Source organism: Dysidea avara, chromosome 8, assembly GCF_963678975.1.
Source record: "Dysidea avara chromosome 8, odDysAvar1.4, whole genome shotgun sequence".
Classification (NCBI taxonomy): Eukaryota; Metazoa; Porifera; class Demospongiae; order Dictyoceratida; family Dysideidae; genus Dysidea; species Dysidea avara.
The window spans coordinates 33,527,063-33,650,245 of record NC_089279.1 but is presented as its reverse complement, the minus strand read 5'-3'; the positions used below and the strand labels follow the sequence as shown (position 1 = coordinate 33,650,245).

Genomic DNA, 123,183 nt, shown 5'->3' with positions numbered 1-123,183 from the left:
ACTTCTGCAAGAGTTGCATCATCTAAACTATTGGCAAAAAATGCAGTTGATCTGTCTTTAGTAATTCTTGCTAGCTCCATCAGATTAGCTTTACCAACTCCTACAGCATACAGTTGATAAATATCCTGTCTATGAAAGTTATCAAGAGCCAGGGTGAATGCTTCAGGTGGCTTATCGGTCGGTCTACCATCAGTAACAATAATAGCAACATCAGGATATTCAGGCCTGAAGCCAAATGAGGAATTATCTTTGGTTTCACTGAGAAGATTAAATAATGGTACAAAGTATGTCTGCCGTCTATTGGGATAGTCTCTGCTTAATGCATCTATAGCTGACAATAGAGCTCGTCTAGATGTGTGCTGTTGTAGACCAAAATGAAAACGAGAATCATTAGCAAACAATACTATTCCAACCAAGTTGCTGTCTAAGCCAATATCCAATCTTTGAATTATACGTCTTGTAAATCGTAATAATGGCTGAACTGCTTTACGCTTGTGAATACTATATGAAACATCCAGTACAATGACTAAATCAATTCCAGTTTCACAACCTGTGACAACAATAAAATTATTGTAAACACAATTCAAGTCTATATTATGCATCAATTAAATAAATAAAGTGTATAGTAGTTGTATTTGATCTTTCAGGTAGAAAAAGTCTTTGAGTAAATGATGAAATACTTTATCTTCCGATGATTTTGTATAACAATCTTGCTCCATATTCCTACCAAAGCACTTTTACTGGAAAAGAACTTAACAGTAGCCACTACTAAATCTTCTGGTAGTTATGACTGGAGTACGTAATTAAGGACTCAACCACAAAAATCATAGTGAGGATAAATAGGTTGAACTATTTGGGCTAGCCCGAGCAAGCCCTAGTCTAGCAAGAAACTTATAGTGTAAATTTGTGTATTGAAACTTGTTACACTTGAAAATGAGGATGCTTGTGTACTCTGGATACTTAGTTAAGGTCCCAACGTATCTTTTAATAAATAAGCTGACTTAGAAAATCAGGACACCTTGATAGTCAGACACTTTTGGTCCGCCCCATGCAAGGTGTCCTTAATACACTGGTTTCACTGTAGTTGTAAAAGCACAAGAGATTATGGTGCAGCATGAATGACACCAGCAAAGCTCCTTTTTCTCACTTCTATGAATGACTTCTTTACTCTTACTCAATAACCAACAGTGAATGACTTCTAAACAAAGCCATCATTGTCATGCATTATTATGCAGCTATAACTCATCAGGCTTGCCCATATAGCATCTCTTTGGTTATCTTGCCATATTTGGACTATTATTATATGGTTTTATCATGAGTTACTTGAAGTTTATAGATAAGAATAACATGCAGTAAATTTCATTTCATTACCAGGACAATCAATTCGATTAATACAAGTTCCATTGCCTGACAAGACTTTGTCATCTGGACAAAAGCATCCACTGGAACAGGGTCCAATTATCTGGCAATCATAGTAATTGTCGCATGTTTCTGGACAATTTGGTCCACACTCCTTATACACCATCCCAGGTGGACAAGCTGGACCTGTAATTCATAATAAAATGAACATCACATTATCATTATATAAAACAGAATCTAAAATAACAATAACCAAAAGGAAGGATATAGCGTGACACCTAAATTCATTACTGCTTAGCTACCTACTGGAATTAATAAGGATTCCATTCGCATTTTATATTTTGTCTTTGCAACCAAATATATATTTATATACTAACTCAACTACTTACCACATTTCTGGCTACATGAGCTGAGATCAGGAAACCTATTCAGATTTCCACCGCAGCCACTGTAGGCAAACAGTTCACATCTTTTACTGGTGGAGTTCCAGAAGTAGCTAGGAGCAAAACAATCACATGTGCCAGGATCAGCAGGCAGAGAACAAGGATCTGGGTCTAGATAATGAACAATAGTGATAGCAATGTGTATGACACAAATCTATATGTGACTGGATTTGACAAAACCAGGCTTCCACACACATCCAATTCTTCAACTTTAACCACTTGTAATTTGACCAGTCATATAATATTGATAGAGAATTATTAAAGAAATTTTTCATTATCAATTACCAGACCAGTACATGATATTACACCATATATGAGCCCTCTTTTCTACTGCTGTTTGTAACAAATTCCATAATACACCTTATAGGTGTCATAAAGGCAATCATAATACTAACCTGAACACTCTACGGTAGGTGGACATGGTAGACACAATGCACACTGCACACTCTTTAGTGAACATATTTTATCAGCCGGACATCCTCCATTATCAATTTCACATGATGGCTCACAATACACCTGACCAGATTGCTGATGTACTTTGCTCCGATATCCTCTGGGGCAGTTGACAATATCAGGACAAACAAGACCTGTTCAGCAAGTTTAGACAAACTGTCAAAGACTTATTTGAGGTCACGATGCAGCTTTCACAAATACATTAGCTACTCTGTACAATTTTGCACATGCAGGCTACAGAATTACAATCTCCAAATCATATACAGTGAATATGCTATACTGACCTCTCTTCAGGGCCGCCCACAGGGGGGGGGGGGGGGGGGGGGGGCAACTGGGGCATTTTGCCTTGGGGCCCCAGCCTGAAAAGGGCCCCAGGAGGCCCCATGAAGGGCCCCCTGAATACCTGTTTAAAAGATCGATATACTCTAATAGAGCAGTCAGATCTAAATACTCTAATAGAGCAGTCACAGTATTCTTCAGAGGAGCAGTGTAGCAAGCTTATAGATAAGGAGATATGGTTGGTGATGGGTAGTTATTGTCATTGCCAGCAGGTTGTGACCTTTTTTTTTTTTTTTTTTTACGTCTTCACCTTACAACTTGGGTGAAGGGCCCCACTTTAACTCTTTGCCCTGAGCCCCTTAATTTCTCTGGGCGGCCCTGCCTCTCTTACAGGTTTTTGCAATTGAATTCGTCGCGTTTGCATTACAATTCGTCATAAACAAAACGGCTCCAAGAAACCAACCCGTTCATTAAGAGATGAACTATTTATGCCTTGGAGAGTTACACTTGAGACACTAGAAGGTAATTGAAGCTGGTAGTATGCGAAGCTGATAGCTGTCTGACAAGTTAATTAGCTTGCTCGCGAGTGACCACACCCATCGCGAATGGCGTAGTAGTATTTGGAATATTGCTGGAGAGGCTGTAGAGGAAGAATTATTGCCTTATAAAGAGTTGTTTACTACTGTTGTACTTGAACAAGTTCTTGTAGCAGCTGCTACTCCATGTTTTCGTGTTTGCTCTCTTGTTATACGGCTTATAAAGAGTTGTTTACTACTGTTGTACTTGAACAAGTTCTTGTAGCAGATGCTACTCCATGTTTTCGTGTTTGCTCCAGCTGCCATTCTTGTTATACGGACGAATTTAACTGCAAAAGCGACGAATTCAATTGCAAAAGCTACGAATTCAATTGCAAACGGGACGAATTCAATTGCAAAACCGACGAATTCAATTGCAAACGGGACGAATTCAATTGCAAAAGCGACGAACTCAATTGCAAACGGGACGAATTCAGTTGCAAAGTCGCCGAATTCAATTGCAAAAACCTGTAACAAACTTTCCAAGTTAAGGATACGCACAATAGGAAAACTACCTCCATAATAGTGACAAAGATATTGGCCCTAACAGGTCTGAAACATGTTTACCTCTAAAACACAAAGCCTCTATAGATTAAAGTGCAAATTACTGGCTCCCAAGCTCCAAGTGTCCATTATAAAAAGGTTCTCACTACTGACTGTACATGCAATCTCTGCTATCAGATTTATTGCAAGTTGAATATTTTCGACACTAAAGCTAGCTAAGTACTGACTAACTGCATATTACTATATAACTAACTGCATTCTAGTACAATATAACGTAGTACATAATGAGGTACGTAGCTAGACGCTCTCAATCATACCTTGTCCTTGCACCTAAGTAATAAAAAAACAATATTAAATACATTACTGCAAATAATACACTTTTATATACTTACTGCAACAACGAGACATGATGCTGTGACTACTATAGTAGCAACCAACGTATTCATGATACCTTTGTCACACTAAGTGTGCACTCTATAGGCATCAATATTATATAATGATCAGCATTTTGCTGAGCCTTCTTTTATAGTGTAGGGGTATGGTGAGAGTGACTTGTTAACCACAAACTTTGTTCTCAGTGGTATTTCATCGAAATACTTAGTGTGTAATATTATGTCACATGTTTTGTGATCGCGTCTCAATATTTTTGTTTCTAGAAAAGCCATAAACTTTGTCAACATTTCTTGCTAAAGGTAAAGCCACAAATCTGTAACACAGTGATACACACGTGGAAGGTTTTTGGCATCATTTTATAGTACTGTGCATTTCACTAAAATATTGTATGTAATATAATGTGACCATCAATGGTTGAGGCAAAATTAATGCATTGGAGTAACTTTATTATTCATCACCTATGCATTATGAAATCAAAATTGCTGATTGGATAATAACCATGTATAACAACAGATCCATAGTGGAACAGTATAGAGGACCAAACTAGTAAAGAGAAAAGCACAACAGAGCATCATCAGCATATCACATCTGTATCCACTGTTTGTATTCTTTAGTCAAGAAAGTGGCAATGAGTACAATGTTTTAGAAATGTGTCATTCTCTCCCTTGGTGAATTTGCCAGATTGATCTGTACCACTATGCTTAACATATATATACTAATTTTCCCAAGAGAATCTCTTTGCAGTGTAGCTATGTACTAAATGTTATCTATCTATTCATAGTAATTAAGTAGAGAAAAACTCAAATCCTTACACATTTGATGTGCAATGATAATACCCTCACCATTGTTTATAGTTGTGACAATATTGTGGGTGTGTTACATGTAAATGATGTCAAATTTTCCCCATCTGTGACTCACAATGTTGCAACAGTGCTATAGTAATGACTGCATGTATGTACGTGCGTGGTTATACATATAGGATTAATGTATTTATTTGATGCTGGCATGCATACATACACACACACACACATGCACACACACACACACAACACACACACGCACATGCACACAACACACACACACATATATATCAAGTGATCATGCATGAGTCACCAATAATATATAATATAACATAATATTATGATAATTATAGGATCACTTTGTATTGGCTAAAGTAATAGGCCTGATTTTCCAACATTAGACGGGATTGAGGCATAACCTTTTGGTGTACTGCAGGAGGTACAAACACTATATGGACTCGGCCTTTGTGTCCAATTTATTTTCACTATTATAGCCTGAACATATTGATTAATTGGTAATCCCTTGTTGTTTTGATTGTATACCTGTATTTTACTTGTGGTGAGGTAGGTTTTTAAATTTTATAATTATTTAGTTACTTTTCTTAGTTCTATATGTCATTGACAACCTTTCCCTTTTTTGTGCGCTACTGAATATATTTTATTAATGAGTAACCTTAAAAACTTTAAATGTGATAACAATAAACAAAGAAAATGATTCACAGATAGTTGCTGAGTCTATGACTTTTTCTGGTTCATCACATAATTGTTGCACCAAGCCTCCTGGCAATAATTGAAGTGGATTGATTGTATTCTGTGAATGCTATCCCACTGGGGACCTGTGAGAAGGCTTAAAGCCTGGTGGTCTGGTGTTATCTGGAGAAACAGCCCACTCAACTGTAACATCAATGAGTATATACCTAGCATTAACTAGGGAAGCAAATTCCAAAAGTCCATGTCTCATACAGTGGGCAAAGGATTTTGAGCACCACACCTTCACCTGTGGGATATGGTACAGCTTCCTGATGGCAGCTTCCTGATGGCAGCTGCTGAAAGCTTTGCATTTTACGTGTGTCTCATACCATTATTATAACACCGCTAAAAATGGCAAATCTTATGGTTGAGATTGGTACTGGATTGCACTGCATTTGTTATAATGTTCTGTACTGAATTGAATTTATGGCTTTTTCTTACTCATCACATAAAGATTATAATAAATTGCTCATTGTTGCACCAAGCCTCCTGGCAATAATTGAAGTGAATTGAATAACTGTATTCTGTGAATGCTATCCCACTGGGGACCTGTGAGAAGACTTAAAGCCTGTGATACAAGGAGTCAGATTGATTTCAGGTACAGTATATGATTCTCCAAAATGTATCGCTTACTACAGTAAGCTTAGAGTCTAGACTATTTAGTATGGTGGAAGGGGAGTGCCGTTAGTTAGAAGTTACTTTTTCTAAGCTGCGTATAATAATGTTGTTATCAGCTACCAATAAGTTAATGAGTCAATAATGACATCACCATGCTGACTATGTATTCTGAGTACATAAATAGAATGTCAGCAATGCAACCATGTATATATTGTATTTACTGTGTAGATGTATGTACTTGTGGCTTGCGGTATACAACTAATGGACATACTAAGAATTTTATACTAGCTATATAGTACCTGTGGGTGTAAATTTTATTTACTTCCTACAAGATGTGGTAACTCCTGGAATTATACTATGCAACAATTAACAACTACACATACATCATAAGGCCACTTCTTCACCTGTGAGTACAGCCTCTAGTGCTGCCCCAGGAGGATTTGCCTGCGCTGTACCTGAGTAGTGTACAGGTGTCTCAGTGCTGGTTTGCTGGGTAGTCATGACTAGCATGGTAGCTGAAAAACTTGTTTTGCTTTGACTTCTGTGTATATGTGTGTGTGTGTGTGTGTGTGTGTGTGTGTGTGTGTGTGTGTGTGTGTGTGTGTGTGTGTGTGTGTGTGTGTGTGTGTGTGTGTGTGTGTGTGTGTGTGTGTGTGTGTGTACATGTGTGTACATGTGTGTGTACATGTGTGCGTGTACATGCGTGTGTGTACGTGTGTGTGTGTGTGTGTACATGTGTGTGTGTGTGTGTGTGTGTGTGTGTGTGTGTGTGTGCACATGTGAGGCAGCATAGCCAAGTGACTAGAGCATTGGCTGGGTAATTGAAAGTTTGATGCTCGGTTATGTCAAATGGGTGTCATTGTTGCTTGCTTGAGCAAGAAACTTTACTCACATTGCTCCAGTCTACCTAGCTGTTTAAATGAGAACCTGGTGGCCTGGTGTCATCTGGGAAAAACAGCTCACCCAACTGTAATACCTGGTATTAACTAGGGAAGCTAATGTCAAAAGTTCATGTCTCATACAGCAGGCGAAGGTCTAGGTAGAACTTTGATTGCCTACACTTTCACCTGTGGGACATGATACAGCCTCCTGTAGGTTGCTAGTCCTGTCCCAGGAGGATTTGTCTTTGCTGACTCTTAGCACCTGAGTAGCACACAGATGTCCCTGTGCTGACTCACTGGGTAGGAATTAGCATGGTGGCTGCTGAAAGCTTTGCATTTTTACATGTGTGCCTCATGCCATCATGATTAACACCACTAAGAAATGACAAATCTTATATATAATTGTTATTGGTACTGAATTACATCTCAAATCATAGCTGTGGATTTTAAAATAAGTGCACTAACTATAGATAAAATAGTTTTAGCTACTGTATTAATTTTTAAGATGATAATTATTGCATATATTTTTATTATATGAAGCACATAAAATTATACTCTTCCTTATGAATGCCACACGACAGACAAAATATTAAGTCAATTTTGCGAATGCTTCCTCTGATATAACATCCTTGAATATCCAACATTCTTTTATTCGTAAACAATTCAACAACTTTTACCAAGTACATTATAATTGTATACTTAATAGACATCATACATATGAGAGATGGATCGGAGAGAGTGTAGGCAAAATGTGCATCTCTAAATACACCAGCATTGTGCAGCAATGTACACTCTGTATAGTTATATGATTCACAGGAAATAAACACAGCTTGAAGAAGGCTGTTTTATCGAAGTAAATCACAATAAAAATCATGATTTTCATAGTGGTAAAAACTGGTAAACCAGCTAGCCTTCTTCAAGCAGTGAAAATATTGTATAAACTATAGGTGTAATAAAATTGATGCAAGAGTATCTTCTTGTATTCATGAACTGAAATGGTAAATCTGTTATACTAGCCCATGCATATTGTGAAAACATTCTGCTGCGGATATAAGGATGATCATAAAGGTTTATAAAATCAATCAAAAACTAGCATCACCTTTAATTTCTTCATATCCATTACAACTTGGCAATATTAAGTCAACCCAAAAGTGCATTCAGAATGACCCAAACACTGACAATAAATTGCTACATAATTTGTTTAACTAAAGTTTCTACTGCATGGTAATGGGCCAGATTTTTTAATATTAGAGGTTGCTAGGAGGTTATTAATTTATGGAACAATTGTTTGTTAGTACTTTTCTGTTCTTTGTATATAATTATTTTATTACTTTGAATTGATAGCAAATAAACATATAGCTTTTTCTTGTTTATCACATAAAATTTGTTATTCATTATATTGTTACAAGCTTCCTAACAATAAATGAAGTGTTTGGATGATTGTAAACACACTTCAGGTATAACCATTTTATGTACAACTCAGTTGTTGCTTACTACCCTAGTATGGTATAGCAGGGAGTAGTGCCATCAAAACAGATTTCCCTTTATTTTTTCTAAGCTATAAAAATATAGTTATAGTGATTCATAGAATTACCATTAAATAATGACATCACCATGCTGACTACCTGTCTAAGCACATAAATAAAATGTGTCAGCAATGCAACCATAAGCATAGCATTTGCTGTGTAGTGGCTTGTGGTATAAAATTAATGGAAATACTAAATAAAACTGTCTGCTACTAGCAATTACTTCCTGTAAGATGTGGTAACTCCTGGAATTGTTACTGTGAAGTGGCTTGTGGTATATAGTTAATGGAAATACTAAATAAAACTGTCTGCTACTATAGCAGTTACTTCCTACAAGATGTGGTAACTCCTGGAATTGTTACTGTGTAGTGGATTGTGGTATATAATTAATGGAAATACATTTTGATAAGAATAAAACTATCTGCTATAGCAGTTACTTCCTACAAGATGTGGTAACTCTGGCCTGGAATTGTACTATATTATGTGCAATTAGTCACACCATGTATGCACAAATTTAAGCAAACACACACATGCACATGCACATGCACACAACTGCAAACTAGTGCCGCTGGCATGGTCACACCTACCCAGTGAACTCGCAGCACGGGGACACCTGTGTACTATTCAGGTGCTAGGAGTCAGCGCAGGAAAATTCTCTTGGGGCAGGACTACTAACCCGCAGGGCACCGCCGACTATTTATTTGCCACAAAATTAAAGATTACAGCGAAGCTGCAATTAAACCGTTTTTCTGAGTGGACTAGCTGAACCCCGCCCCCTTTTAAAAGTCGGGTCTTTAGCTCATGACGCTCCTTTGATTAGTAATTCAAATTCTAGCTGATCGATGGGGCGGCCACGGCAGACTAATTAAAGAACACGCATGGCTCTTGAGTGTGGAACTGACGTATTCGTGCAATTAAGTAACAGCTAAGGGTTGACTTCTGACTCTGACTCGCATGTACAATCGCACTTGTGACACCTACCAGTCTACCGGTGCAGCTGACGTTCCCAGGCAACCCGCCTGGATGATGACGATAAACTGTGAATATACATGTCATTAACTATGTAGCTACTGTACTAGACCACTACTCGCAAATATAGACCCCAATTGGCAATAGTAAAAAAATCAATAAAAAAAAAAAAAATCTGAGCAGTAATTCCAGTGTAGCGGCTATATATACAAACAAATAAATAAATAAAAACTATTAGGCATGATGACGTCACGCAATGTTTACACTTTAACTTCCGGGATATGGTGACTTCATCCGTCCTGTTCTGTCGCATGCGTCCGAGGATTCCCTTAGCTAGATATATGTCTCCAAGTGGAGTAACTTCTTACTGAAGGCAAAGGTGAAGAAGAAACCAAAGCTGAACCCAACCCTAACCTAACACCAACTACTTGTCGCGTACCCTAAAAGTCGAATACTCGGGGCATCTACTAGACGCGTGCCCTCGGGGCATGAGCTAGGGTCTTCAATCCGAAAGCTCTACTTTTACAAATCGATCGATTTTCGTCCTATAAAGATTTGAAGAATCGTGTTGAAGAGTTTGAGAAAATTAATTTCGTTCAGCTGGCCCACAGGGCCGGATTCCAAGACATTGGCAGCTGCAGCTAAGAGGGCGCCTAAGGTAGTGGAGAAAGCAAATAAAGAGCTTGTGTATTACAGTATTGTGTTAACTTGTGTGCTTGGGGGAAAGAAGCACAAATGTGAAGGATCCGGCCAACACAAAAGTGAGTCCATGATCAGTGTCTGTAGTGTCAGTTAGACTCCGACAGAGTTTTTGTGTCTTGTGTGTTGGCCAGAGGGTACATGACCAAATTTAATTGTGAAAATAGCCAATGGCCGATGGGTTGCTGTATTTGGTGGATCAACGGATCATGTGATGAACATATTATTCTACTACTCATTGGATTATTGTGTAATACTCTTGATATAGTAATTATTTTACTAATAATGACAAATGCTGCACCTTCATGGCTAAAAAGTCCACGCACTGTTTCAGATTTATGGATTTAGCTGGTTACGTAATCATAGATTAGATCCACTACCTAGCTTTAAACACAAAAGTGTTTTTGTTTTTTTTGTCATTAATTTTAGTCGAGAGGATGAGACTAGGTACAGCCAGCCCATACCACAACTGTATAATCCTACAATCATTCTATAATTTATCTTTTTCAGGCTTTTTCTCATGGAAGGAGAGTGTGCCGTGGCCCAGACCACTGAATTGAGTCAATTCACCGGCTTTCCTGTTAAGAATATTTGCTTCTATAAAGATTGTCAACAGTGCTAGCTTGCCAAGTTAACTTACTCAGGCTGTATCGGTTAAGTCAGTAAAATCCAGACTCCTCAAACACCTGCCTATCCATGGAAAATGATGTAGCTACTTGTGCAGCACCAGATAGTGGACTATATAGACTACGTACTGTAAACATAAGTTTAATATGACCGCCATAGCTAGCTAGCTAAATCCGTAAATCTGAAACGGTGAGTACAGTTAAAAAGTTAAAATGAAGTGAAGTGAACAGTGTTTTGTCATTACACTAGTAAACTAATTATTATATCAAGAGTATTATTATATCACTGACATTACCTACACACTCCAATGAGCAGTGGAATATGTTCATCATATGAACCGTCTATCCGTAATCTGTCGATCCGTGATTCACCCAATACAGCAACCCATGGCCGACTGCAATTTCTAGCAGTTTATATACCATGTATACTATTTTATGCTTCTGCTTTGCTGTATTTTACAGGACAATCAAGCAAGGCTGCCCAGCTTCAGTGAAACTTTGCTTGACAGAAGATTTCCAGCAGCTCACAGTGTCTCATGTCAATATGAATCACAATCATGATGTCAATAAGGTTGTAACTGATGTTGATTGTGTTGGTTGTGTATGACAGCACTAATGCATAAACTACTGTATAGAGAGAAACTTTGGCATGGGTAAACTTTAGTTAAATTACATTTGGCGAAATAAAAACTTTGGCAAATTCAAGCTCAATATTTAGCTATAAAGAAGCTAATCTGAGACGCTACGAGTAAATGGCGGATTTGGCTAAATCGCCAAATTCGTTGAAATTTCCCTCTATATGGTATTGGAGTTGTTGATACTATATACTTTTGTAACCTTTGGTTTGCCTGCACATTGTTTGTAAATTGAATTACAAAAATATTGTTAAAACTGGCCTTGAAAGCCTATGAAATAGTGTGCTGTGTATTCTTAACCACTTTGCATGGTATCTGAAATACGAGTTTGCTGCAGATAATTATAGCTATTAAATGAAATAATTATAATGATAATCCATTTTTTACTAATAGGAGATATACAGCCATTTACCAAGGCAAAGGCAGTTAAAGAGTACCGAAAAAGATGAAGCAAAAGTGTGTTTGGGGATGAAAGTGAACAAGAAACTATTGCAACAGCACTTAATAAGCAGCTCTGGAAAAGTTGTCACTCTTAAAGACATTTCAAATGTGCAAAGAGAACTGAATTCCAGTAGTTCCGGGAATGATTTGGATGGTTTAGTTAGCCGTTTAAGGAAGCCTGAAGGTATATTTCTTTTTGCTGTTTTAGTTTTACAGTGCAATTAAATCGAAAGATGTTTAGATGTGTGCTGTAACTTATTGTACATGTAAAGATGTGTTCATAGTATGTATATTATTTAATTGTGTAACAATTTACCCTAAATTTAGGGTCAGCTGTGGATGTATTTGTTGATGAAAAGAAAGTATTTACAGGGCTGTTTTCCAAGATGCCATGATGAAATACAATTTCAATTGTTTCCCAGAAGTCATTTTTTAATGCTAAATATAAACTTAATGAACTTCGGATGCCACTGTACTTAATGTTAGTGATTGACAGCAATGGACAAAGCAAAATTGTTTCACTGTTCCTTACATCACTTGAAACCAAGGAAGCCATCACCAACATTGTAAAGGTTTTCAAATCTGTTAACCCATCATGGTGCAAAGTAGGTGTTGTAGTTACGGACAAAGATTTTACAGAGAGAGCTGTGTTTGAAGAGCAATTTCCAGGAGTACAATTACAGATATGCTTGTTTTATGCTTTAAGGTCATTTCGGAAGGAAGTGACAGCTGATAAACTTTGGATAAGGCCTGGAGAAAGGGATCACTCTTTAGAGATCATAACAAAGCTGGCTTATTCTTATTCAGAGGAAGAGTATGAAAAGCATTATGCCACTTTGCTAGAAACTGTTCCTAAATCTGTTGTCAACTACTACAATGCTAACTGGCATGTTATCAAGCACGAGTGGGTAGAATGTTTTAAATCAGCTTGTGTTACCTTTGGTGAAAGAACCAACAACAGGTTGGAATCAATCAACAGCAAAGTAAAGAGTGTCTGCTAAAAATTTGCTAGCTTCTCACGATTTTTGACCAGTTTTTTTCAGTGCTATCTGTGTTATGGAATGAACGGGACCATGGCACAGTTATGGCATTGGTGAAGAAGCCAGTTGTCTTTGAGTCTGACCAAGATGAATTTGTGAACTTAGTTACACCATATGCTTACCAATTTATTTTGAGACAACAAACATTATGGAAAAAAGTCAAAATTTTAACTCAGCAAAATGACTTCTATACAGTTTCTTCCAGTGAAGGTATTAATATTGCTTCATCAATTATTGTTAGTTTTCTTTTCATAGGTACTTTATCAGTGACTTCTAGCTCTCACCAATGTGCATTTGCTAGCACTATGAAACTGCCTTGTCATCACATATTTGCTGTGGGTGATCTGCAGAAGTCACCTCTGAATTCTGAAGTTGGTGTTGCCAATAGATGGAAGCTGTCTTACTTGAAGGAGATTTTCAAAAACAAAAGTGCAACAGTTTAAGATTGCTCGTATGAGGTATGTACACCATGTACTATACCTTGTCCATTATGCTTTCAAGCAGTGCTCTGTTCATTAGTATTTTACAATTTACTGCTTTATTGTGGTTACCAGTATATACAATTCAAATTTTATATATTTGTGGCTGTATCATTCATAATGAAGTTCTATCCTGCTAGACCATGGTCGGAATGTAACACAAGAACTAGAAGTCTAATTGCATGTAAAAGATATACCCCTATAGCTATAGACTACTAATGGAACATCAGTTAATTTATTATATAGTGCAACTGGACATAGCTAAACTTCCAAAAAGTTAAATTTCACATTTTTAATCGCAACTTCAGATCTACACCAGATATCTTAATTCTGTTTTTAATACATGATTATACTCATATATCTGTACCTATTTGTACACAGGTTACCATGGCAACAGCCACAATTAGTATATTTTAAAAGTTATTTCTTGTCTACTTTTATATACTTTTGAGTTAAGCATTTTTTATAACTGAGGAAAGCTCTCATTGGGCCTGACATTTCATAGTATCAAATTTGGCATGTGCTGCCCTACTTGGTGGACAGCTCATCCACATGACTCAGGTATAGTATGTTGACTTTATTGACCTATCACCATGTGTCTTGACTGTGATATCTAAATATCAAAATTGCTTCAGCAGTAGTACACACACTTGCGATAAAATAATATAAAACTGCACTAATGCCAGGTAATACAGTATGTACACACTAACTGTCTAGTAGTCCAGCTGATGGCCAGGTTGGATCATGATCATGTAACCTCTCAACTTATCATATAGAGGATAATAGCAGCATCGAAATTTTCAAACTGTTATACAATAATCACATCTGCACTAAAGTATAACAAAATTACATTAGGACACATTTCAGTGATTATCAATTTCTTAATTACTTTGTTTTTTGGTGGTTCCAGTTTCTAAGATATCTAGTGAATCTCCTACCTGTACAAGCTCTCCTGTTTCAAGAGAACTCATTGAGTAATAACAAGCATTACATTGTGTGGTCTAACACTGATCAAGACAAGCTGGTATAGTGTGCGGTGGAGACTTGCAATCAAACTGATGATGAAATATTGTAATGCATTCAAACTTCAACCCTTACCTACTACATGTCTTTCTTCTATTACTCCTAACACTACAGTATTCATGTTGGTGGACATTCTATTGTAACATGGTATACGTGGCATTGTGTGTCTTACTGCATTGGTTTAGCCTAACACATTTGTTCTGCACTTTGTCAAGCACAGTTCCTTGTGGACATACGTACAGTGACAACAGGGGTGTAGCCAGGATTTTTTGAAGGGGGGTTCCAGCACCAGCATTCAGTTACTAGAAGCAGGGGTCTGGGGGCGCAGCCCCCAGCCGCTGAGAGACTTTCAATATTTTAATAAATCAAAACTCAGCAAATTACTATATTTTATGCAAAAAGTACATTAATTATGATGCATTAAGTGCCCCAGGGATGAAGGTAGTACTAGATAAAGTCACCTAGTGGAAACAGACAGCATAACACATAGAGACACATATAGTAATCTGTAAGTGATGGTTATATCTCACTGTGGTATAAGAGCCATGAATCCACTGATACAAATGACAATCAAAACAATATAGCTAACTATACAAATATGTATAGCATGAATTAATTTTGCATAACACAAGTGATAAATTACTGGAGCTCTATATCTTTAAACACTGCACACCAAAGCTATAGCAGTATAAGGTCATGCTAAGTTTTGCATTTAATGTTGGAATGTCTGAAAAACTTCATATGGACATGGATATTTACATGCATGTTCTATTAGAGTATACCTGACTGCTCTATTAGAGTATATACCTGACTGCTCTATTAGAGTATATCGATCTTTTTAACAAGTTTTGAAGAGGGCTCATGTTACCTCTGTAAATCCTTCCCTGAGAGATGAATGTAAGTTTTATCAACTCACTCATTTTGTCCTGCCACACTAAATGGTGTGTTAGGATCCTGCTTGCAGAAGTCTAAAGTTTACAGGGGGGGTTCCTGAACCCCCCGGAACCCCCCCTCCCTACGCCCCTGGACAACCTAGTACACATTGTATTGTACATATGGATGAGAGTTACTGCAGTTTGGGGGACATGCCATGCTACATAAGGTGAATTCCTGGTCTTTAATATTATCAAGAGTTTATACCATTATAAACTCTTGATATTATTACATGTAAAGATTAAAAAGTTGTATGGTACTACCTGCAAACGTCAACAGTTAATACTGTATTTTACTTTGTTTACAAACATTCTCACACTCTTTTCTGGATGAAAATCGATTCTCATTTCCACCACACCCACCATAGATAAACTGTTCACAATTTCCTGACTCTTGATTGTAATTAAAACTATGTTTGCAAACCCAGCACAACCCATGTTCCTTAGGCTGATGACAAAGGTTTGAAGCTAAATGAAAATCAATAATTATGACAATATCATTGACTAGCTAGTTCATGTAACAACTGTTATTAACAAGAAACGAGAGCTCAGGTGAATGTGAGGTGATTGTGAACCGACTATATATAAGTACAGGGAGCTAAAATTCATTATTGAGCTCTGTTTATTTCTAGATACAGTATAATATGTATATCTATGGGTAACCAAACACACATGCATATCAAACAAGTTTATTACTATTAAGGAAGTGAGATACTTGGTGTTGGTCAAGTTGGTGGTCCAATTGTTGGCATTCCTTCTGTTGGACTTGTTGGACCAGTTGGTGGTCCTGCTGTTGGTAATGATGGAGGTCTTCTAGTTGGTGGTCCAGTTGAAGAACCTGCTGTTGGGAGGACCTCTTGTTGGTAGTTTGTTGGAGGACATCTTCTTGTTGGTGGTCCAGTTGGAGGATTTCTTGTTGGTAGTGGTCCTGTTGGAGGTCCTCTTATTGGTGGTCTAGTTGGAGGAGTTCTTTTTGGTGGTCAGGCCTGTTGGAGAACCTGCTGTTGGTGGTCCAGTTAGAGGACCTGCTGTTGGTGGTCCAGTTAGAGAACCTCTTGTTGGTGGTCCTGTTGGAGAACCTGCTGATGGTGGTCCAGTTGGAGGACCTGCTGTTGGTGGTCCAGTTAGAGGACTTCTTTTTGGTGGTCCTGTTGGAGGACCTGCTGTTGGTGGTCCAGTTAGAGGACTTCTTTTTGGTGGTCCTGTTGGAGGACCTCTTGTTGTTGGTGGTCCTGTTGGAGGACCTCTTATTGGTGGGACAGCTTGTTGGTGGTCAAGCTTAGGGAGGTGATGGAAGACCTCTTGTTGGTCTTTCTGATGGGGCCCCCGGTCCAGCTGACAGAGATAATGGTGGTTCTACTGGTTCTACAATGACATGTACGCCATCACTAACTGATCCATAGTATGGACTAATACATTGCCTTCACATGCAATTAGAGTACACAACAAAAATCCTCTTGGTGTACACTGACTAAACAAAAATTTTTAGAATACAACTAAAATAATTATAATGCTCACCACCTATTGCAGTCAAGCATTGTTGTTTCACCAGGTAGAAGGAATCATTAGGACAACCTAGCTACACATGATTGTGATTTACTACTACATGTATTTATGGTAAACACCCACCACACACAGGGCAGCAGGATCCTGGAGGTGTTACTGGATCATTGACACAGTTTAATTTAGGACAATGTACCTCCTGTATTATTAAGCACAATATGTCAATTTATTTTAAAACTTGAAACTTACTTAACAGTCTACATGACACTGACTGGTATCAATGCATTTCTAAGCTTCCATATCAACCACTTGAGATCCTACTGTAGGCAGCTACATCCAAGTTGACAAATAGCGAAACATCACACAAATGGGTTGCCACATGTCCCAGTACACTGTTGACGCAAGCTAAACACTTGGCTTATTGGACGCCCATCTAAGATAGTAACCAGCTAACACTACCATAATTTTGCTTTTTTTTCGTTGTAAAATAATGTTCATATGCCAAAACTTGTACAAAAATTTCTTACATGAAAATGTTTATATAATATCAAACTACTCTAATAGAACAGTCATTCATGTAAAGCATATGAAAATATTTTTACACGAAAATTTTTATCACAAAAAATTTTTGCACAAAAATAAAACAAATAACAGTATACACTGCCAAATAAATGAGGACAGGATGTGACTTGAGAAAGAATCCACACTGTTTTGTTCTCAATAAAATAAATTTTGGTTACAAATGTAACTTTCACTTCATTTAGCAAATACAAAATAGTGCATTATCTAATTAATCTGTCCACTAACCTGCATCTTATGCTACACAAGCCAAACTCAATAACACGTGTATAATTTGTGCTAAGGACTCACCATTACCAGCACATTGTGAGATACAGTCATCTTCTGATGAAAATCTATTGTCACTACCTCGACAGCCACCATACATGAATTCTTCACATGTGTCAGATGTCACATTGTAAAAGTAACTGCGAATAGATTCTCTACATGGTCAAGGGTCTTGCTTGAGAGTACAACAATTTGTAAAGTGAATGTGAGAAACTGCCAACATTTACCACATTGACAGGCACTCTCACAGAGTTCTTTAGTTTAGCATTTCCTCCACATCCACCATATGTAAAGGATTCACATCTTTGTGAAGTTGAGTTTTAAAACCACCTAGGAAAAGCTGCTCTACAAGGTCCAACTACAACAGGCAGGCTGCATAGGTCTACAACAGTTACACCATAATTTGTAGCTATGTATATACAGTACCAATTGTGCACATTAGCTACAGGTAGTTAGTCTAATAAATCATTTTACCAGCTATATACATGTAAACATTATATATTTTATGGCTATGGAAGTATGCATCGACTGCAGCTTCTTCAGGGTCTAGATCTGGTGGTGCAGGTAGTACCACTTTAATCTCATTCACGTAACCATGCAACTAGCTAGGAGGCATAGTTAGCATAGCACTGCAAGACTCAGAAACTGCATGATTATAAACAACACAGTCCTTAATATAAAATCATTGATGCTTAAAAATCTTTATTAATAGCTAGCCGCTGCAGTGAACCTTGACGTTTTATTGTGAAGTCATTGCCAGAGACTGGTCGAACTGCAGTAGTCTCACGTGCCTGACCTTACATGAACCTTGGTTTATATGCAGGCACCACTGATGGCACTGTATGCATGCACTTGAAGAATGCATAGCATAAAGGTTAGGTATATATAGACTATTAAAAGCAGGGTCAATTATGAACTCAAAGTGATTGCAAGTGTGACGACAGCGCAAAATACCTGTGCTTTACAGATGCAACATATGGTACACTTTTATTCTCAGTCTGTAACTACAACCTGTACCACTGCAAAATAAGTAATGTTATACAGTGGCTACTATTATGTGACCGGATTTGCAAAAAGGGGTCTAGATCTTCCACACACATCCAATTTACCAACTTTGACAATTCATAACTAGATTGGAAAATGCTACTGACATGAAATTTGGTCATTATTGAGCACCAACATAGCTTAGTATATGGAAAATATTTTCACATCAATTCATTACTTTAGCACTTAGTTATGGTCTTCTGAATTTACAGAATTGGATATGTGTTTGGAAGACCCCTTTTCGCAAATCCAGTCACATATATGACTATAGTGGTCTGGGTAATGAATACTATGTTTGAGAACTTGAATGAACAGCATAGATGAGAGAGTTTGGAGTAATGTAAGTAATGTGTGTACAGAACCAGCTAAGATATATACACAATGTGCACTACATGTTAGTGAAATAATCATCTGCAATGCAGGCAAATGATGCTTTGTATAGCTACAGGCTTATGAAGTTGATGATATTACACTTACTATATACCACAACTCAGTCATGGTGTAAACCTTACAGTACTAATCAAACAGAATGGAATGTTTTAGTTGGTTGCATTAACCTTGTGATATGCATCTACCATATACTAGCAACCAGTGTGACGTTGTCATAAGTAGATGTGGTTCTAAGGTCTATTAATTTTGTGGTAGAGTAGAGGGAAATGGCAGATTCTAAGAAAGTATCAAGTACTCATGATGGCTTACAGGTATGTCAGTAGGCACTCTATATTTTACTATCATTGTTTATGGAGAAATCAGCATCTACCATGGTGCATTTCATTCTGTAGCAATTGATTTGTACATTTTATCATTTGGCAGCTGTTAGGATGCATGCCCAGCCTATTATAATCAAAAAGGTTGATCCAAGGATTTGCCAGAACACCCTATAATTTGTGTATGCTTATTGGTTTTATCTGTCAATTACTTGTACTTGTTTTGGCATATAATTGCAACACCATGTTTTCTAATATTACTTTAATGCTGGCAGCTAGCCAACTACAAAAATCATGCTTATTCAATATATTTCCTCAACGTGTGCATCACTAATACATGACATCGCAGACCTCACCACTGACATTACTAGCAGTTTACCCCTTAATCCCCCAAATATTGCACAATATCATTTTAAATATGTGAACGCATCAAGTAAAAATGGAACCTTAGACACACTTTTTAAAAAAACCTTTTACTTTAGACTCATGTTGTGCAATGCATTGACTGTTCACATGCCAAAAATGGTAAGGATATGAGGTATAGAACCCATAGTTTTTCAGCCCATAACTGAAAGGGGTCATTGATGACAATTGTATATGTACATACAGTTATAAAAATGAAAGCCAACGTTCTTTGAAATAAAAGTAGTGTACATGTGTTTAAGATTAGCAAGTTTGGTCGCTGATATTTGTTTGGTACAATTTTTTTCCTTGTAGGTATCATCTTCAGTGCATAACACATTTTCGTCAATACTTCGATCACTTTGCAGGTGTATAGTAGAATTGGTATAGCTTCCAGTATAGCAGAGCTTCCATACTTTGCTGACGACCTTTCCAGTTGCTGAATTTTTTACAAACAGGAAGTCATAGAGGCTACGAATACCCGGAAATTTGGAATATTTTGATAGCTTATTTCGCCAGTCTGACACAATACTACCACCATCAACAATAACTTCGGCATAAGGAAGGATTACTTTTTGTAGCTCTTCTGTAGTAAATACATCACTTTTATTGTATGTTTTTGAAATTTTTGAAAACAACAAATCAGGAACAAATTTGGTGTGACCTGGAATCATGAATGATACACGGATAAAATCTAGTTTACCTTGCTGAATCATTTCCATAGCCCAAGCCATTGTAAAACAGTTTTTATTAGTGCTAGAAGCATTATCCAAAAACAAATGTACCCGACACACAAAGTCTGGTAAACCAGCAAGGTAATGAGTGAAATAGGAAACTGTATGGTCTGTATTCTTTGGGCCAATTCTTTCATCAAACAAATACACAGCAGCTTTATTGGTGGCATGATTGACAATGCCAAACACATCGTGGTTGAGTTTCTGAAAATAGTAGGTGCTACCAGGCTGAGGTGACTCATCTCAGTAAGGAACTAGCTTGCCATTTGGTAGTCTGCACTTACAACAAGGTTAAATTTGTGCTTCAATGTTGCTAATTCCCTACCCTCAGTTTCTGTAAGGCAAGGCTTCTCAACAAACTCTAAAATTTTTTCCACTCATCAGCACACTGTACAGTGACTTTCTGATAGTAGTCATGTGCTCCTTTGGCTTCTTCACGGTGTATCTCTAGTGAATGTTTCATACCACTTAATTCATCTTCCGAGTGCTTCAGATCATCGGGCAAGGTATCAGAAGATTGTTTCTTACGATTTATGGTAGTCTGTTGTGAGGAAATCTTTGTCTTCATTTCTGCACAAGTATCACAATAGTCTTCTTGATGCGGACAAACTGCATGTTTAGGTCGATGCTTCTTAAGCCAGTTATGGGATGAAGCATTGGAACACTCTCCTTTGCCAGCCTCACGTTGTGATCGGTTGAATTCTCCCACAACTGATCGTCTAGCACGTTCTTCATAGTTGGCAATACCACTTTTAGGAGTTTGTATTATAGAAAAATTTGGAAGTAAAATGTTGGACCAGTAGTCTGCACTACAGCCATTCGGCTGACTGTTAACATCAACAAATTCTATAGAAAATCATTCATAACACATGTCTTGGCATAATTAGATACTTTTCCACTGTTTCCGTGTCTTGAGTGGGGAGTTCTAACCGAGGGGTCACTAACTCACGAAAAAGGGGTACGGATTTCAAAATCTTGAACAAATTTCTCAAGATTTCATTAATTTCAAAAGATTTCACAAAATCGAACGAGAGCTGCAAAATTTGATTTCAAATCACAGGTTGGTGTAGAATGATAAGTTCTGAAATCACCAAAAAATAGTGGGAGAAAGAAACAGAAGTTCAGCAGGCATGCAGGAGCAAAGCCTCACAAAATTGAGAGGAATTGCAAAGCCATATAAAACCAGGAGTAAAGCCAAGGCATAACTATTAAATGAAACCCTACAAAACCAGGAGCAACTTGCAGCTGAATTAAGCCCTATAAACCAGGAAGTCCAATCATTCAGGGTAAATCCGGATCCCGTGCAAAACCCCTCAAAACCAGGAGCAACTGTCAAAGTTCTATCTGGTGTGAAACCCCACAAAACCAGGAGCATCTGTATGCTTAAGTTGATTTTGTAGTTGGTGTGTTGCTAAGTTTATGAAGTTTGTGCTGCTAAGTAAGTTTGTAGTTTGCTAAGTAAATCTGAAGCGGAGTGGATCATCAGATTTCATTCTTACTTTTGTGCAGGAGCAGTTTGCATGGCTTCTTTCACACAGCTCCTGGTTTTGTTTGGCTTCCACAACTCTTAATACAAATCCGAAGCCAAGCAGAACAGTAGATTTAATTCTTACTTTTGAGCAGTTTGCATGGATTCTATCCTGCATGGTTTTGTGCGGCTTCTTTCCTACAGCTCCTGGTTTTGTTTGGCTTCCACAACTCACTTAATACAGATCCAAAGTGGAATGGAACATCGGATTTCATTCTCACTTTTGAACAGTTATGCACCTATCAATGTTAAGCCCCACCCCCAGTACAAAATAGTTATTTTTCAAGAACAATTAATGATTGGAACTCCTTACCAGTAGATCTTGTTGAAGTTGCAGATGCTGACATTTTTAGAACTGGACTACAATCATTATTGTAATTGTGTTACATGTATTCGGGAAAATCTGAGCACACCAGCAGGGCTGACTGCTCAGTAATAATAATAATCATATAATCACGGGGAGGGTGGGGATATAGTGGGGATTTGACAACCAACGTGTTGTAAAAACAGAAGCCACAGTGACAAAGGTACACGAGGTGCTGCAGTTTTATCACATGTTCTCTCGCGCTTCACGTATACAACTACTGTAAAGGATCTATGCTACTATAGAGCGCTTGTTCAAATTCCCCACCCCTGGGGGAAAAATTTAAGTTCAAATCCCCTCCTAACGCCCCACATAGCCCGTACTGGGTGGGGTGGGGCTTGACATTGATAAGTGCATTAGCATGGATTCTCTCCTGGTTTTGGGCGGCTTCTTCCCACAACTCCTGGTTTTGTTTGGCTTCCACAACTCGCTTAATACAAATCCGAGACGGAGCGGAACATCGGATTTCATTCTTACTTTTGAACAGTTTGCATGGATTCTATAGATCTCCTGGTTTTGTACGGCTTCTTTCCCACAGCTCCAGGTTTTGTGCGGCTTCCACAACTTGATTAATACAAATCTGAAGCGGAGCGGAACATCGGATTTCATTCTTACTGTGCAGGAGCAGTTGAGTGTAAGCTATGGTACCAGAACGAGTATAGAATCAGAATCACGATAACAACATAAGATTTCGTATTTCAGGCAGAATTTCACTGAAGGTGTACGAGATTTCGAACCAGTTGGTCACCCCTCGGTTCTAACATCAACTGTGGCAGATGGATCAAGAAACCTCCACCATTTCTTAAAACTAACATCTAAACCTTCTGGCATCACAACATACTCACCAAGACGTTCCTTTTCAACTTCACCTTTTGACATACTCTGTAATGGCTCCTTAAACTGTTTTCTCTTTATAGCTCTTTGACGAGCAATCCTTTGCTTGGATATACCATAGATCCTTTATACCGGTATAAAGGATCTATGGATATCCCAAATGCGATTCTAACACATGCACAGCAGAAGAGATAGTTCCCCATGGCGTCAAACATGTTCTCTCTTAACCAGTCATTCTGGCGCTTCACATCCCGATAATGTGTACCAGGCTTTTTGGGGTTGGGGTTAACCTTCTTTTTCTTTAGTTCAGTGCCTTGATGAACTAATTGCTATTATTATTATTATTATTATTATTATTTAATGGGCTTTTAGATGCCAAGGCAAGCTAACTTGCCAGGCTAGGCCGCAGGCCTTTGAAGGTGCCCATATCTAGATTGCTTCCAAAACTTATCCAAGCGCAGCTTGAAGGTTGCAACTGTTGGTGCTGAAATGATAAAGTCAGGTAAGGAGTTCCATAGATTGACTATTCTATTTGTAAAAAAGTTCTGCCTAACAAGTAATCTTGATCTTTCTTTAAAAAGCTTAAGAGAATGGCCCCTGGTGGTAGCAGTATTTAAAGTAAAAAATGTAGATGGGTCCAAGCCATAATGTTGTTTAAGTATCTTATATGTTTCAATCATATCACCCCTTTGACGTCTGCAATACAGAGAATAGAGATCCAGAATTTCAAGACGGCTTTCATAAGTCAAGTGGGCTAATCCGCGAAGGTGTTTAGTTGCACGTCTCTGAACCTTTTCAAGGGTGTCGATGTCTCTGGCCAAGTACGGACTCCAAGACTGCACACAATATTCCAAATGCGGTCGAACATACATCTTATACAGAAATGTAAACATATCAGTACAGTCAATTCTAAAAGATCGCCTAATAAGCCCAAGAACCTGTGTAGCCTTGACTGCAGCTTTTTGGCAGTGTAGAGATGGCTTGAGATCACTTGTGCACCACACTCCAAGGTCCTTCTCCTCGTTGACTAGTTCTAGGTCAGTAGATACATTTGTAGTGCCATCGTACATGGTGTATGATGCAGGAAGAGAGTTACCAATCTGCATTACTTTGCATTTGGCTGCATTAAATCTAAGCAACCAAACACTTGACCATTGCATTAACTTGTTGATATCATGTTGTAGTTTAAGGCTGTCATGAAAAGATTTAATGACCGAGTATATCTTGGTGTCATCTGCAAACATCTTCAAATTACTCTCAATGAGGTCAGGCACATCGTTGACATACAGTATAAATAACAAGGGACCCAAGACTGAACCTTGAGGTACTCCACTCTGAACATCAACCCAATCTGACTGAGACCCATTAACCACTACTCTCTGAAAACGATTTGTGAGAAAATTGGATAACCACAGGGACAAGTTTCCACGCACACCGTATGCTTCAAGTTTAGAAATCAATCTACGATGTGGTACAGAGTCAAATGCCTTACTGTAATCCAAGTATACCACATCAACCCCATAACCCTGGTCCACCGCACTTGTCCAGTCCTCAAAGGTTTCCAACAAATTAGTTAAACATGACTTGTTGCACACAAAACCATGTTGCTGATGGTTAAGAATGTTATTTTCTAAAAGAAAGTCAAATAGCTCTGTACGAATAATAGATTCTAAAATTTTAACCACAGTAGATGTCAGACTGATTGGTCTGTAGTTGGTAGCCTTAAACTTAGAACCTTTCTTATATACTGGTATTACGTGGGCCTTCTTCCATTCGCATGGGAGATCTCCACTAGTCAAGGACTGATGGAATAGCATGGTTAAAGGAGTGCAAAGTGTATGGGCACAAGCCTTGAGGACATAAGAATGGATGCTATCTGGACCAGGAGCCTTATTATCTTTCAGAGTACTCAATTTCTCCAATACAATAGACTCAGATATGTTGACATCACATATAGATTCTTCATATCTAAAAGGAGGCGCTGGAATATACGATAGATCTTCTTGAGTAAAAGTTGACTCAAAATATCTGTTGAGAACATCAGTAATTTCCTCATCACTGGTAGTGGAATATATCGGCGTATCGGAGAAGAACAGGCTCACATTTTGAACAAACACTTTGCGTAGTAGTTCCACTTGTCGTGGAGGATGAACCGTAGAACACACACACACTTATTATGTATGTAACACTATTATGCTGTGTGCGCATGTCTGTACACGTGATAAGAACTGGTTCGATTGTGGTATTAACACGAGGGGCTTGCTTCGTGAGTAGTCTTGAATCCTCCCCTATTCCGCCAATCGTAAGTGGAACCTCGGCGTACTGTAATTCTACCAACGAAATTTTTGGTGCTGTGACAGGTACGCCGACTATATTGTCATAACCCCCGATACATTTTTGGCCGGTGCTGTGACAGGTACGCCGACTATAATTAGTCTATATTGTCATAACCTCCGCTACATTTTTGGTGCTGTGGTCAATGGCGGAACTCAAGAGACTGGTTTCATCTAGACGAGGATTTAGAGCTCATCTCACAAAGCTACTGCAGAGTTTACCCGAGATTCTAATTAATGCACAGGAGCTTACTGACGATAACGTCGCAACCTTGAAGGATCTCCACGAGCAACTCCAACGAAAACAAGAATTAATCTCCGGGTTAGATGCGAAGATACTGGAGGCAACAACAGACGAGGAGGAGATCGAAACAGAGGTACTACAGACGGAAGAAATAAACCTCTTCCATATCTACAGCCAAGGCGAAAATTACTCAACGCCTTAGGTCCACAATATCTACAACCACAGAAGTGCACACGTCGCGTGATCACACATCACCTCCATCTGCTGTGTTACCACAAGTAACTCGTCTCCCCAAACTAGAATTACCGCAGTTCAATGGCGACCCCCTAGTCTGGCAGACTTTTTGGGACTGTTTTGAGGCAGCAGTCCACAGTAACACTTCATTGACAGGCGTGCAAAAGCTCAGTTATCTTCGAGCACAGCTCCATGGTGATGCCACCCGAGTTATTGCTGGTTTCCAGTTAACTAATGACAACTCCTGAGACATCTGTCCGCTCCACTAACACTGGACAGCCAGCCAATCCAGTACATGGTCAACTTGCTATCCCCACAACCTCTAATTCAACTGACACTGCCTCTCTTTCAGTAACTGTTCCAATGCCACAGAACACTGTTTGTCTTCTCAAAACTGCAATAACAACTGTCAGAAATGGTACAAACTCTACAAAAGCTAATGTGTTATTTGATGAAGGCTCCCAGAGATCATTCATTACTGAAGAACTTGCTAACACCTTAGCTGTACGGTCCTACCGCAAGGAAGACATCACAGTATCGTCCTTTGGGGCACAGTGTCAGTTGAATCGTCAGGTAAATGTTGCTGTGGTAAATCTAATTACTATGACCGGTCAACCCATACCACTAACTGTGCTTGTAGTACCCCGGATTGCCACACCATTACAGAACACAGTGACATTTAATGTTGCCCACCCTCCACACCTTCATAACCTCCCCCCTAGCCCACCCACTCAATGCAGATAAGGAGTTTGATGTTTCCCTCCTTGTGGGTGTGGACCACTATTGGGACATTGTTGGTGATGCTATTGTACGAGGTGATGGACCAACAGCAGTGGAATCCAAAGTAGGTTACCAAAGTAGGTTACCTGCTCTCAGGACCAACTCCAACAACAACTGGTCAATTCCTAATCAGCACTAACAGTGTCATGATGCTGGCTCTTACACAACGTGAGTTCAACCTAGAACGTTTCTGGGACCTAGAATCTCTGGGAGTGACCCCTGTTGACAACTTGAGTGACAACGTGCTAGACCAGTACACATCATCTTGTGTTACTAGAGATCTGGACGGAGCATACGTGGCTAGATTCCCTTGGAAACCAGACCATCCTGACCTACCAAGTAACTTTACCATAGCTAAACAGAGAACACGTCAACTAGTCAAGCGTCTGTCCAAAACCCCTGATCTGCTGAAAATCTATCACCAGATCATCAGTGAACAGGAAGCTAGGGGCTTTATCGAGCATGTTGATGATCAGTCCGGCCCACAACCAGGCGTCCATTACATCCCACATCATGGTGTAGAGAAAGATTCTACAACAACACCACTACGGATTGTCTTTGACTGCAGTTGCCATCAATCGTCTCACAGTCCTTGTCTTAATGATTGTCTACTCATAGTCTCACCATGTGATAATGACTTATGTGCTGTTCTTATCCGTTTCAGATCACACTGCTTTGGAATATCCATGGACATCGAGAAGGCTTTCCTTCACATACGGCTACATCCTGATGACAGGAACTACACCCGGTTTTTCTGGTTGTCCAATCCAACAGACCCTTCAAGTGAGTTCTGTGTGTACCGTTTTAAGGTTGTACCCTTCGGAGCCACCAGCTCGCCGTTCATGCTTAATGCTGTATTGCATTATCACCTTGAGCAGTACAAGTCGATGGTCTCGCATGATATGCTTTCCAACCTTTACGTGGACAACATTATAACCGGCTGTGATTCAGAGCAAGTGTCACTGGACTATTACCGACAAGCTAGAGCCATTATGGGTGATGCAAGACTCAACTTGCGTAGCTGGTCCTCTAACAGCACTGAACTCACTGCTGCAGCTGTCAAGGACAACACAGCCGAGAATGCACTGTCAGTCATTGTTTTGGGACTTAGCTGGACTCTCGAGTCAGACAAGCTTTATCTGGCTACAAAACCATCTATCCTTACTTATAATCATCTTATAACCAAGAGAGAAGTTCTACAAAACCTGTCAAAGATGTTCGACCCACTGGGATTTGTTGCACCTGTAGTTGTACGAGCTAAGATGTTAATGCAGAAGCTGTGGCAATGCAAGATCACGTGGGATGAGCCTTTAGATGAGGATTTGCAAGCTCAATGGAGAGATATTGCCAATGACCTTAAGAGCACAGCACGATTTTCTGTAAGTCGGTGTTATTTTGATGCATGTATGACACACCCAGTTGTTCATTGTTTTGCTGATGCAAGCCAACGTGCATATGGAGCCGTAGTGTTCCTCACTGAAGGAAATTTAGTGTCATTTGTTACAGCAAAGACCTGTGTAGCACCTCTGAAGGCACTCACGATTTCACGACTAGAGCTCATGGCAGCATTGGTGGCCACTCGTTTAACATGTTTTGTGATGAAGGTGGTCCCTGACCTTAACCTGTCAGTTTTTATGTGGTCTGATAGCCAGATAGTGCTCCACTGGCTCAAGAGCCAGAAGCCACTTCCAACATTCATAAGAAACCGTATCACTGAGATGAATACTTTATTGTCACAGGCCACTTGGAACTATTGTCCTACCGCTGATAACCCAGCTGACCTGCTTTCAAGGGGTACCACCACCGAATCTCTATTGTCCTCGTCCCTGTGGCAACATGGCCCCAAGTGGCTCACTACCCCAAGTCAGTGGCCACCATTCCAGCCACCACCCTTACCACCACTTGTTTTGGCAGCAGCAGTAGCGACAGAATTTGTTCCCATGGAACAGACACCACCAGATTTAGGCATACACTGTGTTATTTCCATCGACCGATACAGCTCACTTAACAAGTTGTTGTCTGTCAGTGCGTATGTTGTTCGTTTTGTAGACAATCTCAAGGTGCAGCCCCAGCAACGACAATTTGGTCCCATCACTGCTGACGAACTTCACAAGGTGAACCTCAAGTGGGTAAAGGATATACAACACACAGTATACTGGAAGGAAGTCAGCAATCTACAGCTGTTAATGAAGCAACCCAGAAGCCCCAGAGTGTTACTTGTTAGACAACTCCGACTCTTCCTAGACACAGATGGCATGCTGCGTTGTGGTGGACGCATTCACAACGCTCCAGTAAGTGAGGTGACCAAATTCCCGTATTTACTACCACCAAGACATTCACTATTCAAGTTGGTTATTGTGGACATACACATCAGACTTTGTCACTCAGGTACCACTGTACCACTGCAACATTGACTGCTCTACGACAGTGTTACTGGATCCCGATTGCACGACAATACATTAAATCAATTCTGCGCCATTGTGTTATCTGTCGCAAGGTATCTGGAAAACCCTATGCTGCTCCAGATTCTCCTCCCCTACCTCGATTACGAACACAGGATGTGTACCCATTCACGTTCACGGGAGTTGATTTCACAGGCACCCTGTATGTACAGCAAGGCAAGCAAGAGGTGAAAGTGTACCTGTGTCTCTTCACTTGTGCTACTACTCGTGCGATCCATCTGGAGATAGTACAGGACCTGTCAGCTCAAACCTTCCTATTAGCATTTTGCAAGTTTGCAGCATGGCGATTCCTCCCAAGCATAATGATCTCTGACAATGGTTCAACCTACTTGTCAGCAGCAGAAGAGTTGCACTCCTTAATGCAATTGCCAGAAGTCAAGGAGGAGCTAAGCAAGAAGGAAGTTTCATGGAGATTTATACCCAAGATAGCCCCTTGGTATGGGGAGTTCTGGGAACGCTTAATTGGGCTCACCGAGACTGCTATCAAGAAGGTGCTGGGAAGGCGCCATGTCTCACTACCAACATTAGAGACCATCACTGTGGAGATTGAGGCAATACTCAAGGACCGCCCACTGACGTTTGTCTCATCTGATCTAGGCGACCCAGAGCCCTAGACACCTTCACATCTCCTGCATGGACGTAGAATTACATGCCTCCCACACCAGGTCACAGACATTGATGAACTTGTAGACCCAACTTACAGAGAGGCAAACCAGATACGCAAGAGAGCTAGAGTGCAGGCAGTCATACTTGGTCACTTTAAGAAGAGATGGTGTCATGAATATCTTACTTCACTACGGGAGTACCATAAAGCATCAGGGAACAACCAGCGACGTGTGAAGAAGGGTGATGTGGTCATCGTCCATGATGACACCCCACGAGCAACCTGGAAAATGGCCATAGTCGAAGACTTGATTGTTGGTAAAGACAGTCTTGTGCGAGCAGCTACCATATGGACCGCAAATGGAACTACAACCAGACCAATCACTAAGTTGTATCCCATGGAACTGAATGAAACAGATGAGAAGAAAGTTGGAGTGGAGAAGAGTCCCACTGTTGCTGATCCAGATGATGTCAGGGATGAGCAGACAACCGATCCGGATGATTCCAGGGATGAGCACAGCCACCCACAACGAGCTTCTGCAAGGAAAGCTACAGACCGAGTTAAAAGTGGATCAGATCTCTTTCTCCCCCCCCCCCCCCCCCCCCCGAGGATGAACCCTAGAACACACACACACTTATTATGTATGTAACACTATTATGTTGTGTGCGCATGTCTGTACACGTGATAAGAACTGGTTCGATTGTGGTATTAACACGAGGGGCTTGCTTCGTGAGTAGTCTTGAATCCTCCCCTATTCCGCCAATCGTAAGTGGAACCTCGGCGTACTGTAATTCTACCAACAACATTTTTGGTGCTGTGACAGGTACGCCGACTATATTGTCATAACCCCCGCTACACCACTGTCGTCAAGGCTGGTCCCGCTGGTGTCATTAGAACTACCTTCTGAAAACGAAGCTTCCAGGGACGGTGTATGGCAGTCCTTGATGCTCCACCTAAGTAGCGCTCTCTTTGTTCCTTTCTTCTTTCCTTCCTTCTTGTTACTTTCGGCATGGATTCCACATGTCTTAAACACGGAAATATGCGGTAATATTAATAAATATGTATAAGCTCTGGATTTATAGGAATTACATCTTGTCACTGTTAAGATTCCATCTATGTGTTGATGCAATCACTAACCATACTATTAAACAACTCGAATCTATGGTCAGTCGTTATCTTAAGAAATGGTTACAGCTTCCAAGGAATGCTACTCGGGTAATCCTATACTATCCGGGAATTTGTTGCCCCAGTGTCTCTTGTGTGTCAAGAGAGGCAAAACTTAGTTTGCTTTCATGTATCTGTGCATCATCTGATCCTCAGCTGCAGGAATTGGGCTTGCATCTCCATCTTGGTAATGATTTTCTGCAGTTCCAGAATCAAGATTATTCCATATTGTCGGCTGCCCAAAGCCAATTGTCCGATATGCCATCAGCACGGTCTCTTTACAAGAGAGCTAAGGATGATTTGACTAGTAAAATTACTTCTGACAGTGAAGCCCATCTCAATCAACTCACTGTGCAATGCAAATTTTTGGATTCTGCTAGGTTAGAAACTAGCTGCAGAACATGGAATAAGTTAATGACTGGATTTCACCCTGGGCAACTTTCTTTCTTGTTGAGAGCATCCTCGGACACTCTGCCTACTGCTGTTAACCTGCGTCGCTGGCACATACAGTGTGGTGCCAAGTGTACCCTTTGTGACTCTAACCGGCCAACTACCGCTCATATTTTAGGTGGTTGCCCAATAGCACTATCCCAACAAAGGTACACCTATAGACATAATCAAGTACTGTTCACTTTAATTTCTCAGTTAATTACTCTCTTTTCTGATTGCCAGATGGTCAGTGTCTATGCGGACCTGCAGGGACATCGTTTTAATGACTCTCCTCCTGAAACCATCCCCTCCAATGTCTTAGTCACTCCTTACAGACCCGATGTTGTCATCTATAACAGACACTCTGCATCGATGGGCATTATAGAGCTTACATGTCCATTGGACTCAATACATCATTTGGAGTCTGCACACAACCGCAAACTTTATAAACCTGAGTATGTACAGCTTTTGGCTGAATTGGATCGTTTGAAGATTCCTCACTGCTACAGAACTGTGGAAGTCAGTGTTTTGGGCCATTTTCAACCTAGTTCTATTGCTGCAATTAAGGATGTGATAAATTTTACCCAGCAAGTATCCCTATTTTCCAAGGGAAGTGCTAGAAATCTTTTGTTCAAGATGGCCAGTGCCTCAATTTCTGCTTCACAGAGAATATTTTATGGTAGGAACTCTAAAGAATGGACAATCAACCCGGACTGTTTTTAATCTGTATATAATTTAAGCTGTAACTTTAGTTTTGTACTTAAATATAATTTTTTTTTTTTCCTTGCCATGCCCACTGCTGTCCACTGTTGGTCAGACATGTGGTCGCATGTTGTCCGAGGACACATAACACATAATATATAATTTGTTTGTAATCATGCATGTTTTCTCATCAATTATTAGTGATGGTTTTCTCCGTGTAGTACGCGAAAATATATTTCTAAACTTTCAAGTTCAATTATCTCAAAAAGTATAAACGCGTCTAAGGTTCTGTTTTTACTTGATGCGTTCACAAATTGCTTTAAATCTCCTACATAAGTGCATTAATCTACCTATTCACCACTTTTTCATGACTAGCATTACCAGTGGAACCATACCATCTGAATGGAAGTTGCTCAAAATTACAGCTGTACCAAAGTCTGGTGACAAAACCTCAGTTAAAAACTATCGTCCCATTTCACTTCTTTGCATTACATCCAAAGTTTTAGAAAGACTAATTTATGATAAGATAATTAACTCAGTTTCTAATTGTATCACACAATATCAATTTGGGTTCCAAAAGAATTCTTCAACCTTGCACCAACTACTTATCTATTTTAACCAGCTAATAACATCAAAAGATGAAATAGATACTATATACATTGATTTTGGAAAGCTTTCGATAGTGTGCCGCATAATGAACTCCTAGTTAAACTTTGGAACATGGGAATCACTGGCACCCTATGGAATTGGTTTAGTTTCTATCTACACAACAGAACCCAGTGTGTTTCTGTGGGTAACCACTTATCCGGCACTTTACTTGTTATCTCCGGCGTGCCACAGGGGAGTATTCTGGGTCCTTTGCTCTTTTTAATATTTATCAATGACCTCCCATCAATTGTCACATCAGATCTATTTGAGTTTGCTGACGATACAAAATTATTCAGACAAATCACATCAACATTAGACAGTGAGCATCTCCAAGAAGACATCAATTCATTATTCAACTGGTCCATCAACAACTTTCTCTCATTTAATCTTTCAAAGTTTGTGTTTATGAGCTACCATCGCAAATTCAACTCTACATATCATGTCAACGGTCATTCAATTGATGAATCCTCCAGCTGTAAAGACCTTGGGATTATTTTTACTAATTCGCTAACATGGCAAGCACACTATGAAATGATTTCTTCTAATGCCTATAAATCTCTTGGCTTACTGCGTAGGGTCTTCAAGGACTCCAATTGTCCCCAGGCCAGAAAATGTTTGTATATCACTCTAGTTAGATCAAAACTACTGTATTGTTCCCCACTGTGGAGGCCATACCTGTTAAAAGACATTGAATCACTTGAGAAAGTCCAACGAAGAGCCACTAAATTCATATTATCAAACTATCAATCAGACTATAAAACAAGGCTAATACAAACTGGTATGTTGCCACTAATGTACATTTACGAAATTGCCGACATATTATTCTTCATCAAATCCATCAAAAATCCATCAGACAAATTTGACATCTTGAACTATACATCCTCGGTCCGTTATTGTTTCTAGTATATATCAATGATATGTCTGCATATATCCATCAATGCCAGCTTCTAAAGTTTGCAGACGATGCCAAATGTTTTAATCACATTAAATCGGTCTCTGACAAGGAAGACCTTCAAGATAACATTACTGCTCTTTTCGCCTGGTCACAGGACAATGACGTAAATTTCAATATAAAGAAATTTATTCACTTATCATTCAAACGCAAATTCCACACAACATACTCAATGTCTGATTCCATTATACCTCATGTAGATTCTCACAAGGATCTTGGCGTGATACTATCTGAAGATCTGAGCTGGGAGAAACATCATAAACCATCATTGCCAGTGCTTACAGAACACTTGGTCTAATTCGACGGACATTTGTCTGCAATCATTCATGATCACCTACTACCTTGGTTAGATTGTACGTATCCTTGGTAAGATCACAATTACTTTACTGTACTCAGATCTGGCGACCACATTTGATGAAAGACATTGTTAACCTTGAGAGAATCCAACGCCGAGCCACTAAACACATCCTCAATGACTACACCAGCTGCTACAAAGATCGTCTAATTAACCTGAAGCTCCTTCCCCTCATATACATATTTGAACTGCAGGACATACTGTTTGCTATCAAGTCACTAAAGTCACCAACCTACCAGTTCAACATCAACAACTTTATCAGTTTCAACTCTTCTACTACTAGGGCTGGAGCAAGCAATAAACTCTTGATACCTCATCACCTTAACAACACAGCTCGACATTCTTATTTCCATCGGTTACCATCTTTGTGGAATGCCATGCCGATAATGGATATAAACACATCATATTTTACTCTCAAATCTAAGCTTAAATCATTCTTATGGAATCACTTTCTAATGAATTTTGACGAGAGCAACAACTGTACCTTTCACTTCCTTTGTCCTTGCAGAACCTGTCATCAATCCAGACCTCCAGTCACAAACTTCAAACATTTATAATTAATCAACATAACATTGTGTAATTGTAGATAATTTTGTACTTAGGCAGGCTGATGGTGCAAGTTACCATCAGACCTTTGGTGTCACTTTTCACCATAAAGCATTAAATAAATAAATAAATAAATATACCAACTTTACTACAGGTTCAACAAGATCTGCTGGCACAAAGTTATACCCCAAGACAGCTCATATCAACCCTATCATGAACTCATATTTTTATCGTTTACCAAGATTATAGAACTCTACCAATAATTGACCTATCTCAATCACTAGATGTAATCAAACCAAAGTTGAAAGCATTTTTATGGAATCATTTTTTAGCTAACTTTGATAATACCCCCTGTACTTTCCATTACCTGTGTCCTTGTACCCGCTGCTCCAAGACTCCTGCACCAACCAATTATAATTATTTGTAATTATATGTATGCATGTATAGTTTTTGTAGTTAAGTAATTAGTGCTCTAGGCTACCAGTGCAGGACACTGGTAGTCCTTCAGAATTGTATGTCTCTGTAATCACTATAGCCCCTACTGTATGTAATTCCAATTCTGTAAAGCAATTATTAAATTAAATTAAATTAAATTCTCAGGACTGTTTAGCTCTCTACATTCCAGCAAGCAAATGAGAACTTTGGTGCAATAACAGAATAATCTTATTTTGGATTTAAAATACTATCTTGCCATAAAACAAGACACATTTTAATGTCTACTTTTGGATAACACCTTGAAATGGGACTAGCTATATCAAATTAGCCAAAAGTAGGCATTAAAATGTGTCTCATTTTAGCAAGTAGCCATCTAACCTTGTTGGACTTGTTTCCTTACTTTTCGTTGTGTGAATCATTCTCATTTCAGCTGTAACATTTTGAACTTGTTTCCTTATTTTTTGTAGCATGTGCATTATATCAATCCCTAATTTCTATTAAAGTTTTATTTTCTTTAATGGCTAGTTTCTCAGTAAGTTGGCTGTTGAAGGGTGATACTTGGAAAAAAATGGTATAAAGCTACATTTGGTATCATTAGATGCAGAAGTTTCTGGAGAACAACATATCCAAAACCCTCTAAAATCCCCTTTGGGAAAAAAAAGTTATGGATGTTTGAAATTTTATGCTAATATAGTGCAACAAGGCATTGACGTCCAAAATTTTAAATTTCATGTTTCTGATTATAACTTGATATGTATACCACATATCTTATATAATTAATTCTGTTTTATGTACATAGTTGTGCTCATGGGGTAATGGTAAAACCAGGAACGGAGAAATAGGAAATGGGAAACGAGAAATGGGGAAATGGGTGGAAATGGAATTCCTTTGCTGCAGAACACTCTTCATTTGTAATTGAAGGGGTAGCAGAGCATAGATTATCTCACGACTTTGGTGGCCTAAGTAGCAGTGACTGCTGTATTAGAGTGTTTTCAACTCAATTGCTAAAAATTATAAGATAAGCATACAATTGTACTAACAGAATGGCAATTGTATAATGTCTTTGTATGATATCAAATCTATCAAGTAGATAAAGTCCAGAGGAGTGCAGCCTATTTCATTATGAATGACTTTTCTCAATTCAGCAGCATGCTGGACCACCTAGCTATCCTGGCCAACATTAGAACAAAAGAAGAAAATGTCTTAAACTACTTACTGTATGCTCTTTAAATTGATTCACGGTCTTCGGTTGAAGTCTCATAAATTACTCTAACTCCCTTAACCTCATGTACTTGTGGTCACTCTCGTTGTTATGCTATCAGTCCACCGATTAGAACTGAAACATATTTACATTTTTTTGCCTTTAGCAGTAATGATCTACCTCAATCACTAATGATGTTGACGATTTTATGCAAGAACTTGAACTCTACTTATATCCCTCACTCCCCTGTATGATTATCTGTGTTTGTAAACTCTTTTAGACAATAATTATAATAATAGTCAAATTTCTGTTGGTGGATAATGCATATCACCCTGGGGGTATCCTTGGCGGTATCAGTGGCTTAAGTTGAAGTGACTGCTCTATCACAGTATGATCAGAGTATTATTACAAGTTTAATGTCATTGCGAGCTTTATAATAATACATGCCAGCTTGGTTTAAGCCTGATAATGTCATAATAGTGGTAGTGCATTTGTAGCTGACTGAATTATAATCTAGCCACTGATACCTCTAGGATTTATTATTACTGAGCAGCCAGCACTGCTGATGCGCTCAGGAAAAAAAATCACACATGTACATTACTACTATAATTAAAAACGTTAACTGAGAAAGAGGATGATCTGCATTACTATGATCCATCAGAATTAAATTTGACCCAAGACATTATACAATTGCCATTCTGTTAGTACACTTATATGCTTATGCGTTTTTAGCAATTGAGCTGCAAAACACTCTAATACAGCAGTCACTGCATGTTACTTCGGCCACGAAAATCGTCAGAAAATCTGTGCTCTGCTACCCCTTCAATTACAAATGAAGAGTGTTCTGCAGCAAAGGAATTCCATTTTCACCCATTTCCCCATTTCTCATTTCCCGTTTCCTATTTCTCCGTTCCTGGTTTTACCATAACCCATGCTCATGTATCTGTACTTATTTGTACACAGGTTACCATGACAACAACCACAATTATCTCACGATTTGTATATTAATTTATAGTTTTTAGTTTTTTCATATCTAGTTTTACGTATAATAGCTAGTTTTGAGTTTGGTAGTAATTTTGTGGTACGTAGATGAAAACTCTCATTAAGCCTAACAGGTCATAGTCAGTAGCCCATTTTAAAAAGAATGTTTTAAAAGTAAGCTACAGTCATTTTTGTGATTTGCATAAGGTTTCATAAAAATATTTCTACTTCAAAAATATTTTGCATATGTTTTCTGGAAGAAAATAGACATTGCTAAAATCTGTAGAAGTGGTTTTGTAAAGTTCTTTTTAGTATTTTGTTTAATGACATTGTGAACTCATGTTACAGGTTGAAACCACAATTTATGTATAAAAGTGTGTTCTGACACTGTAAATGTATATCCACAGTAAAGCTGCAAATTACACAATACTATTGGGCAGTGCACCACATTAAAGCATAATGAACAAAGTAGTGCATATGAATACTTTAGGGTTAAGGAAGAAAACCCATCCCTCCTGGAGGAAGACTGAGTAGGCCCCGACTAGACATTAGGTGACCTTCAGTTCAAATCCTGCGGTTGGAGGGATTTTTTTCCTTACTTTGGCCCCTTTTCTGTTACACCTTATCAGTTATAAGCCTAAGTCCTTGAAATTAGGTTAGGTAATCCTATAAGGCTGCAGCACATGTTGCTGTCAGACCTTCAGTGCTGGTCACTGCATGTAAAGTGTTAATATTAATGTGTAGATACAGAGGCGAATATTTTGCCATTAGGGTACAATGGACAAGGAATGATTTACTCTTAGATACAATGATCAAGACTATACAAGTACAATGCCTAGTGTGAATAAAGAGCAGTACTTATAAATCCACCAGGTATAAAGGCCAGGTCTAGCTATAGGAAACCAAATATCTGTTATTTCCATATCCTTTGCCACTAGAACTGTGCTCTATAGTTTACTGTGGCTTGGTGTATATTTTGCAGTTAAATAGTCAAACTATTCTATAAGGTCTTAGTGAAGTTCTGTTTCTTATCAGCATCACAATTGTATTTTCTTTGCCACAAATATTATTAAAGAATGATGTAGCCAACCATTATTTGTCTGAATATCAAAAAGATTGAACATGTGAAGATAAGTTTTTAAGATTACTGCACTTATGCTGCCTTGTTAACTGTAGTATTGAAATCCTTAAGGATTGTGCAGTGAACCTTCTAAAAAATTAATTTTATGTTAGTAAAATTCTGTAATCACAAAGGACAACTATACGTAGTTACATCTGAAGTAGACCATAGTACTGTGGTGTTGTGCTGCTTTCAGATCAGTTACTGTATTTATATAGCTAACAAAACAGTGATACAGAGAGTTGGGGTATGATAATAAGCCTATAGCTATATTATAGAAATATTGACCCACCTGTCCATTTTCTGATGACAAACAGAAACTCACCAAATAATGCATGACCTAATAATGCTACTCCAATATTTTAAATTATTTTTCTTTCGATAATAAAATTAATATGATAAAGCATGTTTCTATGTTGATCTTTGTTGAAATTCAACTATGATAAATGAAACTTCACCTTGTGTATGTTAACTTGTGATCAGCCTCACAAAGAAGCAAGTAAAGTGTATAAGCCCTAACGTAGCCATATATAGGCCAGCTGCTGGGGTCTCACTAAATATTATGGTGGAAAGCATGAAAGTATTCACTGCTTGAAGGTTCTTAGTTTACTAATTTGTTAAGATGCCTTACTGTAGATATACTGATAGTAAAGTGTCAGTAAACTTAAGTATATGGAACATAATTATTTTACTAAGTTTTAAACTCTCAGTAAAACATCAGTGAATGCGGGTTTACTGAAAAACTACTAAAATAACAAACAATTAACTGTTCCATATACTGGGGATATACCACTGTAGTAAACTAAGATACTTCAAGCAGTGATTGATGTTGAGATTGAGGTATTTAAATTGCAGGTTCACTTGAAGGTTACATACTGGAATGAGCTCATAAATGCTTACTAAGCTGTGCCATGCTTTAATGCATTTGTAATAATAGACATGTACACAGTTCAATCTAAATGGAAACTGTCATACTTATGGTGTACATGCGGCAGTTTCAAAAAAAGTTTAATTATGTCATAACAGTGGTCAATCATGGATTTACTGCTTGAGGGGAGAATATTGTAAAAGGCTAAAAAATTATTGATAAAGAAATTGTCATTGAGAAAGCATGGCACTACTTATACGTAGCTATTTACATTGAAAACGATAATTATATATGTATACAAACTGTAACAAAACAAACATGCAGCTGCACAGTTCTGAATTACCTAAAAGTGAATTTGTTTAGTTTACATAGAATTTTATGTACATGCATAAGGTTAAGGTTAGAGTGTTTCAAAAGCTACCTTTTATAAATTCAATAACTAATTCATGCTCCTATATAGTAATTTTCCATTAAAAATCAAACAACTGTAGAAAAAATTCTGAAAAGAGATTTCAGAGGATTTTGGATATGTCATTAATGACACCAAATTTATCATGATATTATCATTTTGCTGGTTATCACCCTTCAACAGCCAGACCAATACATGTTTATCTTCTTCCAGAAACATATTAGCTATGTAATTTTTTTTGAGTATGTAAAACTAGAAATATTTTTATGAAACCTTAAGCAAATCACAAAAATGGCCGAAACTTAATTGTAAAACATTTTTTTAAAATGGGCTACTGACTGAATTGTTGGGCTTAATGAGAGTTTTCATCTATACCTCAAAATTATTGCCAAATTCAAAAGTAGCTTTTATACATACAACTAGATATGGATAACAACTAAAAACCATAAATTAATATATATACAAATCGCAAGATAATTGTGATTATTGTCATGGTAACCTGTGTACAAATAAGTACAGATACATGAGCATAACCATGTACAAAAAACAGAATTAAGATATGTGGTGTACATCTCAAGTTATAATCAGAAACATAAAATTAAAGTTTTTGGAGGTTAATGCCTTGTTGCAGTATATTTGCATAAAACTTCAAACGTCCATAACTTTTTTTTCCCCAAAGGGGATTTTAGAGGATTTTGGATATGTTGTTCTCCAGAAAATTCTGCATCTAATGATACCAATTTTATCTTTATACCATTTTTTTCCGGATATGGTCATTTTTAACCTTCAACAACTGTACTACAGGCGTTGCAAGCCACTTTACAGGTGGGTGTTTCTATCTAATGTACCTTGATTTTGACAACATTTAATTCATATCTAAGCTGATGAAGTGTGGATCCATCAAAATGTCCTGTCATATTGTAGCTAGCTATGAAACAGTGATAGGTTAATAGAGATGTTAAGTAATATCCAGCTCTTTATATATATATATATGGTTGTTAAAAGAAATAAAATGAGCACAACCTAAATATTTAAAATGTACCACAATTACAAGCACAATATGTAATATGTTTTAACAACTCATCGTGTTCAATTAAGTTATTCTGCATGTGGTGAAGGGACCTTGACCACAGCTTGACTTGGTGATTCAATAATCACATGGCCATTTGAAGCATCATCGTCTGCTTCTAATCTAACTTTAAATCTTCCAGCTATCCCACTACGCAGTACATCAGGAAACACACATATGGGTACTAACACAGTATCAATGCCAGCAGGAAATAATACTTTTCTACTTTCCGCAATGAAAAATATTTCACCTATGGTATATAAAGATACAGATAGTAACAAAAGGTGCTGCATGACTGACATCCACTCTAATGATACACTGTATGCATATAAAGACATGATGAGATAAGAAGTATCCAAATTCTTACTTGGTTTTGAGTGATTAAACGCTTCAACTACTACCTTTATAAGAAAAGGAGTGTCAAACTTTCCATGTGCTTTTACTTGTACAATAGCTTTAGTTTCATCAACTTCTAAATCATAACTGCTGGCATTAAAGTTAACCATAACCTTCTGATGTGTTGTATTTGGTGTGGCATCTGTAAGTAAAACAACAAGGAGTTTAACAGAATACAGTACATTATTTATTGACTAATTATGCATTATTTATAAAGCCATTGTATTAGACTACCTGCAATTCTGGAGGTGGTGCAAAATATACAATCACAAGTAAAAGGAAAATTAGGTTAAAGTTTGATTAGACATAACCAACTCATTACACAGCATTACAAATGAAGAACAATAAGAGAAGCACCTCTGTAATCAATCCAGTATAACTATGGAAAATACGACAATTTCCTTTACAAACGTATATCATGTGCCAGCTACCATGAATTGACACCTTATGCTGTCAGTGAGTAGAAAAGGAGGACAAAGGTAAGTCCATGATGCATACATTGTACATACTGCAGAATGCCAAAAGACACCTATCGGGCTGAAACAACATTTAACAGTGAAAAATAAAGCCTATGCTTAGCCATAATTGAGCCATGCTTGTCTAAAGGCATCAGGCATGCAGTTAGTTGGTTAGTTAGTCAGTCAGTCAGTCAGTAGAAAATTCTGTTAAGTAAAATTCTGTAGCAACTTTATCGGAAGCATTTTGGCTGCTCTAAAGACTCTTTTGAGCTTGACTCCACACTGCCAAGGCAAGGCGCCATGAAGGTATTGTGAGGCTGGTTTGTGGTTGATAATTGTTTGTAAGAAAGTGCAGCCCTAATTTACAACACTACCATACTGTATAATACAGGTCATTGTTGCTTTGTTCATGCATTGCAATTGTCAATTAAAACACACAATCTACTCAGTGCTTAGCCTTTTATGCACCAATTACTAACTTGATCTTCTTGCACATAACCGTGCAGTAAGGTTCGCTTCAATTTGGTCCAATTCTTCATCAGCTAGCTCAGTAGCTATAAATACATTTGATCCATTATTTGATCCATTAACACTAGATATGAATGCTAAGTCATTACGTTGATCATCAGATGAACCTTTATTATTAAAAATTCCAAAAACATACAGCTCATAAGTTTTAGTAAGGCGAAGAAGTTCCGTTGTTATTTTTTTCCTTTCATTTTCCTGTCCTTTTATTTTACCATCAGTTATAATTACGGCAATGTTATCAAAATCTTTTCTGAAACCTTGTGATGAATTCTGTGACATTGTATATAGCTCATTTAAAACTTTTGAGTATTTGGTCCCTTTAGATTCATTGTACGACATTTGCTTTATTGCTGACAACAAGGCATCTTTGTTTGTGTGTTGGTTTAGATCAAAGTGTACTCTAGCTTTCCCAGCAAATAGTATTACTCCAACCTTTGTATGGTTTTCACCTATTTTTAAGTTGTCAAGTACTCGTGTAGTAAAGTTTAGAATTGTTTGAAATTCATTCCTAACACTCTTAGACTCATCAATTGCAATCACTAAATCATATCCCTTTATTGTGCAAATGCCTGTGAGAAAAGAATATGTACTAGCAGAGGTAAACAATTCTTGAATCAGATTGGATTGTGCATATTTTTACTACTATACCTGAACAACTGCTCTCATCTACACAGGTGCCATTTTGTTTTTGAACCATTCCACTTGGACAAAAGCATCCTGGAGCACAGCCACCACCAATACAGGTAACATTATTATTGATGGTATCACATGTTTGAGGACACGATGGTCCACACTGTTGATATACTTTACCAGGTGGACAGATGATAGCTACATTAAGAAATTCATCCCTATAGTTTATTATGCAGATATGATAAACTTACGACAAAAAGAAGAATTCCTCCAGGTGGGAATAACAACACCTTCTGATGCACACCGTGCAGCATAAGTAGATACAGCATCACAAAAGTATTCTTCATCTCTTCCAGTCGCACAGTAGTCATACACACAATCTTCAATAAAGTCCTCATGACTTACCACACTGTGGCATGCTCCAAATACAGTAGCAATAATGTTACACTTTGATTCAGCTATTGATTTAATATCAGGTGGACAGGGTGGAGGTGGATCATATAGACACTTCTCTTCTGTTTCATTAAACAACCAGCTGTTCCCAAAATCATTCACGGAAGTTGCCATTGAGCCATTTTCGAACACAAGATCATCGCCATGATTGTTGTTGTAGTTCCCACATAGTCCACACAACCGTCCTTGCCATTCTCTAGATGCAGTAATTTGCACTCTACGGCTTCCATCCCAATGTATTTGCACTGGGAACATCATTGTAAGGAACACTGTAGGATGTCCACCTGATCTGACCACTTGTACTCCATCAGAACTATACAGCACTCCATCTCCATCATTTGGCCGTAGTACATCATTAATGTACACCTGTCCACCCCTACCTCTTTTAAGATTGATTTCTAAAACTTGGTTAGGAATAATCACTCTCACTGCTTCTGTTGCTGTAATAGCTTTGTTGCAGCTTGTTTCACTATTTTTACCAACAATGATAAAATCTGGGTCATTTCTGTCACACGGCTTAGAGAGAACATACTCACACAGTCCCATAAAGTCATATTTGCGTTTGTCAAATGTATTATAATGTGGGTCCCCATGTACAACACAAGTTGAATTAGTTGATCCACATTCCACATCTTGAAATGTACAGTTAAATTTTCCATTTTCACAAATGCAAACTGTGGAGCAGTTAGGCTGAATCCTTTGTCCTTCTTCATATGAAATTCTCTTATGCAGACATGCTATAAAAATAAAAGGCAATTTTGAAGAACAAGTTAGTCTAAAAGTAGTAGGATATGGTAGTCAAACCCCACATTACTGTAACTCTTGGTGGTAGATATTACCAATCACCCTTGGCTGTATATGAAGCCATGTATATATATATATATATATATATATATATATCAAACTACCTTCTACTTAGATATACTGTTAGCCAGTTATATCACAGCCTTCATAGAGTATCTTAGTTATTACACTTGTCCTCGGCTTTGCCTTGGACTCATGTAAGATAATTCTATTCCTGCTGTGATATAACTATAAAATATAACCTGACTACAAGAATTTTTGATGCAAATGCATTCACTTATAATACGATAAGTGCGTGCACTTAACAACTACATCATATGGTAAGAGGTCACACACATGCACATGCATGCACACACAGAGGACAAATTTAACACTTTCCATTACTTACTATTCAAATTTCAAGTACATGCATGGCTCTTTCTAATCTGAGTTTGAATCTGAAGTTATGAAGTTGATAAACTAGATGTACCTTATATGTCTATCTCAAGCTCTATTACTTATATGCAATTGCCTCTGCAGGCCAAGGCAGTGGCAGATTTTCAAAACTTAATTTTCATCAGGGGTCAGTACCTCCCTTATGGTGAGAACAGTTGAGGGCATTTCTCTGCACAACTGTATGTGCATTGGTGGACAGATAAAATACTTAAATAAACCTAACGTATTTCACTGTCATGTAACTTGCCAACATTTGAAAAGAAATCAGTGTAAATTTCCTAATTGTATAGTATTTTTAAAAAAATTAAAAAATGAAGTAGGGATCTATGCAATAAAAAGTAGTCAAACAAGCGATGAATGATGGTATTACAGCATAGCTTGTTGGGAAGTCCCTACTTTGGCACTGAACAAAATAATCATTATAATGTGCCAAAGTAGGAATTTCCCACCGAGCTATGCTGTAATACCATCATTCATCTCTTGTTTGACTACTTTTTGTTGCATAGATCCTACTTCATTTTTCAAATTAACAATTTTTAACAAATACTAGTTTGTTTAGTTTTTTTTTGCAGTACAACTATAGCTACCGTGTAACTCATGACTGTTCTATTAGAATATCATACATGACTGTTGTATTAGAGTGACTGTTGTATTAGAGTGACTGTTGTATTAGAGTATCGCAAGTCAACCAAGGGGTGTGCAGCTAACCAATAAGGGGTGTACAAGGTCATCTTGTTTTCTGTTAAGTAAAATTAATAGCTAGATTGTTAAGAAGTGTGCATGGTCTCTGTACTCTATCGCTATTATTCCACCTAGATCTTTATTTGATGGGCATGGTTGTGAACTTATGGTGAACGAGATCCCAATTGTGAAGTTGCAGATATCTAGCTAGTATACCCCTTATAGTAGTGCCAGGACTGAAGCGTTTCTGAAATCCACTCTGAAATAATTTTGTGGTGTCTAAATATGCAGCTGAAAGAAAGTGCTGATGCAGAAAATTAATGCCTCAATATGGTTTCATTTAATGAAGAAGAAGACAAGTAGCCCGATTGAAGATAAAAGAAAAGACAAGGCACAGATGGCCTAAACTCATTGGAACGCCAAAAGGCACATCCCACTGGTGAGCTTGTTATTGTGGCATAACATTGGGCCATGAACTGCTTCATTTGGCCTCTAGCCTTGCGACTGTGGTCAGTCAGTTGGTCAGGCAGTCAGGCAGTCAGTCTAAAATTCAAATATTTGTGATTTTCTAAAATTCTACATCTGGCCATCTGTAAGTGTTTTGTTATAATTAACATTGTATTATACATTATATGGACTAGTACTATTCTGTAAAGGTGATTTTCGTCTCGTAAGATGTCTCTAGGATTATTGGAATTTTGGGCAGCGCTTGTAATTCTTGGGGGGATCCCTTAAACGTTACGGTAATTATACATTATTGCATATCATTATTATAGGTGCCTCACTAGTATCCAGGAACCAAGCTAAATGCAGTCATATACTCTACCAGAACTCAAGGGGGGGTGGCATGTTTTTGCTGCACTTCAGTACATACCAGAAAGTTTTAACTCACAGAAAAATAAACTCTAAAGAAGGTCCAGTACAGCTTGAGGGAATTTGATGGTATATAGCAAGCAACTGATGCCAATGGATACATGGGTGACATTTGAGTGACCACACAAAGTTTATAAGTTGGACTATAATTATGGTACTATTTGATAATTATGTGCATGTGTAAAGGTGTATGTCATTGCTGCTATGGAGTCTACCTGTGACATATTAAATATTTTGAGGCACAATATTTTCGAGGTTGAGCAAAAAGTTCAATACAAAAAGTATCATTACAAGTACACAAAAATTTGGAATTTCAACTAGAGTAGGGACCATGGCACATCAATAAAGTACTGAAACAAGCTACTCCAGCTCGTTTCAGTACTTTTTATTAATATGCTATAGTCCCTACTCTAGTTGAAAATTCCAATTTTTTTGTGAACTTGTTTGTAAACCTTTTTGAAAATAATTATTATAACTGGTGAATCCACGCATATACTGCATCTGAAATGGCGCCACGTGCCCCAGCTATATCAGTTATTGTCTGAAAAGTTGAAGTATCCAATACACTCCATTGTCAGCTATGTTCAACCTGTTACACAGCATTACAAATCAAGAACTTTTCAAAAAGCACCTCTGCAATCCACGCATATGAAGAGAAAGAAATGGTGCCGTGCCCCAGTTCACCTGAAAAGTGAAGTATCCATTACACTTCATTGTCAGCTATGTTTAACTCGTTACACAGCAGTACAAATCAAGAACTGTTCGAAAAGCACCTCTGCAAACAAAATAGTCACTATGAAAAATACGGACAATTTTCATTACAAAGGGAAGCCATCACGTGCTACCACCAAATCGAAACTTTTCACTGTCAACAAAGATGAATGGGACACAAAGGAGGACATTGGTAAGTTCATGAAGAATGCATTGTACATACTGTGGTATGCTAAAAGTCACTTCTCAAGCCAAAACAACATCAAGCAGTGAAAAAATCAAGCCCATAGCCTTAGCCATTATTGAGTTACGCTTGTCTGAAGGCATCAGTCAGTCAGTTACTCAGTCTGTCAGTGACTAGAAAATTCCATTGAATAAATTTTAAATTCCGTAGCAACTTGTAGAAAGCATTTTGGGTTGATCTTAAGGCTTGGTTTTACATAACCTACTGCCTCATCGTTATCTTGGAAAAGTGAGACTGGTTTTTGGGTGATGTTCATCCATGAGCCATGCCCACACCTTTGTGGTTCCTACTATACAGTACCATCGTGCTGTATGATATAAATGTCTAAATAATTATTTCAAAAATAAAATTTTTGCTGTTAACTCCCAAAACCTTGAAATCAGTGAATTTTTTCTACCTGCAGTTGTTTTGGTTACTGGAGTACAGTGACATATAAAAGTTTAGTTTCCATTGAGGTGTAATATAGGGGAAGTTACCATATCCATCAGATCTGCAGAGTTGGGGTTGCTACTTTAAAAATGTAACTTGCTAGTTACTTCTATACAATGTAACACGTTACAGCTGTTACAGTTACATATTACTCCTAGAGAAATAGTAACTAGTTACATATTACATGTGTAATGTGGTGTCCTTTTGTACAGTAAGGAAATTCCAGCCTGTTCTAGATTGTGCCAGATTATTCCAGAACACTGAACAATAAACAACTACATAATTATCTAGATCACATGATGTATAGGTCACCTTTGTGTATAAAACCTTGTAATTGTCAGGAGTTTAATGATTATTGAGGTTGCGTTGGAGTGCTGTAAACCAGTAGTCTTACATTTGGAGGTCCTACCGAGATTGCTTGTCTTAGAAAAGGTCAAGAAGAAGCTGCTAGGATGAGCAACCCAGTAGGACTTGAAAAGGCAGTTTTTCCCTTGAACTCTAAGAGACTTAAGCTATGCCAACTGCAACAGTTGGCAACAGCCTTAGAACCCCCCCCCCAGAGCTACTGGTGATGACTTGATGGTCATGTTAGAAGAAAATCTAAGAACAATGGGCAAGAATCCTTCTAGCATCCAAGTTGCAGTGGATGAGCAAGAAGACGGGACAGAGAAACTTTCCTTACAAAATGAACAAGGTTTGCTGTTAAGTATTAGTACTAACTCCACAGTCCGTTCTTTAGTAAGTAGCTGTCAGCCTACTCCTCAAGTATCTCCCTCACATAGTTTCATGAAACGTTTAGTGGAGGACAAAGAAGAGCACTTTACAAAGACACAGGTCTTAGAATTAGAAGGACGCCCAGTGAGGGAAGAAGGCTATGACAAAGAGTTGTCAGAACTAGAGATAAAGTTGCAACAGCAGTTGGACAGCTTTGTAGAAGAGATTCAGTGCCTAAAATTGTGTTTAGAAGAGAAACACAGTGAGTTAGATGTTGTTAAGTGTGCTTTAGTTAAAGAGAAGACAGTATCAAAGGAGTTGTTGAGTCAGAACAAGTCGTTGCAACAACAGCAACAGTTGGCTGCCCAAGACGTTGAGAGGTTGAATAAAGAGTTGGAAGCCAGGAAGAGTAGAGTCAAGAGTTTTGGAATACTAACTGTGAGAGTTTGATCAAGCTATGTTGGCTAAAGACCAGGAGTTACAGAGTCTGAGAAGTTTGTTGCTAAGCAAATATCAGATTACGTATGGGCAATCTTCTGAACTTCTCAGTACACTGGCAACCAACACAACTCAACCTCTCCACAGCTCTTCAAGAGTCGGTGAAGCCTTACCTAATGCAGGTGAGTTGTTGTTTAATGTACCTGTTGCACAAACACCAAGTGTAACTCTAACACATTCAGTACCTATATTGCTGAGTTCAGGTGGTGCAACAAGGTTCCCACCACCGATTAAATTTTACTATACCCACCCCGGGCTGGTAACAACTGGATTAACAGGGGTAAGGTCAACACCCTTGAGCACATCTGGGCCAATGACTCAAACTACTGACACTAACATTGCACCAATCACATGTTCATGTCCTCCATTAGTACTTTCTGGTCCAGTCTACACTACACAACCAGTTCAGCGATGAGGAAAGGCTCCACCAATTGATTCATTCACAGCTGAGGACCCTGAAATAAGATTTGATGACTGGCTCCCTACTTTGGAGAGAGCAGCTGTGTGGAATGGTTGGTCTGAAGAGAAGACTCTAATGCAATTGGCAGGGTATTTAAGAAACAGGACTCTCCAGGAGTGGAATTTGTTGAATGGAGAGGACCGTGGCACTTTTGAGGAAGCTGTAAAAGCTCTACGTGCACGACTAGACCCTGGAAATCTGACACTAGCAGCTCTTGATTTTCGCCATGCAGTACAGAATGACTTTGAAATCATTGCGGATTACATAAGACGTCTAGAATGTATCTTTCAAATACTGTAGACTCTGGTTATTAGGCGCATGCGCTTATAATTTTCGGAGAAATTATTTGTGAAATTTACTGTGCTTGCTAAGCACATGCGCTTATACGAAATTTCTGCTAGGAGGGAATTAGTTGTACCCACTACAGTTTTCAAGTGATTTGAACACCAGTTAATGGTTTGCTTCAGTCGTGGAAACGGAAATCCTTAGAAGCCAGGTAGCAGCTACAGCTATCATTATTACAGATGGCAGTATCTGCTAGACACGGGCCTGGCGAGGCATCGAGTGTGCTGTGATATGTCTGATTCATTCTGGCAACAAATCTATGTAGTACGAGGTGGCAGAGGCGATTTCAACCATATGCATTTAAGGCCCCTATTTGGTGATTATTAGTTTCTCATCCACCGCCCGCATCCTTCTTAAGCTACCGCATGGGAAGCCATTATTTACTCTGCGCATGCTCAGAAGAACACGTGATACCAAACTGTTATAATTTTTTGTTGATGAACGCTACACTGCGCTATATATCGCCAGGAGAACTGTTGTTTTCCTTAACAAATTGCTGCAGTGTCAGTTGCAATCGTGCTCTATCGACTTCATCAAAGCAGGCTTTTAGTTGACTGTCGAAAAACAGTTGGCGATCACGAAAAGTAGAATCAGCTGGTGAAGGAAATGTTTGTAGAAGAAAGAAAGACAATTTGGACAAGGTCTGTACATTAGTGTGTTAATATTATAAAATAATGGCATAATGGTAATACCCTCCCGCCCGCATCACAATAATTAGAAAGGCTGGATGAGAAACTAATAATCACCGAATAGGAGCCTAACAAACAGGTGTATAGCATAAGTCTACTATATGCGCTTAACAAGCAATATTCGCTTAACCATGTGCGCCTAATAACCGGAGTCTATGGTAGGTTTTGGGAAGGACAAGGTATCACCAGAAACTAGAGGTGTGTTGCTGTATGGCCAGCTGCAGAGTGGCCTTATATTGTAGTTGAGTAAAGCCCCTGCTGTGTCAGGAGCAAGAAGCTACACTGAGCTTTGTCTAGCTGCCAGAAATGAAGCCTTTGGAGAAAAGATTGGCAGAGTTGAGGAAGAGACAGCAATATGGAAGAGATCAACTGAGATATTCTGAGCAGAGATATTCTGTTAGACAGCCACAAGGTAATCTCAACCAGAAATCTGTACAGAATACTGACAATAGTAAATCTAAGCAACCCTATAAACAACAGCTGAGATGTTATGTTTGTAACAGTCCAAATCATCTAGCCAGAGACTGCAAAGCACAGAAAACTGAAAGTGAGGGAAAGAGTAACCTACCAAGGAAGAACAGAGTCATTTGTGGCAATAATCATCCAGGAGTGGAACCAGAGAAAAACCAGTTTCAAAAGATTGTTGAAATTTTGTTTCCATCAAATTCAACCACATCTCCAACTATGGGTCAAGGCACTTGTCAAGGTGAAGAGGGTAGTCCTTAGAGTGTTATTGTCAAGATAGGAGGAATACCTGTAACAGGTATAATAGACACAGGCTCAGACATTAGTATTGTAAGTGGGGACTTGTTTAAGACAGTGGTCAATACTGCTGAGTTGAAGAAGGAGGGTTTTAAGCCTGCCAGCAAACAAGCTTTCAACTACAACAATCAGCCTATTGTCTTGGATGGACAGATGGAGGTTGACATCAGCTTTGAAGACAGGGAAGTCCATACTACAGTTTATGTTAAGGTCAAGGCACCTGATCCATTGCTATTGTCTGAAACTGTCTGTCGAGAATTGGGAATCATCCAGTATCACCCAAGTGTCAGACCGTTGGGGAATATAGGGAAAACTGACACAGCAGATCAATCCCCAAGGGATAAGGTGAAGATGGTATAGTCTGTTTGGCTACCACCACAACACACAGCCGTTATGCTGGTGGAGATAGTTGGTCATAAAGGTACAGTACTATTAAAACCTAGTTCTAACTTAGTAGATATGTTGCATATTGAAGATTCCTTGATAGGGATGGAGCAGCTATAGTAGTGGTATCGAACACCAGTAAGACCAGTCACTTACTGAAGAAAGGAGAAGAGTTGGGAACAGTCCAGGATGTAAGTATGGTTAATCTTCCAAAACCTAATCTAAATGCTAGTCCACAAGTTCAAATTGTGTCATGCGTTGAGACAGAGGACATACCAGATTTAGCTACATGTATAGAGGATGCAAAGTTTACCAAGGAGAGAGAGCAGTGGAGGAAACAACAAATGAAGTAATTATGTAATGTTAACCATAATCTTACACCAGAAGAGAGTTCACAGTTATTAGAGTTATTAGCTAACCATCATGATGTATTTTCCCTAGAAGAAGGAGAACGAGGAGAAACTAGTCTGGTTGAATTTAGTATTGATAGTGGTGACTCTACTCCTAAGAAGCAGGCAGTCCGTACAATACCTTATGCAGCCAGACAAGAAATGCTAACCAGCTAAGGAAGATGCAGCTTGAGGGAGTAATACAGCCATCGGAGAATCCATGGGCTAGCTCTGTAGTTTTGGTTAGAAAGCGAAATGGTGACCTTCATTTTTGTGTACAGTAGATTACAGAGGTTTGAATGCAGTGACAAAAGCAGATTTATTTCCCTTACTTAAGATAGATGATCTCCTTGATAAGTTGGGCAAGGCCAAGTGTTTTACTACATTAGACTTAGCAACTGGGTATTGGCAGATCAGAGTGCAGCCAGACAGCCGGGAGAAGACAGCCTTCATCACACATCATGGGCTATATGAATTCAAGGTGATGCCTTTCGGGGTTATGAATGCTCCTGCAGTATTTCAAAGATTAATGCAGAGGGTTTTATCTAAGTTAGTGACGGAAACAGATGATTTTGTGGCATTTTATTTGGATGATGTTATTGTGTTTTCACAATCATTGGACGTTCACCTGGAGCACTTGAAGAAGGTATTTACTGTACTTGTTTGAAAGATGCTAATTTGAAATTGAACCCAAGTAAATGTAAGTTTATGAGTGGGGAGGTTGAATACTTTGGCCATATTGTAACACCACAAGGACTGAAGCCCAATATCAGGAATATGGATGCTGATAGGGAATTTCCAGTGCCTACTAGTTTGAAGCAATTACGTCAGTTTTTGGGTCTTACATGAAGATTTCTTCCTGATTATGCTAGAATTTCCCAGCTTCTTTATGGTCTTACTAGACAGGGAGCTCCATTCAATTGGACAGCCATTTGTGAGCAAGCTTTTGATGAACTGAAGACCAGGCTGTTAACATCACCAGTACTAGCATATCCTAATTTTAGCAAAGATTTTGTGCTTGAGACTGATGCTAGCAAACAGGGGCTAGGAGTGTAGTTCCAAGATGACTCAAGGCTTCACCCATTAGCTTATGCTAGCCGATCATTGTCATCTAGTGAGAGGAACTACGCCACAACAGAGCTCGAGACTTTCGCCGTTGTGTGGGCAATAACACATTTTTTGATACCACCTGTATGGCCACAAAGTGACAGTATACACTGACCATGCAGCAGCGAAAGCTGCCCCTAATCTGAATGGGAAACATGCCAGATGGTGGAATAAGGTACATAGCAGTGGAATCCAGGAAGTTGATATTGTCTACCGAGCTAAACAAAACAACTGTCATGCAGATGCTTTATCTAGACAGCCAGTACTACCAGCGCCTGTTGAGGATGAGGACACTGAAGAAGTCCAAATAGCACTTATTTCCAGCAGAGATAATGTGAGTATAACTGATCTTGTATCACAGCCACCAATCACTGTAACTGTCTCTCCAAGTTTCTCTGATGAGCAGTGGAATGAAAGTGATTTCTGAATTATCTATCTATCATACGGAGATGTTGCGTGTTCTGAGTGGGTTATGGACTGCTACAACCTCAGTTGCTCACTTCAGAGGATTTTGTCTCAAAGTCTCAACTGTGGAATAGGATGCGCTTCTGGCTTCCGGGGCGACACCATGTGTGCAGCTCCTCAACTGGTTAAACAAGGAGACATCGATTATCTAGTGATGGACTATCTATCAGAAATCCCCATGTCATTACTGACTGCTGCCAAGCAGAAATCTCCAGAGTTTGGGTACACTCCAGACTTTATACACACCATCATGTCACCACTACTCACCGACATCAAACAGAAAAACATTAAAGTGTTGGCTAATGCTGGAGGAGTGAACCCACACCAGTGTGTAAAGTTGCTAGCTCAGCTGGCTGCAGACCGAGGGGCGGAGCTGAAAATTGCAGTCGTGGCGGGTGATGACCTTATGCCAAAGCTGGAAGAATTATGTTCCAGTGGTATTAAGAGCATGGACTCACAAGCTGCAATGCCTGCCACTGTTCAACGTATGAATGCTACTTGGGAGCATTTCCACTAGTTCACTGTTGATATTGTATCTGAGGGATTGTGAGTTACCAGAAGATGGTTCTACAATGAAGAAAATAGTAACTGAATCTGTATTGTTTACACTAGCTGACAATATTCTTTATTATGTAGGACCAAAGTCTGAGGAGATGCCTAGAGCAGTAGTTCCTTCAAGCCTCCAGGAGCTAGTCATGTCAGAGTATCACAGTGAAAATCTGGCTGGACACTTTTCTGGGCACCGTTTCTACAAATCTCTGATGAACAAATGGTGGTGGAAATAATGTACAGAGATGTCTTGAATTATGCTCAGAGTTGTCCCCAGTGTGCCATTGTCCAAGGAGCTGGGAGAAAAGAGAAACCTCTGCTGCATCCCATTCCCTCTGAACGCCCATTCCAAATAGTTGGAGTTGATGTGATGGAATTACCGATAACAACAAGAGGTAACAAGTACGTGGTTGTATTTCAAGACCTGTGCACCAATTGGCCAATGGTTTATCCCACTCCCAATCAAAGGACAGTGAGGATTGCTCAACTATTGGTTGAGGAGATAGTGCCATTCTTTGGTGTGCCAGAGGCACTTCTTTCTGATAGAGGAACTAATTTGTTGTCCCACCTGATGTGTGAAAAGTGCAGTAAGGTTTGCTCTAATTTGGTCTATTTGCTCATCAGTAACATTATCAGCAATTAACACATGTGATTCATCACCAGTTAAGAGTGCTAAGTCTTTACGTTGCTGAAAACGTGAAACATCTTCAAGAGCAATTCCAACAGCATATAGCTGATAGTTAGTAATTCTCTCTAGTATTGTTGGTAATTGATCTCTATCTTTATTCCGTACATTTTTAGCATCTGTTAAAATTACAGCAATGTCATCAAAACCATCTCTAAAACCTTTTGATGTATCCTGTGACAGGTCATGTAGCTGTTGTAGCACAATTGAATAATTGTTTCCTTTTACTTTTGTGTAGTTTATTTGATCTATTGCTGACAGCAAAGAACTTTTGTTTGTGTATTGATTTAGATCAAAGTGTACTTTAGCTTCATCAGCAAACAATGTTACTCCAACCTTTGTAAACTGTTCACCTATGTCTAATTCTTCAATTATTATTCTTGTAGTAAAGTTTAGAATTTTTTTAAACTCAGTCTCATCCACACTCCTAGACTCATCAATTGCAATAACTAAATCGTATCCCTTTATTTTGCAAGGGCCTGTGAGAAAAGAATATGTTTTAGCAGAGGTAAACAATATAGGTAAGTTGGTTGTGCATAAAAATTAATAAATAAGACAATTAAAGTATTACCAGTCTTGTAATTTGGTCACTTGATGCAGACACTTATTGCTTATATAATTATATACACATTATGTGCTCTTATTTACACAGGTACCATTTTGTGTTTGAACCATTCCAGTTGGACCAAAGCACCCTAGAGCACAGCCACCACCAATACAGGTACTAAATTAATCATACATTTCACAGATTGTTTGCCCCTAGTAGTAAACCGGTAGGTTGAAAACAAATAAAACTTCATTTTGTAAATCATACATACATACATACATACATACATACATACATACATACATACATACATACATACATACATACATACATACATACATACATACATACATACATACATACATACATACATACATACATACATACATACATACATACATACATACATACATACATACATACATACATACATACATACATACATACAGACAGACAGACACACAGACACAGACAGACACAGACAGACACAGACAGACAGACAGACAGACAGACAGACAGACAGACAGACACACACGCACACACACACACACACACACACATACATACATACATTGTTATTAGGCTGTTATTGTGGCAGAGTTTAGGGAATCCCAATATTACCCATACCATTCTGTAAAAACCAGGCTTATATTTATAGCATTTCCGATCATAGGACTTTAACTCCATAACAAAATTGGTTGCCAGCTTGATACTTTACATACAACCATACTATTATGTTTAATCTGACCAAATAATATTTTAATAAGTCACACAGGAAGGAAAATGTCAACTGTTGAAGTCGAACTAATAGAAATGCTATATGACTGGTTTCCACAGATCCAATGACATATTTAACTAGACATCTAAACATATGTATCCCTACAGTTACATAAGCATACATACCTGTTGGACATTCACTTTCAATAACACACTTGTTTATGGTTTCATCTATAATCATGCCATCAGGACATCTACATACGTACTCTTCAACATTTGCAGTACATACTATTTTAACTGGATCATTACATTTACATCTTAAATTAATTCAACCTAATTTACAAAGGTTGGAGTAATTGGATGCAAGCACATCAACAAGTACAGTATATCATCATGCACTCACTATATATACTATTACCACTACACAGAGCTACTACTATGTACAGAGGAGTACTGTTGTTATTGCACACAATAACTGCCAACACAGAGCACCTGCATGTAGTAAAGTCATAAGCTGTTCAGTGCATGGATAGGGACAGGGTGAACTTCAAGTATGAATTACTGTTAATATGTTGAGTATACGGCTTATCAGAGTCCACTGTTGTTAATAATTCTTATAACATAGGGACTTACACTACCTGAAATTGCATTGTATTGCATATTTCATTGGACATTTGTTTATACTTCAGTATTACTACATATATACTCTGATACAGCACACAACCTTTGAGGAATGCTAACATGTTCAAAATACTGATTTTCTATTAGTAAATTATAAACTTTTAATAAAGAACTATTACTCTAAGTTATGAAGTAGAAGACAGTAGTGGTTCAGTAGTAGGTTCAGGGGAGGCCTGGGTTGGTATGCTTAACATGCTAGTATGCTTAAGATTTGCCTTTCCTATAATAACTAGACATAATGTTAGGTAGCCAAACCCTGGTATCACCAAAAGTCCAGCTATGCCCTTTTATAGATAAACCCTAACTGAGTAATGATACAACTACACAATGACGTACTTGATGTACACGTGGTCTCATTACCACTCCAACTTCCATCAATCTGACATGACCTGTTGACACTACCAGTTAGCTCATAACCACCATCACATGTGAAGGTACAGGTTTCTCCAACAGTAGCTTCTTCATCATCTCCCAGTGAACAAGTAATAGTTCCATTATCAGGAGCAGTAAGTGATGGACACACTGTATATCAAGTCAAAACTAAATGAGTAAATTTCTAATGCATGCATTCTATATGTTACAAAATTACACTTGGTATAAACCAACACAATTCCATTATGCTGCACCAAAGAAACGAATGTCACCAAATAAATTATACCACAGTTTATTGTACTTCTTAAATATCCAATTTTTATTATCATGAGTTTTCCAATTCATGCTATAAAAAAAATATCCGAAGGATTCACCCATAACCTCAGGAACCCCTGCAAAGTAAAAAGCCTTAAGTACATAAATACCATAATGGTTGGTTAAGTGTAACAGCCATCCCAAGCATGACTCCATACCATGTAGTAAACTTGTATTATACTGGTACTTATAGATTCATATTATACAGTCTAAGCAACGAATATACTCCTTCTTGTGTTTGTTGTTGATCCTTTTAATAGCAAAGGGCATTTGTTAAAAGTTTTGATTCATTATTATGACTATGAAGCAATTGATGTGCAAGAAATAATCTCTTCAAATCACAACATAATGGTATCAAGACACACGATAGTGTGTCGTGCGGCCCAAGAAGCCGGCGCGCCACACCGTGAGTATATTGACAGGAAGAACGAAAACGTCATTTTCACACCTTTGTATCTCGGTGATCACTTATCTGATTGGAACCAAATTTGCTACACAGTTGCCCGCCAACCAAGGGAGTCTACATTCCAAATTTGAAGGAAATCGCTCCAGCCATTTCCGAGATACGAGCTGCCAAAGTTTCGTTTTTTTTTCTTCGTTTTTTTTTTTTTCCTTCTTCTTCTTCGTCTTTTCGCACACTTGCAAAAATTGCTATAACAAGCAAACGCGTACTCCGATCGCCTTACAATTTGGCACACAGAAAGGGAGTCCAAAGGCGAATTCTAGCATCAAATTTGGTACAAGTCCGATGAATGGTTCAGGAGTTATGACCGATTATTCGCGTAAAACAAGATCGATTTGTTGTCACGCCTACTGGGTAAACCGCTTCATGGAATGAGTTGAAATTGCTATGTAGATGGAGTAACCATCGTAGGAGTGCCTTTTGGTGGTTTGAAAGGAATCGAGATAAAGACCACGGAGATATGACACAAAACCCAACCTGTGTCATAATTACGCGATCGATTTTTATGATTAAAAAAGTATTAGTTTTCACGCCTACTAAGCAAACCGCTTAGAGCAAAGAGCTGAAAATCGGTGTATAGCTGGAATAATCTTCATAGAAAGCCCTTGCAGTAGTACAGAAGAATCAGATTACAAACCACTGAGTTATGATTCGAAAGCCAACTCTGTGTAGCAAATGCGAGATCGAGATACTCTAATAGAACAGTCACCCTAATAGAGCATTCGGCTAATTTATTTACTCCATTATAGAATTTTATTACATCACAAGTTATTCTGTAGGGAGTTCAGCTGCAAACAGTTAATCTTATAGACAGTTCAGCAAGAAGCAAGTCACCATGTGGAGAGTTAAGCAAATATATCACTATAGAGATTCAGAACATTACAAGTCACACTGAAGAAAGTTCAGCTATAAACAAGTCATGCACTGTGTAGAGAATTCAGCTACAATTAAGTCACTCTCTAGAGAATTCAGTTACACAGAATTCAGCTACACACAAGTCACTGTGGAGAGAGTTCAGCTACAAACAAATTACCCTTTAGAGTGATCAGCTACAAACAAAACACTTTGCAGGGTGTTCAGCTGCAACAAATCAACCTTTAGAGCGATCAGCAATGAACAAATCAACACAAATCTACCTGTAGAGAGATCAGCTAGAAACAAATCACCCTGAAGAGAGTTCAGCTACAACAAATCACCCTGTAGAGACATCAGCTAGAAACTAGACACAATGTAAGGAGTTCAGCTACAAGCAATCACCCTGTAGAGAGTTCAGCTAAAACAAATCAACCTGCAGAGAGATCAGCTACACACAAATCAACTTGTAGAGAGATCAGCTACAAACAAATCACCCTGTAGAGAGATCAGCTAGAAACTAGACACAATGTAAGGAGTTCAGCTACAAGCAAATCACCGTGTAGAGAGTTCAGCTACAAACAAACCAACCTGTAGAGCGATCAGCTAGAAACAAATCACCCTGAAGAGAAGTCAGCTACAAAAAATCACCCTGTAGAGATATCAGCTAGAAACAAATCACCCTGAAGAGAGGTCAACTACAAAAAAAACACCCTGTAGAGAGATCAGCTACAAACAAAAAACTTTGCAGAGAATTCAGCTACAAACAAATCAGCTTGTAGAGAGATCAGTTACACACAAATCAACCTGTAGAGAGATAAGCTAGAAACAAATCATCCTGTAGAGAGTAGCTACAAGCAAAACACCCTGTAGAGAGTTCAGCAACAAAGAAAACACCATGTAGAGAGTTCAGCTGCAAACAAATCACCTTATAGAGAGTTCAGCTACAAACAAATCACCCTGTAGAGAGATCAGCTAGAAACTAGACACAATGTAAGGAGTTCAGCTACAAGCAAATCACCCTTTAGTGAGTTCAGCTACAAACAAATCAACCTGCAGTGAGATCACCTACAAAAAAGCACCTTGTACAGAGTTCAGCTACAAACAAATTACCCTGTAGAGAGATCGGCTACAAACAAATCAACCAGTAGAAAGATCAGCTACACACAAATCAACTTGTAGAGAGATCAGCTACAAACAAATCACCCTGTAGAGAGATTAGCTAGAAACTAGACACAATGTAAGGAGTTCAGCTACACAAGTAAATCACCCTTTAGAGAGTTCAGCTAAAACAAATCACTTTACAGACAGTTCAGCTACAAACAAATTACCTTGTAGAGAGATCGGCTGCAAATTAATCAACCTGCAGATAGATCAGCTACACACAAATCAACTTGTAGAGAGATCAGCTACAAACAAATCACCCTGTAGAGAGATCAGCTAGAAACTAGATACAATGCAAGGAGTTCAGCTACAAGCAAAATCACCCTTTAGTGAGTTCAGCTACAAACAAATCAATTGCAACCTGCAGTGAGATCACCCACAAAAACGCACTTGTACAGAGTTCAGTTACATACAAATCACCCTGTAGAGAGATCGGGTAGAAGAATTCACCTTGTAGAGAGTTCAGCAACAAAGAAACCACCATGTAGAGAGTTCAGCTGCAAACAAATCACCCAGTAGAAAGATCAGCTAGAAGAAGTCACCTTGTAGAGAGTTCAGTTACAAAGAAACCATCATATAGAGAGTTCAGCTACAAAGAAATTACCCCGTAGAGAGTTCAGCTAGAAGAAGTCACCTTGTAAAGAGTTCAGCTACAAAGAAACCATCATGTACAGAGTTCAGCTACAAAGAAACCACCTGCACAGAATTCAACTACAAACAAATTACCCTGTATAGAGATCAGCTAGAAGAAGTTACCATGTGGATAGTTCAGCTACAACAATTCACCCTGTAGAAAGATCAGCTAGAAGAAGTCACCTTGTAGAGTGTTCAGTTACAAAGAAACCATCATGTAGAGAGTTCAGCTGCAAACGAATCACTCTGTAGAGAGTTCAGCTACAAAGAAACCGCCATGTAGAGAGTTCAGCCTCATACAAACCACCTTGTAGAGAATTCAACTACAACAAATCACCCTGTAGAGAAGAAGTTACCTTGTAGAGAGTTCAGCTACAAAGAAACCATCATGTAGGGAGTTCAGCTACAAAGAAACCAACATGTAGAGAGTTTAGCTGCAAACAAATCACCTGTAGAGAGTTCAGTTAGAAACAAATCACACCGTAGAGAGATCAGCTGGACGAAGTCACCTTGTAGAGAGTTCAGCTACAAAGAAACCATCATGTAGAGAGTTCAGCTGCAAACAAATCACACTGCAGAGAATTCAGCTACAAAAAATCACCCTGTAGAGAGTTCAGCTAGACGAAGTCACCTTATAGAGAGTTCAGCTACAAAGAAACTATCATGTAGAGAGTTCGGCTACAAAGACACCACCATGTAGAGAGTTTAGCTGCAAACAAATCACCTGTAGATAGTTCAGCTAGAAACAAAATACCCTGTAGAGAGACCAGCTAGAAGAGGTTACCTTATAGAGAGTTCAGCTACAAAGAAACCATCCTGTATATAATTCAGCTACATTTCAAGTCACCCAGTAGAGAGATCAGCTGCAAAAAAATATCCTGTGGGGAATAATGGGCATGTAATAAATAATTATATGTATATAATTTGTATAATTACTAATAAAATCAAAAATAATAGAAGTACTAAAATTCTTCTTTAAGTTCTTTTCTTCTTCCTGTAGTAAAGAAAAAAACACATGGGTTAAAAAAGCCCCAAAGCCAGCCATAGGCCGGCTTTGCAGTATACAAATACAAAAAGAAGTGATATCTAATCAAAAACAGCCAAGCTGTAAAAAAAGGTGCGGCCCCCAAAAAGGCCATGGTGAAAAAAGATGTGAAATCCAAGGTGGCGGCCAAGAAATGGCTGTGATGGTAGGTTAATGGTTACATTTTAATAACGACAATTCAGGTGAATTTTGTGCCACTTGGTCTTGGCACCAAATTCACCTGAATTGTTGTTATTAAAATGTAACCATTAACCTACCATCACAGCCATTTCTTGGCCGCCACCTTGGATTTCACATCTTTTTTCACCATGGCCTTTTTGGGGGCCGCACCTTTTTTTACAGCTTGGCTGTTTTTGATTAGATATATATACATCTAATATATAAATTATAAAATTTACAAAAGTTGGAGTTGCTTCACTGTATTGCTTACCATGTTAATAATGCTGTTCACAAACAAGCCTTTTAAAACACCAGGGTTTAAAAATGGTGACGAAGAAATAGCTGCAATGGTGTTTATACAAATAAATTAAATATTATCATTAACATTATTGCAGCCATTTCTTGACTGTTCCTTTGTATTCACACTGTTACAGTATTAACCCAGGTATTTTGAATGTTGCACTCTATATACATTGTAATTCACAGCCGAGCTTTTTTTAGCATGAGTTACACTTCTTTTTATCTTTTACACAACCTAAGCTGTGCTTTAGTTCTATACTTAGTTTCAATACAGTGATAATTGTTTTAGAGAGAAGTTACCATTGTATCATATTGCATATTGCATTGGCTATTTGTTACTATTTTTGTAACATTATTACTCTAATACAGCACACAATGTTTTGAGGAACATCAATACAGCATGCATAAAATGTTCTTGTTTCCACTGATGAATTTTAATAAGAGCTACCCTCAAGTTTGTAAGGTAGAAGACAGCAATGGTTCAGTGGTTAAAGGTTCGGGTGTTAGGTGTGGAGGTTATTGAACTGAACAATTTTTGTTGACATTATTCATGAATATTTTTAGGATTAAAACAAACCATTGAAAAAGTTGTTATTCAATATTCAGTACATACTGTAACAGTACTAACAGCTAATTGCAAAAGCAAGAAGCTGTTGGTCATAAATAACACAATAGTGAAGTGATATACCTGGAATACATTTAGGCACCATTCCACTCCATGTTTCATTATTCTGACATGTCCTAGTGGTACTACCTTCTTGCAGTCTATAACCATCATCACATGTGTACATACAAGTGTCCCCAGGATTAGGTTGTTCATCTGGTCCCAGTGAACAATCAATATCTCCATTATTAGGACCATCATCAAATGGGGGACACACCGGAACTATGGGTAGAAACAAAAAGAAATAAAAGAATTAGGTATTGTACGTTTTTTAGCACTTAAAACTGATAATGATAATTACATACAACTACACCAAATGCTATGAACTGATTGTTTTATAGCAACACTTCAGATAAGTATTAATTATATTGTAATATTCTGAAATCACACTCAGATTTAATCTCAGCAGATCTTATTTCAGGGGAGACTTAGGTTGGCATGCCTAATATACTAGTATGCTTAAAGTTTGCCTTCCCTACAATAACTAGCTATAGTGTTAGGTTTGTATCACCAAAATTCCAGCTATGTCCTTGCATAGATAAAACCCTAACTGAGTAATGATATAACTACATAATGACGTACTTAGTGTACACGTGGTCTCATAACCACTCCAACTTCTATCAATCTGACATGACCTGTTGACACTACCAGTTAGCTCATAACCATCATCACATGTGAAGGTACAAGTTTCTCCAACATTATAATTAGCTTCTTCATCATCTCCCAGTGAACAAGTAATAGCTCCATTGTCAGGAGCAGTAAGTGGTGGACACACTGTATATCAAGGCAAAACTAAGTGAGTAAATTTCTAATGCATGCATTCTATATGTTACAAAGTTACACCTGGTATAAACCAATACAATTGCATTATGTTGCACCGAGGAAACAAATGTGACCAGGTAAATTATACCACAGCTTACTGTGCTTCTTAAATATTCAATTTAATTATCATAAGTTTCCAATTCATGCAATAAAAAATATCAAGTTTTCACATAGAGGGCTCACCCATAATCTGAGGGACCTCTATGAAGTAAATAGCATTAAGTTGACAAACACCATTGGTTAAGTGTAACAACCATCGCAAGCATGACTCCATTTACCGTAGAGTAAACTTGTACTATACTGGTACTTTAAGATTCATATTATACAGCCTAAGCAACAAATATAATACTCCTTCTTGTGTTTGTTATTGATGCTTTTAATAGCAAAGGGCATTTGTTAAAAGTTTTGATCCATTGTTATGACTATGAAGCAATTGATGTGCAAGAAATGATCTCCCTCCAACCTCAAATTCACAACATTATGGTATGCATCTAGTTTATAAAATCCAATAAGCTTTACAAACGTTGCAGTTGCTTCACTGTATTGCTTACCATGTTAATAATGCTGTTCACAAACAAGCCTTTTAAAAAACCAGGGTTTAAAAATGGTGACCAAGAAATGGCTGCAATGGTGTTTATGCAAATAAATTAAATATTGTATTAGCATTATTTCAGCCATTTCTTGATTGTTCCTTTGTGTTCACACTGTTACAGTATTAACACAGGTATTTTGAATGCTGCACTCTAATTCACAGCTAACATGAGTTACACTTCTTGTCATCTTTCACATAACCTAATGTAGGCTTTAGGTCCTTGACATCTCTACTAAGTTTCAATACAATGATAATTCTCTCAGAGAGAAGTTAAAATTGTATCATATTGCATATGTGACCAGATTTTACAGAACCGAACCAAATCGCACATCAGGCAAAATCAAACTAACACCACCAGTGGATAGCTACACTATCGTACTACAAGTTTACCAGTTAAGGGTCTTAAAAAGGGTCTTAAAAAGGGTTTTTAAGGGTCTTTTTTAAGGGTCTTAAAAAATCATTAGCATCTATCTTTATCTTACAGATGCTGTTCAAAGAAGATTCTGGCCTTTTGGGTTCTCCACATACCCTTGAATACCATGGCTTTATAATATAGTCAGTAAATAATGCACCATATTCCACTACCTTTCTTGTTGGACTTACAGGAGCCACTGAAGTCACACCCATTACTACCAAATTGTTGTGAAAGGTACTTACATTTTTCTTCTCTGCACATATTTCATTTTCTTTATAATTACTACTATTAAGTAATATTATGCTCATACTAGTAGGCTTTTTTCATGCATTGCAATTGTCAATTTAAACTCAGGATCCACACAGTGTTTAGCAATACAGTGCCCTTTATGGCAATCACTTACTTTGTCTTTTTGAACATAACAGTGCAGTAAGGTTTGCTCCAATTTGGTCCAATTCCTCATCAGTAACACTATCAGCAATGAATACATGTGATTTATCATGAGTTAAGAGTGCTAAGTCTTCACGTTGCTCATCAGCTGAACGTTTTTTAAGAGCAATTCCAATGGCATACAGCTCATAGTTAGTAATACTATCCAGTTTCATTGGTAATTGTTTTTTATCACTATCCAGTACATTTTTAGCATCTGTTAAAATTACAGCGATGTCATCAAAACCATCTCTAAAACCTTTTGATGTATCCTGTGACAGGTCATGTAGCTGTTGTAGCACAATTGAATAATTGTTCCCTTCTACTTTTGTGTAGTTTATTTGATCTATTGCTGACAGCAAAGAACTTATGTTTGTGTATTGATTTAGGTCAAAGTGTACTTTAGCTTCATCAGCAAACAATATTACTCCAACCTTTGTATGGTCTTCACCTATGTCTAATTCTTCAATTATTCTTGTAGTAAAGTTTAGAATTTTTTTAAACTCAGTCTCATCCACACTCCTAGACTCATCAATTGCAATAACTAAATCGTATCCCTTTATTATGCAAGGGCCTGTAATTAAAGAATATGTTTTAGCAGAGGTAAACAATATAGGTAAGTTGTGTTGTGCAGAATATGAATAAATAAGGCAATTAAAGTATTGCCAGTCTTGTGATTTGATCAGTTGATGCAGACACTGTATTGCTTATATTATATACAGTATATTACGTGCTCTTATTTACACAGGTGCCATTTTGTGTTTGAACTATTCCAGTTGGATCAAAGCACCCTAGAACACAGCCACCACCAATCAATACAGTTACTAAATTAATCATATATTTCACGGATTATTTGCCCTCTAGTAGTAACCCGGTAGATTGAAACTTCATCTTAAAATGTAATGTACATCATTTTGTAAATCATACATACATACTGTACATACTAGTAGTGCTGGGCAATATTTATTTTTCTTATGTCATATGTCATGGCAAAATTTATTCACAATATGAATATACGTATGTCATGATATATTTATGCCAATATTTTAACTTGATGTTTATTTCTTTTTTGGAAGATTTTCTTTTTTAGATGATTTTCTACTCCACTGTACACAAAACAAGGAATAAGATAATTTATTAGCTAATACATCATATGCACTTATACAGTATGTTAATTGATTAACATACTGGCAAGTTACAATACTTAGTCTTCTGGTTCACCTACAACTTAATCTGCAATACCTTCGTCATCTTGATCTATTATGATATTTTAAATTAGAGATTATCAGTTTACAATAACTACATGTGCAAAGCACATGCAAGCTTGGAGGGGTATGCCCCCCCAGGGAATTAAAAAAAAAAAACATGTACAAATGATTTGAAGCGGATTTTTTACATACACAATCTCTTTCTCCTTTCTTTTTTAATATCAAGATAACTTAGACCGAGTAGTATAATTAGTATACCGTATAGCTGGTAATTTTCGAAAGGTTTTTATTTTCGGATATTTCGAAGAGGCCCTTCTCTTCGAAAATAAATTCCCACGTCCGATTGCTTTTCGAAAATAAATTCCCACAAGTGAAAGCAACCGTCCAACGTTTGGCGATTCGTTCGTGTATTCCTCGAGTTTTAGCTCAGTATTTCTGATGATAATGGGTAAACTGTATCATTACTGTACCAATAACCAGAAAACGGGTGATCCAGAATAGGTCGTCAAGCGTCTGCTCTAGTAGGATCTCGAGTAGGATAGCTAGCTATGATCGAGCGTGATCGTGCCAGTGAATTCATTCCACCCGAGACTCCCTCAGTCTTCTTTCCAGTGCACAGGAATGGGGATTATTCCATCAGTAAGTCAGTTTTCGGCAAACATTCACGCATCTTCATAATTTGTGACACGGATTTCCGTTTATTTGAAATCCATCCGGACTTCGAAATATGCATGTACTCTTCGAAATTAAAATCTTTCGAAATTCAGATTTTTGCTTCTTGTGCGAAAATTTCTGTTTCGAAAATAACCCGCTATACGGTATTCTACTGACTGTTTTATTAGAGTATTGCACTGAATGCTCTATTAGAGTATTTCGATCTTTTACAAACTCCAAGTAGCTGAAAATTGGAGCTGGTTAATCACAGTGGCTCTTTGAACTGTCTTCAGTCTCACTGGTCCACTGCTTTCTACATGTCCCAGGCATTGCACACAGATCTAAGTAGATAGCACCTTCAAAATACCCAAAAGTATGCCACACTGTTGACGTGGGCGAGACGTCGGTGCAGCAGGAGTAATGGCAAAACTGAAGATGCCATCTTACATGAGTTCACATTGTACTGCTTAGATCACATGCACTATATCACAATATAATTTATAGCTATTGTATCATGATATAAAAATCCAAACCAAAACAACCAAGCTGTAAAAAAAGAGTGCGGCCCCCAAGGTGAAAAAAGATGTGAAATCCAAGGTGGCGGCCAAGAAATGGCTGTGATGGTAGGTTAATGGCAAAAATTTTAATTACGACAATTCAGGTGATTTGTGTTGCCTCCTCCACTTGGATTCGGCACCAAATTCACCTGAATTGTTGTAATTAAAAATTTTGCCATTAACCTACTGTACCATCCCAGCCATTTCTTGGCCGCCACCTTGGATTTCACATCTTTTTTCACCTTGGGGGCCGCACTCTTTTTTTACAGCTTTGCTGTTTTGGTTTAGATATCACTTCTTTTTGCATTGCAAACTACAAAGCTGGCCATATGGCTTTGATGCTTCTTTTTAACTTGTAAGGAATTGTGGAAGAAAGGAAGCAATTGTGTGTATAGCTTTTGTCTGATGAAATATTTGTATATTTAACATTGAATGATGATTATCACATACTGTAGTTAATAAGATGACTTCTTACATAACTGAACTGTAGCTGAAACTCTCATTGTTTGTAGCTGAACTCTTTTCAGGGTGATTTGTTTCTAGCTGAACTCTCTACAGGATGATTTGTTTCTAGCTGAACTCTCTACAGGGTGATTTGTTTGCAGCTGAACTCTCTACATGGTGATTTCTTTGTAGCTGAACTCTCTACAAGGTGACTTGTTCAAGTTGAACTCTCTACAGGGTGGTTGAATTCTCTACAGGGTGATTTGTTTGCAACTAAACTCTCTACAAGATGATTTGTTTCTAGCTGATCTCTCTATAGTGTAACTTGATTGTAGCTGAACTCTTGACTGGATGGTTTCTTTGTAGCTGATCTCTCTACAGGGTGACTTGTTTCTAGTTGAACTCTCTATAGGGTTATCTGTTTGTAATTGAACTCTCTACAGGATGGTTTCATTGTAGCTGATCTCTCTACAGGTTGACTTGTTTCTAGCTGATCTCTCTACAGGGTGACTTGTTTCTAGCTGATCACTGGATGACTTGTTTCTAGCTGATCTCTCTACACGGTGACTTGTTTCTAGCTGAACTCTCTATAGGGATGTCTATTTACGATTGAACTCTCTACAGGATGGTTTCTTTGTAGCTGATCTCTCTACAGGGTGACTTGTTTCTAGCTGATCTCTCTACAGGGTGACTTGTTTCTAGCTGATCTCTCTACAGGGTGACTTGTTTCTTGCTGATTCCTGAATGACTTGTTTCTAGCTGATCTCTCTACATGGTGACTTGTTTCTAGTTGAACTCTCTAAAGGGTTATCTGTTTGTAATTGAACCCTCTACAGGATGGTTTCTTTGTAGCTGATCTTTCTACAGAGTGACGTGTTTCCAGCTGATCTCTCTACAGGGTGACTTGTTTCTAGCTGATCACTGTATGACTTGTTTCTAGCTGATCTCTCTACACGGTGACTTGTTTCTAGCTGAACTCTCCTCTATAGAGATTTCTGTTTGCGATTGAACTCTCTACAGGATGGTTTCTTTGTAGCTGATCTCTCTACAGGGTGACTTGTTTCTAGCTGATCTCTCTACAGGATCACTTGTTTCTAGCTGATCTCAGGATGACTTGTTTCTAGCTGATCTCTCTACACGGTAACTTGATTCTAGCTGAACTCTCTATAGGGTTTTCTGTTTGAAATTGAACTTTCTACAGGATGGTTTCTTTGTAGCTGATCTTGGGACTTGTTTCTAGCTGATCTCTCTACAGGGTGACTTGTTTCTAGCTGATCTCTCTACACGGTGACTTGTTTCTAGCTGAACTCTCTATAGGGTTATCTGTTTGTAATTGAACTCTCTACAGGATGGTTTCTTTGTAGCTGCTCTCTCTACAGGGTGACTTGTTTCTAGCTGATCTCTCTACAGGGTGAACTTGTTTCTGGCTGATCTCTCTACAGATGATTTGTTTGCAGCTGAACTCTCTACATGGTGGTTTCTTTGTAGCTGATCTCTCTACAAGGTAACTTCTTCTAGCTGATCTCTCTACGTGGTGACTTGTTTCTAGCTGAACTCTCTATAGGGCTATCTGTTTGCAATTGAACTCTTTATAGGATGGTTTCTTTGTAGCTGATCTCTCTACAGGGTGACTTGTTTCTAGCTGATCTCTCTACAGGGTGACTTGTTTCTAGCTGATCTCTCTACACGGTGACTTGAATCTAGCTGAACTCTCTATAGGGTTATCTGTTTGTAATTGAACTCTCTACAGGATGGTTTCTTTGTAGCTGGTCTCTCTACAGGGTGACTTGTTTCTAGCTGATCTCTCTACATAGTGACTTGTTTCTAGCTGAACTCTCTATAGGGTTATCTGTTTGTAATTGAACTTGCTACAGGATGGTTTCTTTGTAGCTGCTCTCTCCACAGGGTGACTTGTTTCTAGCTGATCTCTCTACAGGGTGAACTTGTTTCTGGCTGAACTTTCTACAGATGATTTGTTTGCAGCTGAACTCTTTACATGGTGGTTTCTTTGTAACCGAGCTCTCTACAACATGATTTCTTCTAGCTGATCTCTCTACAGGGTGATCCGTAGCTGAACTTTCTACAGGGTGATTTGTTTGCAGCTGAACTCTTTATATGATGGTTTCTTTGTATGTACAAGGTAACTTCTTCTAGCTGATCTCTATTGGGTGACTTGTTTGTAGCTGAACTATCTGCAGGGTGATTTGTTTGTAGTTGAACTCTCTACAAGGTGATCCTTCTAGCTGATCTCTCTACAGGATGACTTTTTCTAGCTGAACTCTCTACAGGGTGATCTGTTCATAGCTGCACTCTCTACAGGGTGATATGTTTGCAGCTGAACTCTCTACATGGTAGTTTCTTTGTAACTAAACTCGCTATAAGGTGATGTCTTGTAGCTGATCTCTTTACTGGATGACTAATTGTTTCTAGCTGATCTCAATATAGAGTTATAACTTTCTCTATAGAGTTATAACATGTTTGTATAGCTGAACTCTTTACAGTGTGGTATTTTTGATTGGTTGCTGAACTCACCAGCTATACGGTGACTTGTTTGTACTACAGAGTGACTTGTTTGTAGCTGAACTCTCTACAGAGTGACTTACTTGTAGCTGAACATTGCTTAAAGTAACTTGTTTGTAGCTGATCTAGATGAACTCTCTACTGGGTAGCTTTTTTTGTAGCTGAGCCCTTTACGTAGTGACTTGTTTGTAGCTGAATTCTCTACAGAGTGACTTGTTGTAGCTGAACTCTCTACAAGGTGACTTGTATATAGCTGAATTCTCTTCAGTCTGACTTATAATGTTCTGAATCTCTACAGCAACATATTTGTAGCTGAATTCTCTACAGGATGACTTGCTTGTAGCTGAATTGTCTATAAGATTAACTGGCTGAACTCCCTACAGGATAACTTCAATGTAATATAATTCTATAATGGAGTAAGTTATAAACGTAGCTGAATGCTCTATTAGGGTGACTGTTCTATTAGAGTATCTCGATCTCGCATATGCTACACGTAGTTGGTTTTGGAATCATAACTCAGTGGTTTGTAATCCGATTCTTCTGTACTACAACAAGGACTTTCTTAGATAATTATTCCAGCTACACACCGATTTTCAGCTCACTGCTCTATTCGGTTTGCCTGGTAGGCATGAAAACTAAGTTTTTTTATTCATAAAAATCGATCGCGTAATTGTGACACAGGTTGGGTTTTGTGTCATATCTCGATGGCCTTTAACTGGATTCCTTTCAAACCACACAAAGGCACTCCTACGATAGTTACTCCATCTACATAGCAATTTGCAGCTCATTCCTTCAAGCGGTTTACCCTGTGGGCGTGACAGACCTTCGACCTTATTTTATGCAAATAATCGGTCATAACTCCGTGAATGTTCATCGGATTCCTACCACACTTGGTACTGAGATTCGCCTTAATGAACCCTTTAAGTGTGCCAAATTTCAGCCCGATTGGAGCACGCATTCGTGTTTTATGGCGGATTTTGCAAAGTGTGCGAAAAGAAGTAGTAGAAGAAAAAAACGAAGAAATAAAACCCTAACTTTGGCCGCTCGTATCGCGGAAATGGCTGGAGCGGTTATCTTCACATTTGGAATGTGGACTCCCCTACCTAGCCGGAACGTCTGTAGCAACTTTGGTTTAAATCAGATAAGGAATCACGGAGCTACAAAGGTGTGTAAATCGTGTTTACTTTCTTCCTGTAAATATACTCAAGGTGTGGCGCGCTGGCTTTTTGGGCCGCACGACACACTACCGTGTGTCTTGATATATGTTGTGATATGTCACATGTCGGCTATATCACCCAGCACTAATACATACATACATACATACATACATACATACATGCATACATACATACATACATACATACATACATACATACATACATACATACATACATACATACATACATACATACATACATACATACATACATGCATACATACATACATACATACATACATATACACACACGCATGCATGCATGCATGCATACATACATACATACATACATACATACATACATACATACATACATACATACATACATACATACATACATACATACATACATACATACATACATACATACATACATATACACACACGCATGCATGCATGCATGCATACATACATACATACATACATACATACATACATACATACATACAGTCAGACAGACAGACAGACAGACAGACAGACAGACAGACAAACACACACACACACAGATACACAGACAGACACATAGACACACAAACACGCACACAGACACATACACGCACATACACATGCATACATACATATGAATGATAAATAAATACACTGCTTCCTATATAGACTAACTCAGATGCATCACAATAAATTGATGTTATCATAGAATTATGCTTATTAACATGATGATTGGTGTGACAACACTCCTGGCAGTGTGCACTTGGCAGATTTGAGCAGTGCACACCACAATTGTGCAAACAAACATCACTTACTGTGGATTTCATGGTACTATGACAAACCACGAACAGCTAGCTTATATATTCTTTTATTTCATTCCTAAAGTATGCTGATGTGTGCAACATAGATTTGCATTGTATCCATTCTACAGCCACACTGAAGCAGGTTAACTTTAATTTATTGCACTACAATAAATTACATATGTGGGTATAGGATACGTATATAAGTGCAGTGACATTAGATTGGTTTTCAAGGTATGCAGTTCGTAAAGTAGTTTAGCAAGTTTCAGGTCACGTTAGGTGCCATGCCATCGAAGATCAAGTGAACTATAGCTGTACACTATTCTATATAATATACACTATCTCATGTATAATATCATGTGCTATCATTGTGTGATTGTTTACTTGGTATATGTACTGCTATGTACATTTATCAGCTTTGTGAAAATGTTATGTGCTTAGCGCTAGGGCAAAGTACGTAATGATAGAGCTTGGTGCAGTGTAAGGTTGGTGTGTATAGCTAGCTAGGCAAATAAAAGTGTAGTACATAATATAATGGAATCCTGGATAATAATGGTATCGCTATTGCCCACTTGGGTGTGCCACAGCAACCACCATACTACCGTGCTGTTCTTTGTTATACAGCTATACAGAATGACATACATACCTGGACAATCCCTGGGATAAACACACTTGTTCATAGCTTTATTAATGATCATTCCATCAGGACATTCACACCCATATTCTCTACCAATTAGACCGCATACTTTGTCTTCTGGATCATCACAATAACGATCACAACTATAAGTTGGATATCTCTTTCTGATCTGTCCATCAATTGGACAAGCTATACAGAACAAAGATATTAACAGTGTAGTGTACACATTTAAAATAATTCAACTAGATAGCTATATGGCACTCAATTATCTGAGCTTATTTCACTACGTACATAGATATGAAATTGGCAATTTAGCTAAGCAGAGACCCACTAATATTCCATGCTACATAATTATTATGAATTGTAATTGTCTACTGTAGAATTTCTGTGTCAAAAGTTTCTGAATGTAGAGTTGCTATACAAATTAAATCACACAAAATTTATTTTACTGCAAAATTTTATATGATACCGATTGTAATTTAATCCATCACTTTTGTAATACGCTTGCTCTAAGTGCCCCCATGTAGTGTATTTTTCATGAAGTTATATAGGTGCTATTACCTTTCAAATTGTAACATGATAAACTACAACTACTAGCTGGAGCTGGATACAGCTTAATTTTTGTATAAGTAGGTACACTAGTACCATGATGTAGCTAGCTACTACCTAGTGTGTAAGTTATAATATTAGTGTCATGCTCTAGAAATTGTTTCAGCATGCATGAAGATCTGAAATGATTTTGGAAGCAGTGAAGATTGCCTGCGCACATGTGTATCTCTGAGAAGCTTTCACTACTCACCATGCAGCATTAAAATAGTGATGCATGAGGGAGTGGACAAAGAATCATTCTAGCCTTTTATCCAGTTTGCTTGTGGCTCAGCACTCCTTTAATTTGCACAAGCTACCTATAAAGGATATGTTGCACACACGTGACTTCAATAGAGTCTATATATTAACCAAAACTTTAAAACCTCAGGGCTCTCAGAGATTTTCCAGTAATTTGTCGTATGTAGTTATAGTAGCCAGTGGTCTGTAATTATGAATGTACACTGTGCTAGCTAATAGCATTACCATGATGTAATTTTGCACATCCATAATTTTCTGTGTTAAAATATTTTCATATGGACCTTGACTTTTAGGAATTGAAACAGTCTGGACTTCAATCACACAGAAATTTTATAACCCGGAAATTTCCTAATCTATGGTATATAACAGCACTACAAGCCATGGCAGGCTGTGTTAAGTACACAGTGGTTATACAATGCAATCACTAGCTCCACAAATAATATAAAGCATTACAACATACGTGGACATTGTTCTGGATGGACACACTTATTTTCATGATCATATACAACCATTCCATCAGGACATTCACATCCATCTTTTATAACCGCTGCAGGACATTTATCAACAGAGTGGAAGCATCTAGCATAACAAAGAGGATGGGATGCATGGGTCTTTCTAATCTGCCCCTCAATGGAACAATCTAAAGAGGAAAAAAGCAAGCAATACAAATAGCATACTAACCTCTGTACTAAAAGCCACATGTATAATATTTATACTGTATTTTAATATGCACTTTGTAAGTATAATGATATTTAACTTACTTCTAGAACACAGACGTTGAGTAAGCCTCTGTGCCACCTTTGTAAGAGTTGCATCATCTAGACTATTGGCAAAAAATGCAGTTGAACTGTCACCAGTAATTTTTGCTAGCTGCGTTAGATTAGCTTTACCAACTCCTACAGCATAGAGTTGATAAATATCCTGCCCGTGAAAGTCCTCAAGAGTCTGTGTAAATGTTTCAGGTGGCTTATCAGTTGGTCTACCATCAGTAACAATAACAGCAACATCAGGATAGCTAGGCCTGAAGCCAAATGAGGAATTATCTTTGGTTTCATTAAGAAGATTAAACACAGGTACAAAGTATGTCTGCCGTCTATTGGGATAGTTCTGGCTTAATGCATCTATAGCTGAAAATAGAGCTTGTCTAGATGTGTGTTGTTGTAGACCAAAATGAAAACGAGAATCATTAGCAAACAATACTATTCCAACCAAGTTGCTGTCTAAGCCAATATCCAATCTTTGAATTATACGTCTTGTAAATCGTAATAATGGCTGAACTGCTTCACGCTGATGAATACTAAATGAAACATCCAGTACAATGACTAAATCAATTCCAGTTTCACAGCCTGTGACAACAATAGATTATTGTAAACACAAACCTATATTATGCATCAATTAAATTACATTTGTATACTAAAGTGTATATATAGCTACTTGCAATATTTGAGCTTCTAGACATAACAGAAAAATTCAAAGTGATGAAAACATCATTAATTTCATCTTACAATATTTCTGTATTGTAATCTTGTTATATATATTTTTTCTCCAAAACATTTTGTGCTGGACAAGTGTAAGCTAAGTCTTTTGGCAGACAGCATGTGAGTATGACTGGAGTAGTTAAGGGCTCAATTACACACTGCCAGTGTAAGGACAATAAGTTATATCTGGATTGTTGGGGTGAGCCAGAGTAAGTTCAATACTAGTAAAAACTTGTTTGTCATATCTGTAGCCAATCATGCACCAAGATTACAATTAAAATACACACCTAATCACTTCATCACCTTTAACCTTATTATGGATATGTGTCTTTACAAGATGGTGTTGAATGAATGACTCAGGGAAAAAAAGGGCTAGCTAGTTGTAGCCAAAAGACAAGTCATATTAAGTAATTTTGACTAGTTGCAAATTACGATAAGGCTAGATATAAAGTGGCCAGCAGTATCACTCAACAGTAAAAGACTAAGTCACATACGTATATTCAATATGTATGTGTACACCTTGTAAAACAATCTTTTTGACAGGGACATGACTAAAAGTACCTCAAAATCCAATCTGATATAGTTACCATCTCACTAAAAATTGCCTAACCATCCAACCTATAGTTGCAGTTACTTTTTCCTGCTTTTGTTTTACAATTAAATGTTTTAAAAGTTCCTTAAAATCTAATAGTGTAATTGATAGTTTATTGTACAAAAAATTCAAACCATGGATTATATACAGAAACCAAATTTCCTAACTCTATACTAACAGATTTCCAAACTGTATACTAACAAATTTTCTAACTCTATACTAGCAAATTTCAAACCTAATCACAAAATTTCCTATCTCTACTAATAAAATTCCTAACTCTGCTATCAAAATATATCTTCGTAGTAGCTACATTTTAAACACTGCTGCAGCAGATTCCAACCCATTCATAAAACCGATACCCATAATTATTAATTTATCCTACTATGCTATACAGGCAGAGTACCCAATTATGGCAGGATGTAGATAACTCATAGGGACTCCAATTTTAAACCACAGGCTTATCAATACTCTGTTATATTCAGCCATACAGAACAATTTGATCATGAAAACTTGTAAGATTTCTTTATATTGTCAGGGTACATTATTATGAGACAGTGAGCATATTATAAGATCAGAGAGGATTATAACTAGTCTTCGTTGATCTGACATTATGTCAGATCAAAGTCAAGTGACATGATCTGACATTGTATGGCAATGCTTAGCAGCATGCGTAAGCATGCCAAGTTGCGGCATACCCATGAAAAAAAAGGATTTTCAAAGCTTGGATGTGAGTATTTTGATACCCAAAACTCCTTCAGCAGCCATGCACTGTTACATTGTTAAACCACATACATATAAATCTGTGATAATAACATTATGATGATTTGATATGAAATTATCCAATGTGATGTTTTGTGACATGTATCTATATCAGTTATGGTTTCAACTGTAGGACATATAAAACATCTTTAGATACCACTGAAACAGTGTGTAAGCATGTGGTAGAATGGTGCAGATTGCACTTCACTGAAAAGTGCAGGTTCGATTCCCCAAGTCAGACAACTTTTTTTCGCTTTTTTGAGCCTTTTAGGTACACCTTTTAAAAAGCTGTTCGACTGCTCTATTAGAGTAGCTGACTGTTCTATTAGAGTATATCGATTTTTTTGCAGAAATTGGTCGGTCATCCTTGACCGGTTCAGTAGGTAATTGGGCGGTTTTCGAGCTAATTGGTCAGTAAATATCCGATGGCCGACCATTATAATCCACTCTGTATAAGATAGAAAAAAATTGGAGCAGAAACCACGTAAAATGATAAAATCTGAACCAGGTATACTCGCTAAGATGTTTCCTACAAAATATTAAAATTTGACAGACATAGCTTTGGGTTATCCTTTATGGCTTCCCCACATGTAAATGCTGGTAATTATGGGACATTGATTATATTATGACAATCTGCTTTGAATTCAGGTGTCAACAACTACAAATAGCTTCCAATTTATGTAAATATGCACAAAATACTTGCTAATGTATCTTTTAATAAAAGCAATGTTTATACCAACAGTCAATGCAGTATAGTTCAAATACATTGGAGTGGGGGTTTGTTGTGTTTTCATCTGCAGTAAACTTTGTTTGCAGTATTCACAGCATGAAATCATTTGACAATGAAGATAAGAGAGACTAGTTAACATAATGTAGCAATGCGAAATAATTTCATGCTGTGATATCAATGCAGATAGGGTCCAACGCAATTCATTACCTTCAAAGAATTGAACATTTGCTTCTAATAGTTCATCTTTAGACAACAGAATTTGGCTTGATTTTACATTGTATTAAGCTAAGTTTGACATCTTCAATAACACTCATGATTTGTGAAATTTTTACACACTTGTAAGAACCAGCATTATCAAAGCAATATAGCATGATATAAGGGGCAAAGTAAGTGCCTACTAGCAATAATAGCACAATATGTACTGTCTCGTATTAGGGTCACTTAGGCCATACCTACTTGAAAAGTTGTTGCTTGGACACACCAACCCAATTTTTTTTTGCAGTTTCAAGAAAATTTACATGTGGAATTTACTTTCTAATTGCTGCAAAATGATCATGATACTCTAACTGATGGAACAGTCAGTAATTTTGATCGCATAAAGCTACAATTTGAGGCTCTCATAGGTGTAAACCCCATAGAAAGAGTACAATATAGATACAAATTTAATTTTGACATCTGTCTAGGCCACTTCCCTACCCAATGGCGGATCCAGGATGAGGCATTGGGGCAAATGCCCCCCCCCCCCACCCCCTCCCTCTCCACCTTGTGGAGGAGCCAGCCATGCTTCTGATTAAAACAGCTAGTAAATTTTATGTCAGGCCAACCGAGATCAGTTTAAAACTTATGAAAATATGCACATTTTACTAGCATTTATTACAAATTCACCTGAGACCAAAGCGAACTGAAGTCAAACTAACTGTAAAATAGTCACTCAGCACCTTCGTGCGTACTAAGCGCCTCTAAAAATAATCATCGTGTTGCTGTTATTTAAGACATTCAGAGCTTTTTAAACAGTTTTAAGACTTCACAACCATCTGAAAAGGCCAAAATGGCAAATATCAACAGTGAGACACCACTAAGAGGTGATTATTTGCTGCTTTAAAAAAGCAGCACTGAACTATAGAGAATATGGTTCTCCCCATGCATGCAACCACTAACAACTTACCCTATTTGTGCCCCTCCCCTAGCCAGCTCCTGGATCCGCCTCTGCTACCCCCCTGATAAAGGAAAATCACTATTCCACACCTTTAATCTTTACCGTCCTTTTTTTCCTTTTTATTATCATACCTACCAACCAACCCATTTTTCTTGTATCACGAACCAAGCAACAACTTTTCAAATATGAATGGCCTTACCTTACAAAATTATCACCACCTACTAGAAGCAGATCTAGCTAAACTAGGGGTACCTGTATTGGAGGCTAATAACTGTTGCAACTTGTTGACAATGACTATATAGCTAGTCCAGTGTGTGAAACACACTCGACATGCGGTCCCCACAGGAAAATTTTTTAAACTTAGTTTTATGAGAATGAATTTGGCACTAATTTCAACCTTACCAAATTAGTATAAGCATTGTGAGCTGCTTTAACCAAAAAAAGGTATTCTCAGAATAGCCTTTCAAGAAGAATTGAGTATAGTATTAAAAGTTTAACTTTTAAACAATTGGAGTATGGCGGGATTGCTGAGATAGCAGTGCATAGATCAAGAAGGAGAGGTTCAATTTCAGCTCACACACAGTATTATTTTTGAAAGAAATTTAATGATGTATGTTCTATTAGAGTAGTTGACTGTTTTATTAGAGTATTTCAATTTTTAGCAGTTTTACATATAAATTTGACCCCATCTTGTTGATTCCTAGAAGTTAGTTTTTCTCTTCTCATTTTTGCAGCCCTTGTATGCTTAAGATATAGTTGCAGCTACACTGTAACTTCTACTATCTTCCTAGCTAGCACATGGTAAACTTTTTGAGGGGGTAATTCAGCATCCTAAGCACCCTTCCTAAATCCATGAATCCTTGGCTACCTGCATGCAAGCAAAAAAGGAAATAGGAAGGGATTTGATCCGATTCTAGGTTTTAATTCCCTTATACACTAGGGCAAAATTGTAGATCTAGCTTACCTGTTCCTTTCTTCATTTGAGTATCTCGATCCTTTGTTACATGCATTGCCTAAACCCCCTCACCTGGGGTATAAATTTTGTCTAATCGTTTTCTTATGCCCCTCTTTTGCCTGCTTGGGGTGGGGAAACACTTTCCTGAATTAATCCCACTCTTTATGAATGTCTTCTTTACAACTCACTAAACAACGATTTGCTTCTTATTAAAAGCTATACACTGTAATACATGTATGTGGATGGCAATCTTATTATCACAAGTCTAAAGAAAACTTACAATTGAGTAACGATCACGGATAAAAAGCAATGAAACAAGGGAGGTTTGCAGATCAAGTGACATTTAGTTCCTAGCCTGTGTGATGACTAAAGTAAGTGTTAAATGTCAACTAAGTAGTATAGCTGCAGGTGCAGATGACCTTTTTTGTTTCGTATCTGTAATCCGTAAAACTTCTCATTTTACCTTGCACTTGTTTGTTTACTTTACAGTACCATAATTCTTTGCCATTGCATACTGCATCAAAGGAAAGAGTGGCATTGAGATACATCGCATAGCAGAATGTGTGTGTCGATTATCAATGACTTTAATGCAAAGCCGCCATTCTGCTTCTTTTTCAACTACATTCTACCTGTCATATAGTGTTACAAGTGACAAACAATATGAGAAGTGCCTCTGTAATCAATTATGTCACTATGGAATTCACAGTTGAATGTTCACCCTGAGTATCAATTGCGAAGTCATGATTTCACTTTGGTTCCAACTATGCTCTATCCATTATACAGCGTTACAATCAAATAACAGTATAAGAAGCACCTCAGCTTCTGCAGTTTGTGAAATGGCACAACTCAGGCTGAAGCAACAAACAAAGAAAGATCAAGCCCATGCATAGCCTTATCCATAGTCGAATTATGCTTGGCTGGAGGCATTTCAGTGAAATAAAAAGTTTAAAAAGTTCATAAAAACTTGGTGGAATGGTTTGGTGTCACTCTGAAGACACTTATGGGCCTAACCAATACTACCAAGTTGTTATGAAGGAAAAGTGAGGCTGATTGTTGGGTTGGGCAAGAAAGCTTAACCTTCCATGATCCCTACTATATAGTACTACTGTACTGTATGATTATTACCATCAGTTTTGTAAATAATATTATAATCATCATGTAATGCAAAAACCACAAATTTTTGTGAGAACCTTTTGGCTTCTTTTGCATGGCTTTCAATTAACTGAGCATCACCTTTAACCTCATCACAATTATGTGGCTTCCCAGCACGGTGTTAAACTCTGTGTACCCACAGTACCAACTAATGCAATATAGCTATTACATAATCTGCTATAATCATTTCTTGTTGCTGAAATATGCTCTAAATATACCTTTATAAACTGTAATTGTACAAGTACACGAAAAAATTTGGAATTTTCAACTAGAGTAGGGACCATAGCACATCGATAAAAAGTACTGAAACAAGTTGGAGTAGTCCATGATATTAAATCACTGTAAAACAATAAGAAGTGTTATATCCCTACTATCATGTACTTGTTTGTTAACTTTTTTTGTAAATAATTTTATTATGACTGGTGAACCCACGCATACCGGCACCGCGCGCTCCAGCTATATCAATTATCGTGCGAAAAGTGAAGTATCCATTACGCTTCGTTGTCAGCTATGTTCAACCCCGTTACACAGCATTTCAAATCAAGAACTGTTCGAAAAGCACCTCCACAATCCACGCATGCCAAAAGAAAGAAATCGTGCCGCGCGCCCCAATCATATTAATTATCGTCTGAAAAGTGAAGTATCCATTACGCTTCGCTGTCGGCTATGTTCAACCAGTTACACAGCAGTACGAATCAAGAACTGTTTGAAAAGCACCTCTGCATATCAAAATAGCCACGATGAAAAATACGGACGATTTCCGTTTCGAAGGGAAGCCATCACGTGCTCGCGCCAAATCGACACCTTTCCCTGTCAGCAAAGATGAATGGGACACAAAGGAGGACACTGGTAAGTCCATGAAGAATGCATTGTACGTACTGCGGTAAGGTAAATGAGGGTAATTCCGGACACTCTTTGATAAAAGCGATCTAACATTGGACTCACAACGAGTTAAGACAAACTCTAGGAATCGTTGTAAAGCCTATCTTATGGTGCATCTGCAGTACAAGTTTCGTTTCGATACGATGAGCTGCTGAGGAGTTATGAACCAAAATTTAACAGCGTGTAAAAATGCAATGTGGGGCTAATTCCGGACACTTCGAAAAACAAGCAAGTAGAGCCTTCCACAGGTTACCAATTCTCTTTTACAAGTATGCAGACTAAAGTACCACTCATCTGCAGCTTATAAATCAAGTAGAAAGTTCATACCATTTGGGAGAAAGCAGCAGTGCGTATTTTTAAAAGTTTATGTAATTCGCGAATATTTTCTTTGTATTTCAACCGAACAGCTGCTGATAAATCGACTGCCACTCCGCCTGTGCTGCATGGATTCTTACGGTTTTTGGTGTGCAATTAGCTGAGGGTATGGTCTTTCTATAAATCTTTGAAAATCGAAAATATGAACTTAGGCTGACAGGTTAGATTAACATTTTCAAAGTTTTTGAACAAAATTACCCGTGATTTCGCTACAAATTCGCGACAAACTTCGCAATGGAATAACGGATTCACTTCAATTTTTGGTTTGTAGATAGGCCATAGGACACTGCATTAACATACCAAATTATAGGCCGAGGGATTCTACCATTGTTGAGAACGATCTAAGTGTCCGGAATTAGCAGCTGTCCGGAATTACCCGCACTTACCTTATGCCAAAAGGCACCTGTCGGGTTGAAGCGACGACGAACAGTGAAAAAATCAAGCCCGTAGCCTTAGCCGTTATCGGGTTACGCTTGTCTGAAGGCATCAGTCAGTCAGTCAGTTACTTACTCAGTCAGTCAGTAGAAAATTCCATTGAATAAAAAAAAATTAAAATTCCGCTGAAAGCGTTTCTGGTCGATCTGAAAGCTTGTTTGGGCTTAGTTTTACCTCACCAATACTGCCTCATCGTCGTAAGGGAAAATTGAGGCTGATTTTTGGGTGATATTATTTCGTGGGCCATGCCCACTCCTATGTGGTCCCTACTATACAGTTACTATCGTACTGTATGATACATTTCAATATAGCTTCTATATATATCATTCTGGTACATTATTGTCTAGCTATACCCCCTTGATGCTGCTAGCATCTGTGTAGAGTTATCTTTGTGCCATGCACCTAGACCATAAGTCCATAATTATATGGCTTTATCATGAGTTACTTGAGGCTTATGAACATGCAGTAAATTTCATTACCAGGACACTCAGTCTGATCAATACAAGTTCCGTTGCTTGACAAAACTTTGTCATCTGGACAGAAACATCCACTGGAACAGGGTCCAATTATCTGACAATCATAGTTATTGTCGCATGTTTCTGGACAGTTTGGTCCACACTCCTTATACACCATCCCAGGTGGACAAGATGGACCTAATGCACAATACAATACACAACATATTATGCAGTAAAATATTTATATCGTTGCAAAAACAAGGATAGTCTAGGTACACATACACCTGGATAAATACAAAAGGAATCCATTTTGAATTTTATTTTGTCTTGCAAAACAATTGTTGATATATACAGCTATACTAATATACTCACCACATTTCTGGCTACATGAGTTGAGATCAGAAAACCTATTCAGATTTCCACCACACCCACTATAGGAAAACAGTTCACATTTTTTACTGGTTGAGTTCCAGAAGTAGCTAGGAACAAAACAGTCACATGTGCCAGGATCAGCAGGCTGAGAACAAGGATCTGGGTCTAGAAAGTAAACAAAGTGATATACATATGTATGGCACAATATATGTTCACAATAAAATATTAACAGAGATTTGTATACGGTGCATAAAGAATTTTGACTAAAATCACAACCATTATCACTGCACCATCATTATACGCACTCTTCTGTGCTGCTATTAATGATCAGTCCTACAATACCTTATAGATGTTTCAACGAGGCAGTTATAGTTAGTTTGTATATACATAGTGAATACTAACCTGAACACTCTACAGTAGGTGGACAAGGTAGACATGATTCGCACTCCACACTCTTTAGTGAACACATTTTATCAGCTGGACATCCTCCATTATCAATTTCACACGATGGCTCACAGTACACTTGACCAGTTGGCTGATGTACTCTGCGTTGATGTCCTCTGGGGCAGCTGACAACATTAGGACAACCTTTAGCTGCAAAATAAGACAGTTCTGTGCATTTTGCCTATACAATCTACAATTTCCATTTCATATACTGTACTTCACTACTGTGTACATGTAATCTTAATTGCTACTATTGATACCTGCAGTTATTGCAAATAAAAATCCTCAATAAAGCTATAGGTAGCTAGCTAAGTAACTGTATTCTAAATGCACCACAAACACATTCAGATGCACACCTTCATAATGTGCACGTTTCCCTTGAACCTAAACAATGAAAAGAGCACCATGTAACATATATATGATTGCAACAGTGCACATGTACTTACTGCAGCAATGGAGCATACTGCAATGGCTACTATAGTAGTAACCAACATTGTCATGGCGCCTTTTATCACACTCAGTGTGCACTCACAGGCGTCAATTCAATATATGATCAGCATTTTGTTGAACCTTCTTTTATAGTGTAGAGGTGAGAGTGACCTGTAACCACAAATTTTGTATTCATTGGTAGTGGTATTTCATAGAATTATATGCATGTGTACATATGCCACACATTTCGTGATCGGCACCAATGGCAATTTGATGGTCTGCTTGCAAAAAAAACAAAAAACAGTGAACGTTCATCATTTCTTAGTACACAAAATTTCATAGCATTATATGCATGTGTACACATGCCTAGACTACACATGCCACATGTTTCATGATCACCAGTGGTAATTTGATGGTTTGCAATTGCTTGCAAGAAAAACAATAAAATTTGTTGCCATTTCTTTGGTAAACAACTGCATTTACAGATTTTTAACACAGTGGTACAGTACAGTGTATGTGTACATGTGGAAGGTTTTTGGAATCATTTTTTGGAGTACTATATATGCATTTTTCATTGTATATATGTTACAGTAGCATAAATGTTACCACCAATGATTACTGAAACTATAGTATGTACGCATTGAGCTGGATCCTCAAAAACGTTTAATAACTCATGGATGCTATTACACGTGATCTTGAAATTTGGCTCATTTGCAGCACTGCTTGACCTACTAAAATTTCAAAATCTTTTCATTCAAATGTCTGTCACAATATTTACAGCCAATCAAAATCTTCACCATACATTTCCGACGGGGAAGCAATAAACGTACAGTGTCCATGCCGTCCTTTCCGAACTTGTAATAGAACCACCTGTGCATGTCCATTATTGACACCTTTGCAGTCACAACTAATCATCTGGTTGGCTGAAACATTAACTCTCTTGAGGAAATATCCACTTTCAATTTTTAGCTGTTTTTCAGAATCCAGCTCAAGTTGTACATGCTATAAAGTTTGCAAATTCAATTCATCCATCGGTGTTACTTTATTATTCAGCACCAATTATGTAATAAAATCAACATTGCTTGAAGGATAACCACCATAGCAGGTCCATAATAAACCAATCAAACAAAACTAGTAAAGAGTAAGTCAGTTCCCACTAGCAATGCATCATCGGTATTTGCATATACCCACTGTTAGGACTCTTTAATCAATACATAGCTAGATAAGTGTAATTGTTACCACAGCATAAAGAAACATAGAAAGGTCACCCCATGTGTGACTTCCTCTCTTGATGTATTTGCCTAATTATTCTGTACTAGTGTATATAGCTAGCTATAAATGTTGGCCTGGTGTATATAGCAAAACTGTGTGCTCTAAATGTGTTGTAGATAGCATGCACTCTGTGTGATTATTATTATTTATATTAGTAACACTTTACAGTAACCAGCAGGATGTGTAGGAGATGTGTAGGAGATGTGCCTCGTTGCACTGTTAATTATTTTAACACATATTTGGTTGATTTAACAATTTCCACGAAATGCTGTTGTTAGTATAGAAGCGTTAACATTGCTAAACGGTGGTTAGTTTATGCCTTCAGTGTAAGTTTAGTATCATAGTATAGCAGCAAAATGTAAAAATTCTTCCTTCCTAAAGCATGAAACTTTCCACATAAGTAATACTCCTCATGACATGTATTTTTTGATATAGTTCCATTGCAGATTTGACCTCTGAAGACCTTTATAGCCAGTTTTGTGCAGACATTTAATTTATGTCTTTATTTCCCTGTATGAGGTACTTGTTAAAACACTGTACCAAAGTAAAGGCCTTGTTAAATGAAAAAAACTTGGTTTGTTTTTATTTGAATTGCTAGGCAATTTCATCCTAATGTTATGATCATTTACATTACCGAATGAATTTAACTCCCCCCTCTCCCACTCCTGCCCCATGGATAATTTATACCTCAAGGGCAGAGTATTTTGTAGCTACAGTAACTAAAGTGATCATCACTTCAAAATGGAGTTACCTATTAATATCAAATAAAAACCAACTTCAAGACCTTTACGTACTTTGGTACCATGTTTTAACAAGTCAATTAAGTTCTCAGGGTAATAAAGACAGATACAGTAAAATCTCTGTGCAAAAATGCCATAGAGGTCATCAAAGGTCAAATCTGCAATGGCACTACATCAAAAAAATACATGTCATGACGAGTACTACTTATGTGGAAAGTTTCATGCTTTTATGAAGAATTTTTACATTTTGCTGCTATACTATGATACTAAACTTACACTGAAGGTATAAACCAACCATCGTTTAGCAATGTTAGCACTTCTATAATAACAACAGCATTTCGTGGAAGTTGTTAAATCAACCAAATATGTGCTAAAATAAGTACACAGTCTTAACAGTGCACTGAGGCACATCTCCTACACATCACATGTTTACACCACAGAGAGTGTATAGTTTGTTAGTATTTTGTAGCTAATTAAAAGTGATCATCACTTCAAAATGGAGTTACCTATTAACATCGAATAAAAACCAACTTCAAGACCTTTACGTACTTTGGTACCATGTTTTAACAAGTCAATTAAGTTCTCAGGGTAATAAAGAAAGATATAGTAAAATCTCTGTACAGAACTGGCTATAAAGGTCATCAGAGGTCAAATCTGCAATGGAACTATATCAAAAAATACATGTCATGATGAGGAGTACTGTATATGTGGAAAGTTTCTTTATGAAAAATACGTGATTTGGCTAATTTTGTGGACTACGCCACTATACTATCACACTCTTTGTTAGTTCAGTGTTACTTTAACAGGTCATTTTGGTGTAAAGTACTTAATATTCCACTGTGATTGTGACATGTGCACAATTCAGCAACTACTGTTGTATACTTCACAACAGACATGGATGGAAATGGTACCAACAATTTTAATTTCAATAATAGTACCACAGAGAGAAAGAATGCCACCACAATATGATCTTATATTAAATTTAATTTCACAATATCCTGTAAACTGACATGCATAGTATGTGTTAATTGAACTGATGACATGGACACAGTGTATATGTAACATTACAATATCACGAATGCTGTCATACAGACAATAAGGAGGTAAAGTTACCAGGTGTGCTGTCTACAGTGTTAAAGAATCCACTATAACACATTATTAATAACACAGAAATTAACAAGAAATCTGTTACGCAATGCATTTTAAATAATACATTTTATTGCTCAGATATAATCCGGGTATAAGTGATCATACACACACACATATATATCAGGCCTAGATGTCAATTTTATACTGCAGTACCCATACATGTTATTGTGAAAAGATTCCTATGCATCCTGTTTACCATACCACATAAGGATCATATAATTTTATGTTTTTTCTACTATAAAATCAATCAACAACTACCTCACTAGTGTTCATAACGGTTACAACTTGGCAGTATTGGGGTAAAGATAAGTCAAGCCCAAAAGTGCTTTCTCAGTGACAAAAACTGGCGATAAGTTGCTACATGATTTCAATAACTTGGTTAATTAAAATTTGTAATGATCAACTACTAACTGATGCCTTTAAATAAGCATAACTCAAGAATGGCTAAAACTATGGGTTGATTCTTCAATGTTTGACATTGCTAGAGCTTGAGGCGTATATACCTTATTAGTACAATACAGGAGGTACAATGTACTGTATGTACCATGGACTCTACTTTTGTCTTGCTTTTCCTTTTCACTAATAGCATAAAGGTGTTAATTCATGGGTACACTCCCGTGTTGTTGTACTTGTACTTGCAATTTAGTTGTGGCAGGGATGGAGGGTAAATTTTTAAAATTTTATAACAATTTAGTTATGTTTCTTAAATCAAAGGCAATTCATTTGTTTGTTCGTGTTTTTTTCTTCAGTTTTTTGTGCTTTTTTGTACTGCTGCATAATTTGTCTACATATTTTATTAATAGTTAACCTAAAAACTGGCAAATAAAGAAAGAAAACAATTCACAGGCACTAGTTTACAGGCTGTTTTTTTGTTCATCACACAAGGATTAAAATTTATTGTACGGGGTTCTTCATACTCTTACTAGTTGTTCTATTGCCATAATGTTACTCCTTTTGAAATTGTAAAAATTATTGCTATCTAGCAGATAAATACTACAGACCCATAGCACATGTCACAATGAACTTTGGAGCCTGATCCTTACAACTTGAAAAATATTTTTGTGTATCTGGATAACTGAGCACTGCATTGTCTGCTGAATAGATTCAACAGTGTTTATAATTTACATAACTAAAAAGGAAGGAAATGGAATGGTCCTTGGAAAACATTTGAATATTGTTATCTATGCATGCATGCCTGCAACCCTACTACATGCAGTCATGAATGAATTGAAAGCTGTTCAACAGTGTCAGTAAAGAAGTTATACTATACACATTTCAGCTATCCACTTTATTGAGACTTGGCATGTGAACAGCTGACATCTTTGTAATGCAGTTCACACTATTTAGTAACTTTAGCAATTACCACCCTCACTGTCTGACAGCAGCACCAGTAGGAGGAGATATGACAAGCATAGTTGCATTGAAAAACCTTTGACTTTGTATGCCTGGGTAACTGAGCACTTTCATTGTCTGCTGACTGGATTCAACAGTGTTGAGCACTTTACACAAATGCAACTAATATTTTATTTTAAAACAACCAACAAGGAAGGAAATGGATGCTTCTTGGAAAATATTTGAATATTGTTATCTATGCATGCATGCCTGCAACCCTACCACAGTCAACTAAAAATAAAACTTCAACATAACATCAAGTTGTTCAACAGTGTCAGTAAAGAAGTTACACTACACATTTTATTGTTATTATTATTAGCGTTATGGATATGCAATATCTACAGGGGTACAATAAAATATTGTTAGGCTGTAAGCCTTTGTTCATATCCATGTCCTGCCGTGTTCCTATAATTGTCAAGCTAGCTTTGCTTCAAAAGAACTAATAGTGTTTGCTAAGGCTATTTCCTTGGGTAAGTTATTCCAATGATAGATAACCTGTTGTGTAAAAAATTGATCAAATATTTAACCTGGCATGTGATTTAAATAACTTCACATGGTGGCCTCTAGTATTGGTAGTAACAGTTGGAGTAAAAAAACTTAGTTGGGTTGATGCATATTATCCATTCAAAATCTTGAAACCTCAATAAAGTCTCTATGTTGATGACGACGAAATAAAGTGTACGTACCCAGTGGTTTTAATTTCTGATCATAAGATAGTTTTCCAAAGCCTTTAAACTTTGTAGCCCACATCTGCACTTTCTCTAATGCATCGATGTCTTTGGTAAGATAGGGGCTCCAAATAGATGAACAATTTCGGCTATGCTTTGCAAAGACACCCACTTTATTGAAACTTGGCATGTGGATAGCTGACATCTTTATAGTGCAGTTCACACTATTTAGTTACTTTTGTGCAAAATTACCCTCACAATTTGACAGAAACATCATTCATTAGGAGGAGATAATCGCTCATATGACAAACACAGTGGTATTGAAAAACCTTTGACTTCGTGCATGTGTCTGGGTAACTGAGCAGTTGCATTGTCTGCTGACTTGATTCAACAGTGCAGTAGCGCTTCACACAAATGCAACTTTTTTTTTTACAAAACTAACAAGGGAGGAAATGGAATTCTCCTTGGAAATCATATGAATATTGTTATCCATGCATGCATGCCTGCAACCCTACAACATGCAGTCATGAATGTATGTTGTGTTCTAAAAATGAAAATCAAAGTTGCTCAAGAGCATGAGTAAAGAACCAATTTGCACTATGCATTTCAGCTCTTTTGCACAGACACCCACTTTATAGAGACTTGATTAACATGTGGATGGCTGACATCTTTACAGTGTAGATCACACTATTTAGTCACACCACAGACAGTATATAGCCATATATAGTAGTGTACCACAATTCCAGGAATTACCACATCCTGTAAGGATGGTGTAAACATTGACTGTGGACTACAGACTGGACTATGCATGGACAGACTATGTATAGATAGCTATAGTCGCATTCAACAGTACTTAGCAATAGCAACTATTATTTTACTTTTTAACAATTTGTTACAAAACCAACAAGGGAAGGAATGGAAGTCTTCTTGGAAAACATATGAATATTGTTATATATCTATGCATGCATGCCTGCAACTCTACTAGCTACATGCAGTCATGTTGAACTTCAACAGTGTGAGTAAAGAAGTTACGCTACACATTTCAGGTATAGACTGTATTGAAACTTGGCATGTGGACAGCTGACATCTATTCGGTGTAGTTCACACTATTTAGTCACTTTAGTACAAAATTACCTTTACTGTCTGACCGCAGAACCAGTTATGCTTATTTGACAAGCATAATTGTATTGAAAACCTTTGACTTTGTGTGTCTGGGTAACAGAGCACTTACACTGTCTGCTGAACGGATTCAACAGTGCCGAGCACTTTCACAAATCCAACTATTATTTTAAAGCAAGGAAGGAAATGGAATGTTTCAGTCTTGGAAAATATTTGAATATTGTTATCCATGCATGCATGTCCGCAACCCTACTACGGTCATACATGTTTCTAAAAATAAACCTTTAACATCAAAGTTGTTAAACAGCATCAGTAAAGAAGTTACACTACACATTTTACTATTATTTATTATTGGCATCATGGATAGGGTACAATAATAGTGTTAGGTTGTAGCTAAGCCTTTGCTCATATCCATGTCCATGTTCTGTCTTGTATTGCCTAGTTTATGAATTACATAAATTTTGGCTGCATTTTTTTTCAAGCATGATATCATATGATGATGTCAAGACACACGGTCGTGTGTCGTGCGGCCCAAGAAGCCAGCGTGCCACACCGTGAGTATATTTACAGGAAGAAAGTAAACATGATTTTCACACCTTTGTAGCTCCGTGATTCCTTATCCGATTGAAACTAAAGTTGCTGCGGACGTGCTCGCTAGGTAGGGGAATCCACATTCCAAATTTGAAGAAACTCGCTCCAGCCATTTCCACGATACCAGCGGCCAAAGTTTGGGGGTTTTTACGGTGGCCGGTTCCGGGAGTTTCTCACTTATTTAGTCTCAGTTATTTCCGAGAAATTTCTCACTTATTTCTCACTTCTCGGTTATTTTCTCACTTATTTCTCAAATGTTTCCCATTTCTCGCTTATTTTCCCGATTATTTCTCACTTCTCAGTTGTTTTCCCAGTTATTTCTCAGTTACATTTCCCATTTCTCAGTTATTTCTCATTTCTCAGTTGGCTTTTCAGTGGTGTTTAGCAGCTACCAGCTACAGTACCAGACGCGACTATACGCTGGCAACCTCCGCCTGCATGGCTGTTGCGGACTGTGCAGCTCTTCATCGCGGTCAGTCCGCCTTGAATGAAGATGAATTGATACAGTTTTATTTTAAGAAAGGATATACATACCAAAATATAAGAAGCTTTCTAGCAACCAAGCATGGGATTGAGTTAACAGACGACCAGTTAAGATGGAGACTCAAGAAGCTTGCTTTGAAGCGGCGGGGAGAGCCGGGAAGTTCAGTCTTCCTTAGAAGAAGTACAAGCAGCAGTCGAGGTTAGCTAGCTACTGTGATATGTAATGTTATAACTAATGTTATATACAGGAGGAACGAAATGAATCAGAAAGGGACCTTGGCTATAGAATGTTGCATCAGCGTTTACTTCAGAAGCATAAACTAAGGGTGGGAAGGTTCGTATTACTTGGGCGAAGTCTTACATCATAGATATACTAACTCCAAGTGCCTATATCTATGTTTATACCAAGGAGGTGGCACTCCAACTACTCTGATAATTGTCCTCGATCAAAGTGAGAAATGTCTTCAAGGACAAAAGACTATTTTTTCAGTGTATACTTTAATGTGAATGTATATTCACAAAATATACTGGAATTTAGACAAGAAGGCTGATTTGACCGCTTTGTCTGAGGATGAGATTGGAGAATGGTGTATATTGGAGTGCTGCCCTCTTGTTACATGCATGCATGCATGTGAGGATGAATGCGAATGCAGTGGAACCTGCCTTAACGGCCACCTCTCTACAAAGCCCACCCTACAATTCCTCAAATGAGTAGTTAATGCACTTATCCACCTGTATAAAACAGCCACCTCCCTAGAAATTGTGGTGACCGCTATAGACAGCTTCCACTGCAATTGTTTCATTGTTTTAACCCATCAGTGTAGTCCAACACCACAAGGCTGCATTGTAGTCAGAGTGCCATTGAGGTTGTACAGATCAGTGGGACAGGAAAAAGCAGCAAGTAGAAGTAGACTAGTATCCCTGACTAAGTCTGACATTGAAATCTGATAGTGTGTTGAGCTTTGAATTGACTTGTCAGTGACAAACATTTCAATTCTCACATGGGTATTTACATGGGCCTGTCATGAAAAAATTAGGTCCCTATTTTAGTTCCCCCAGTCCAAAAATATTGATATATTTGGACTCCACACCCAATAATTGTTTTCGCTCTGTTTTCAAAACCATAAGGCTTTGTTCAAAAATATTAGATGACTCCTCGACAGATTCTTTGTCCCATATAGTACTCCATAAATTTTACTATTACATGTTTTAGAGACACTGTCATGATGCTATCAGCAGTTAATGATCCAGATGGGGCTTTAGAAAGAAAAAAGCATAAATTGAAAAGAAGAGAGTACCACAGCAAGGTAAGTGAATTTAAATAATTATGTAATGTAATATGCACAATATTTAAGGGACCAGATTTTATATGGCACATGGATGGGTATGATAAGCTAAAACCGTTTGGATTTGCCATTCATGGGAGTATTGACGGGTAAGTTGTACATGTGATTGTGAAGTATATAAAATTACGTTAAAACAATTCTTATGCAGCTACTCTCGTCGAATCTTATGGCTTCATGTTAGCCCATCTAATAATGATCCCTATATTATTGCAGGGTATTATTTGGAGTGTGTCACAACATTAAAAGGTATGAGTCATTAGCTACTTGTAAGTATTTAACATGAGTATAGGCTGTCCGACTATTGTCAGATCAGATAGAGGGACAGAAAATTGCAATGTTGCATTTCTTTAGCCTTTCTACGAGAGTCCTGTGATGATCAATTTAGAGGTGAAAAGAGTTTCATGTATGGAAAGTCTACGTCAAGCCAGGTTAGTTGTACAATAGAACCTGAATTAATTAGGGTATAAACAAGGGGATTGCTGGTGGTGTTGGGCAAACTAATATTCTTCAAAAATTTTTCCCTTTGAATTAATGATGATTCATCCCAGGTGATGATGTTGATGATTCATCCACCCAACTGTTAAAATTGTATGTAATAGAGCTGAGCGATACTGCCATTTTAGTATCACGATCGATACTAAAGCCACTATTCACGATACTGAATACTTCACAATACTTACAAATATGTCAATCATAGCTGGTGCTACAATAGTGTATTCCTCAGTATTCCTGCAGGAAGTCTTCAAAAGTAGCATCAAATTAGCCACTGTCAACTATGTTTACAGTAACAGTTATTGTAACACATGCTTTGAAGTTATGTTATGGTGTTCACACCTCTCTGCAGGGGTAACCAGGTTATGACTTACAAGGATTCTTGAGCCTAGTACTTCATAACAAATGGCTTTTTAATGACAGTAATGTACAGGCATGGTATCACGATAGTTAATAACAAAATATCACGATATCGATACTTTCAAAATATCGCGATATATCGCTAAAACGGTAGTATCGCTCAGCCCTAGTATGTAATCAGGGCACATCTGAAAAGCAGCCTGACTAGGCTGATTCTGTCTTCCCTGAAAAATAGTACTCTTTTACGCACATTTTGGCTACGTACCAGCTATCATTTTTGCATTGAACACGTACGTGTATAGCTAATGATCCCCAAAAGGAAGTTACTGAGGTAAACATACTTGAGTGACCATTTGTAATGAACATGGGTTATTTCATTTTCTGTCATTTTAGCGAATTGAAGCATGGTGGGGGCAGCTACGAAAAAATGGTGCTGGTTGGTGGATGGATTTTTTCAAGATACACGTACACAACTAATTAAATAATTAATCTATAAAATTTAATAGGAATTAAGGACTAATGGAGAATTGGATGACTCTTGTGATATTCAAATGTTCGTTAAACTGATAGAATTTATTTAAAATCTACTTTTAATAGGGACTGTTTACGTTTTTCTTTCATGTCACTGATTCAACAAGAGTTAATCATAATAGCAAATGAGTGGAACGTACATACAATAAGGCAGAGTGCACAGAACCCAGGGGGAGTTCCAGATGTTCTGTATTTTCTTCCACATCAAAACAGCTCAGTGACAAATATGTTTTAATGATCATGTTTTGTATTATGTCTGTTTTAGATTGTCGGTCATACAAGCACCCTATTGATAATGATGACATTGAAGTTGCTGAAGAATACAGCTGCTTGAAACCAGAGCCTACTTCACCTGAGTTTAAGGAATTAGCTGAGCTACTCATGGCTGAAGCTGGAATTAATAGTCCCACTAATGCTGACGAGGGACTAGCATTATATAGACATTTAAAGTCAGCAATACTTTGAATTGAAAGTTGATCTCTTTGAATAATCACAAATACAGTAATAACAGTAGGCAAGTTAGTTTGATGTCCTGATTAACTGCAAGATTTCAGCCCCAGATGAGCATTGCTTAGGCTCATATTTTAAGCAGGATTCACATACTTGTTGTACATGTTGATCTAAATGGCTGTATGTTGGTAACTTCTTTGTTAATAATTGCATCATTAGCTGGTTGTTGGTCTTGACATTTCTCCAAGCATGTTGCTGGCCATACAATTCTATCAATACGATGCCTAACGACCATATATCTGAAGCTTTTCCAACTACTCCGTCGAAGGTTTCAGGGGCTGCATAGTATGGGGTTCCCACACAACAAGCTTCTGTGAGTGTTGAACAACTAAACTTAACCTTTGCCATACCCATATCAGTTAAGTACACATGAAGTGTACTTTCTTCTACCTGTAACATGATAACAGCTAGTACATAAATGACATCGTGCAATTCTAACCAGTATATTTGATGGTTTTATATCCCGGTGAATCATTGGAGGGCTCAAAGTATGCATATATGTCAAGGCTTGAGTAATCTGCTCAGCTATGAAGTTCCTGTTACTCACAGTTAGCTGCTTTTTCTGCATGCAGAATCATGCACAAGTCATTGTGTTAACTAGCTAGCATACTTCAGTGAACAGTAGCTTGTACAAGTCACCCCCACGAACATAGTTGGTCACAATTTGAATGCTGTTGTCATCACATGTGTAACCCATGAAGACTACGATGTTTGGATGGCGAAGAGCACTATTTGACATAACATAACATCTTGATCACATAAAGCTCAAGTTAATATTACCTTAATGCTTTTACTTCGTCCATATGGTCTCCATCTGCCCTTTTGTCTAGTTTAAGTTGTTTGACAGCAACTTCAGTTCCATTTAGATGTGACAAATACACCATCCCAAACCCACCCTCTCCTAATTTTCTCCCAAGTGAGATTTGAGTGCCAGACAACAAGAACGGATCTGTGTGCAAGAACATGATTAACTGTCACAGTGCATGATATTAGCATGTGCATCAATGATTACATGCAACAGTTGTACTGGTCAGTTTTCACAAGAGGCTTCCATGTTCCCCTCATACCTGTGAGTTTAGTATTGCCAAACAGATAGTCTATTATAACAAGCCTGATAACATCCTACTGTGAGAGCAACTGCATACCTACCAACTCGTACTTAAATACACAAGTACAGTGTTCTAACCCATGCTGGTTGTCAATGCCAGTTAATTTTAAAACGCCATTTCACATGTCCCCCATTGTGTGATGACCCCAGGATTATGATACTCAATTGCTGAGTGTGATATCACGTATGCAGAGATGTGATTAGGCCATTATTAATACATTGCTTGTTCCCGTCACCTAGTGCAGCACAAACTGATGTTAATGGACAATAATCAGTTGCACACTAGATTGTTCTAGCTATTTTAGTGCGTGACTGCATTACTAGACTTCAAGGTATGCAGCCTGTTTAACAAGAGTGGAGAAACTCCAACCACTCAACTAGTACATGTTTATGTACATATAGCTATAGATAGTCACACCAAATTTTATAATTATTATTAATGTTGATCACGTGGATGCACTATTATGTTAAAGAGTCAATTGCTTAAGGGAGATACGTTATGTATGACTCAATTGTCAAGGTAAATGCATAATCAGATGTGGGTGGTGATAGTAAACAAAGAATGAAATAATGATGGCCTAACAGTATCCAGTCAAACAGCAAACTATAGCTACAATATACTAACATGCACAAAATTACAAACGCGTTTAGCAGGGATATACCTTTGTTTTTCTTTGTCACTTCTAAGTTTCCTGGAGCGCCTTCACTGACTTCTATGACTAATGGCCGCTTATCACATATGTCTGCTGATGAATGATTCATGGAGTCTTTGTTGCTGCCGATGTGTGTAAACTTTTCTGCGTTAGAATCTTTTTTCATTACATATTCTTCTAAAGCATTTTGACCTTTGTCACACTAAAAGGTGTGCATGCTACTATACTAAAGTGCATACGTAGTTTACCATGTGCACATACCTGAACACAGTAAATTTTAGTTTTTGATGGGTAGTATCCATGGACATGGATGTACTGTGCTAAACTCCACGATTTTCCAGCAATCGAGTTCATAAGTTTACTACCTTGTGGGTCTGCCAAAAAGTACTCATATCTATCCTCATCAGAACTGACATTTGACTCTGCAAAGAATTGTTGCTTGGCCATTCCCACTATCTCTTCATATGTAGCTGCAGGGCGTAGTGAAATAGCAACCATTGGACCCAATTCCTTGCATCGTGTCCCACATTGCTTGAGGTCATTGAATTTCATACCCCCCATGGAAATCTAAAAGAATAAATACACCATGCAGTGAGTGAATGTACACCCCATTATGCCCCAGTTATAATTATGATCATTAAAGTGAAATGAATTTCAGGACTGGGTCTTGAAACAATCAGCTCAAGGGCAGGCCAATGAGTGGCAGAGGTACCAAATTGGGTGGTAAAAGTGTTGAAAGTTCATTCTATTTTGGGAGCTGGGCATTGTCCGGGAAAATTGCAGCATGAAATTAAACCAATGATGCAGTACTGGTAAATGGACAATTCACAAGTGCAAAAGTACCATTATGTATACATATAGACCAGAATCTAAGCTCATTTGATACATTCAACACTTACCTTCATCAAGACAGGGCTACGAGCGGTGGACTTCATCTTACCGCCAACCGTTTTACCTGAACTCAAACTGTCTTGTCGGTCTACCTTTTGAATTGCTTTGTATTTCGCCATCAACTCAGCTTTCTTGCTTAATACTCCTACTGCTGTACAAGGAACAACTAGCCACTAATTGTCTTCAGAATAGTTATATACGTACCTGTATCTGCTTCATTTCGAACCGCTGGAACCGTTGCAGCCCCCGCTGCGACTTTCAGTTGTTGACCTCGTTCTCGACTCTCAGACGACCCACCAGAAGATAGAAACTCTTTGGCTTCTGCATTGGAAAGTTTTCCTGCTTTCACACACTCATAAAGAAATTTTACTTCATCCATCATAACACGAGGATTTAATTTCTCCCGCCAATAAGCGCCAAAACCACGTGATCGATTGAGAAATAACTGAGAAATGTAACTGAGAAATGGGAAATGTAACTGGTAAAACAACTGAGAAGTGAGAAATAATCGAGAAAATAATCGGGAATGGGAAATATCTGAGAAATAAGTGAGAAAATAACCGAAAAGTGAGAAATAAGCGAATAACTGAGAAATAAGTGAGAAACTCCCGGAACCGGCCACCGTAGGTTTTTTCTACTTCTTCTTTTCGCACACTTTGCAAAATCCGCCATAAAACAACGAATGCGTGCTTCAATCGGGCTAAACATTACCACACTTAAAGGGCTCATTAAGGCGAATCTCAGTACCAAGTTTGGTAAGAATCTGATGAACATTCACGGAGTTATGACCGATTATTTGCGTAAAATAAGGTCGAAGGTCTGTCACGCCCACAGGGTAACCGCTTGAAGGAATGAGCTGAAAATTGCTATGTAGATGGAATAACTATCGTAGGAGTGCCTTTTTTGGTTTGAAAGGAATCCAGTTAAAGGCTATCGAGATATGACACAAAACCCAACCTGTGTCACAATTATGCGATCGATTTTTATGAATAAAAAAACTATTAGTTTTCACGCCTACCATGCAGACAAACCGCTTAGAGCAATGAGCTGAAAATCGGTGTGAAGCTGGAATAATTATCATAGAAAGTCCTTGCAGTAGTACAGAAGAATCGGAGTACAAACCACTGAGTTCTGATTCCAAAGCCAACTACGTGTGCATATGCGAGATCGAGATACTCTAATAGAACAGTCACCCTAATAGAGCATTCAGCTACGTTTATAACTTACTCGGTGGGGTATATTCTACGGAACGGAACGGAACGGAACGGAATGATGGACTAAACCACGGAACGGAACGCTTTCTTCAATTGAAGCATGTAACTTACCATTGCTGAAACTGCCCTTACAAGTTATCAGTGGCACCTCCAGTGGGTGATTAAACATAAGATAAAAAGAATTAAAGGATCGATTGTGGGTTCTTGTTGGTTGTCATTAGTAACGAAGTATTAATTGTGGGATGAGCTGTATCAGTGATGTTCATCCATGGTTCATCTACAGATATATCAAGAAGGGCACTTTATGTGAGCTGTTCTGCTTATTTTGACATTAGGAAACAGTCTGGGCTGGCTTTTCAAGTCATAAGTCAGTGTACAAATAAAGCATAGGCGGCGGAAAGGGGGGGGCTAGGGGGCTGAAGCCCCCCCTCGGTCTGCTGAGGGGAGGCTTAGCCCCCCTCAGAATGATATCACACCGAAATTATCTTTCTTGGAGTGGGGCTGAAAACCGCGATAAAGATCGAGATACTCTAATAGAGCAGTCACTCTAATAAAGTAGTCTGTGTGGCGAGCTATGTAAGGATTTTTATGTATTTGATCAGCTAGAAATGGTAGCTGGTGAGGTGGAAAGCTCTTGTCAGTTGGTTTGTGACCATTTTTTTTTTTTTTTTGGTCTCACCTTACCAAACTATAGAAATAAGTCTGGGTCAGCCCAGCCCCCCTCATATCAACTACTTGCTCCGGCGCTGAAATAAAGCAAGCAGGAACTGTGACTGGTAACAGGAAAGAGCCAGCTGAATTAAAACTTGAAGAATTTTGTGCAGTGTGTGAGGAGCAAATATTTTGGCAGACCGCAAGGAGGCTATATTCTGCAAACATCACTGAAGTGTATGCATGAAGTTATTAGCAGCCGGTGCAGTGGACTAATGCTGTACATGTGTTCAATAGTGAGCTGATTTTTTCTGTTGCACAAATTCAAGGATGTTTCTGACTGCTAGCCTTGAATCAGGCTAAATGCCAAAACTCCAAGATCAACCAAATCTCAAATATAAGACTTCTATGCATGTGAAACCATGCCCATAGCCACCAGGCAAAGGACCAAGATGCGTGTGTAATTTCAATGTATCTATTATTATTATTATTATTGTTACTGAGCAGACAGCACAGCTGATATACTCAGGAAAAAAAAGCAATCATAAAATGAATTTAGCTACGTAGTTACAAAGATTACAGTTATTGAGTTCCATACAATGTTTGCAGTTCCGCTGAAAAAGAGTCAATATTGTTGCTCTCAATGATGGAAGATGGTAAGTTAATTGTTCCAAACCTTAATTGATCTGGAGAAAAAGCTCTGTTGGTATGAATAGGTAGATGAATTTGGTAGAATAAAACGATGTGGGTGATATAGTCTGGTGGATCTTGTCATTGAAATAAAATGAGGAGGAATTGACAGTGAATAATCTTGATGCATAATTTTAAAAAGTGCTTGTAATCTGGATATTTTACGTCTCAGCTGAAGGCTTGACCAAGAAAGATGCTGTAACATAGCTGTGACTGAGCTGAATCGATTGAAATCATTTAGGACCCATCTAGCTGCCCTACGCTGTACTTTCTCTAGCTGTTGAATATTGTCATGGTGGTATGGGTCCCAGATGACTGCAGCGTATTCCATTGACGGTCGTACTATCGTAAGGTAGGCTGTAGCTTTGATGTTAGACGAGCAGCAACTCAGATTGCGTTTCAAGAAGTTTAATGTTCTATTGGCCTTAGCAGCTATATTACTAATATGTGGAGACCATGATAGTTTGTTGTCCAATATAACACCAAGGTAGGAGTGTTGGTTTGATGTACCCAAGTTGTGATTGTTTAGCTGGTGATAATGATCTGGTAAACCGCATAATAGTACATTTGGTTATATTGAATCTTAATTGCCACTTAGTTGCCCATTCGTGTAGTTGATCAAGATCATGCTGAAGTTGAATGGCATCCTCCTTGGTGGTGATAATTCTGTAAAGTAAACAGTCATCAGCAAATAACTGTAGTGGCGAATTTAGTGAATACATGTTCTGTTATATCATTAATGTATAGAAGAAACATCAAAGGGCCAAGGACCGTCCCTTGAGGGACTCCTGAGTGAACAGCTATCGAGTCAGAAAAAGTACCATCCAAAGCTACTTGCTGTGACCTTCTGGTCAGCCAAGTATTGACCCACTGACAGATGTGATCGTTGATACCATAGTGTCTTAATTTAACTAATAGTCTTTGATGTGGGACACTATCAAACGCTTTAGCAAAGTCAAGGAGAATGACATCGGTTTGTTTCTGTTGGTCTAGAGCATGTGACAAGTCTTCTATCAGTGAAATAAGTTGGGTAACACAAGAGTGCTGGGATCTGAAGCCGTGCTGGGTATCAATGAGAATGCTATTAGAGTTTAAATGATTCATTATGGAATGATATATAATATGTTCCATAGTTTTGGAGCATACAGAAGTCAATGATATTGGTCGGTAGTGTGCAGTACTAGTACGGTTTCCTTTCTTGAAAACTGGACATACATTGGCCATGAGCCAATCGGAAGGTAGTATACCTGTGTCTAGTGATTGAGTGAATATAACTTGCAGTATAGGAGATATTTCGTTTGCACAATTCTTCAAGATATATGGATGAATGTTGTCTGGCCCACTGGCTTTGTTGGTATCTAATAGGGATAATTGATGTTGGATACCAGCCACTGAAAATGTAATACTTGGCATAGTAGGCAGAGCATTCACAGGGTTGTTGCAACCATTCATGGAAGGGATATTAGATAAGTTTTCTTTAGTGAAGACTGACTCAAAATAGTTGTTTAATGCATTGGCTTTACTCTTTGTATCTGAAATAGATTCACCATCTACAATTAGGATAGAGATATTATGGTAGTCCTTACGTTTTGCTCTAATATACTTCCAAAATTGTCTACGATTTCCATTAAATGAGTTGTCAAACATTCTATTAAAATAATTATTGTGTGCTACTTTAATCTTGCTATTTATAGAGTTTTTAATCTTGCGATAGGCATTCCAGTCATTACTAGATTTGGTTCTTTTAGCTATGTTGTAAAATTGTTTGCATCTCTTCATATCCCTCTTTATTTCTCTGTTTATCCATGGTAATTTGGAGTTGGAACGTATAGTTTTGTATGGCACATGCTTTGCAACACTGTCATTGATTACACCTTTTAGATCAGTCCAGTTTTGTTCGACAGTTTTACAGTAAGGATCATTCCCAAGAAAATAAGTTTGAAATTCAAGTAGGTCTCTTTTAATATTCTCAAGATTAGCTCGGTGGTATAAAGCAACTTTGTGTTCAGATTTAGTATTAATATTTGTGTTATCTGTATCTAACCCAAAACAGCTTAGCTGTAAAAAAGTGTGCGGCCCTTAAAAAGGCTATGGTGAAAAAAGATGTGAAATCCAAGGTGGCGGCCAAGAAATGGCTGTGATGGTAGGTTAATGGTAAAAATTTTAATAATGACAATTCAGGTAAATTTTGTAAAGTGGCACAAAAATTCACCTGAATTGTCGTTATTAAAATTTTTACCATTAACCTACCATCACAGCTATTTCTTGGCCGCCACCTTGGATTTCACATCTTTTTTCACCATAGCCTTTCTGAAGGCCGCACACTTTTTTTACAGCTTAGCTGTTTTGGATTAGATTTCATTTCTTTTTGTATTTGTATACCCCAAAGCCGGCCTATGGCCAGCTTTGGGACTTTTTTAACCTATGTTTTTTTTCTTTACTACAGGAAGAAGAAAAGATGAAGTAGATGTATTTTAAATATTTTATCAGTAAATGTACAAATTATATATATAATACATATGTGACTGGATTTGCGAAAAGGGGTCTTCCACACACATCCAATTTGCCAAATTTGACAATTGATAACTTCAGATTGGAAAGAGCTATTGCCTTGACATTTGGGCAGTGGTGAGCACCACTATATCTGAATACATGGTGAAATTTTCAGGTTAATATGTTACTTGAACACTGAGTTATGGTCTCCAACGTTTACAGAATTGGGTGTGTGTGGAAGACCCCTTTTCGCAAATCCGGTCACATATATTGATTACAGAAATATCCATGGTGGTTTCTTTGTAACTGAACACTCTACAAGGTGACTTCTTCTAATTGCTCTCTCTACAGGGTGAATTGTTTGTAGCTGAACGATCTACAAGGTAACTTCTTCTAGCTGATCTCTCAACAGGTTGATGTGTTTGTAGCTGAATTCTGTACAGGTGATTTGTTTGCAGCTGAGATCTTTACAGAACGGTTTCTTTGTAGCTGAACTCTCTAAAAGGTAACTTCTTCTAACTGATCTTTCTACAGGGCAATTTGTTTCTGGCAGAATTTTCTACAGGGTGATTTCTTTGCAGCTGAACTCTCTACATGGTGGTTTCTTTGTAGCTGAACTCTCTACAAGGTAATTTCTTCTAGCTGATCTCTCTACAGGGAGATTTGTTTGTAGTTGAACGATCTCCAACGTAACTTCTTATAGCTGATCTCTCTACAGGGTGATTTGTTCGTAGCTGAATTCTGTACAGGTGATTTGTTTGCAGCTGAGCTCTTTACAAAATGGTTTCTTTGTAGCTGAACTCTCTCCAAGGTAACTTCTTCTAACTGATCTTTCTACAGGGTGATTTGTTTGTAGCTGAACTATCTACAAGGTAATTTCTTCTAGCTGATCTCTCTACAGGGTGATTTGTTTGTAGCTGAATTCTGTACAGGTGATTTATTTGCAGCTGAGCTCTTTACAGAATGGTTTCTTTGTAGCTGAACTCTCTACAGGGTGATTTGTTTGTAGCTGAAATCCCTACAAGGTAACTTCTTCTAGCTGATCTTTCTACAGGGCGATTTTTTTGTAGCTGAGTTCTCTACAGGGTGTTTGTTTGCAGCTGAATTCTCTACATGGTGGTTTCTTTATAGCTGAACTCTCTACAGGTTGACTTCTTCTAGCTGATCTCTGTACAGAGTGATTTGTTTGTAGCTGAACTCTCTACAGGTGATTTGTTTGTAGCTGAACTCTCTACAAGGTGATACTTCTAGGTGATCCCTCTAACTGAACTCTCAACAGGGTGATAGCTGAACTTTCTACTGGGTGATTTGTTTGCAGCTGAACTCAGTGGCGTAGCCAAGGGTGGGCATGGCCGGGCATTTGCCCAACCATCACAGTTTCTTACCCAACCATCACAAACTTTTGCCCAACCATCACAAACTTTTGCCCAACCATCACAAACTTTTGCCCAACCATCACAAACTTTTGCCCAACCATCACAAACTTTTGCCCAACCATCACAAACTTTTGCCCAACCATCACAAGTAGCTTTAGATTCACGCGAGGATTCACAGCAACACACAAAACCACCCTACTTTGATACTGTAAAGTGTAAACATGTACCTCATTTGTTGAACCATGACTTCAGAAGGGATCGAGATAGATGGTATATCACGTGATCCATTACGCGGAAAATCCCTTGGGAAGTCCCTATAAAAGACGCACATGCCACGCTCCTTGGTGCGGTTTAAATTCGAAACTAAAATGGAGTCAAAGCGTGGTACGCTACTGTATCTCTGAGTCACAGTGAGTGATAATCGTCAGTAGGATTCAGTGTGGATGGTGCTGGCAGCAAAAGATTTCGTTTCAGTGGATTTGTCAAGCGTATTTTTTTTGATAAGGAAAGTACCGTATATAGCCTACCTTACTGCTGATGAAAGAAAACAGGAAAACATGACTCTTCTAGATAACAATAATAGCATATGCAAATGGAGCTGGAAATGGAGAAAAAGGTCAAGTCATTATAAAGCGTCACGTGCACAAATTGTACTGATTAACCGAGTTGTAGTTTACACCAGATTCAAGCAAAATGTACATTGGCTGTTGTAAGTCTGGGACGAAGCTTTCTTGGCATGCTGATATTTGTGTTATAGTTCATAAATTAGCGCCCCCGCCTTCATTTGGGACCATGTGGCGTTTAATTGAAAAAGCATTTCATATCGCTGTGGTGGTTGGTCTGTAAACTATACTGCCAGTTGATTGTGGTAAATATGTGATGAACTGTTTACATTGTTGGTTCTTGTAGGTTCAGTAGTTTGATGTCACGTGATACTCAGCTACGGCGATCGTCGGTGGATGCCTAGTCTCGCGTGGCCAGACCCTTTCCGCACAGCCGCTTATCGATTGGAAATTATAAGCGCCGCGCTACAAGGGTCTGGAATAGTTCGTGAACATGAAATTTTTTGACACGTTATTGGTGACAATTGATTGACTGGGTAACACCTAAAATCAGACATGCCAACTCTCACGCATTAGGCGTGAGTCTCACTCTTTGGCTAGTAATCTCACGCTCTCACGCCTAACCCTCTGTTTCTCACTCTTTCAGCTTAGTTTTCACGCATTTCTCACGCCGGATCTGCTTCGTAATTAACCCTGTGCTTAAATTTGGGCAAACCTGTGCTTATTTTTGTGATGACCTTTTTTTTTTTTTTTGGTCTTCACTACCAATAATCTTGGAGCTGCACTTGAATCTGGTCCACATTGCTGGTAGTGTTTGAGGTCTCACTCCTAAAATTATTCAGAGGTTGGCATCTCTGCTAAAATACAAAGGTACAAAATGCAACGTGTTTTCCCTTGAATCTTTAGTCTGTTCTGACCGGCAAATCCGCTTAAACTTTTCGCCTACTTTCCTTTACCTCGAGATGAACTGAGCTTGTTTGTCTTTATTCAACCATACTTGTTGAAGATTCAATAGTAGGTAGAAGGCAAAACCCACACGGGTCGATAGTCGTCATCCACAGAGGCCTTCTTCAGCTCGTTCTTCAGTAATCAGACTACTTTGGCGATTGAGGGATCGCGTGAGCCAATTTACACTCCCCGACCACTGGGGATTGTAGATCGTTTTTGATACGTGAACTGTTCCAGCATAGATTAATATATACCTCCTGTCCGGAGGTATATATTATCTATGGTTCCAGACCCTTGTAGCGCGGCGCTTATAATTTCAAATCGATAAGCGGCTGCGCGGAAAGGGTCTGGCAACGCGAGACTAGTGGATGCCTGCCCTACAAGTTTAATAGATAGTATATAGCTAGTAAGTGTTTGCATGCATGCAAGCAGCATTTATTTACACTTTAGTATAGGTAGCTGTAGGCCTTGTGTGCATACACTTTTATATTTTTCTTTGATAATGTCTCACATCAAAGTGAGTGTGTTTCTTGTGTGTGTAGTTAAGTTGATGTTATGCCCAACCATCAAATATTGGCTGGCTACGCCCCTGGCTGAACTCTCTAAATGTGGTTTCTTTGTAGCTGAACTCTCTACAAGGTAATTTCTTCTAGCTGAACTCTCTACAGGGTGACTTGTTTCTAGCTGATCTCGCTATAGGGTGATCTGTTCATAGCTGAACTTTCTACAGGGTGATTTGTTTGCAGCTGAACTCTACATGGTAGTTTCTTTGTAGCTGAACTCTCTACAATGTGACTTCTTCTAGCTGAACTCTCTACAAGGTGACTTGTTTCTAGCTGATCTCTCTACAGGGTGACTTGTTTCTAGCTGAACTCTCTACATGGTGGTTTCGTTGTAGCTGAACTCTCTACAGGGTAACTTCTTCTAGCTGATCTTTTTACACTGCATATTTGTTTGTAGCTGAGTTCTCTACAGGGTGATTTGTTTGCAGCTGAACTCTCTACATGGGAGTTTCATTGCAGCTGAACTCTCTACAATGTGACTTCTTCTAGCTGAACTCTCTCTACTGGTGATTTGTTTGCATCTTAACTCTCTACATGATGGTTTCTTTGTAGCTGAACTCTCTACAAGGTAACTTCTTCTAGCTGATCTTTCTACAGGGTGATTGATTTTTTTTGCAGCTGAACTCTTTACATGGTGGTTGCTTTATAGCTGAACTCTCTATAATGTGACTTCTAGCTGAACTCTCTACAGGGTGACCTTTTTGTAGCTGAACTCTCTAAAAGGTGACTTCTTCTAGCTGAACTCTCTACAGGATGATTTGTTTGCAGCTGAACTCTCTACATGATGATTTCTTTGTAGCTGAACTCTCTACAGGGTGATTTGTTTGTAGCTGAAATCCCTACGAGGTAACTTCTTCTAGCTGATCTTTCTACAGGGTGACTTGTTTCTAGCTGAACTCTCTACAGGTGATTTGTTTGCAGCTGAACTCTCTGCATGGTGGTTTCTTTGTAACTGAACTCCATGCAAGGTGACTTCTTCTAGCTGATCTCTCTACAGGGAGATTTGTTTGCAGCTGAACTCTCTACATGATGGTTTCTTTGTAGCTGAACTCTCTACAAGGTAATTTCTTCTAGCTGATCTCTCTACAGCACGATTTGTTTGTAGCTGAATTCTCTACAGGGTGATTTATTTGCAGCTGAACTCTCTACAAGGTGAATTCTTCTAGCTGAACTCTCTACAGAGTGATTGATTTTTTTGCAGCTGAACTCTCTACATGGTGGTTTCTTTGTAACTGAACTCTCTACAGGGTGATTTGTTTGTAGCTGAACTCTCTACAGGGTGATCTGTTCGTAGCTGAACTCCCTATAAGATAACTTCTTCTAGCTAATCTTTCTACAGGGCGATTTGTTTGTAGTTGAGTTCTCTACAGGGTGATTTGTTTGCAGCTGAACTCTCTACATGGTAGTTTCTTTGTAGCTGAACTCTACAATGTGACTTCTTCTAGCTGAACTCTCTACAAGGTGACTTGTTTCTAGCTGATCTCTCTACAGGGTGACTTGTTTCTAGCTGAACTCTCTACAGGTGATTTGTTTGCAGCTGAACTCTCTGCATGGTGGTTTCTTTGTAACTGAACTCCATGCAAGGTGACTTCTTCTAGCTGATCTCTCTACAAGGAGATTTGTTTGCAGCTGAACTCTCTACATGATGGTTTCTTTGTAGCTGAACTCTCTACAAGGTAATTTCTTCTAGCTGATCTCTCTACAGGACGATTTGTTTGTAGCTGAATTCTCTACAGGGTGATTTATTTGCAGCTGAACTCTCTACAAGGTGAATTCTTCTAGCTGAACTCTCTACAGAGTGATTGATTTTTTTGCAGCTGAACTCTCTACATGGTGGTTTCTTTGTAACTGAACTCTCTACAGGGTGATTTGTTTGTAGCTGAACTCTCTACAGGGTGATCTGTTCGTAGCTGAACTCCCTATAAGATAACTTCTTCTAGCTAATCTTTCTACAGGGCGATTTGTTTGTAGTTGAGTTCTCTACAGGGTGATTTGTTTGCAGCTGAACTCTCTACATGGTAGTTTCTTTGTAGCTGAACTCTACAATGTGACTTCTTCTAGCTGAACTCTCTACAAGGTGACTTGTTTCTAGCTGATCTCTCTACAGGGTGACTTGTTTCTAGCTGAACTCTCTACAGGTGATTTGTTTGCAGCTGAACTCTCTGCATGGTGGTTTCTTTGTAACTGAACTCCATGCAAGGTGACTTCTTCTAGCTGATCTCTCTACAAGGAGATTTGTTTGCAGCTGAACTCTCTACATGATGGTTTCTTTGTAGCTGAACTCTCTACAAGGTAATTTCTTCTAGCTGATCTCTCTACAGGACTATTTGTTTGTAGCTGAACTCTCTACATGATGGTTTCTTTGTAGCTGAACTCTCTACAAGGTGATTTCTTCTATAGCTGATCTTTCTACAGGGTGATTTGTTTGTAGCTGAACTCTCTACATGTTGGTTTCTTTGTGGCTGAACTCTCTACAAGGTAACTTCTTCTAGCTGATCTCTCTACAGGACAATTTGTTTGTAGCTGAACTCTCACATGATTGTTTCTTTGAAGCTGAACTCTCTACAAGGTGATTTCTTCTAGCTGATCTTTCTACAGGGTGATTTGTTTGTAGCAGAACTCTCTACAAGGAAACTTTTTCAAGCTGATCTCTCTACAGGGAGATTTGTTTGTAGCTGAACTCTCTACACGTGATTTGTTTGTGGCTGAATTCTCTATATGATGGTTTCTTTGTAGCTGAACTCTCTACAAGGTAACTTCTTCTAGCTGATCTCTTTACAGGGTGAATTGTTTGTAGCAGAACTCTCTACAAGGAAACTTCTTCAAGCTGATCTTTCTACAGGGCGATTTGTTTGTAGCTGAGTTCTCTACACGTGATTTGTTTGCAGCTGAACTCTCTACGTGGTAGTTTCTGAACTCTCTACAATGTGACTTCTAGCTGAACTCTCTACAGGGTGACTTGTTTTTAGCCGATCTCTCTACAGGGTGACTTGTTTCTAGCTGAACTCTCTACAGGTGATTTGTTTACAGCTGAACTCTCTACATGGTGGTTTCTTTGTAGCTGAACTCTCTACAAGGTAACTTCTTCTAGCTGATCTTTCTACAGGGTGATTTGTTTGTAGCTGAATTCTCTACAGGGTGATTTATTTGCAGCTGAACTCTCTACAAGGTGAATTCTTCTAGCTGAACTCTCTACAGAGTGATTGATTTTTTTTGCAGCTGAACTCTCTACATGGTGGTTTCTTTGTAACTGAACTCTCTACAGGGTGATTTGTTCGTAGCTGTACTCCCTATAGGGTAACTTCTTCTAGCTAATCTTTCTACAGGGCGATTTGTTTGTAGTTGAGTTCTCTACAGGGTGATTTGTTTGCAGCTGAACTCTCTACATGGTAGTTTCTTTGTAGCTGAACTCTACAATGTGACTTCTTCTAGCTGAACTCTCTACAAGGTGACTTGTTTCTAGCTGATCTCTCTACAGGGTGACTTGTTTCTAGCTGAACTCTCTACAGGTGATTTGTTTGCAGCTGAACTCTCTGCATAGTGGTTTCTTTGTAACTGAACTCCATGCAAGGTGACTTCTTCTAGCTGATCTCTCTACAGGGAGATTTGTTTGCAGCTGAACTCTCTACATGATGGTTTCTTTGTAGCTGAACTCTCTACAAGGTAATTTCTTCTAGCTGATCTCTCTACAGGACGATTTGTTTGTAGCTGAATTCTCTACAGGGTGATTTATTTGCAGCTGAACTCTCTACAAGGTGAATTCTTCTAGCTGAACTCTCTACAGAGTGATTGATTTTTTTGCAGCTGAACTCTCTACATGGTGGTTTCTTTGTAACTGATCTCTCTACAGGGAGATTTGTTTGCAGCTGAACTCTCTACATGATGGTTTCTTTGTAGCTGAACTCTCTACAAGGTAATTTCTTCTAGCTGATCTCTCTACAGGACGATTTGTTTGTAGCTGAAATCTCTACATGATGGTTTCTTTGTAGCTGAACTCTCTACAAGGTGATTTCTTCTATAGCTGATCTTTCTACAGGGTGATTTGTTTGTAGCTGAACTCTCTACATGTTGGTTTCTTTGTGGCTGAACTCTCTACAAGGTAACTTCTTCTAGCTGATCTCTCTACAGGACAATTTGTTTGTAGCTGAACTCTCACATGATTGTTTCTTTGAAGCTGAACTGTCTACAAGGTGATTTCTTCTAGCTGATCTTTCTACAGGGTGATTTGTTTGTAGCAGAACTCTCTACAAGGAAACTTTTTCAAGCTGATCTCTCTACAGGGAGATTTGTTTGTAGCTGAACTCTCTACACGTGATTTGTTTGTGGCTGAATTCTCTATATGATGGTTTCTTTGTAGCTGAACTCTCTACAAGGTAACTTCTTCTAGCTGATCTCTTTACAGGGTGAATTGTTTGTAGCTGAACGATCTACAAGGTAACTTCTTCTAACTGATCTCTCTACAGGGTGATTTGTTTGTAGCTGAACTCTCTACAAGGAAACCTCTTTTAACTGAGCTCTGTACAGGGTGAATTGTTTGTAGCTGAACTATCTATAAGGTAACTTCTTCTAGCTGATCTCTCTTCAGGATGATTTGTTTGTAGCTGAACTATCTACAAGGTAACTTCTTCTAGCTGATCTCTCTACAGGATGATTTGTTTGTAGCTGAATTCTGTATAGGTGATTTGTTTGCAGCTGAGCTCTTTACAGAATGGATCTTTGTAGCTGAACTCTCTACAAGGTAACTTCTTCTAGCTGATGTATCTACAGGGTCACTAGTTTGTGGCTGAATTCTCTACATGGTGGTTTCTTTGTAACTGAACTATCTACAAGGTGACATCTTCTAGCTGATCTTTCAACAGGGTGATTTGTTTGTAACTGAACTCTCTACAAGAAAACTTCTTCTAATTGATGTCTGAACAGGGTGAATTGTTTGTAGCTGAATTCTCTTAGGGGTGATTTGTTTATAGCTGATCTCTATACAGGTTACTTATTTCTAACTGATCTCTTGATTCTGTTCAGGGTGACTGCTCTATTAGAGTATCTCGATCTCGCACTTGCTACACCAAGTTGGATTTCGTGTTATAACTCCGTGGCTTTAAGTCTGATTCTTCTACACCATTGAAGAGCCTTTCTAAGATGATTACTCCATCTGTACAGTGAATTTCAAAGCATTACCCCAAGCGGTTTATCCGGTAGGCGTGGCAAGTATTCGTTTTTTATTAGCTAATCTCGGTTGCGTAATTGTTACACACTGTTGGTTTTGTTGTTGTATCTTCCTGGTTTTTAGTTCGATTTCTTTCAAACCACAAAAGGTTTGAGGCTCAATAGTTAACCTATTCACCCACCGATTTGCAACTTCTTCCCATACGCGGTTTACCCTGTAGGCGTGACAACATATTGGTGTTATTTTTCGTGCACAATTTCTCATAACTCTTTGCCTGTTTATGAAATTCCAGCCAAAGTTGGTACCGAGATGCGCCCTTATACCCCCCTTCTGTGTGCCAAATGTCAAGGTAATCGGATAACGCGTTCGCGTTTTATAGCAGTTTTTGTAAGTGTGTGAAAAGAGGAAGAAAAATAAGAAGAGAAAAAAACCAAGAAACTAAGCCAATTTGTGAAGTCGCATATCTCAGGAATGCCTGAAGCGATTTGGTTCAAATTTGGAATGTGGAGTACTGAAGTTGGAGGGAATGTACACAGCAAAATTCGTCTTGTTTCATCAAGGCAGCACAGAGCTACGGAGGTGCGAAAATTGCGTTTTCTTTCTTTCTGTCAATATACTCACGGGGTTGCGCGCTGGCTTCTTGGGCCGCACGATACACTACCGTGTGTCTTGATTATGATGTAAGACAACGGCCTCATGATCCGACATTCCTGGTGCAGTAGTTAAGTCCAAAATGGTAGATGAGGTAGAAAGTGCAAGATCAAGTATGTTGTTGTTTCTAGTCGGAGTATTGACAAATTGATTAAGGCCAATATCATTAATCTAGTCAGACCTGAAATGGAATGCTCACATTAATTACATACCACCTAAGAATCCTAGGATTTCTTAAGCGTAAGATTTCACATGCTTCACTTCAAACAAAACAGGTTAAATTTGTTCGTCTATTTTCAAGTGATTCCCAGTCCAGCTGATCCATGAAATTACAGTGGGATCACATGTGTTTGTTACAGTGTGGGCTGCTCTGTGTTGGATCTACTCTAGAGTTGAGATTTCAAGGTAGACTGCCAATGTACCAACACTGTTGTAGCACATTTAAGTGGAGGACAAATGAATACAGTATTGCTAGATTATTTATGTATACAAATTTTTCATAATGAAATTGATATCCCATTTTGATTTGTACCTCCACTTTGCAACATATTCAAAAACAAGAAATTACCACCCTTTTAATCTCCAACCACTGTCATTAATTAACCAATATCTCACCAGTCTTTGTTTTTTTTCCATCTACAATTTTGCTTTGGAGCAATAATTATCTAAAGGCTCTAATTCATAATTATTAAGTATTTAAATCTGTAATTCACCTTATTGTAGTTGCACTAATTTTATTGATTTGTCTGTATGTTTTCTTCATTTTCCTTTGAAGTTGTACAGTATAGGTAAACAAAGATAAATTTTCTCCCATCTTATTGTAGGATCAAGACACACGGTAGTGTGTCGTGCAGCCCAAGAAGTCGGCGCGACACATAGTGAGTATATTAACAGGAAGAAAGAAAACGCAATTTTCACACCTTTGTAGCTCTGTGATCCCTTATCCGATTGGAACCAAATTTTCTAGACACGTGCTGCCCAGTTAGGGGAGTCTATACCAAATTTGAAGAAAATCGCTCCAGCCATTTCCGAGATACGAGCGAACAGAAATTCGTTTTAATTTCTTCGTTTTTTTCTTCTACTTCATCTTCTTCATTTCGCACACTTCGCAAAATTCGCCATAAAACACGAATGCGTGCTCGGATTGGGCTGAAATGTGGCACACTTAAAGGGCTCTTTAAGGCGGATCTTCGTACCAACTTTGGTAGGAATCCGATGAACATTCACGGAGTTATGACCGATTATTTACGTAAAATAAGGTCCAAGGTCTGTCACGCCTACAGGGTAAACCCCTTGGAGGAATCAGTTGAAAATTGATTTGTGGATGGAGCAACCATCGTAGGAGTGCCTTTTTGTGGTTTGAAAGGAATCGGAATAAAGACCATGGAGATATGACACAAAACCCAACCTGTGTCAAAATTACGCGATCGTTTTTCATGAATAAAAAAAACTATTGGTTTTCGTGTCTACCAGGCAAACCGCTTAGACCAACGAGCTGAAAATCAGTATGTAGCTGGAATAATCATCATAGAAAGTACTTGCAGTAGTACAGAAGAATCAGATTACAAATCACTGAGTTATGATTCGAAAGGCAACTACGTGCAGCAAATGCGACATACTCTAATAGAACAGTCACCCTAATAAAGCATTCAGCTGCATTTATAATTTACTCAGTAATATTACATTGCAAGTTATTCTGTAGAGAATTCAGCTACAAACAAGTCACCCTGTAGTCAGATCAGCTAGAAGAAGGTACCTTATAGAGGGTTCAGCTACAAAGAAGCCATCATGTAGAGAGTTCAGCTCAAATAAATCACCCTGTAGAGAATTCAGCTACAAACAAATTACCCTGTAGAGAGATCAGCTAGAAGAAGTTACCTTGTAGAGAGTTCAGTTACAAAGAAACAATCATGCAAAGAGTTTAGCTGCAAACAAATCGCCCTGTAGAGAATTCAGCTACAAACAAATTACCCTGTAGAAAGATCAGCTAGAAGAAGTTACCTTGTAGAGAGTTCAGCTACAAACAAATCGCCCTGTAGAGAGTTCAGCTACAAACAAGTCACCCTGTAGAGAGATCAGCTAGAAACAAGCCACCCGTAGAGAGTTCAGCTAGAAGATATTACATTGTAGAGAGTTCAGCTACAAAGAAACTACCATGTAGAGAGTTCAGCTGCAAACAAATTGCCCTGTAGAGAATTCAGCTACACACAAATCACCCTGTAGAAAGATCAGCTAGAAGAAGTTACCTTGTAGAGAGTTCAGCTAGAAACAAGTCACCCTGTAGAGAGATCAGCTAGAAACAAGCCACCCATAGAGAGTCCAGCTAGAAGAAGTTACATTGTAGAGAGTTCAGCTACAAAGAAACTACCATGTAGAGAGTTCAGCTGCAAACAAATCGCCCTGTAGAGAATTCAGCTACAAACAAATCACCCTGTAGAAAGATCAGCTAGAAGAAGTTACCTTGTAGAGAGTTCAGCTACAAATAAGTCACCCTGTAGAGAGTTCAGCTAGAAACAAGTCACTATGTAGAGAGATCAGCTAGAAACAAACCACCCGTAGAGAGTTCAGCTACAAAGAAACTACCATGTAGAGAGTTCAACTTCAAACAAATTGCCCTGTAGAGAATTCAGCTACAAACAAATCACCCTGTAGAAAGATCAGCTAGAAGAAGTTACCTTGTAGAGAGTTCAGCTACAAATAAGTCACCCTGTAGAGAGTTCAGCTAGAAACAAGTCACTATGTAGAGAGATCAGCTAGAAACAAGCCACCCTTAGAGAGTTCAGCTAGAAGAAATTACATTGTAGAGAGTTCAGCTACAAAGAAACTACCATGTAGAGAGTTCAGCTGCAAACAAATCGCCCTGTAGAGAATTCAAGTACAAACAAATCACCCTGTAGAAAGATCAGCTAGAAGAAGTTACCTTGTAGAGAGTTCAGCTACAAAGAAACCATTCTGTAAAGAGCTCAGCTGCTAACAAATCACCTGTACAGAATTCAGCTACAAACAAATCACCCTGTAGAGAGATCAGCTACAAGAAGTTACCTTGTAGATTATTCAGCTACAAACAATTCACCCTGTAGAGAGAGCATCTAGAAGAAGTCACCTTGTAGAGTGTTCAGTTACAAAGAAACCACCATAGAGATTTCTGTAATCAATATATGTATTATATATATAATTTGTACATTTACTGATAAAATATTTAAAGTACATCTTCTTCATCTTTTCTTCTTCCTGTGATAAAGAAAAAGAAGATAGGTTATAAAGTCTCAAAGCCGGCCATAGTTGGGGTATATAAATACAAAAAGAAATGAAATCTAATCCAAAACAGCCAAGCTGTAAAAAAAGAGTGCGGCCCTGAGAAAGGCTATGGTGAAAAATGATGTAAAATCCAAGGTGGCGGCCAAGAAATGGCTGTGATGGTAGGTTAATGGTAAAAATTTTAATAGTGCAATTCAGGTGAATTTTGTGCCAAGACCAAGCGGCACCAAATTCGCCTGAATTTTCGTTATTAAAATTTTTACCATTAACCTACCATCACAGCCATTACCATTTTTTACCATTAACCTTTCGTAAAATTTTAAAAATTTTACGAAAGTCCCACCGGGCCATGGTGCATGCAGTCCCAAAGTCCCACCGAAAGTCCCACTCTTTACCAGATGATGTTGTAATTGTTACAGGCCTCAATCATTTCCAACAAGGAATAACAGGACTGTTATCTTAATTCTTAATTTTTGTAATGTAACTACTTTGTGCATATATGCTCCCCCGGGAGGCCTGCACAGTAATAAAAATTAATTAATTTTTTACGCGTATGATGTAATTGCGGATACGTTTCCGTGATATCCGTAGGATTTGCCCATTTATGTTAACAAATGTAGTCACAACGTTAGTTGTTGCTGTCCCATAATTAAATTTCACAAGTTGGTCTATATAATGAATTCGGTGGTTGGTCTTGCATTGGTTTGGGTGATTAATCGCCCATTGGCATGGTAGCTACTTACTAATCAGTTGTATCACGTGTCCTCGTGATTTGCCTGATATGTACACCCACGCTCTCAGGCCTGACGGCCCTCGAGCTTGGGTGTACATATCAGGCAAATCACTCTGGTACATGATACAACTATCACAAATATACCCTATTTTTGCAGGCACAGTCACAAATTTCCTTTTATGTTTAATTTGTCCAATATATATATCATCATCATGTTTCATTTGTTCAAGGCTTTAAATTTTATGACATGCACGGTAAAGTGCCAGTGGAGTTTGGAGAAGCTGAAGTGAGTTTACACCAACTATGGGGGATACAGCCACATACTCTCAGGAAATTGTCAAAATTATGCCTTTGACAGGATTGAATCTGGAAGCAATTTGAAAGAAACAATTGACCTCATGAAGTGATTTCAAGGAAATAATGAACCAAAAGGGATGGAATTAAAGAAAAAACTGCAGTTTAATCAGTGACTACGAAAGCCATTTTAAAACATTATTACACTTAAGGCAATTTTATAATGCACTGTACAAATTAAAAAATTGCTACTGGTAATTTCTAATCAATGGTAGACTGCATGACAGAAAAAATTTGAAAATAGCTATCCCAAAATCTTGAGGTACTTCAGTCAAATCCTTTTAGTAGATTGTTAAACATTTAAGGTGCATGTGCACATATACACAAATAATATATACAACTTTGACATAGCTATAGTGTTTTAGGGTAACTTTTACTACTAAAACTAGCTTACAACTGGATTTGTTGTCTCAACTAGCCCACCTGATCTCAGGTCAATACTGGATGTGACAGCTGGATGGATAGCTAAACAGTTGCTGTGGCTGTAACCCCCTTTTGTGTCTGCGTTGTGCGTTGTTAAGTCTAAGTAATGAAGCAATAAACCTTCCTAAATGGTACTAAGAGATTAAAGTAGGGGAGGGGAACAACTGGGTATGTGTCATACTACAGGCCCGTAGCCAGGGGGGTTCGGGGGGTTCGGAAGAACCGCCCTCTTGGAAAAAAGGTCCACAATTTTTGGTATACAAGTCCAAATTTTTCAGGAGCAAAAGTCCATTAGCTACAGTTTACTAGATACCACTAATAAGAAACTAAATTAAGCGCTTCGAGTAACTCATTCATTGCATGGATTAAATGCAATGCAAGATCGAGATACTCTAATAGAGCAGTCAACCACTCTAATAGAACAGTCACAATATTTGGACCTTTACTAAAGGTCCACTTTTGGTCAAAAAGAACCCCCCTTTCAAAATCCCTGGCTACGGGCCTGTACTACATGCCATATTAAGCTTAAGGCATATGCATATGTTATATTAAGGCTTTACAGCACAAGTGCTAATGGTCTGTAAGACACCTGGTCCTGACACCTATTAAAAAATGATATAATAAGGAAGTTCGGAATATATAGACCTCCTTGAACCTTCAGCCATCTGATTTGTATTCTATCGGTTACAGGAGTCTGCCAGGTGATCAGGATGTTTTCTCCTCATTTATTTCATGTATTTGTACCCAGGGCCGCCCACAGGGGGGGGGGGGGGGGCAACTGGGGCATTTTTCCCCGGGGCCCAGCCTGAAAGGGGCCCCAGGAGGCCCCATGAAGGACCCCCTGAATACCTGTTTAAAAGATCGATATACTTTAATAGAGCAGTCAGATCTAAATACTCTAATAGAGCAGTCACAGTATTCTTCAGAGGAGCAGTGTAGCAAGCTTATAGATAAGGAGATATGGTTGGTGATGGGTAGTTATTGTCATTGCCAGCAGGTTGTGACCTTTTTTTTTTTTTTTTTTTTTTTGGTCTTCACCTTACAACTTGGGTCAAGGGCCCCACTTTAACTCTTTGCCCTGGGTCCCTTTATTTCTCTGGGCGGCCCTGTTTTTACCATAGGAAAGTGTCTTATCTCAAAGTACCATTTGTTAATCAAATGGACATTATTTTTATTTACTAAGCCCTTACAGCACAAGAGTGCTGAAGGTCTGTAAGACACCTGGCCTGTTTGAAGATGTTATAATAAGTAAATTTATGTTTGAAAAGTTGGAGAGAGGAGACAAAAACCTGTGACTGGATTAGACCTGAGCAGCTTCAATCCTGCAGCCATCTGATTTATGTTCAAATGCTTACAAGAGTCTGTCAGGCAGTTTGCATGCCACTAAAACTGTGTCATAGCAGATTTGGATCCAGGGGGCTTTGGGGGCTGACCCCCCATTCACTTTTTGGCTTTACTTGATCAATATGCTGGGGGTTAAAATGAAATTTTGCTGTAGCATAATTATACATGACCACTAATTTTATTTATTTATTTATAATACAAATACTCATGAACACACCTTATAAACATCTTTCCAAGGCATTATCAGTGGATTTATGCTAAAGGTTTTGCAACAAGGACCCAAGGTGTACATGATCGAGATATTCTAATAGAGCAATCACCTAACTACTCTAATAGAACATTCAGTGGAAACATAAAAGTTATGGCAATACTTACACAATTTCCATTAAAAATGCTCTCAGATTCACACTGCTTAAAGGTTCTTAGTTTACTATGTTTACTATGATGCTTTACTATAGTTTATACAGGTGTAGTAAAACATATATCAGTATATGGAACATATTAGTATAGTGGCGTAGCCCCCAAAATTGGCAATATTGTGCACTTTTTCATAAAGCCATGAAACTTTCCACATAAATAGTACTCCTCAATACATGTATTTTTAGATATAGTGCCATGGCTGATTTGACCTTTGGTAACTTTTACGGCCATTTTTGTACAGAAAATTGATTATTTTTGTCTTTAACTCCCTGAGGCAGTAATTAACTTGTTAAACATGATATCAAGCAAAAGATCTTACTGATAGAAACAACTTGGTTTTTATTTGAAGTCAATAGGTGATTTCATTACAAAGTTATGATAATTTTTATTAGCTTCAAAATTTGATAAATTTATGCATAATTATCTGCCCACAGGTAATTCACACCTCGAGGGCAGGTAAATATATCAAATTTTGTAGCTAATAAAAATGATCATAACTTTGTAATGAAATCACCTATTGACTTCAAATAAAAACCAAGTTATTTCTATCAGCAAGATCTTTTGCTTGATACCATGTTTTAACAAGTTAATTACTGCCTCAGGGAGTTAAAGACAAAAATGATCAATTTTCTGTACAAAAATGGCCGTAAAGGTCACCAAAGGTCAAATCAGCCATGGCACTATATCTAAAAATACATGTTGAGGAGTACTATTTATGTGGAAAGTTTCATGGCTTTATGAAAAGGTGCATGATTTTTTGGTTGTGCCACTATACTATATTGTTTAAAACTCTCAGTAAAATATCAGTGAATGTGGGTTTACTGAAAAGCTACTAAAAAGTAAACTATTAACTGTTCCCTATACTGTGGGTACCACTCTAGTAAACTAAGAAACTTGAAGTAGTATCAATCTCATGTCATTCAAGCTTCAAAATTTTCCAGTTTCAACATTATTATTCTAACATGCACCTATTGCTGTGCAATAGTGAGAGGGTGCATCATGTGCTTGGTTGCCTGTACCTACCCAAACCATTCCATTAACAAATGCTGCAGAGTCTTACCTATCATCTAAAATAATGCAGTATATAAATATCTAAAAGAAGAAATATACATTTTATGCAGAAATGTCTCCAAATTGCAGTATTTTAATTAGCATCTAATTTTCAAAAAATTTCCTGGGTGGGGGGGGCATACCCCCAGACCCAAGTTCCAGCATGTGTGAAGCACACCCAAGATATTAGTAGCTTCAATTAACCTCACCCCCTTTAGATCTGCCTCTGCATAGACTACTTCATTAAAACATTATTTAAATTTCAAGTACTAAAATGTGTAATACCTGTTTATAGTTCATAAGGGTTGTCTTGTACAGAACTGTAAAGCCCTTTAAATGCCATAACTGTTTACATGGCCAGAGCAATGAATTTTGGATAATTATTGTACAGTGGGTGCAATGTAGGACAAAGTACACGCAGCATGTGTAGAATGCTACACCTAGGAGGGTCTGGGGACATGCTTCCCCAGGAAAAATTTAATTGAAGTAAGTGTATGAATGTATCTGGAGGTAAATTTAGCCAATAATCACAACATCAGTAGCATCCAAGGAAGTATATAGCTGATTGCTCTATTAGAATATCTGACTGCTCTATTAGTAAGAGTATCTCAGTTTTCACAAAGTGGTCAGGTTGAGGCCTGATCAACCAGACTGGTGGCACCACCCCTGAATCACTGTGAAAAATGAGGGATATAAGATGGTATTTCCAGTGGTTTATTGAATACAAAAAAAGCTTGATATAAGGCCATGTATAGTTAATTATATGTTCCTGGTCCTACCAATTCCCCAAAATTAACCAAGTGACTAGGCTGTTTTGTTTTTGCTGCAACATTTTGATGTGGTAGCTACACTACATTTGACATAGCAGTACATGGAATTGTAGGGGAAAACAAAGTTAATGTATAAATCTTTATAAGAAAAGAATGTTTAGAAGACATGAAAACCTTTACAGTGGCGGATCTAGAAATTTTCAGAGGGGATTTCAGATTCCACTCAACTTCAGCCTAGCTGTTAGTCGTAGATCAAAAAAAAAAAGGGGTCACAACCTGCTGTACAATGTTATAATTGTAATTTCAAAGGCTAAACTATGAAGTTTTTTGCCAGTAGAGAATCCTTCTATAACACAGATGGTGATTTTATCAGACTCATCAATAAATTTGGGGTGCGCGCTATTTTAAAACCACTGCAATCCCCCTGTATCTGCCACTGCTTTAATATTGTATGAATTTATTCAGCAAAAAAAATGACCAGAAAGGGAACCAGAAACATATAATTAACTTTTCGTGGCCTAACCTGTAGTATACTAAAAATCTCATGTAAGGCTTTAGTTAATGTGTTAAACATACTGAAACCACATATGTGATGGTATAGTGTGGGCATTATAATAGATATAAGCTATTTCAGGTAATGTGGTAAATAAACTGAAACCATATATGCAATAGTATAATAGTATGGATTATACTAAAGTATAAGATGAGTAAAATACAGAATTTATATTAAGGCTTATTTGTATACAATAAGCCACTGGAAATACCATATTGTATGTTTATAAAAAACTGCTTTGATATGGTCAAGACCTAGAGCAATAATATTGAGTTTAAAAAAATATTAAAAATTAAGCCTACAAACATGCAAACATGTTTATAACATGAAAGCATGCTTGTTGTAGCACAAAACCATTAGGGAAGTAAACAAGTTTATTTAATTTGTTATTGGTGAGCGCAATCTGCAGCTAGGGCCCAAACTAACTTGGATCGTCAGGGTTAGAACATAAAGTTCACGAATCTTTCAAACTTTTAAATGGAGCTGGTTCCTGTTTAAAAAGTATAAATCACAGCATATTAAATGTTAAATGCATGTCTCACAAGTTTGAAACACACAAATGTAGTTGTACTGACTCAACAGTTTTACTGAGAAAACTTGAAATTGAATAACACAAGTAAAAATGTTTGTGATTACTAGGTTTTAAATACATTTTACTACTACTATGCAGTTGAGACAAGTGATGGCACCACATAGAAGAAACCTTAAGACCTCATAGAGGCATGGCCTGTGACCACCACTAATCCATCAACACATAACTTAATTAAATGCCTAATACCATATGCCACATCACTATGGAACACAGCAAGATGGATAGCTTAACTGTATCACTATATAATTAGTAGCTATAGTTTGAACTGTTCAACCTGTATTCGAATGTTCATTCGTTCGAACGAACCTTCGAATTCACCTAAGTTCGTTTGGGCCCTATCTGCAGCTGACCACATATGGACCATGGCCCATGGCATGGATCATGGTGAGATTGATTGATTGTTGATTTAATCTTTACCATGCACCTCCCTGGCTAGGATCCTAGGGACCAGCTATTAAGCTTATTATTATTCTATGCTACACTGCTCATAAATTAATTACTTTTGTTATACTTATGCTGAATACACATCACTTAATCCTTAAGCCGGCAAGCAATTGAATGCACAATTGCTTACACTGTTAAAAATAGGGTGTAATCCAATCACCTTTGGGGGAGTTCTAACTGCTGTGTAAATTAAACTCCTTTGAAGGGAGTTGTAGTACTCCCCAGGGGTGCTCTAGGAGCAACTAAAAGGTGTTACAAGGGCATTGCAACACTCCCTAAGGGTGTTCTAGGAATAGCTATAATAGGTGTCACAGTACACTTTAAAGATGTTCTAGTGCTCTCCATGGTGGCATTTTGTTGAAAAGAAATGTAGGCTTGCTATAGCATTCCGGTAACCTTCGTGTTGATTTCAATTTATACTCAATGACTACCAACAACAAAGCACATTAGCAGTACGCAATAATATATTTGCAACACCTTATACTTACCACATAGTTGTTTCCAAGTCACTCTTATAGAAGTTAGCAAACTGTACTTATAACCTAATTTTCAATAGAAGCATCCAATTGTGGGTTTCAATATACCTAGGTGTAGGCAAACACCCTTACAGTGGCTTAGCTATTATTGGGGAGTAAAATGACATTTGTGGTGTTCAACAACACCCCAAGTGCTACAATACTCCCCTAGGGTGTTGTAAATACCATGGGTGTACATGAACACCTTTACGATGGGTGTACCTGTAACACCTCGTTTTAACAGTGTAAGGGCAGTGATGTCAATTAAAGTTGCTAATATCTTGAAGAATTTGAAAAATGGTTGAAACTAAATAGCTAATTCTGCGCAAGGTATCTGATTACTTTATTAGAATGATGGATTATACAGTATATTATTCTACTAAAGTACATTGGGAAATTTATCAGTCATATGTACACAGACTAAGTTTCCTGAAAAACTGAGATTATTCTAGCATTATTATGCTTCATGCTTTACCTGTTATGCTCAAAATAATAATATGCTAGTATAATAGGCTGGTCCCTAGCCCTGGCAGGGACAGCAGCTGTCTTCACCATTCCTAGCAATTTGTGTAACTAAAAGCATCAGTTACGATTCTCAGGAACAAAATGGCTGTATATATATATATATATCATATTACATCCCAGTGAAACCTACAGTATTTTCCTTTTTACCATCCACTATTAAATTATGGAACACTTTGCCAGAAGATGTGGTCAATCAGCCATCTATAAACTGTTTTAAGGACATTTTGTTACATCATCTGAATTTACTTTGATTTTGTTTTGTATCTGTGTGTCATACTCCTTGATGGAGTCCTACACAGTAATAAATAAATAAATAAACCATACTTCAAAGGGTTTACTGGAACTGTATGGTAGTTGCCCTGGAAATAGCTATCATACAGTCCAGTTTATTAGGTGTTAAGCTTATTACCTTAGACAAAAAGAAGTATTTATTGCAAACAGCAAATCATATCACTTTAACATCAACTTAAATGTGCAATCAATATAGGCTTGTAGTTGCATAATTTCAAGCATAGTAGGCTAGCAAAAGCATCAAGCATTATGACAGTATTATAAGACAAATCTCAAGGTGGTTGATTTAATATGCAATGTGTGCCATGCAATAGAACTCAAAACAGGTACACTTTATTACTACATTTAATAACATTATATTTTTGCTTTTTCTTGGCTGATCATTATTCCCACTTAAAAAATTTGATCATAATACTCCAATAGAGCAATCACTTTTTGCAATCAGAAACACAATGCACATAGAGCAGCC

At 38.0% G+C, this 123,183-nt stretch overlaps 6 protein-coding genes and 1 long non-coding RNA gene across 19 annotated transcripts; 4 read left to right on the top strand and 3 right to left on the bottom strand.

The window, feature by feature from the left end:
* Positions 1–9,865: 9,865 nt before the first annotated feature.
* LOC136264575 (uncharacterized) lies at positions 9,866–13,611 on the top strand. Its single transcript, XR_010705208.1, has 5 exons — positions 9,866–10,311; positions 11,338–11,446; positions 11,904–12,135; positions 12,279–13,201; positions 13,247–13,611. It is a non-coding gene; the product is annotated as an uncharacterized lncRNA (long non-coding RNA).
* A 2,094-nt stretch (positions 13,612–15,705) lies between these two features.
* On the bottom strand, positions 15,706–17,931 carry LOC136264956 (carboxypeptidase inhibitor SmCI-like; the record flags this gene model as incomplete). The annotated part of the gene is made up of 4 exons (XM_066059720.1): positions 15,706–15,893; positions 16,424–16,657; positions 16,725–16,790; positions 17,799–17,931. Coding segments are annotated over 4 exons (621 nt in total), but the record flags the coding sequence as incomplete, so codon positions are not given.
* A 7,680-nt stretch (positions 17,932–25,611) lies between these two features.
* Positions 25,612–31,043, top strand: LOC136264570 (uncharacterized). 2 transcript variants are annotated; one of them, XM_066059334.1, is made up of 2 exons: positions 25,612–25,689; positions 25,748–31,043. In XM_066059334.1, the coding sequence occupies exon 2, from the start codon at positions 27,125–27,127 to the stop codon at positions 29,390–29,392; it is 2,268 nt and encodes a 755-aa protein (XP_065915406.1). In that variant the 5' UTR covers positions 25,612–25,689; positions 25,748–27,124; the 3' UTR covers positions 29,393–31,043. The 2 variants fall into 2 exon arrangements, with proteins under 2 accessions (XP_065915406.1, XP_065915405.1); XM_066059333.1 differs by having other exon boundaries at positions 25,625–25,747; positions 25,804–31,043.
* Positions 29,743–30,951, top strand: LOC136264955 (uncharacterized). Its single transcript, XM_066059719.1, has 3 exons — positions 29,743–29,991; positions 30,106–30,603; positions 30,868–30,951. Exons 1-3 carry the CDS (start codon positions 29,743–29,745, stop codon positions 30,949–30,951), a joined length of 831 nt encoding a protein of 276 aa, XP_065915791.1.
* Positions 31,044–40,828: 9,785 nt separating the features above from the next.
* Positions 40,829–83,950, bottom strand: LOC136264568 (uncharacterized). Its single transcript, XM_066059331.1, has 17 exons — positions 83,842–83,950; positions 83,752–83,779; positions 83,354–83,545; positions 82,952–83,116; positions 82,604–82,777; positions 74,372–74,956; positions 74,071–74,250; positions 72,774–72,953; positions 64,757–65,356; positions 63,107–63,298; positions 62,549–62,746; positions 56,894–57,079; positions 43,187–44,125; positions 42,954–43,133; positions 42,257–42,874; positions 41,291–41,461; positions 40,829–41,173 (listed from the first exon to the last, which is right to left on the bottom strand). Exons 1-17 carry the CDS (start codon positions 83,893–83,895, stop codon positions 40,953–40,955), a joined length of 4,863 nt encoding a protein of 1,620 aa, XP_065915403.1. The 5' UTR covers positions 83,896–83,950; the 3' UTR covers positions 40,829–40,952.
* Positions 83,951–90,986: 7,036 nt separating this feature from the next.
* On the top strand, positions 90,987–115,928 carry LOC136264573 (uncharacterized). Of its 9 annotated transcripts, XR_010705200.1 has the most exons (9): positions 90,993–91,437; positions 91,487–91,572; positions 92,452–92,545; positions 92,594–92,673; positions 92,733–92,830; positions 92,936–93,012; positions 93,830–93,989; positions 94,034–94,179; positions 94,233–94,645. XR_010705200.1 is itself a non-coding variant. In XM_066059342.1 (7 exons), the coding sequence occupies exons 2-7, from the start codon at positions 91,526–91,528 to the stop codon at positions 115,721–115,723; spliced, it is 456 nt and encodes a 151-aa protein (XP_065915414.1). In that variant the 5' UTR covers positions 90,987–91,437; positions 91,487–91,525; the 3' UTR covers positions 115,724–115,928. The 9 variants fall into 9 exon arrangements, 3 of the variants coding, with proteins under 3 accessions (XP_065915414.1, XP_065915411.1, XP_065915413.1); XR_010705199.1 differs by having other exon boundaries at positions 94,034–94,645; XR_010705202.1 differs by having other exon boundaries at positions 90,994–91,437; positions 92,874–93,012; positions 94,034–94,645.
* Positions 93,968–97,575, bottom strand: LOC136264571 (uncharacterized). Of its 4 annotated transcripts, none has more exons than XM_066059338.1 (8): positions 97,334–97,575; positions 97,222–97,277; positions 96,500–96,805; positions 96,248–96,440; positions 95,258–95,426; positions 95,088–95,205; positions 94,917–95,039; positions 93,968–94,867 (listed from the first exon to the last, which is right to left on the bottom strand). In XM_066059338.1, the coding sequence occupies exons 1-8, from the start codon at positions 97,509–97,511 to the stop codon at positions 94,487–94,489; spliced, it is 1,524 nt and encodes a 507-aa protein (XP_065915410.1). In that variant the 5' UTR covers positions 97,512–97,575; the 3' UTR covers positions 93,968–94,486. The 4 variants fall into 4 exon arrangements, with proteins under 4 accessions (XP_065915410.1, XP_065915408.1, XP_065915407.1 ...); XM_066059336.1 differs by having other exon boundaries at positions 93,969–94,867; positions 97,138–97,277; XM_066059335.1 differs by having other exon boundaries at positions 93,970–94,867; positions 97,138–97,280.
* Positions 115,929–123,183: the final 7,255 nt, after the last annotated feature.

Coding starts and splice junctions, on each gene's coding strand:
- LOC136264573 (XM_066059339.1), top strand. CDS start 91,526: ATGTTGCATCAGCGTTTACTTCAGAAGCATAAACTAAGGGTGGGAAG. Junction 91,573..92,451: donor CATAAACTAAGGGTGGGAAG/GTTCGTATTACT, acceptor TACATGTTTTAG/AGACACTGTCATGATGCTAT. Junction 93,013..93,829: donor GAAAGTCTACGTCAAGCCAG/GTTAGTTGTACA, acceptor CTGTCATTTTAG/CGAATTGAAGCATGGTGGGG.
- LOC136264568 (XM_066059331.1), bottom strand. CDS start 83,895: ATGACAATGTTGGTTACTACTATAGTAGCCATTGCAGTATGCTCCATT. Junction 83,117..83,353: donor ACCTACTGTAGAGTGTTCAG/GTTAGTATTCAC, acceptor TTTACTTTCTAG/ACCCAGATCCTTGTTCTCAG. Junction 63,299..64,756: donor GTTATGTTCAAAAAGACAAA/GTAAGTGATTGC, acceptor CTTGATATACAG/TGTGTCCACCACTTACTGCT.
- LOC136264570 (XM_066059334.1), top strand. CDS start 27,125: ATGATGCTGGCTCTTACACAACGTGAGTTCAACCTAGAACGTTTCTGG.
- LOC136264571 (XM_066059335.1), bottom strand. CDS start 97,511: ATGATGGATGAAGTAAAATTTCTTTATGAGTGTGTGAAAGCAGGAAAA. Junction 97,281..97,333: donor TCGAAATGAAGCAGATACAG/GTACGTATATAA, acceptor TTCCTTGTACAG/CAGTAGGAGTATTAAGCAAG. Junction 96,806..97,137: donor GTAGCCCTGTCTTGATGAAG/GTAAGTGTTGAA, acceptor TTATTCTTTTAG/ATTTCCATGGGGGGTATGAA.
- LOC136264955 (XM_066059719.1), top strand. CDS start 29,743: ATGATCTCTGACAATGGTTCAACCTACTTGTCAGCAGCAGAAGAGTTG. Junction 29,992..30,105: donor CCATCACTGTGGAGATTGAG/GCAATACTCAAG, acceptor CTCCCACACCAG/GTCACAGACATTGATGAACT. Junction 30,604..30,867: donor CAAGGAAAGCTACAGACCGA/GTTAAAAGTGGA, acceptor GTGCTGTGACAG/GTACGCCGACTATATTGTCA.